Source organism: Scardinius erythrophthalmus (genome assembly GCF_964197995.2).
Source record: "Scardinius erythrophthalmus genome assembly, chromosome: 2".
Taxonomy (NCBI): domain Eukaryota; kingdom Metazoa; phylum Chordata; class Actinopteri; order Cypriniformes; family Leuciscidae; genus Scardinius; species Scardinius erythrophthalmus.
Genome location: NC_138222.1, coordinates 50,937,655 through 51,059,550, shown reverse-complemented (window position 1 = coordinate 51,059,550; position 121,896 = coordinate 50,937,655). Strand labels below are relative to the sequence as shown.

Below are 121,896 nucleotides of genomic sequence, written 5' to 3'. Positions count from 1 at the left end.
AGTTACGAAACAAGCTGCGCGAGAATGAAACCTGATCGCCGAACATGGAGGGGCGGGACGGCATATTTTCCATAGACAGTAAAAAAATGGACACAGCGACCCGATAGACTTCAACGGAGAAAAGTTCGTACCGCTTTCTCCTTTCCACAAGCGCTTGCTCGCTCTCCCGTGGCGTCTGTCGCCGCGTCGCTTCTATTATGAGTGCGCTTTCCGCGCGCCCACATTTGAAATATTTGCATGTGAACGACTCCTTATGACAACGTGTGTAAGTGAATGTCGTGATATTACTGATGATGTGAAGATTTTGCAGCGGCGCTGAAAATCCAGCGGTGGCGCTGCGCCGCTGCTTAATACATTGTAGGGGAAACACTGTAGCTAATATTATTAATCAAATAAATGTAGCCTTTTGAATAGTAATGTATACAGAGCCCAAAACCAGAAGAAATTAACTTTTTGGTACAAATTTAACTCAAATTGATTTTTTTAAGCTACTTTATACAACTCCTGCCCTCAGACTCAATACTCAATATAGATTCAAATATGCAATAAACTAATATAAGTTTAAATAAATTGCATTTATTTCCATAAAGAACCCCCTCAAACAAGCTCACAAAGGGCTCAAATCAAAGCCTGGAAACACTTAAAAGAGTCACAAGTCAAGTTCAGATCCCAGAGGTTTCTGTTTTATTGATATGGAGCATAATTTCATTGACGAATCACACAGCACATGCAGGTAGGAGACAGATATAGACAGCAATGGCTTATGAGACGTGCAACTTTAAACAGCAAAGCATTATGGAGCAAAACAAGCTTAGAGGTTTTTCTGCTTAAATAACTGGACACACAGGTTGACCAGTCAGTCAAACAACATAAAATAAAGTTTGATGGCATGTAGGGCATATAGCAAAACTAATTAGCAAAGGAATTGGACAGGGCATTTAGCTGCTCTCCTTGCCAAGTGTGAGCTTGTCGAACATGTACTCTGCCATGCCGTTTTGGGGGGCGCCCATGCGGCGCAGGTTGGTCACCCAGTCGCCCAGTTCTTTGATGGACTTCACCTGCTCGTCCAAGTAGTGTGTCTCAATGAAATCGCACATCTGCAAGAAACAAAAAGGGTGCGTTTGGATTAGGTTTAGTTTGTGATTGAAATGGTTAATATGCATTGGTTTCTGAGGTGTCACACTCACATGAGGGTCGTTGTGCTGAGAGGCCAGTTTATGCAGCTCCAGGAGGGAGTGATTGACGCTCTTCTCCAGCTGCAGGGCACATTCCAGCGCTTCCACGCCACTTCCCCACTCATCCTTTTCCGGCTTCTGTCATACATAAAGATTAAGTGGCATGAGCAAAATCTTATATTACAGTACATATAAATGTAGTAACCCAGCAATAGCATCACAATAAAATATATTTTTTGATGTTAATTCATGCATTTAAAAAAAGCAATGCATATTAATACATAACCCAGAGAAATACATGGTCTCATTTAAATTTTATTTTTTATTTTTATTGGAACTTGTTAGATGCAAATATATAATGCCTAAAACGTCCGTAAAAAGTAAAAAGTAAAAACGTAAAAAGTTTCAGGTCAAATTTGAGGGAAAGTTCTTACGTGACTATTTCTAATTGAGAAAATTTGGCTTTGACGGATGCATTGAGACTTTTTTCTCAGAGCATAGTCAGCATACCTAACATTTTACAGTTGTATCCTTATCTATACATGTTAGGAACTCACGCGAATAATTTCATTTCGCAACAGTCAGTAAGCGATGTGAATCTTCACAAACAAAACTGAAGTGCCTGCAAGCTCACAAAATGTTTAATTGCACATTGCCTATATTCGTTTTCATTGCTTTCAAATTAGGGATGCACTGATTTGAAAATTTTGGTCGATACCAATAACTGATAAATCTTTTATGTTTGAAAGCCGATAACCGATATATTAGCCGATTAATAAATATAATTTGAGAGCCTGATTACAAAAACAAAAAAGTCTCACCATTTAAGGCCATGTCCCAAGCACACAATTATAATGTTCTCATTATAATTTTATGTAGACTATAATACAGACTTGCGATGCACGTGTCGAATTTAACTGTATTTTTCTTTATGATGTGATTTAAATCATATTTAAAGCAATTAAAATCCATCATGGTGAACAGTGTGCATCTGAAGTGTCTAAGCTGAAGGAAATAATCCATTATTTATTGGCTTCAATATATCGGCCAAATATTCTTAACGGCCCGATGATGAAAATGAACAAATATAGGCCGATATGGTGGCCAATATACTGTGGATCCCTACCTTTAAATTGCACATTGCTTGGAGGAAACACTGGGCAGGATGTGAATTTTGTATAAAATGCATTTTAAAATCAGTCTTTTTTTATTACGGTCAATCTAAATTTAAGTAAGCTTTATTCATCTGATTAATCAAAGAAATAAATCAACAGATTATCAAAATAATTGTTTGTTGCAGCTTTACAAATATAGATTAAATAGACAAAATGCGGTTTAAACTTGTGATGACAAGTTTCCAACTTCCTAAAAGCATTTCACGTGAACTAACCATATTTGCATTACCAATGAAACTGATCAATCAGTCCTGCCCTCTTGCAACTCATGCAATTATCATAAAATGTTATTGCAAAATCTGTACCAATCACATAATATAACGTAACAGCGCCTGGTCCTAAAAGCATTTGTGGTTGCCCACTATGCCTTTTAATCTCTAAATGATGGCAAAGCGCATCTTAATAAACATGCCTACTGTCAGTTGAAGTTTAGTCAGTGTCGGTTAAAGATAAGAACCCCACCCCAACTCACTCCTCTATCTCTGTGTCCTGCCAAACTGTAATGCTATCACGTGAACACACAGACGTACCTTCACGTCCTGCAGAAAGATCCTCCCTCCCCTCTGGTTCTGAAACTTCATCAGTTTCTCGGCATGTTCGCGCTCTTCTTGGGACTGATGGCGGAAAAACTTTGCAAAGTTGTTCAGAGCCTGATCATCTCGGTCGAAGTAGTATGACTGCATGAGAGAAATGAAATCATCAGAAAAGACAATTAGCAATAAAGGAAATGAATCATTGACCAAACTTTCAAGCAAAGTTCACTCAAATACTGAACTCAATGCTCCTTCCCACCATCCCTTTCACCTAGAACACTATACTTTACTCCAAATGGGAATGGAATGTTATAATGGCCTTGGACTCTCACCATAGAAAGGTAGACGTAGGACGCATACAGCTCCATGTTGATCTGACGGTTGATGGCCGCCTCGCAGGCCTCCTCAAAGTTCTGTCGCACCTGAGAGCTCATGTTTCTGTAAGAGAGGACACAGATTAAATCTTTCGATTGTAGAAGATAAAATTGGCATCCCTGTTATTAACGAACACATTGTAGTCTCGCTATCAACTTCTGCATTACCAGGCATCGTTGCTCACCGCAAACCCACTAATAATAGGGTCTATTGTCTGTTCCAGACACGCAGCAGGTGTTTAAGTCACACAACTCTGTAAGATGCTGTACGAAATTTAATACGTTCTCAGGACAGGTGGTGTTAATCTTTAGCCCTCTTATTTGTTTGTTATGAGGAAAAGCACATGACTGCATGGCACAGATAATTCTACTCAAGGTTTGGCCTGTTGGTCCAGTCTCACCTACTCAAGAGATCTGGCCAATGTACATAGTCTAATCTATAATTAACTCACCTATAATTATGACACCATTGAAAACATCTTGAGAATGAACGCATCTGAAATTTGGCCTAGGGTAACTCCTCATACAACATATTCAACAAAATACTAGACAATCTCGAAGTCTGTTTACTAAATAAAGGATTAGGAAAAACCCTTTGTGACCTGGGAACATTAAACCAAACCTGTTGGAACGGCGTCAAACGATTTTCTGAGCGTTTTGGATGGAAATAACGCCAGTCCCCATCCACTTTCATTGTATCAAAAGAGCAGTGCCTAACTCCTCAATAATTACATTTTAGCCGTGAAAACAAGATTGTGACGCAACTATCGAAAACAGCTGTTAAGCACGCAAAAACGAACTGTGAAATTACAGCTTTTTATTTTTTATTTAGAAAAAAAGTTAGCAGACATTTAATCAATTCTTTCGCCAGAAGACGTGCAATATATTATCGTGTAAAATTATTTAACGTTGTACACATTGGGACACTGAAGTCCCCACCCGCTTTTATTGGAAAAGTAGCGTCACCATTTTTTAAAGAAATTGCTCGATGTTATTGAATATTTTTGTCGAATATAACAAAGATGGTCCAAATCCAATCTAACGTTATACACACGCGATACCAAACGCAAAATGGTAACGTTAACATTATAAAAATACATTAGGAGTCATAGACGGGGCGGCCATTTGAGAATACTGTGGCCTTTACAAACATTACATCAATTCAAATGAACGACAATTAGGCAGTTGAAGTCAATCCAGTTTTATGTCATTAAATTCTATTTTCCATGCATGAGTAAACCGATAAAAAACAAACAAAACAAAACAAAAAACAAAGATGGCGCCTTTGCATAACGCTCGCTAGTGATGGATGCAGCAATCTCTATGCATATCGAGTTAGGCTATTCGTGTATCAAAACAAAAATAAACAATTTGAATTGAATATATGAATAAATGTGTTGATTCTGATGGAAGACTTACCTTTTAGTAGGTTTTACTGCTTTTGAATGGTGTTATTCGAAAAGATGGTCAACGACGCCGGTTCGCGTAGATTTTCTTTTTAAAGCAAGCGTCTTAAAACCAAATTTTCGATTTTGACCGAAAACAAAATGAGTGGAATCAAAGAAGTTGGTTGATGGTAGAGCGAAAAGACAGAATTTCGGTTGCCGTTCAAGCACTGTTGAAGCAGGTAACCTTCAGTCTGTCCTCGTGGTTGTAACGATTATGAACTCAAGTGCAATGGCGCAGGAGTATTTGTATGACGTACAGCAGAGTCATTGCATGACGCAACACGTACGAGTCACAGGATCCACCCCGAAATAAAGCCAGACATGACAAATGTGAAAAACATTCGTAATATAACAACTAAAAAAATTAAACAAACATATATATATATATATATATATATATATATATATATATATTATAATATTCTCTATGTTGTAACTTGTAGATTATATATATATAATCTACAACATAGATAATATCATAATCTAAAATAAATAATTACAAAAACTCTATAAAAAAACAAACTCGAAAATTAAATTCCTTAGAGATTCAAGGCACTACAAATTTGCTTTTTAAGATATTATTATTCCTATAACTGGTTTACAGATTTAAAACAATTCATATATTTTTTATTTAACTTCTCATATTTTATTAAAACAGTAAAAACTTCTTCACAATACTTTTTATGTAAAGTTCTCGTGCCCCCCCCCCCCCAACTTTAAGTTCAAATCAAAAAGTTAAATTCTGATATCCAATATTATAAACATGCAGCAACAAGAGGAGTCCAAAAGTTTCTATACAATAATTAGAGTTTTCCTTTTCGCTAGTGCCTATATTTGAGAAGCATTAATGACATGCTTTGGAAGTGCTGGGTATTAAAATGACCAAAAATTGCAGTCTTTTTAAACATACAGGGGAAGGAAAAACGTCTAGACGCTTCAGTATTGTACGTGTTAGTGGTAGATAATAAGAGGTTTGGATTCAATAGCTTGATGCTACACAGGATGTCAGGAGTATCTGAGTATCTCGCTGACTCAACAACAGTCATGTTCATCGGATTATAGGGCTTTTTTGCGCAATAGAGAAAAAAAAAACTCTGATTTCATGCCTGAAGAATAACTATCACACTGATTTCAATATGAACTCTTGGAAATAAAGGTCGCAAAAGGTTTTTTTCCCCAGTGATGCCATGAAGAACAAGAACCTTTTAGTGATCAATTCTTAACAACCTTTTTTTTTTTTTTTTGAGTGAAGAACATTGTACATATTTCAGCATCATTACAGTCTTCATTGTCACACAATCCTTCAGAAATCATTCCAATAGCTGATTTGTTTAAGAAATGTTTATTATTATTATTATTATTATCAATGTGGAAAGCAGTTGTGCTGCTTTATATTTTTGTGGAAACCATTCAGAAGTTCAGAAGAAGAGCATTTATTATTAAAGAGAAATCTTTTGTAACATTATAAGTATCTTTATCGGGCATTGGCACTTTTATGTGCCATTAAATATGTGCCATAACTTTTATTGTGCCAAAACAATGCTGCACTGTAAAAACGACAACTCAAAATTGTTCACCTTACTAAGATTTTTGCATTCACTGACAATAAAATTGCTAGTTGGAACTTGAACTATGTGTTTTAAGCCACTTGAACTCACTTTCAGACGTTTCTGATGAAAAGTTCATCTTATTTAATAAATTGAGTTGATTTTATTTTGAAGTTGTAGTTGACACCCAGTTAGAGTGTGGTCAACTTATCTGCGCATGCTCATTTGAAATTCGTCATGGCAACCGGCTGCTACGGGGTTTCCAAGGATTTTCCCAGGAGCTCACTTCGAAAATTTGAAAGTTTGCGTCCGCCATCTTGTCACAATGCCAGCGGTAACTTTCCCTGACGTCTTTGTTGAAGAGAGAGATTCATTCTAACGGGTAAGCTAATCATATGAATATGTATATGCATTTGATATTTGTATTACATTTCATTGCGGGAAACAAAATCGATAAATCATAACCAGGCGAGGCGTTTATGGCAATACAAAATCCCCCATTAGCTAATCGGTTAGAAGCTAGCTTATTTTGAACAGTTAAGCTCAATATAATTATTGTCCACATATTAATTGAAAGATTTGTGTTGCCGGTATGTTTGTTATTCTCGATGAATGATGGCATTGTTTTATGCACGTCTGCTTTGCTCATTGACAAATGCTCGCGACCATGCGCTGCAACCAAGGTAACGTTAGAACTAACGTGCTAAAACTGTGATGCAAAACTTCGGTTTGATACGGTAGTTAACTAGATAGATATAGCTTCTAGCATGCGACCTTTGTGTAGGGCTGGGTACCGAGTTCGATACTTTTGAGGGACCGACCGAATTGCCTCGATATATCGAGTATCGAAAAATGACATGTTCATTCCAGATTTCGATACCTACATGCAAACTCTACAGTACACACACGAGACGCGCGGAACTCTCCGCGCACATACTCATATGAGAGGCGCGCGCGCACGCACAAATATGATGAAGACCTTGACAGTGCACAGAGTAAACATAAGAGCAGAAAGTTGCTCCGTCTTCGACTGGTAAATGAAGAGATACCTTGTTGATCACTCTGACAGTGTTTATATTGCAATAAATAATAACCTACTGAATGTACACTGCCTTTCAAAAATGTGTTGGTTGGTCAGATTTTTTTTTTCAGTAAGGATGCATTAAAGTTATCAAAGGTGGCATTAAAACATGTGTAATGTTACAAAATATTTCGTTTTTAAATAAATGCTATTCTTTTGATTTTTTTATTCATCAAAGAATCATTAAAAAATGTATAATAGTTTCCTAAATATTAAGCAGCAAACTGTTTTCATATTTCTGAAGGGTCATGTGACACTGAAAATTCAGCTTTGACATCACAAGAATAAATTACATTTTGAAATATATTCAAATAAGATTTTAAATTTTAATACTATTTCACAATATTACAAGTTTTACTGTATTTTTTATAAAAAAAAAAATCAGCTTTGGTGAACATGAGCTCTTTATAAAACATTATTTGTTCCTTTGTGCTTTTTTGTTCCTTTGTGCACTGGCTAAGGAGCATGAGTCAAACTGAAAAAATAAAACCAAAGTTTTTCTGAGGTAATGTGTTATGTAATCTTGTTAAAATGGATTTCATAAAATTGGTATCGTAAAAAGTATCGTTAGGAACCGGTATCGAAACTGAGGTATCGAAATTGGCACCAGATCGAAAGATTTTGAACGATACCCAGCCCTACCTTTGTGTGTTTTAGCCCTGAAGCTCAACAGCATTAACGTGAACGGTTGCGAAGTATGTCACTGTGTTAATTTTCTCCTCTTATTTTTGTGCTAGGTTTTCTATGAAGTGTCGCTTCTGCAGCTTTGCCAGCGCCAGTCAAGAGCGTCTGCTTAGGCACCATCGGCTCAGGCACGGAAGAGGAGCCTACTGGCCGTGTGTTTACAGTGACTGTGTATGTTCTTTTAAAACACCTGGCGCTTTAAAGTCACATTTGACCAATCGCACTGTAGGACAGCCAAAATACAAGATAAATTCACAACGTGTCCGGAGCTTTTACTCACCCTCATGTTGTTCCAACCCCGTAAGACCTTCGTTCATCTTCGGAACACAATTTAAGATATTTTTGATTAAATCTGAGAGCTGATCACTCCACCATAAACTTCTATAGACGTTATAACTTGCTGGCCCAGAAAATGTATTAAAGACTTCGTTAATATAGTCCAAGTGACTACAGTGGCTCAATCTTAAGTTTATAATATAAAGCGACGAGAATACTTTTTGTGCGCAAAAAACAACAACAAAAATAACGACTTTATTCCACTATTAATTTCCTTCTCTCTGGGCCTCGAGTCTTTTCACGTAGTGTGATAGCGCAGCGTGTCTGTGTTGTACGTCACACGTAGGCTCACTATTGGCCGACGCTGGTCATGTGTGAGATGCGTGTGATGTACAACACAGACGTGCTGTGCTATCACACTACGTGAAAAGACTCGAGGCCCAGAGAGAAGGAAATGAATAGTGGAATAAAGTCGTTTTCGCACAAAAAGTATTCTCGTCGCTTTATATACTTAAGATTGAGCCACTTTAGTCACTTGGACTATATTAACGATGTCTTTAATACATTTTCTGGGCCAGCAAGTTATAACGTCTATAGAAGACTATGGAGGAGTGATCCAGCTCTCAGATTTAATTATCTTAATTTGTGTTCCGAAGATGAACGAAGGTCTTACGGGGTTGGAACAACGTGAGGGTGAGTAATTACTGACAGAACTTTCATTTTTGGGTGAACTAACCCTTTAAACTAAAAACGAATCTTTTACAGTGCTATGCATAAGTTTAGACACCCATACTAAAGTTGACTAAAAAGAGGAATAAAAAAAAAAAATCATTTTTCGGAAATTGAACTTAATGCCTTAATTAAAAAAATTAGGAAAATCCAACCTTTAAGGACACCAATTTTCTTTGTGAATGAATAATGTATCGTAAATAAATAAATGTTCTTCCTTAAAATACAGGGTGCATAAGTCTGGACACCCCTATGTTAAATTCCCATAGAGGCAGGCAGATTTTTATTTTTAAAGGCCAGTTACTTCATGGATCCAGGATACTATGCATCCTGATAAAGTTCCCTTGGCCTCTGGAATTAAAATAGCCCCACATCATCACATAGCCTTCACCATACCTAGAGATTGGCATGGGGTACTTTCCATAAGATCATCTCTCAATGCAAATCAAACTAGCTATTAGGCTAACTGAAATAAAACCATACCAATCTCTAGGTATGGTGAAGGCTATGTGATGATGTGGGGCTATTTTACTTCCAAAGGCCAAGGGAACTTTATCAGGATGCATAGTATCCTGGATCCATGAAGTAACTGGCCTTTAAAAATAAAAATCTGCCTGCCTCTATGGGAATTTAACATAGGGGTGTCCAGACTTATGCACCCTGTATTTTAAGGAAGAACATTTATTTATTTACGATACATTATTCATTCACAAAGAAAATTGGTGTCCTTAAAGGTTGGATTTTTCCAAAAAATTTTAATTAAAGGAGAACTCCGGTCAATTTTAACATTGAGCTCATTTTTTGTACATTTGGAGTGCTGTCAATACAGAGAACAACGACAAAAATCGGTGTTGCCTACACCGAGTTATTCGCAAATACCTGTGTTTACATCCTGTTTTCGGGTGAAGTCCAAAGTAATCGATTGCCGAGTTCACGCGCGTGATCATAGGTAACTAAACCTATGCGCGTGAACTCGGCAATCGACTACTTTGGACTTAACCCGAAAACAGGATGTAAACACAGGTATTTGCGCTGGCTTAAATAACATCATTTTTATACATATCTTTCACATCCACTGTAGTCAGATTCACTCGTGTTCACTCTGAAGGAATCACTCACTCACTTTCTGTGCACTTGTAATGACACATCAAGGATGTTAAGAGGCTAAAAGCAGGTTTAGTACTTGCCCCATTGAAGTCAACAGGGTGCAATTTTTAAAAATAGAATAACTCGGTGTAGGCAACACCGATTTTTGTCGTTGTTCTCTGTATTGACAGCACTCCAAATGTACAAAAAAATGAGCTCAATGTTAAAATTGACCGGAGTTCTCCTTTAAGGCATTAAGTTCAATTTCCAAAAGATGATTTTTTATTCCTCTTTTTAGTCAACTTTAGCATGGGTGTCTAAACTTATGCATAGCACTGTATGTGTAGCTGTCATATTACTGTCAAGAGACTACGGTATTGATTGTTCAGTAGAAGCAACCTGTGTTTCACCATTACTGTTATAGCCTGCATGTTTGCATTTTTGGCTAATTTCAAAGTTCAGATAATTTGGCTTTTTCAGGTGGGGATTTACACATTTCTGAATTAATACTTAGGCAGGCACTATACAACTGTTTATCGGTCATCTTTGGCAATATTGCATTATTTGTAAGGTCTCAACAAGAGTCGGAAAGTAAAAAAAAAAAAACTGCCCATATTACGGTTCTGAAACCTGATGTATTTGCTTTGGGTATAAGATTACTTGTTTACATTGCCCATATTATGGTACCGAAACCTGATGTATTTGCTTTGTGCATAAGATTACTTGTTTACATTGTGGAATTGTAAAGCTGTTTGTGCCAAAGTCGTTCAAATAAACATGCATAAATGAACTGGTTTACTGTCAGTGGATGATTTAAAGGGAGGGAGGGAGGGGGTAATTTTAACTCAAAATAGTAAGTTATTACAGGGGATGGTAATCTGAACTCAAAATAGTAAGCTTTTACAGACTTGAAAGTTCCAGTAACTTGAATTAAAAAAACTTAGTTGTCAGAACTTGAAAAACTTAGCTGACGCAACTTAATAATTGTAGTTCTTCAAAACGTAAAAAATTAAGTTGATATCTTCAACTCAAAAATTCCGTGCAGTCGGTTGCCTTGAAAATTTGAGTTGAACTAACTTTTTCTTTTTTACAGTGTGTAAGATGATAACAGTATAGTGGATCATATGATCATATCACATGATCTCTGCATGGCCACTGGAAACGTGATATTATAAAGTGCTGACTATCCAAACTATCACTTATTCATTCCTTACATTGGTCAATCCAGTTTCGCAATACTATGTAGAATATGACATATGGTGGATACCAAGGTTTTCCAGAACTTGTTAATGTTGTGGAACATTCTGTTGTGTAACAGTAATGTCTGAGTCAGAGATGCAAGTGGCAATTGAACTACAGTTAAGGGAACTATTAGCCTAAATTATTATTATTATTATTATTATTATTAAAAAAGAAATCAAAGAAACAAAAAACTGTACTTTTTACCCTCCTGCATATTTGTAGCATCTTCATATATTCCCTTGTGTAGTAAAGAAATTTAGCTTGAGCAAAGTTCCTTTTACCAATCTTTCACAATCCAAGAATTGATTTCGGAAGCTCTGCATTATGACAAAAGAAAAAAGTACAGAGTGTGAAGTGAAGTCACAGTTTGTATTGTCTTGTCGTGATAAAGTAGGATAAAATGCTAAAGAGTCGACAAAGCATTTTAGGTCGGTCATTAGTAAAACATAACAGGACAGGTTTTCTAATTCACACCAAATTGTTTGTTTGAAGTAAAAGTGGATAATTTTAAGGTGTGATCGCTGAACAAACATAATTGATGCAACGGTAACATCATCTCATTATATATAATTGAGATAATATATTTTTCTCACTATTCATGGCACCGCCTTCCATAAAGGGCTGGGAAATTAGAAGTATTTACAAAAGGATTACATTTAATGAAACCAATGGTTTCACTAAGGAATAATGAATCCTTTTAAAGCTATAATTATTTAATAAATATACAAATATCTCATTGTGCATGAGATACATTTTTGCAAAGATTTAGAAATAAGCAGAGCAAATAGAGAGTCATTATACTCTGTTTATATACTCTGCATTATATACTGTTTATTTTGATTTGTTAATAAAAACTATTCATTTTAGATTTGTTTCATTGTGCGATTAACACAGCATGTTACGGAATCGACTAACCCACAAACAGCAAAACTATGAACTATTAGGCCTAAGACATTGATTGCATTTGCAAATACTATTTATTTAAAATTGATTTCAAATCAACTACAAGTAGTAGTGTAGATAAACTCAATTAAGTCATTCGCAGTTATTCATGGACTGGTTTTAAAGGTTTCTACGTTTTCACTGGGGATTTTTCTGTTCCTGATTGACAAACAAAAAAGCTACACAAAAGCAGCAGCGTGAGACAATAGTGGCTGGACTTTCATCTCTGGGCCACTAAACTTTCTATGAGGGGCAATATTTTGTGGATCTTGGAGAAAACAGCAATGTTATTCCTAGGTTTAGTCATCCTGTACTCCTGAACATGCAGCCCTGGGAAATCCTGGGACAGCACAACTCTATTCTAGCCGCTCCTTTGGTGCCTAAATCCTAATCTAGGTTGTATAATTGCATGGCAAAAGCAACCTACTTTTTAGTTTTCACTAAATGCCACTTAACTTTATACTTTCTTCAAAAAGGTAAAAAAACAAAACAACATACGGGTCCTTTCACAATGCAGATCATTTTCATCCAACAAAGTGAACTTTTTTTAATGACTGACTAATATGTTTTTCAATGCCCTATAGATACCAATACCGAAATCTGAAGAGCAGGGCAACCACTAATGGCCAATATAAAGTACAAATAAATTGTTGGTAAAATGAAGGATCATGTTGTGTTACATATTAATGAATTAGCATTAAAATGAAACACACAATATTTTACAGCTGATGAATATGGGAATAAGAGAAAATTGTTACTGTAGTACTATATGTACGACATCTAGTGGTGAACTTATGAAGCTGCAGGCTAGAAGTATAAGGCTAGAAAAAGTCACATTCTCAAAAATAACTTTCACTTTGAACAGACAGACAGATAGATGGATGGATGGATAGATAGATAGGCCTACTTTATTTAATAGATAGGCCTACTTTATAAAAATATACTTTATAATATATATACATATACATATGCACACATTATGTATATGTATGATTTGATCACTTCTTGTTATATTTTATTACCATTTTCTAAACTATATGTATATGAAGAGTTCAGATGCAAAAACCTCTAAATGCCATCTGAAATTTCCTCCTAGAATGATCATTTTTATGAAGCTCGTATATTTAAGTTCAATAATTTCACTTAAATGGCAATTAAAATTACCTATTAATTGCCATTTAAGTGAAATTATTAAACTTAAATATACGAGCTTGATAAAAATTATCATTCTAGAAGAAAATTTCAGATGGCATTTAGAGGTTTTTGCATCTGAACTCTTCATATACATATAGTTTAGAAAATGGTAATAAAATATGACAAGAAGTGATCAAATCAGTTGATATTTCACTGGTTTTGGCCATCCTTCTGTCAGATTGTCTCACAAATGAATTAGGTTGAATAGCTGTCAGCTGTTTAATTAAAGTACAAAGAAAAAACTTTTTAATGAAAGTAGTAAAGTACAAAGAAAAAAAAATTAAAGAAAAAACACTTAAGCAAAACATGGTCGGGTCAAAGTGCCTGAATAATTTTTGGTCCCAAATTTTCATAAATTTTACTGGTAGTCCACTGTATGAAGAATTTTTGGGTATAATATGTAACAGTTTACTTTATTTTACTATCCTTACTTACATAAATTAACTATAGTGTCCTGCACCCACTAGTAAAAAAATATATAAAAAATTATATCTGGTGTCTGAATTTTTTTTTATTTGACTGTATACGCTCTTACGCTGTAAAAAAATTGCTGTAAAATTTACAGCAACTTACTGGCAATTTTGGTTGCCAGTACGCCTGTAAATTTACAAGAGTACTGTAAAGCATAATTATATGTTTTTTAATAATTGTAAAATTTACCATAATTATAAAATTTCACAGCACACCTGTAAAAGCAGCAAAACGAGCAGCTGTGAATTTACAGTTCTTTACTGTAATCTTTACAGTATGTTAATGTTATTAATAATGAACTGAATTAAAACCTGAGATAACTCATTTCATTTGAGGAAATTGATTGGTCAATTGCCATTAAATATTTATACTGTGAGCTTATTTCATTTGATTCCACTAAAAAGACTATAAACTAGTCTTAACTAAAAACACCAGTTTAACTAAATCCTGCTAGTTAAAAACAGCACACATGAATGAGTTGAAGAACTTAACAAAAAGATCATGCATCAGCAACTACACAGTCACTGCCATTAAATAAAGCAACACACAGCACATCATCAGTGTTTCTCTGCTCATCCTGGACTGAAGCACAGGCTCTACTCTTCAGCTCAATGGTGTCATTGGTGGCCCACAAAACTCAACAGAAACCCTTTAAATCCCAACAGAACATTAAACACTAACAGATCTCCACTATATCATTATGTGCAAAAACACATCAAATCAAATTACTTTTTTTGTTTAGTAAATTTGACTGTGATATTTTACAGTAAACAACTGACTTCCTGCCACAGCCTTAGAGGAAATCAACTGAAGATAAAAGAAGACTTTAAATCTCTCAAGATCTCAGCAGAGGAGGATTAAACAACTCCACAAACAGCTTTAATGTCTTCTTTTATCTTCAGTTGATTTCATATAGGGCTGTGGCTGGAAGTCAGACCAAGGCTGCATTTATTTGATAAAAAAAATACAGTAAAAACACTAATATTGTGAAATATCATTACACATTTTAAGGTAAACTCACTGATCTATATAGAATGTCATTATATAGATCAGTGGGTACACTATGCAACTATTTTTGTTCAAAATGTATCCCAAACCGTGTCTAATACAGTAGGCCAGAGAAGTAGCTCCGGTTACAATGTTCTTCCGCAAGGCGCATGCAGTTTTGTTTATTAACATCTAGCGCCAAAAGTTAATAGGCTATGCATAACTGTTTTCTATTTGAATATATTTTAAAATTTATATTATTTCTGTGACGTCAAAGCTTAATTTTCAGCATCATTAGGCTACTCCACTCTAATATGCTGATTTGCTGCTCAAGAAACATTAGTATTATCAATGATGAAAACAGTCGTCATCCATGCACCACTCAGCACATTCACATCAAGCATCTAAATTTACCTCAACATTCAAATGATACAACAATGCAACAGACGTTTCCAATGTTAAAACAGTGAAACACTTTGCAACATTAAAATAACAATACCAAGGTCAATTTCAGCAATCAAAATAGAGAGGATGTATTTTAAAACTTGCCTGAACTAATTCAGAAATTCAACAGAAACGAAGATTCAAAGGTCTGTGTTCAAAAGTCTAATTCAGAATTGAACATCTTGGTAACACTTTACAATAAGGTTCATTAGTTAACATTAGTAAATGTATTAACTAACAACTAGCAATGAGCAATACATTTGTTACAGGATTTATTCATCTTTGTTAATGTTAGTTTATAAAAATACAGCTGTTCATTGTTCATGTTAGTTCACAGTGCATTAAATAATGTTAACAAATACAACTTCTGATTTTAATAACGTATTAGTAAATGTTTCAGTTAATATTTAGATTAATAAATGATGTAGAAGTATTGTTCATTCTTAGTTCATGTTAACTAAGGCAGTTAACTAATTAGGCTAACCTTGTTGTAAAGTGTTACCAATATCTTTTCATTAGGCTATATCACAAGTCACGACTGATTTTCACTCATCCCACTTTAGTTATAGACTTCACACAGCACAGCACAGCACAGCACAGTGTGTTCTCTCGGTAGGGTTCATGAAGTGCCACCAGGGGGCAGCGGATCGCTGTTAATGCTCTGCGGGTACCGGTACTCTAATTCAATAAATCAGTGGCTCCCAACGGTGGCCCTGGAGTAATAACCCCACTGCACTTTTTTATGTCTCTCTTATCTTAGGCTGATGAGTTGAATAAGATGTGTTTGATTGCGGAGGGAGACATCTAAATTGTCACTACTCAGTTTCACACACACTCTCTGTGCTCCTTACCCAATTGCAGATATTGACATAATAGTATGGATTTTGTATCAGTGCCTACAAAGAATGGTTTGTAGAGTCGTCGCATATTTCCTGAATGGATGTTCGAGCGGCTTAAGGTTTATCTTATTTCTGTCAAACCCTGATATCGTGTTTTTGTTTCTTAAAAGGGGTTCTCCGAGATGCTGCCGTGACGTATACGCCTCTCCGCCAATCACAATCCTCGAAACAAACATAACCGACTAGCACTTGTTAGTGAGGAAAAAAAAACCCACCGCGAAATGCAGGTCCATCTTCCAGCGGCGGTGAAATAAACCGAAAGCGTTTGAAATATATTCATATTTGTGATTTTGTGAAGGATTGGATCACCATCTTTCGCCCCGTGAAGATTTTATTGTCATCTATCTTCGTGTTTCATTTTATTTGAGGATGTCGGTGGCGGGGTTTAAGAAGCAGCTGCACAAAGCGAGTCAGGTAAGGAGACGCCCGAGTTATTACACTGTTTATGTTATAGTCTAATACCCAAGTTATGAGGGTTTTGACAGATGACCGTGGAGAAAGCACTCATGTATTGTCATCTGAAGTGGTCTGGTTGGGGTTTGTGCTTTAAGAGGCCCCTCAGAGCGGCAGAAACGTCTCTTGACTTCATATCTGAATATTTCTGCCAACTTTGTCACATTTGTATCAACGCTTTTGTTGATATATCTCCGCTCATTGTGATGTAACTCTACGGCTTTTAGTGTGCATATTCTCTCGCAGCTTGCTGTTGTGAGGCCTGCTTAAATGAAACTGGTAATTGTGTTCATTAATTAGTGTTGAATGTATTGTTATGACTATCATAATCATCATAATCTATAGGGGATGCCCAAGAACTGAAGTGTGGTGATGTTATCACGACTCATGTTGCGTGATGATGATGTCATTTTTTATCATGATGTCACGTGTGACCAGGCGGTCAATGGCAAACCGTTTGGACATGTATTCCTTAAAACTTGCTAGTTTGCTTTTGTTAAACACTACAAATAAAAAAATCCTATTAGCCTACTTATTCCAATAATTACTAGTATCTATTTAATAGTCACCAAGACTTATTCAGTACATACTAGTACTAATACTGTCCTCCAAGCTACTATCCTATTGTTAATACCCACTAGCTATTGTTACTAGGAAATGTATACAATAGGCTAATTATATAGTGTTTGTTGGTATCACCTGTTCCATTCTGTGGTGAGATGTATTCCAGTTGTTGTTTTTGTTACCTTTTCAAGTAGTTATACCAGTATCAGTTCCATTAATACTTGTGGACTTGTCACGAGTATGTTTCTCAGTTTGTCACTAGTAACATTTTTCATTTTATTATTGTTATTTCAATTTTGAATTTTTTGAACGTTAGTAGTTTAACTACTAGTACTAGTTGTCACTAGTCACAGTTGGATCAACAATCTGTAAAAAAAATACAGGTGAAAATGAATAAAACATTAGATAAACAAACAGATTTAGTGAAGTGCCACTACACAAACTTCATATTTCTAAGAGTCAGAATGATATGCATACCAGCTAAGCGTACACAAAACACTTAGTGAGTTCAATTTTATTGTGCTTGAAAACTGTGGCCCAAAGTGTAGAAGGATGCCAATATTAATATATTGATTAATCATTTTTATTAGAAACAATAGTTAACATTGGCATGAAATTAAAATTTAAGCCCCACCCCTGCAGGCCCGTGTTCATCTGCCTCCACTTTTGAGTGCAACGCCCACATCTCACAATCCAATCAACAACAAGTCTCCGCCCCCTACAATTTTTCTTTTTTCGATAATCCGCTACTTTCGGGCTTACGGCACGATATGGTGGAAAAGATCTGTAACTACTTCTGTTTCATCACAATTTTAATAATTAGGCTACATTACGCAAATGCTGTTTACTGTGTAAGTGGTTCTTTATGACATAAAGGAAAAACAAACACACAATATGGCATCACTTAATGTTATAGAGTTAATGTGTAAAGCCCAGCTGTTTTGCCTCTCAAAAAGACATCCCATTTTAACAGCTGGATAAACCCCCAACAGTAGGCACATTCAGACTGTACAGTTTCACTTCTGTGTGAGACTTTGAGAGTAGCCTTCTATGTTTAGCCATTCTGAGTTTAGTATCCTCTTTTTTTTAAATAAAGACATTCAGTGTAGCATGTGTTTGTTTGGGAGAACTGTCAAATCCCTCTTTACTTGATTAATGTTTTGCCATAACTCAGGTAGTAGGTGGTTCTGCATCATTAGGCTTCAGTGTTACTTCAACTGTCAAATTAGTGGTCTGATGCTTTACTGTAATTCCTGTAATTTACAACTGCAGTCATCTGAAACCATAAGCTTTAATTCATAACACTTCACAATCTGCAATCAGTTTACATCGCGTGCATAATATAGCCTGACTTGATCTAAAATCTGTAGTGTGTCATCCAAAAATTGAGATCAGGGAGTCAGATTTATGTTACATTATGATATTTTTTTTGTTCGGAAGAATTTTCGTCAGTCACAAACTCATGCCAGACAGAGTGTTGCTATGCAGTTTCTAAGGTGCTTTGAGTGGTTTTAAAGTGTTGCTATGTAGGCTAATTGATATGGTGTCAACCTGAAAACTTAATATCAAGCACATCCATGTAATCAAAAATACCTGAAACTAGAGGTGGACGATTAGTTTTTAATGTATGTTATTTAAATTAAGAACAATGAGGCAACTTACAAACAATACAGTGCTTTACGTTTTTCAGGTAGGCCTACATTAGATCTATTTAACTGTAGCATTCAAGAAAGAAATAATACAAAAACTGAATAATCAAATGTAAAACTAAAACACTGCATATTCTTCACATGAATTAAATATACATTGATTCATAATAAAGCTACAAAAGTTATTCAGTCAAGAGCAGTGAGTGATTTTCTCTTTCTCTTGTTGTTTGACAGACAGCAGCAGGTTTACTGTATTAGGCTGCTGTCACTTTAAGACCTAATGCACAGATCCTATTGACATTCATCTGATTTCTTTCCCAACTGTTTACGTTCACTTAAGACAAAACCAACATGAATACTCACCAAGACAGGAATTTTGACATAACTGTGTGTGTATTTGACTGTTCGACTGTAATAAGCTGCGAAAGAGAACTGAATTCGGGATCATGCACTGTCTGAGAGGCGGCTTTCTGTGCACACGCGTGTACCGCAATGAGTTGGTTTCCATCAGTTTAATACTTAGAACTAGTGGCCGATATAACTTCTTGATTCTGTAATCCTATTACAGCATTTTTCACAAATAAATAAATTGTTACAAAAAATAATGAATAAAAAAGGAAGTAAAAACTGTAACCAGGGCACTCGATAATCTGTTAAGTTTGTGCCCACTGGGAATCATATTAATAAAATCATATCAAATAAAGACAAGGTAACACTAATTATACAGCACAGTGAAAATTACATGAATATGACAGTGGGAAACTACTTTGTTGGTTCTTTATAGTAGTAGATTTATATTTTTTGTGCTACTATGAATCAGAGATTTATTGTTTGTACGTTTTGATATTCTCAGTAGCCTAGGCCTGTTTCATATCAGGATATTGTTTAATCTTTTTGAGCTGTCTAGTCAATGTTGATATATTTTGATGCTCCTTGTTGGCCATTGTGCTTTGTTATGATAAGCCATATCGCACAAGCTAGATAATAATCATTCCAGTCATAAACTAAACAAAACAGAATTTTTTTTTGTGTGACATGCATAGGCTCACCAACGCTAATCTCCAAATGTGGCTGTTGTTTCTCATTGTATTGTTTTGGAGCCCCACGCTGTGCCCACCAGCAGGTTTGCAGCAGGTTTTTAAAAATATTATGACACTTGTCTTTTGGCATCTTTAAATGGATATTTTCCATTGTGTGCTGTAGAAAGCTGTTTGTATATGGAGTGTAGCTCAGTTTTTAATGTAATTTTAATGGGATGATTGCTGCTTGTGTACAAGGCCATTGTAATAAAGCCCTGTGTTTTAGTCTTTGATGACCAGCGCACTGGAACAGATTTTTGAATATGGATGAAAGCAACACATTTTAACCACCTACAGGTTTTGTGATGGTAGAAATGCAAGAGAATCCAAACGCATGAAGGGAAATTTAGATATTCAGCTGAGATGTTGCTCAGTACCAATCTGTTAGTTTGGAGATGTAGGCTAGCACTTTAATTATGAATAAGTGGTGTTGAAGAAAATCACATTTTAATAATATTTTGGTTATCCAAGTTCTGTTCCCTGCATGCATAGCTGATAGACAGCATCGAAACTGCCTTGGTTGGCAGTTCAGTCTATTTCTTCTAATACAAAGTTCACTAGTTGTCATTAGTTGACACTGTTTAAACAGATTTATAGCTGATAATAACTGGGCAGGCTAGAGCTTGTTTATAATTTTGTTTTCTTTTCCCAAAGGCTCTATCCTCTCCATATTCATCAAATCACTGAATTAAATGCATCTTGTGTCAATGACTCTTTTCAAGAGATTGTTTCACAGGAAAGCTGAACTCAACCTTAAAGAGTGAATGAGTTTTAGGAGGGATTTTTCCCAGTTAAGCAATACACCAGGATCAGAGTAACTTAGTAACCAGTTGTCAACATGAATCAGGGATAGGCATGTGTGATTTCATGAGCTTTATGTAAACCTGGCGAAAAGGCTCACTGCTGTTGAATCTATAAGTTAGGTGCAAAGGTTTTACTTGAAAGGTTTTACTTAAAATGTAGGCTATTCATCCACATTCAGGAAACCCTTCACATGTACACATGCAGATATTAGAGGAGATGGAAAAAAGAAGGAAAGATCACAAAGAATCAAAGTTCAAATTGTTCCCATATCCCCCCCGAGACCTAGGAATAGAAGTCTGGCCTCTGTAGAGGACATTTTATTTTAGCGAATTTCTCTGGCAACATTAGCCTGGTCCTACCAGACTCTCGTACATTTCAGTTGTACAGAGTCTGGCCACTCTCCACTCTGTTGAAGTTTAAAACTATTGGATTGGCCCAGAGCCCCTCTGAATCTGCCATAACCAATCGCTAACGTTTGGTCGTGACGTAACCCTACAACTCAAACTAGCGCACGACCTCAACGTCATCGTTCTCAGCCACTCCCTCTGTTCGCTGATTGGACCGCTAAAAATTACATAGTACGTGGGAGGGCGGAGCCAGGCTATGGCAACATAGTCTACATGCCAGTTTTAAGTCTGGATGTCTTTAAAAATGACTGAATGACCAAATGTACAGAACTTATATATAGAAAATATGATGATATTTGTAATTATCATTTCAATCTGACTAATTGTCAGAAATCAGCATCTCAGGAAAGTGTTATGGGGTTTGAAATCAGAATATGGCTTTCTGTTATGAAACAGGGCATCGATTTCATACATGACCTCTGTAGAGGACACCAGGACTTACATCATGGCATATCAGGCATTTTGGAGACACAACAAGTGAATAGGGAAAGAAATTCTACATCAGTATACATCTGCATCAAAAACACATTAATATGCAAATGACAGATGCATTGCATAGCATGGGAATGGCATTTATGGCCATGTTTAGGTTTACACGCATATTGCATAAAGTTAAATGGTATATCAAATCCTTCTGTTATATCTTTCATAACATAGTTGAGTATCATCTTTATAGTTTGGATAAAAAAAGCATGAAACCACTTTTACATTTACTCAGAGAACCATGTTTTGCTTTCATATTTCTTGGTTGGCTCCTTAATGCATGTCATGATACTTTCTAAGTAATTGTATGAAAACAGTTCATTCCACTGATGTCCAAGGTTCATTTCACAACTTGAAATATAAATATCAGGGTCAGGAGAACCTGAAACTAGCCGATTATACCTGTAGGCCGTCCTTACAGTCGACTAGAGTCATTCAGGCAACTCACTGACTAGTTGGTTTTGTAGTTTCACACATGAATGGAAATGAAAATCTAATGGCTGCCTCTTTATGCTTTTACATGCATTTAACAGATGCTTTTATCCAGAGCAATTTCAAAGAATTTTGTTTCTTCATTTTGCATTGAAAACTGTCCGAGGAGATTGCAGCCTCGTATACAATTTCTGGAGGTCATGCAGCAGTTATTTTTCTTCTCCATCCCTAGTATAAATGCAAACACAAATACAGTTTTTCAATATCAGCCAAGATGTCCTTTGCCGTTTATTACAGAGTCTTTAATTTGATAGAGTCTTTTTTTTGTGTGGCAGCAGAAAACCAAACTGCAAATTACAGAAAGCAGTGTTGAAGCATAATGTTTTCTTCAGCACAAATTAGGATCATAATAAACCAACTGTGAAATCCAGGACGCACGCTATGCAGGAAACACACAGTCCTCAGTTCCTCTCCACAGAAATGAGACCAACTGGTAGATGTTTACACAAGTCTTCAGCTCTGTTACTGCCACATTCATTATTGATTATGTCCTATCGATCCGAGCACCCACTCCTGTAGAGGAACATCATTCTTACGAGGCTGATCTATGTTTATTACTCACATTAGCTCACGGTCTGTTGGCACAGAAATAGTTTTACTGAAAATGGTTGAGACCAGACGTTACCAGAGTTACTGAATGGAATGTAAACCACTTATATGGCCCGCACAGTCTGTTTTGGATTGAAGAGTTGTTTTCTGCTCTGTCTTCTGTGCCTTATTCTGTGTACACACCAAAAGATAATCAATCGGGCTGATTTTGGGCCGGTTTCCCCCCTTCCGACAATCCTAGCTATGTCCCGATTATCTTGTCTTATACTCACCCTCATGTTGTTTCAAACCTGTATGAATTTCTTTAGATATTTAGAAGAATATCAGTAACCAGACAGTTTCTGGTCCCATTGACTTCCATAGTATATATTTTTTCCTACTATGGAAGTCAATGGGACCAGAAACTGTCTGGTTACTGACATTCTTCTAAATATCTTCCTTTCTGTTCAGCAGAAGAAAGAAATTCATAAAGGATTGAAACAACATGAGGGTGAGTATATGATGACAGAATTTTCATTTTAAAGTGAACTATCCCTTTAAGAGTGTCCGAACCTGCTCGGAAGAACGTCGGAGCTGCCCCGATCACGAATCAGAAATCAGGATCAGAAATCCTGATGCATGGGGGGAACCCCGAGGACGCTCTGGAGATTATCACGCGTAACGAAACAATATGAGATGATGGAAGACGGAAGCATAACAAACGCAGTCATGGCGTGGACATGGCACATGAAATTGATGTGGACAGCAGAGATGGAGGGATAAAAAAAAAAAAACCTTTTCTTTTTTTCCACTGAATTTTCTGTGAAAATCATTCCAAACACTATCATCGCAATTTCTTCCTGCATTTTCTGCCATGCTTATTCTGAAGTCTCGCAAGATTTTGCGAGATTTCCTGTGTTCACAGTCAAGACTCTGGTTGAAAATCTGTTTGTGTGTGGTGTGCTGTCTTTGTCACATCATGGCACACCACACACTATAGGAGCAAAACTGTTAAATCTAGGATTTTTTTTCCTCATGTTTGTGGTATATCACATTTTGAAAATCTTATAAGATGTAGAAAATCTTTTGGTGTGCACACAGCATTAGTCATGAGCATAAGACACTTTGAGAACCCTATGAACTTTGTAACTGAATCGCTATTTGCATATTGTGATTAGTGCTACTAAACCTTAATATGTTGGTAGTAGTATTTGAAAAGTTGCATGAATGGTGTACAATGTTTGATGGATTTTCTAAGCATTCATACATGGTTTTTCAAATGTTATTTTCCACAAAGTGTAGAAAAATTATGAAAAATTAATTTTGTTTCACCCTCATGTTGTTCATGTTATTATGAACATGGCTATTGGAAGTCATAGACTACTTTTATTATATTTTTTATGCGTTTTTACATATTTTGTAAAGCTCGAAAGTGTCAGTCAAGATCTGTAATATTTCTTCAATTTTTTTGTCATTTAATTTATTTAGCTACATGCTGAGGCTTAGGCCTAGGCCCTGTTTTCACCTGGTATTAAGATACGTTTTGGTTGATCTTATCACAAGTAGACGTTTAGTGTTTTAATCTGTCTCTTTTGTTCACTTTCAACCACTTCTGTCCTGATTTCTTTGAGGGGAGGGTCAATGGGCAGGTAAATGTATGGGGTTTTTTTGTTGTTTTTTTGATCTTTCGATCTAATAGACTAAAAAAGCTCATGCAATTTACATATGAACGTGACTGGAGATGGCGGTAAAACATATGGAAAGCAGCATCTTAAGCATTCGCAGTAAAGCATTATTTGATAAACATACACATTAAGATGGTTCTTTTTGTTGTTGTCTCGAACATCCTGACATGTAAAAAAAAAAAAAAAAGAGTGTTTCTCATCAAGAACCCTGCTGTAACCGAAGTTATTTCACTTTCTCTATGGCAGTTATGAACTTTCCTCCCCGAGGGGAAGAGGCCCTCGCGTTTCACTCTGCCAGGCTGTTAAAGTAACTTTTAAAGTTAAAAGGTTTATCCTTTCCTGAGGATCTTCATTTGATGGATAGGGTTATTTCAAGTTTTTGGCTCTCTGAACTCTTCCTTGGTGAAGGTTTGCCAGATATATAAAAAAAAAAGAAAAGCCCCTTAAAAGAAAAGCCCCTTAAAAGTGCAACATAATAAACAGACATGGCAAAACTGTACCAAGGGATCAAATAGTACAATCGTTTTTAAATCAGTAAACTCCTTTTTAAATCAATATTTTGTGTCAAATTATTGATTTATTTGGTAGGTAGCCATGTAATAAGCGGGATAATGTAGAGCGAGGCGGTTGTTATGGCGAATACAACCCCGACAGGCTGACCAGGACCCCGACGCGAAGTGGAAGGGATATTTCACAGCTGTAAAGATGAATGTGTATTTAAATTGGGTCATTTATGTTGTAGAAATGTGAAATTATTTTAGTAGTTGGTGCCTTCTAGACTGAGAAAAGCCAGAAAATGTATTTTTGGCTCATGTGGATGAAAGACAACAACTCCCAAAATGCACTTGCTTCACTGCTCTATGAGGCCACTCCCAAGCCACGCCTACCGGTTACAGAGGGCAGTATCGGAAGAAATGATACAACTAGGCTACTAGTTGACTCGAAACTGAAAAGACGCCGTTTTATTGTGAGATCTAACCCCCTATGGGTGGGTTAAAAACATGCAGAACTAGCTCCTACTACTGGCTGCAGTCTCTCGCCTCTGGCCAAAATACCCTCCGATGACGCAAAATGACGACTTTTGCATTGTCTGAGTTTTTTTTTTTCAGATACACAATACAGAAATCTCTCGTCTCGGGGGGACATGAGGGAGGGAAGCACGGCCATTCAGAAATACTACCAGTGATACAAAGCTTAATGCTAATCGGTGAAGCATCCCTTTAAATACTGAAAAAAACAAAGTTGTGATAATTGGTGAGAGCTCAAATAAAAATCCGATTGAGTGTGCTCTCAATGGTGTTTTTCCAAATATTAAGCAGGTTGTAAGAAATGTGGGTGTTTATTTTGATTCCAATTTAAAAAAAATAATTTTCAGTCTTGTTTTTATCAGTTAAGAAACATTTCCAAGGTGAGGCAGTTTTTGAATTTTAATGATACAGAGAAACTTATTCATGCTTTTATTTCTTTCCGCCTTGATTATTGTAATGCTTTGTTCTCTTCTTTGAACCATTGCACTGTATCGCGTTTACAATTAGTGCAGAATGCGGCAGCCAGATTACTGACAAGAACAAAGTTATTTCATCATATTACACCTGTTTTAGCTTCTTTACATTGGTTACTTGTTTATTTAAGGATTGATTTTAAAATTGTATTGTTGACATATAAAGCTTTAAATGGTTTGACACCTATATATTTAACTGAGCTCCTGAAACCTAATGAATCAGGGAGATGTCTTAGATCTTCTTTTAAGCTGCAGGCTGTTCCAACTATTTGTAACTAAAGGGTATAGGGCGTTTGCAGTGAGGGCTCCAAAACTATGGAACAGTTTGCCAGTTGATATTAGATCATCTGAATGTGTGTTTGTTTTTAAATATCGTCTGAAAATCTTGATATATATATATGTATAGATGGCCTGTATTATATATATATTTTTTTCTTTGTACTGTGTATAGCTCTTCATTAATGTATTTTAACGATTTTGTTTTTAGGCTATATTGTGTAAAGCACTTTGTGCATTGTTGCGTTAAAAGTGCTATATAACATTTTACTTGCTTGTCATCACAGGATTAAGTTATATATGAAATTACATAATTATGTTTCAAATATATATATAAAAAAATGATTTTAAATGTTAATAAAAGTTCAGAATAGTACTGTTTTACTGTATATTTGATCAAATAAATGCAGCCTTGGTGAGCATAACATACTTTCCAAAACAATTAAAAAACTAACTGATCCCAAAATTTGAATGAAAGTCTAGAAATTTTGCCCATTTATTTGTCAATTATCTGTCTTCTAGTCAGCTATGAAAATTTGTTATTGCATTATGATTCAGTGAAATGTTTTCAAGTTTTCAATTAGAGCTGCATGATTTATCGTTAAAAATATAGCGATCTTGATTCAAACACCCACGCAATATATTCCCTAAATGAAAATGATTCAGCTGTGTCTATTTAACCTTTGACAAGTAATACGATACAATCACAGTGACCATTCAAAACTGTGTTAGCGCTCCCGCTGACACAGAGAAAGCAGTTTCCATGTACACGTATATGAAACATGTTTCATGTCGTTGTACACAGTATCATTATTTCTGTTTAACATTCATTCAAATTATCAATGAAATACGGGGATGAAAGTTTATAGGTCGGATAAAAACACTGATGTCTACGGTAGCGATCAAAATGGAGTAAATCTCCTTTTGAAAGTAACTTTACACTTCAAATAAAGATTGTGTGATTATACCAAGCGTGCCGCACAAGCCCTGAAAAGTGAAGCCAAAACGTCTCGATCGCCCACCGGTGAGTGGTCCTTAGGGCTGGGCGATATGGCCAAAAAAAAAAAATCACGATAATTTTTTTTATATCAGTCGATATCGATAATTATCACGATTTCTTTCAAGTTTAAAGGCAGATTTTTGCTCCTAAGTGAAAGTTGTAGAAACCAGAGCGTTAATTGTGGTTTTAAACTACTCTTTACTGTCAGAACATATCAGGACCAACACTTGCCAAACTGGTGAACATTTCACAAATCTGAGGTAGAACATTCAAACATTTGTCATTTTTCCTTAACAAAATAAATATCTTTATTGGACAATTAATTTCTTAGTTTCTGCATGTGCTAATTTTTATTTGGTAAAATGTAATATTCTGACTGTTTGAGTTTTATTAAACTTAACCATTGGTCATCCAGTATCATGCATTTAGATCATGATAACCACAGATGAAACCAGGCATAGCCTGTAGCACCTCTATCATGGCAAAATGTAACTTTATGGTTTCTATGGTATTTGTATGAAAAACAGTAGCCCAAATACATTATTAAATACTGTAATTATATTCCATCAGTCCTTTAATACAGTACATCGTCTACATTAATAATAATACAATTCAATATGTATATCCCACATTTCATGGTGCAGTTAATATTACCAGGCTAACGTTACAGTAAATCCATGGTAAATGATGGGAATTTGTAGACGGAAAAGCCTTCTGCGCACAGTGTTTCTCCTGTTTGTCAGCGCTGTTTCATCTGCCTTTAAACTGGTTTAAATCACTGAGACATTGTGTTCCTCACTGAATTCAAGCGCTTCTCACTGGATCTCGTGACCGAGACCGATCAGAGTAAACGCATCTGCTCTAGTGAGCTCGCACTCAAGGTGCGCTGCCGTTTGGACTTTGAGCCGAGCGGATAAGTTTCGTTCCGCTTTCGGCGCATAAACGTTATCGAACATTTATCGAACTCTTGATATCGTTTTATCGAGAAAAAATATATTGCGATAATTATCGTTATCGTTTTATCGCCCAGCCCTACTGGTCCTAGTATAGGTCATAAGCCCCGCCTCCCCGTGTGATTCAATGGGACGTGAGAACAACTAAACAATTAAATTACACTTCAAATATCTTTTTTCCAAAGGTGGTTTCTTTCATTTGCTGTCGTTTTTATCACGCTGATGTAAGTTCAAGTGTCTGTTTCAAAAATAAGTTGGTTTTTAGTTAGTTACGCGATGCTATAAAAACGGTGGTGTAACGTCATGATTGACAGCTGTGATTGACAGGTTCTCTGAGCGAAGTTGTCACTGAAGCACCAACGGACATTTTTTCGGGATCTTCGGAGGACTGAGGAGATTGTATTTACTTTATTTTAACAACCCTCTTGTCGTACTGCAATCAATTTTTAAAAAAGTGCACTCAGGGAGAGAGTTCTGTGAGAGTGAGGGCGGAGCGTTGATTTCGCGGCTTTACTTCCTGCTCACTACTGCGCAGGTCTGGTCCCGAGATCGCTACTGTGCAGACTCAAGTTCCAAGATGTCAGCGCCATATCTGGCGGCTTCAGTTCTTACCAATGGAAGAGAGCGAAGGGGCGTCGTCCATCTTTTTTTACAGTCTATGCATTGCACCAGTAGGTGACAAGTGACCGTTAAAAAATGTGTAATTAAATCATTCAAGAGATTCATTAAAAAATACTGATTCATCCAGTAATGAAACAGGTTAAGTCTTTTTTGAGTGAGTCATTGAATCATTCACAAACAGATTATATAGGCCTAGCCTATAAATAAAAAAATTCACTATTCATTTTTTTTTTAAAACAGAATGCAATACATTTTGTCAGAACCTCTAGTAAATTACATGTATTTTGTTTAGTTGTCTATTCAGAATCGTGGGAGAATCGTGATTTCAATCTTTAAAAACACATAGTTCTCAATTTGTCCAGAATTGTGTATCTCTATATTCAGTTTTCGCTGTCAGTTCTGAGTACTCAGGTAGTTGTGGGCATTCCTGCTAGTTGCCATGTTATTCTGGAACAGGTGGCATTTATGTGGAGTCTGTGTGGAGCGTTCATGTTTTTGTGACATTTTATTGAAACTGCATTGATGAATCAGTTCTTGAAAAGGTAGAATAGGAAATCATTTCCCACCCCTCAAAAACAATCAAACAGAAAACACAGTTGTTGTGTATATTTGATTGTTTTCCTAGCTTTTTACCTGTAAAGGAAAGGGGCTCATCGCTTAGAGCTGTTCCATTGATCATGCCTCAGTATTGTCTTTATTCTCTGGGGAGGAAAAAGGTCAGAGCGCTCATGCTGGGAAACTCTTTCACAAACAACTGTATTTTTTACTCCGGTACCCTGCAGGAAACTACACTTCTGAGAGAACATTGAGTCTTTGACTGTCTTTTCTCAGATGTTTGACATACGGAACTTTATGTGTCCATCGATTCGAAGTACATTTTTGTTCATTTAAAGGGGTCATGAATTGAGAAATAAAATTTTCCTTGATCTTTTGAAGAGGTCATTGTACTATAAAAACATTCTGTAAGTTTCAGAACTCAAAATTCCTCATTCATGTAGTCATACGTTCTTTGTCTCGTGTATTGCTGTTTATGCGTCAACTTCACAATATCAACACAGCCTTTTGGAAAATCTATTTGTGGTTGGCGTTGACATCGTTGAACAAACATGAGCACTTTCAAAGTCAAAACGCGGCGCGGGTGTTTTTATATGAATGTATCTTTGAAGGGAACTGTCTTTAGGAAAGTTTCGATATTATTTTCATTTATCAATCTTTCTTTATCTTTCCGGCTAAAGCAGTGTTTATGAGCGCTGTTTTGTGTACAGCCGTTACCGGGGAATTTCTGCCGTTTATTTCTGCCACTGAAGCGCCTCCTACTGGCACCTCTTTGTATACAGCCTTGCAAACCTGTATTAATACTAGTGTGGATTTTTTCTACAGTATTCACTCATGACAGTAAAATAGGGCATTCTAAGGCAATCTACTGCAGTATTTCCTCTCTCAATCAGTCGAAAATGTGGTTAACACCCAGTCATGCTTGGGGAAAAAAAATACCGTCATATACCGTGAAACCGGTATAATTTTGAAAAATACCGTGATATGTATTTTTGGTCATACCACCCAGCATTAGGCAAGGCAAGGCAAGGCAAGTTTATTTATATAGCACATTTCATACACAATGGTAATTCAAAGTGCTTTACATACTATTAAAAATAAACAGAAGAAATAAGAATATACAAAACAGTTTAGAATAAAGAAACAAGAAAGAACTAAAAATAATTAAAACAGTTTAGAATAAAGAACAGTTTAAAATAAAGAAACGAGAAAGAACTAAAAATAATTAAAACAGTTTAGAATAAAGACTAAAATAAGACACAGTATAAACAGTCGGACAGACAGTGACACAGTGCTCATTCATTAAATGCAAAGTTAAACAGATGTGTTTTGAGTCTGGATTTGAATGTGACTACTGTAGGAGCACATCTGATCTCCTCTGGAAGCTGGTTCCAGCTGCGGCTGGCATAATAGCTAAAAGCAGACTCTCCATGCTTAGAGTGAACTCTTGGAACTTCTAGCTGATGTGATCCTAATGATCTGAGTAATCTGTTGGGTTTGTATTCCGTGAGCATATCTGCAATGTATTGAGGTCCTAGGCCATTAAATGATTTATATACTAGTAATAATACTTTAAAATCAATCCTATAAGTAACTGGCAGCCAGTGTAATGACCTGAGTACTGGTGTGATATGTTCATATTTTCTGGTTCTGCTAAGAATCCTGGCAGCAGCGTTCTGTATGAGCTGCAAATGTCTTATGGTCTTTTTGGGAAGGCCAGTGAGGAGTCCATTACAATAATCCACCCTGCTGGTGATGAAAGCATGAACAAGTTTCTCTAAGTCTTGACTGGAAACAAAGCATCTAATTCTTGCAATATTTTTCAGATGATAGTATGCTGATTTAGTTATTGCTTTGACATGACTATTGAAACTAAGGTCTGACTCTAAAGACACACCAAGATTCCTGACTTGATTTTTAGTTGTTTGACCTTTAGAGTGAAGGTATGCGTTCACCTTGAGAACTTCATCTTTGTTTCCAAACACAATGATTTCAGTTTTGTCTTTGTTTAACTGTAGAAAGTTTTGGCACATCCAGCTGTTGACTTCATCGATGCATTGGCACAGGGAGTCAATGGGGCTGTAATCGTTAGGCGATAGGGCTAAGTAGATCTGTGTGTCGTCTGCATAGCTGTGGTAAGCGATTTGGTTCTTTCTCATTATTTGGCTCATTGGGAGCATATACAGGTTGAACAGGAGTGGCGCAAGAATTGAGCCTTGAGGGACTCCGCATGTCATGGGCGTCCACTCAGACTTATGGTCACCTATACTCACATAATAACCTCTCCCATCTAAGTATGACCTGAACCATTTTAGGACTATCCCAGAAATCCCCACCCAGTTTTCCAGCCTGTCCAGAAGTATTTTGTGATCGACAGTGTCAAATGCAGCACTGAGGTCGAGTAGAACCAGCACTGATAATTTGCCTGAATCCGTATTTAAGCGAATATCGTTTATTATCTTAATGAGCGCCGTCTCTGTGCTGTGGTGCGGTCGGAAACCAGATTGAAAATTATCAAAGTATCCATTTGAGTTTAAGAATTTGTTCAGCTGGTTGAAGACAACTTTTTCAATGATTTTGCCTGTGAAAGGAAGATTTGAGATCGGTCTATAGTTGCTTAATATAGTCTTATCCAGATTGCTCTTTTTCAGGAGGGGTTTGACAACAGCAGTTTTAAGGGAGTTTGGAAAACTTCCATAGAAAAGTGAGGCATTTACCACTTCTAGGAGATCTGCTTCTAAACAGTCTAACACACTTTTAAAAAAAGATGTGGGAAGTGTGTCAAGGGCGCAGGTTGATGTTTTAAGGTGCTGAACGGTTTCTTTCAGAATTTTGCCATCAATTTCTTCAAAATCAGACATAGTAACTACTTTCTCAGGTTGTAGTCTGATCTGTCTGACCTCAGTGCAACTCAAGGATGTGCTGATCACCTTTCTAATATTATTGATTTTCTCAGAGAAAAAGGTAGCAAACTCACTACACTTGCTGTCGGAGAGCATTTCACTGGGAATCTGGCTTGGGGGATTTGTTAGTCTGTCGACAGTAGCGAAGAGATTTCGAGTATTATTTAGGTTTCTGTTTATGATATTGGAGAAGAAAGTCTGTCTAGCTTTGCCTAGTTCCATATTGAAAGCACGAATGGTGTCTCTATAGATGTTATAGTGGATTACAAGTTTTGTCTTTCGCCACATGCGCTCTGATTTTCTGCATTGTCTTTTCATAATTTGCACTGCTGTTGAGTTTCTCCAAGGTGCTTTTTGTTTACCATTCTTCCTGACTTTCACAGGAGCAATATCATCAATTACATTTTTAACCTTCGAGTTAAAAGAAACAAGGAGAGAATCAACCGAGTCAGCAGATATGCTCGGTCTTAGGGATATGGCCTTCATAAATAGTACACTAGTGTTCTCATTTAGGCATCTCTTCTTGACAGACACAGATCTAACTTCAATGGCAGGAGAGATCAATAAATCAAAGAAAATACAGTAATGATCAGAGAGTGCGACATCCTTAATATCATTCAATGAAATGTTTAGACCCTTACTGATAAGTAAATCTAGAGTGTGTCCACGATTGTGTGTGGGCCCATGTACATGTTGAATCAGATCAAAAGTTTTTAAAACAGTATTGATTTCTTTTGCCATATTATTTTCTGAATTATCTATGTGAATGTTAAAATCTCCAGCAATAGTGAAACTGTCAAACTCTGAGGAAATTATTGATAACAGTTCTGTAAAGTCTTCAGCAAAGGCTGAAGAGTATTTTGGAGGCCTGTAAATAGTGATAAGTAAAATCCGTGGAGCACCTTTTAACACAATACCCAGATATTCAAAAGACGGGTAATTACCAAATGATATTTGCTTACATTGATAGACATCTTTAAAAAGAGCAGCTACACCCCCACCTCTCCTTCCAGCTCTGGAGACACTCATAAAGGTAAAGTTCGGAGGAGATGTTTCATTGAGGATTGTTGCACTGCAGCTGGCTTCTAGCCAAGTTTCATTTAGAAATATAAAGTCCAGGTTGTATGTGCTTATAAAGTCATTGACTAGAAGTGATTTATTTTTAAGTGAGCGGATGTTTAAAAGTGCTAACTTAACAGTCTTGCTTTTTGTGTCCACAATCTTAGTTTGTCGTGTGATAGGCACCAGATTAGATGGGTTTGCTGTACGGCTTTTAAAGGCCTTAGACTTTCTAACATGTGAATGAACAGATGATACAGGAACACTGGGTTCCCGCTTGTTCTGTAAACATTTGAGAAAGTTACTGTTATCACAGCGGGGACCCGGCACAAATCACTTGGAGCTGGTATCAGTTGATTTTGTAACACCTCGAGCAGACGGTGGAAGTTGTGGGCCCTGGCGTTGTGGAAGGGGCCTTAATGCTCGGGGAGGAGGGGGAGGGGGGAGAGGGCGAGCTGCGCCCATAGACTTTGGTGGTAGTGATGTTTTTCTGGTTGATATCTGGGGGCTTCCAGCGAATTGGGTTCCAGCATACACTAGTTTTTCCATTTTCTCTGAGAAACACATCAATGGGGATGTAGGAGATAGTGATAGCGGTGAGAGTGGCTGTGGTGTTAATGGAGGCTGTAATATGCTGTCTTGGCTTTCCTGGTCGTGTTTGGGTGCTGAATCTGTTGTTACTGGTGGCTGTAATGTACTGTCCTGGCTTCCCTGGTCATTCTTGGGTGCTGAATCTGTTGTTATTGGAGGCTGTAATATGGTGTCCTGGCTTCCCTGGTCATTCTTGGGTGCTGAATCTGTTGTTATTGGAGGCTGTAATATGCTGTCCTGGCTTCCCTGGTCATTCTTGGGTGCTGAATCTGTTGTTATTGGAGGCTGTAATATGCTGTCCTGGCTTCCCTGGTCATTCTTGGGTGCTGAATCTGTTGTTATTGGAGGCTGTAATATGCTGTCCTTGGGAGCTGAATCTTGTGACATTTCTAATATGTCACAGTCTGACTCTGGTGAGCTCAGTGGGCAGGGCTCAGCTGAAGTTGTGTCCATGAGCAGAAGTTGTTTTGGCTGCATGGTGTTATCATTGTCTTTGTGAGATGTGTCAGCCGCATGTCCATTCAAGTCCTGAAGCGAAGTCCTGTGGTCATTCAAACTGTGTCCAGGTGAGTGTGTGCCATTCTGGTTGATTGGATTGGCAGAAGGATGGTGAAGGGAGAAAAGGATATTGTCCTTTAGCACTCTTGAACCCAGTTTGTTTGGAAGATGGCCATTTTGTTGAAACAGTGGCCTCTGATTCCAGAAAAGATTAAAGTTGTCTATGAAGTTCACTCCTTTTATATTACAGGTTTTTTGCAGCCATGAATTAAGCCCAAGCAACCGTGAGAACCTGTTACTTCCTCTTGCTGGGAGTGGTCCACTGATGAATGTTTGTACTTTCAGTCTTTTGAGTGTTTCAAAAAGTTCATTGAAATCCTTCTTAAGCTGTTCTGACTGCTCTTTATGGATATCATTCTTCCCCACATGAATGATGAGTCGATTTGCAGTCTTATGTTTCATCAAAATGTTTTGAATTTCTCTGTTTACGTCAGAGGTTGTTGCTTGTGGAAGGCAGCATGTAGTTGTATCTTTCGAGCTGATATCTCTGATCGTAGAGTCCCCAACTATCAATGTTTTGACCTCGGCTGCGCTCTGAGCTGAGTGCCGCTGTCTGCTTGACCTTGAGCGCCTGTTAGTATCAGAGTGAGCTCCTGGCTGTCTGTGTTCATCCACATTTAACAAATTTGAGCATTCCTCATTCAATAATACTTCAAATCTGTTCTTAAGATGAATAGGTTGTGGAAGACGACCAGTGTTTGTAATCCTTGTAGCTGTGTATGGTGTAGATGAAACTATTTTTGCCTGAGAGAGTCTAATGCCTCTATTTTTGGGTTTTGCCCCCTCTTTGTACCAACGGTTTGTAGGTCGATCGGCTTGTTTCTCTGCACTAGGTCTGTTCTGTTGAGGAGCATTAAATTCATGACACTCACCGGCTGTGCGCTGTATTTGTCCTTGATGAAACTCTGTTGTGGGTTCCGTCTGGTTTGATCCTACCATTAGCTTTGTTTCAAGAACTGTAATCCTTTGTAAAAGTTTTTGGCAGTTAGTACAGCAAGTAGAATCAAAAGGACGCATTTTCTCTTATCCTTGTGAATGTTTTCTCTTCCGCCAGAATGTAAGCAGTTCAGTTTTCTCTTCCTCGGAATGTAAGCTTCAGTAAATTCTGAAGGAATGAAACTAATTCTGCTTTTTTATAGTAATCCAAGCGTCCTGAGCACTGTGCTGATTCACTGAAGTTAAAATTAGGAGATAAAATGTAATAATAACGAAAGCGATAGAGCAAAGTGCGGAGCAGTAGGCAAAAGCGTCCGAACAGTAGCAAAGCAGGAAGTGGAGCGACTCGCGCATTAGTAGCATGAAAATAATCTGTTATTTAAATTGTGATTAAATGATATATAGAACACGGTCAAATAATTCTCCCAATAATTGCTGGATCAGTGACTCTGGCCAAAATTCCCTTTATAATCAATGACACTGTTTACACTGCACAATTAATCTTTAATTTAGCCTACATCGTGTTTGCACTGTTAGTTATGATAACAGCATTGTCAAGTGCAGAAATCGAGTTGCATTGACGAGATCACTGCATTCATACGCTCAACAGACATGTTTGCCAGTGGGGACAGAGTTCTATAGATCTAACAAGCCGTAAATTACAAAATTATTCAGTTGTATTTAGTGCTGCACGATTAATCGTATCGCAATCGCGATGTCAAGCCTACGCGATTATATGACGTAAAATGCTGCGATTTTATATTAAATAAACAAATTAGCGCTGTTAACACACTTATTAATGCAAATGCTTTTAAACCATTCATGCGCGATAAGACATAAAAGAACGAGCTGCCTGTGAATGTCCTCCTGACACACACACACACACACACACACACACACACACACACAGATAGACGCGCGCCAGTATCAAGTTCTCTTTCGCGGTAGAACGAACAACACACATGTATGCCAAAATGAACGCGCTGCCTGTGAATGTTCTGACTGTGACACACAGAAAGACTCGCGCTAATATCGTGCGTGCGCACAAAACAGCATGCCAGAATACAGTTCTCTTTCGAGCTTGAACGAACAATAACACACACAATTATGCCAAAATGTCTTTTTGTCGAGTGTCTTCTTCATAACATAAGAGTAGTCTTATGATGAACATGAAGAGTTGTGATGACTCGTGAAAGAATGAGGCGCGTGTGAGATCCGCGTCTCTGACAGCGGCTGGTCTTAAAGGGACAGTACACAGTAGCCACTAATTATATCTGTCGCTAAAGTTATTCTTTTTTATTTTTCTATTTTTTTATTTTTTTATTATTATTTTCTTTACCCCTGACATGTATGGTTATATGTACTCTTGTATGTAAATTATGTTTTGTTCTTGTTAAAGGAGAACTCCGGTCAATTTTAACATTGAGCTCATTTTTTTGTAAATTTGGAGTGCTGTCAATACAGAGAACAACGACAAAAATCGGTGTTGCCTACACCGTGTTATCCTCTTTTTAAAATTTGCACCCTGTTGACTTCAATGGGGCAAGTTTTAAACCTGCTTTTAGCCTCTTAACATCCTTGATGTGTCATTACAAGTACACAGCCATTGTGAGTGATTCCTTCAGAGTGAACACATGTGAATCTGCCTGCAGTAGATGTGAAAGATATGAATAAAAATGATGTTATTTCAGCCAGCGCACATACCTGCATTTACTTCCTGTTTTCAGTCGAAGTCCATAGTAATCGATTGTCGAGTTCACACGCATAGGTTTAGTTACCTATGATCACGCGCGTGAACTCGACAATCGATTACTATGGACTTCGACCGAAAACAGGAAGAAAATACAGGTATGTGCGCTGGCTGAATAAACATCATTTTTATTCATATCTTTCACATTTAAAGTTCTCCTTTAAAATGCAAAAAAATAAATAAAAAATTTGTCGCTAAAGTTAATCAAAGAACAAAGGGAACAGAGAAAAACACTCACTGCTCTTGACTAAAAAACTTTTTTCTTTAGGCTGATTATCACTAATCTGTGTGTGCATTTATTTTCCTTGAGAACCAAGCAAGTTGACTCATGAAACCATTTGTTTATTATATCGCATATCGCAATCGTAATCGCAATATTGACCTCAATTATCGCAATATGACATTTTCCCCAAATCGTGCAGCCCTAGTTGTATTCATTATTCAGTAAGTCCTCATACAATCTGTGAGCAATTCATCAGTGCACATAAATCTAAAGCAGGGGTGTCCAAACTCAGTCCTGGAGGACCACTATCCTGCAGAGTTTAGCTCTAGCCTGCCTCAACACACCTACCAGGAAGTTTCTAGAATGCCTAGTAAGACCTTGATTATCTGGTTCAGGTGTGTTTAATTGGGGTTGGAGCTAAACTCTGCAGGACAGTGGCCCTCCAGGAGCAGGATTGGACATCCCTGATCTAAAGTAAAATATCTGTCTTCCATCAAAATGTAATAAACTTGTTAAATTTTTTTTTAATTGAATATCCTGTTTCACTTGGATATATGTCACATTATGGACGTATAATTGATTGAGTCAGGATGATATTCTCCTCTAGATGAGTCACACCACACCGACGTCAAGTTGATTTCACACTTGCTGCTTATTTGTCATCATGTGCAGTGATAATAAAACACTACTGGATCTGTAATGGAGTCACGGTTTCCTGCTGCCTTCAGTGACTGTTATTATCACAGGCACAGCTGTGCTCAGTGATCATTATCACCACCAGTAGACTTCCAGAAGCCTGTTGTTTCTATTGTATGTAATAGTTTGTGAAACTCAGCCTCAGGTTTCAGAGCTCAATTCATTCTCTAACTGGCAAATGTCAACAAGGAATTAAAGGAAGATTGCAGGTTATTTTCTGTTTCAGGACTACGGAGCTGTGGCCTGCTTAGTAACTTTGTACACATTATTAATGTGCTACTGTCAACCCACTTGTCTTTTGTTTTTACAAACTGATGGACGACTCAAAATTATACTAATTACTATGAGGTGCAGATGCAGTAAACACATTAAGTTGAAAATAACCCTTTAATAGCAGCATTTATAGTCCGCTAGAAATTACAGTCTGTGGGTGTTTACATGACCAGAGAGTCATACATAGATAAAGAATTAGAAATAATTTTTTACTAATCAAATATCAGCAGCATTTCAAATCATCAATCAAATAAACATTTCAACTATAATTTCTAATTTCTGCATAATACAAGTGTTAGCTGTATTTAAATGGTGGGAAATGGGAAACATGGTGTGGTGTTTTTGTTTTAAATGCACAATAATTTGGGCACCTCTGAGGAGAAAAAGCCAGTTTAAACCAAAGACGATAGCTATAATATGTTACAAATTTTAAAGTTTTACGATTTCATTTAAATCCAAACAGTCATGCTTAAAGATGGCCATCTTTAAATAAATACACAAAAGCCATAGCATTGAAATTAGATGCATATATTATATGTAGGCTATACTTTCACACTTTATTTGCCTCTATTTTAGAACACTAGATGATTATCTAATCAAAATAACAAAATATGTATTACAGTGACGATAAAAAAGAACGGAAATCGAATGCGTTTCTGATTTGTTTAAATGTTTCTGTCGGCTGCATGACGATACAGTTTGCTTTCTCATGATGCTAGCTTTAAATATGGAAATTCGCTGCATAATGAATGCATAAAAGTGACAAGCTGGATATAAACTAATGCAAATAGATTGTAACGATCGTGACATTAAACATTTGGGTTGGACTTGCGTATGTTTTTGTCACACATAATGCTGTTCTCCACTAATGCAGCTTCTAGTCAACAAATTATATACCATATAATTTTATGAAAACACGTACGGAAGTGTACTGTTTACCGTTTCATTGTCTTTTTAAAATCCGCATCTGAAGTGTCCCTCTTTGTCAGCCTCAGACGCTAATATAGTTATCATTATGGTTATCATTTGTTTTCTGTGGAATTTTCGTGCAGTGTTTGTGCACAATGAAATCATTGATGTGCATTAAAAAAAAAGGTAAATTTTGATTTCAGGCTGAGTTTAATCGAACATTTATGTGTTTGAGTAGTGAGAATGTCATTGAGTAGTGTAAGTCAAAGCAATACTGCCATATGGGGCTAATTTCCTTTGTGTGTTATGGCTAAATTTAGCCTGACCTAGTTGGTTGCTAGTGAGTGGAGTTCGAGGAAGCCACAGAGACTGACAAGATCATGGGTATCTTGGGTAGGAAGCTGATTTCAGGGACTGTTTCCAGCTGTTATTGTTATTTAGTATCAAAAACTGATTTGGAATTTTCCATGCTTATTATTTAATAGCATTTGGTGTGATCTTATACAACGTCATGAACTTGTTTATACTATGATAATATAATATTGTAAAATAGTTACAATTTAAAATGTTTTCTATTTTAATATATTTCAAAATGTTATTAAGCCCTTGTGATGGCAAAGACGTTTCCACTCATTTTTGTTTTGTAGAGACAGCATCCTCTGAGGTAGAACTGAAACATTAAGTTCAGCATATTAAATACATACAGAATAAGTTTTTAAACTACTCAACTAAATGTTTGACATTATCATTCACTATCATTTTCCTTTGTGGACCAACCGGCTGCAAATGTCCTGCGTTCTCTCATGACTTTGTCGAGCTCTTTTATGTGTTTTGTTTCATCCTCCACTCTTTAGATGTGTGTAATGGCCTTACATAAAGAACACAGCAGTAGTACTGCCTGAAAAAACATTGAGTGTTATCTGGACGGTATCCGCTTGCTATTGTGAAGCAGCCGCCCAACACCAGCGACACACAGTTCAGAGGGTCAGGTCAAATATAGTGTGGTTTATTAGACAGGAACAGTTTGTGCTGATGTTAGTGTGTGTTAATTCTCAGCCAGTTAAATATCTAAGGTCACCACAGAATAAAATAGAGATATAAAATACCAGACCAAAGGCCTTGGGTTTGAAGGAAAGTTTTGTTCAAGGTTTACTAAAGTCTTAGATCTAATATTTATGTCCAGAAGTTCATTGAATATGCCGCACAGTTTCTGAAATGTATTACAGATGTGCAGATCTGTTTTTGACTCGATTAGGCCTGAACGATTTTGGAAAATAATCTAATTGCAATTCCGATTTTTAATATGCGATTATTTTTTTAATCTCTTTATATTCTGTATTATTCAACAAAGACAAGCAATAAATCATAGTTATAGACCTTATGCGCCAGAGAAACAAGGCTGCAGCCATCTTTAGAATATTGTCTTTGAACTTTCGTTTTTGCAGTCTCTCTGTATATCTCTATGGCATTTCTGTCCAGGAGTAATTAGCTTTTGAAGTGGATTTACTTAATGTAAAGTTAACGAAAGTTATCATGAGGATTGCAATGTTAATGTTATAGAAATGCAATTAATCGTTCAGCCCTAGACTCGATTACGATGTACGGTCATTTTTGGCACTTAATCAGTTTTTGCACTTTAAATTCCACCATGAAATTACAAAAGCAGCTTTGTTTATCACACAAATCATAAAAATCGACCAAAAAGAGGTCTTAACTGATCTTTTCCTCTGTTAGGCTGCCGCTATATAAACAAATAACTGGATTTGATTGACTGGATGCTAAAGTCAAATGCCAAATTTTAACCTTTAAAGGGACACTTCACCCATTTGCATTAAGCTTTGCATTGTTAGAAACCCAGTCATTCTATTGAATGGTCGTGCAACACTCTCTCATTTTCCCCTGAGATGGGAGAAATCTGTTATTTACCTCTTACACTTCCTCCTACAATGACGCAAAAATCGTCATTTTGCGTCATTGTAGGAGGAAGTGTAAGAGGGGGGGATTTCTGTTGAGACTACAAGCACTAGTTCCTCATCTTTCCCAGGGGGCGGGACCCGCTCACGCTACAGACCTATTACAGATCAGTGGGTGGGACTTTACGCTCTGAAACTGAAAGCAATATCCTCCATCTTGTTTGAAGCTAAGCTAACAGGCGCTGTGGAGACAGATGTAAAGTTATGACAATAGCGGAGGAGAGTGCTCAATATGATATAGACTAGAGGAAGAGGATTTCGGAAGTCTGATGCTTGAATCAGGTGTTTGTGGCTACCTTTACAAGCCGCATTATAGCGAAGAGCAGCCGAGGCAGAAGACCTGCCTGCCGCGGACGAGGAGCCCGGACTGGCTCGGGTTAGGGCGGACTGGTGGCGCCGGTGATCTCACTATGCAGCTACGAACCGCTATGAACACAGAGATAGAGTCCGTCTGCGGCAAAGAATTTCAACGATGACAATTTCTCCTGGACGAAATCTCTGAATCAGACGAGGACACGGACGTTTGTGTTATGAACAAGTTTCCTAGTTTCGCACCGCATATGTTCTGACTGAACATCCAGGTACCATGCAATAATTCACCTTTTCGAAAGAAATACAAACGAGGAGTAATACACTAATGAGTTCGCCAACTAACTAGACATTTTGTGTGAATGTGAAATTAATTTCAAGCTCTGGTGGTAGCTAGACTTGTAGACGGAAGAGTGATTTCTCTTATAGGCAGATATGCGCTTTCTGGATTAGTGGGAGTGGCTTGCGGAGCTGTGCAATATGGTGCATTGTGGGAGTTGTTGTCTTTCATACAAATGCGTCCTAAAGTTATTTTTTGTCTTTTCTCGGTCACAAAGGCACCAAATTCAAAATTTCTTTTACATTTCGACTACATAGATGACCCACTTTAAATAAAAAGCAATGTTCAAATGGGTGAAATGCCCCTTTAACATTTCAGTATTGTTGGTTTGCAGTTATTAATATTAAATATTATTTTGTATGGTTTTGTTGCACCATACTGCATTATGCTGGATGCAGTCTTCCACTTGTGTAGGTTTGAACCTCAGTCATGTGTGTTTGTAACGGAGAAAACTAGTGTGTAGGAGGATTATGCTGTGGGCTATGTTGTGTGCAGCATAAATGGGCATGATGTTACATATCATTGAATCACTTAATTACTGTTAAAGCCATGCTAGGGTGAACATTTGTCTTCCTAAATGATGTTCACTACAAAACATGATGTCTCAATATATAATCTTACATCATTTAGTTACATCATATTTCCTTAAATCATCATTTCTGTTTTTTCAGTGGGCAAGTTAAGGACATATCTGAGATTTTGACTTCTGTGTTGATTGTTGTGAAATTAGTAGGCCTAATTTCGTACCAGTTCTGGTGTGTCTACTTAAATAAGTGAATAAATAAATAAATAAATATATAATTTGTCTTTGAACTTCCGCCCTGAAGGTGTCCTGTGGTATCTGGCACCAAGGTGTTAGCAGCAGATGCTTCAAGTCCTGTAGGTTGTGAAGTGGAGCCGACTTGTTGGTCCAGCACATGCCAAAGATGCTCATTTGTTATTGAGATCTGGTGGATTTGGAGGTCAGGGCAACACCTTGAACTCTTGTTCCTAGGGCTGCATGATTATGACAAAAATCATAATTGTCGATTATTCCCTTGAAATTGTAATTGCGATTTATTAATTACGATTATCACAATATACATTGAATGATGTTTTGAATAGCTTTATACCATTATTTGAAGCAACTGCATGCCATATTTTAATATAAAAATAAAAAACAAGCTGAAAACACTATGGCATTAAGCCTCACATGTCAACTATACATTGGTTTGGTTGTTTATTTAAATAAAAATAAAAAAGTAAAAATATGCATGGTATTATAATAGGGGCTTTTGCACTGGGTAGTTCTAGGAACTTAGTTATAGGAACTAGCCACCAGGGTGAGAACTGAGAACTAATGGTCCCCTTTGGCTATTTTCCTGGTTGCATTCACACCTCCAGTAGGAACTCTGAAGTGACCTAAGCCACGCTTGTTGTTGTGACTTTCATTTTGATGGGATGACAGACATTTATTTTTATGGCGCTGAGAACGGCAGAGCCTGAGCACATAGTGCTCCCATTGTCCGTCTTCATTAGTTTATTATCTGTTTATCAGTCCTGTCTAATATGTTATTAAAAAGTAGACAGTATATGAAAATGTATTAGCGTTTGCCATGTGGTTGATGCCCAATGTCGCTAGCTGAGCAGAAATACATAATCATGTTTGGCTTGGTCCCCTCAAATTTTCATAAAATTTTCTCCTTTGCATAAAGGTTGAGAGGTCCATCTATCACTATTTTTCATGTTTGTAGAGTTAGTTTGTGGAGTAAATATATAGGCTGTGTACACAGCTTTTTAAAAATGGCTGGTACTGGTGTTTCGCATTTGTCTGACCAATCAGCGTACACTTACGTCACTGGTAGTTCCTATTGTGCTGCGTTCTCTGAAGTTAAGAGGTGTGTTTAGACTAGAGCAAGCATAACTTGCTCTAAACACAACTCTTAAGCACACAGAATAATGTAAGTGGACTTTTTTTGTAATCGTGGATTTGAACGATAATCATGGCATCTGTAATCGCGATTAGAAATTTTAATTAATTGTGCAGCCCTACTTGTTCCTCATTAGTGTTTCAACGGATCACGAATCTCATGGTTCGGGTCATATTATGGATCAGAAAACAAAACAAAAACGAAGATAAATACAATATGAAAAACTGTAGCGCGCTACATGGGTCAAAAATAACAAAAACAAAAAACTGTTTTGTGCATTTTTGGCAGGGCAAGTAAAAAAAAAATGTGTGTGTGTGTATATATATATATATATATATATATATATATATATATATATATATATATATATATATATATATATATTATATATTATATATTATATATATATATATATATATATATAATAATTTTTTTTTACTTGCCTGCCAAAATGCACAAAAAATTGTTTTCAATAAATAATAAAATAATTATAATATTGTTATATTAGATATCTAATTCTTATATCTAATTCTAAAAAATAATAATATTGTTTTTAATAAATAATAAAATAATATATTTCAATAAACTAAAAAAAAATTATATATATATATATTAATTAATATATATATATATATATATATATATATAATATTAAGTTTATTGAAATTTATTATTAAGATAAACACACTCATTCCTTCTTCATTCTTTAGCATGTTAGTCTTTAAAGGAGAACTCCGGTCAATTTTAACATTGAGCTCATTTTTTGTAAATTTGGAGTGCTGTCAATACAGAGAACAATGACAAAAATCAGTGTTGCCTACACCGTGTTATCCTCTTTTTAAAATTTGAACCCTGTTCACTTCAATGGGGCAAGTTTTAAACCTGCTTTTAGCCTCTTAACATCCTTGATGTGCCATTACAAGTGCACAGCTAATGTGAGTGATTCCTTCAGAGTGAACACGGTGAATCTGACTGCAGTAGATGTGAAAGATATTAATAAAAATGATGTTATTTCACATACCTGTATTTACATCCTGTTTTCGGTCGAAGTCCATAGTTCATAGTTCACACGCATAGGTTTAGTTACCTATGATCATGCGCGTGAACTCGACAATCGATTACTATGGACTTCGACCGAAAACAGGAAGAAAATACAGGTATGTGCGCTGGCTGAATAAACATCATTTTTATTAATATCTTTCACATCTACTGCAGTCAGATTCACCCGTGTTCACTCTGAAGGAATCACTCAACATGGCTGTGCACTTGTAATGGCACATCAAGGATGTTAAGAGGCTAAAAGCTGGTTTAAAACTTGCCCCATTGAAGTCAACAGGGTGAAAATTTTAAAAAGAGGATAACACGGTGTAGGCAACACCGATTTTTGTCGTTGTTCTCTGTATTGACAGCACTCCAAATTTACAAAATCAATGTTAAAATTGACCGGAGTTCTCCTTTAAGACACGTTTTACATCTGCCCATATGACTGTTGTTTTGTACAGCTGCTAATTGGACAGATCACAGTAAAGCAGTTACTGCTTTGAAACACATTATCACTCTTTCTATTCTGAGCCTCCATTTCACAAGGTGTCTGCTGCTGTCTGTCAGTGCTAATTAGTGAGGGCTTTGCTAGCCTGCTAGCCGTCTTTTTTTTTTTTCTTTCAGGGGTTGGTTAGCCTGTGTGGCTTTTCACCCTCATAGACGGAAGCCTTTTCATTTGACTTGACTCTAACAAACATCTGCAGCATTGAATATGTCTTTGACCTTAATTTAATTGCGTGTTTGTTTGTAAGAGAAAGTGCAGCGTGCTGGAGTGGGTGTCATCACTGTCTGGACTTGTTGCAATTTCCTTCCTTATTCAGATAGAGGAACGCATTGTTCATTCCTCAGTGAACTGAATATTTGTCCATGAAGAGGAAATGAGAAATAGAGCTTAATTGTGTGTGTGTGTGTGTGTGTGTGTGTGTGTGTGTGTGTGTGTGTGTGTGTGTGTGTGTGTGTGTGTGTGTGTGTGTGTGTGTGTGTGTGTGTGTGAAATCTATCTATCTATCTGATGCAAATTAGGGCATAGTTATACAGTAACGGTTAACTATATTTTGAGAACCTGCAATTTAGTGAGTGAGCCATCTGATCCGATTCAGTCAGTGAGGACCCTGTGATTGATTCAGTAAACTCTTGCCCACAATTTCTCCTGATCACGTTGCTTATGACAATCTTGTCATTAGAAACACTTTCTGAATAGTGTGAGCGTTTCATGTGGGTGTTTGAACAACCTCTGCTTGCAGTCACCATTAAAGAGAGAGATTTTTGCAAAGACCTTCTGACCTCACGCCTTCATCACTCGTTCACAGCGGTATGGTAAACAAACTGAAGTAGGTCAGTATTCTGACTCTGACAAGTGTGTGTTAGTATAAATGTAGGCCACTTCATATGGCCACACTTGGTGCTTTGTGTTACCAATGAGGAAACAGATGAATTTCTGAGCTATAGATAATTGAAACAGTAGGTGTGAAAAACTTAACATTTTCAAAATCAACTATAGTAGGCAGCTTATCAACTTGTCATTCTTATAGAAGCTCTGTATAGTGAGACAGGTGAGAAATTGGAGTGTAAGAGATCAAAATCAAAACTTTTCAGACATGATTTCAAAGATTTTGAGGTTTGATGGTAAAAGAAATGCATTTTCTTGTTTTGTACATATCTGCAAGGAAAATAAAAATCATCCCAAAAGTCAATGTGCAGAGCCATTCTCTACCTATTTTACTTCCATAATCCGACATTCTGTACATCGTATCCACCATACATACACAGGTCTATTGAACAATAATTGCAGATTAAAAATCTTTGTAATCGTGTTTAATTTTTTTTGGGTTTTTGGTCATTTTTCAATCTACGCTCACTGACCTACATGGCAAAAATGTTAACCTAATTCACGTCTTACTATGCAAGATATGTTAATCCTCTTAGTGATTAGTGCTGCTTAACTAGTCTGGATTGTTATGTTTAGCACCAATTGATGTGTCACACGCTAAAGGAAAAACTATTATCTCAGTATAGCCAGAGACAATTTATATAAGAGACATGCCCCTTCCTCAATCCTCAATAGAACTAGGCCTATATAAGGAAAACCCGTAACGGCAAAGATGGCGGTTGTATGAACATGTCCCGCCCCTCCCGCTGGAAAGCCAATCATCTGCTTTTAACAGTCAAGCCGCGAAACATTTAACCTGTTAAGCTGCAACGCCACTTTTGAAAAATCCCCAGAAATGACATACCCAAACTAAAACAGATACAGTTCATGAACCCTTTGTACTAAAAGCACAAGTATGATCTCGTTTGAAAGCTGACACCTGGCAGTTTATTGTAAATGTAGAATTAATTATTGTCGTAATGACAAAAAATGTTATAAATAGCTTCAAAGTTTTGTAAAGTTATTAGAAATTATTTTTTATGAAACATCCTCATGAAAATAAAATTGAAATTGGCACTGGAGCAATCTAGAAATGCACTAAAGCTAAAGCCACATGTCTAAACATTTTATGTTTAAAATCTGAAGATAATAAGCCCAAAACTCTGTATTTAGTTAAATGTTTTTCAAGACCATGTCATGTGACTAACAGTTAGGGCTAGCTAGCATGTTAGCTTAGCACACCATCAATACACGACAATATATGAGATTAAAACCATATTTATGCTCAAAACGTACTTTATAACTCAAGCCGAATGTTTTAAATAATCTTCTGTGATCTAATTTAGCTTCAGATAAAAAAATCAGACAGAAAATATATTATTTGATAGTATTATGCACAATGATGAAGTCTATATAGATTAGCATTACATTATAAATATAATCTATTATTATAAAAATACCTGGCATGGCTTGAAGAACACAGGCAAATCAGATATCATTGCAATCATGTTTATTGTCTTCAAAACATCTTTTATCTGCATGATTACAGCCGATCTCTGTTAGCTGTGTGTGTGTTCGAGGCTTCCTGGAATGTCACATGATCATGGCTCTTCTTCATGTGCCATATATGGACTATATTACTGTGCATATAGCGCCCTCAGGCTATTGGTATGAATTGAAAACACTGTGAATTAGAATACCAAACGCTCATAAAGATTACATTGACGCATTTGGGTATAAATTCAATAAATATTATTCGTCTATAGAAATATGATGTGAATCTAAAAGAATCTATCAATATTTCTCCAAATCTGCACATTTTTGAGCTAAAGCCCTGAGGGACGTTGTTTTGTGTATCGCTGTCATGACGACAGCACAGAGTTTTTTATGAATGGGAGCGGCTGACGCGCATAATTCATATTAAAGGTATCGACTCATTTTTTCATTTCATAACTCCTGACACAAATTAAGACATAACTGTCACTATGAGTTTCTCAGAATACAATAGTGGTCAAATACTGAAACTTGAGTCTTATATCTTTTTAATGATGTATAGTTTGTCAAGGTATAACATTAAATCTGATAGTAATTTTGAATTAAATAAATAAAAAACGCTTCAGTGCGCCGACGCACTGGTGAAGCTTAACAGGTTAAACCTATCGTCTGGTTCCATTGACGCATGCGCACAGTTGAGGTTTTGCGACAGCGGAGACGATTTGGGGACAGTGAGTTGTTGTGTGTGCAAGATCAGTGACGGGGTGCATATTTAACTGAAAGAACCATATGGAAAGGACAAGCAGAGAGGGAGAGCCCCGGTCGCGCGCGCGCACTCTCTTTCTCTCTTTCCGAAGCCAGGCGAAAGTGTAAACAAGACTTCACCGTCTCCAAATTAAGCGCTGTCTTGCTCTCTCTCCCGCACGCATATTAATCAAAACAAAACGACATTATGGTAAAAGGTCGGAAGACCAAAGTTTCATGTTGGAGCATTCAGAGATTTTTTTCCCCTGAATTAGCGCTGTGTGTGAATTGTGCTAAAATACGTTGTCTTATCTTCTCTGAAATGCGTTACGCACATTCAGCTGACATAAAATTACTCTCTAAATAAACGAAAAAACCTATCCAGTGATGTAATGTTTTCTGTGTTGACACTAACCTTGTGGGATGTCCATGTCCTTACTGCTGGGATAATCACACAACCGTATGACACGTCCAATTCGCGAACTAATGATTCATTTGAACCGATTCATTTTAATGAGTAGTGAAAACAACTGATCTATACAATACATTGTTATTACTGATAAAGTGCAAACTTGCTTATATTTAAATAAAGGAGAACAATATTGACATTGAATATCCACAACACCGGCATTCTGGATAGCGACGTAAATGAAGTTGGTGTCGTGAACCCTTTGCGCATGCGTAGTAAAAGTATAACCTGTGGGGAAAAAGGCGTTTTAAACCTTATTTTTGGGCAAAGTCATCAAACTTTTCAGCGATTTTTATCATATTTTACTGCTGTTACATGCAGTTTTTATGTCCCAGTGACCAGTGTAAGTGCAGTTCTGACTCTCTGCCCATTCATTTAGATAGGAGCCTGGTCTTGTTAGTCCGAAATAGCTGCCCGGAGGCGTTGCCAAGATGGCGGCCGAGTGGCACGACTTGCCTAAAAGGACTTTGGTATAGCCTATGTGTATACATAGGCTATACTGAGATAATAGTTTTTCCTTTAGCGTGGCCATTCAGTGTTACATATAATGACATACTTTAGCCTAGTTGTGTGTGTTTCTAAATTGTTTTCAACAAACAGTCCAGTGGACTATTTATATAATAAATGTCATACAGGGACATTGAGATTCTGGCTAATACAGAAATCAAACGTATAGCGTCAGTTCTGGTAGGCCACGTTAGTCAAGCTCGCATAGGCTGTCGCTCAGCTGATCTATGTCTACCTATATGACGCCTATCACAGCATTCCCATTTAAAGGGGACATAATGCAAAATTCACTTTTAAAAGGTATTTTAACACATGTGTGTCCACAGTGTGTACACAACCAGCCAATAATAGTAAAAAATCCACCCACTCCTTTTTTTATAACCCCCATAAATCATAAACAGTCTCTCCAAACTAGTGGCCCCGCCCATGAGTCATCTCTATAGACTCCTGGCACCTTAGTCACTGAGGACACCGTGGTTGAATTTCATTTATGAAGGAAATGTGCCAAAGAAAGTCGTTGAAGTGTTATATATTTGCGCAAATCATTTTACGCTGGATTGCTTCCCAAACGAGGGTCATGTTTAGGGGCGTGACAATATAACGTCCATGTCCCTACAATAACAGACCGGCGTGCATCTAATAAATTATTCATTCAAGAACGTTGTGCTAATTTACTGTAACAATGGGGCCACGAACGTCACACATACTTTTGAAAATCCAGCGTTTAGTTGATCCTGGTAAGCGCTCATTGTCACAGTTGTAAACACAACGGCTTTCTTCTTCCACAAGGGGTTTTGGCATCACAGCATTTGTTTCCAGGCGTTTCTTTTGTTTCTTATATTGATTACCAATAAAAGAATGCAACACATTCATCTCCCCAGACATCCTGTAGAATTCAACCAATCAGATCGCGACTTCGAAACTCCTGAAGTGTTTCCAGAAAAGTGTGCCTTATGCATCAGACGTTCAGCCAACGGTCCATGGGCGTGACATCTGAGGCTGAGACTAGGACACACCACATGAGCTGCGGTCGGCTTCGTTTTTTCCGCACCGTTGTCTCAAGTCGGACACCATCAGGGTATTTTGGGCCGATTCAGCATGTTGAATATCGGCAAAAATCCAATATTGTGCTTCCCTGATATTGTGCACCACAAAAAAATGTGTATACTATCATCTTATAACTGCTGGTTTGAACACACACACACAAAAATTTAACCAATGACGTCTGGTATCATTTCTATAATATACAAAGAGGCTTCCGCCCTCCCTAGTTTGTGCACAGGAAAACAGCATGTAATTTCAGCCTGCTTAAACTTCCTGTCTCTGATCTAATATCTCTCTCTCTTTCTCTCTCTTTTTCTAGTTATTAAGTGAAAAGATAAGCGGTGCAGAAGGGACAAAACTCGATGAAGACTTCATGGAAATGGAGCGGGTGAGAACTGCAGAAATGAGCCCCTTCTCCACGTTACAAGCATATTTACTCTTACCATCTTTAATCTTTACTCTATTTACTCTTTCTGCTTTTCCCACCTTTACAGAAAATAGAAGTCACCAACAAGTCTGTTTTTGAACTTATGACTAAAACCACAGAATACCTTCAACCAAACCCAGGTACGATTTAGAAACCAGACTTATTTACAGCAATTTGCACTGGATTGCATTAAGTCATTTACATTACTTCTGAAGTGAGGAGGCTAGGCATGGTTTTTGAAAAGACTTTTGGAACATCACTTACTTTACACCATCAACAAGTGTCCAATGCAATAATAACTTGTTCATACTATCATACTGTTTATTAAAACCAAGTCACATCAAAGTCTAAGCAGATTCACACTACTGTTCAAAAGGTTTTTAAATGGTTTTTGAAATAAGTCTCTTGCTCACCAAGGCTGATGTAAACATATTTTACTGCATATATTAAATTTATGAAATATTATTAGAATTTAAAAATACTGTTTTCTATTAATATATTTTAAAATGTAATTTATTACTGGGATGCAAAGCTGAATTTGCAGCATCATTACCCAATTTCAGTATCACATGATCCTTCAGCAAAATATTTTAATATGCTGATTTGGTGCTCAAGAAACATTTCTTATTACTTCTTATCACTTTCTGTTATAGTACTGACCCCAAACTTTTGAACGGTATTGTATGTGTTTTAAAAAATGTTTTTCATTTTCTTCAAAAGTCATCAAATCGATGGCTGCAGACCTTCAGTTTAACCAAACTCAGATTTTTAGTGTATTTCGAATTAAATGTAATCTACAATGGTGAGTGGTTGAATTGTTAACTAATGTAATCCATCCATTTCCACCATTCTGACTGATTTGTGGACCTGATTGTCAAGTCAAGTCTCTTTTATTTTATATAGCACTTGCTTTTATTTCCAGTTTATTTCAGTTCTCATCCAATAATGTCAGACAGTGCAGTCAAATCAATAATATTGTTGAATATCGTTACATATTTTTTCATTAAAATGATCTCACTCATTGAGAACACTTACAACTCACCTCCCTCTAAAACGTCATCACATTTTTATTTATTTATTTTCTGAGTAGGCACTGATTCCCTGCTGCTACTAAATTACTGTAACTTAGTTCAGTGACTCATGTTTAGCGTGCAGTGTTATGATTTATGGTTTAATCATGAGTGTATGTCATATATATATCTGCACAGCATCAAGAGCCAAACTGGGAATGCTCAACACCGTGTCTAAAATCAGAGGGCAGGTAAAGACGACAGGTTATCCTCAAACCGAAGGCCTATTAGGAGACTGCATGCTGCGATATGGACGGGAACTGGGGGAGGAGTCCACTTTCGGTAACGTCTGCACATACCAAAAGTCACGTACACACATGCACAGACATGAACCACAGGCCAACAGTTGCAGAAATCCAGCTGCAATGTGATGGAATGCTAGTCGATCTCTCTCTCTCTCTCTCTCTCTCTCTCTCTCTCTCTCTCTCTCTCTCTCTCTCTCTCTCTCTCTCTCTCTCTCTCTCTCTCTCTCTCTCTCTCTCTCTCTATCTCTCCTTGAGTCACACAAACTTGCACATTGTGCGTTGTGAAACGTGTTTCCTGTAATAGGGCTGTCCTTCCTTATAACATTTAAACACGAGTCTGACACCTTGTGGTGCTTTGTTGATGCCAGATACAAATGTGTAAACACCAATTATTTTACAATGACTTCCAATGTGGCCCATCCAGTCAGAATTAAGGCAGATCTATTTGTGAAATAAAATTGGTTTTAGTGTTGTATGGATTCTGCTACATTAATTTGAAGCATTTCCATCCATCCATCCATCCATCCATCCATCCATCCATCCATGAAAACACTACTTATTCAAACAAACAGTTCTTTATTTACACTTGCATAGATGTAGGGCAGGGAAATATGGAGATATGAGGTGTGACAATTTACTGTGTACTAAAGGGGTGTAAGTCTTGTATATTATCCAGAATTTTTTTTAATTATTCATAAATTAAACCATCCCAATAGCCTGGTTAAAACCAGACCATTCTCAGTAGTAACTGAGTTATGTTTTGGCAAAGCTTCATTAATAACTCATTTCCAAAGGGGTGTCACCAATGGACGACGTTCAAATGCCTCTGGGCGCAATTGGATAGACCTAAAACCAATCAGAGCGATCGTCATCATGTAAAACCATATGCTGTGTCCCAATTCGCCTAAGTTACACTACGCCATAAAAGTATGTACTCTTTTTGTGAAGAAAAGGTATTTACTTTTGAATGTATAGCAAAAAAAGTAGGCAAGCTTTGGGACATGCTACCTCTTCATCTTTATCGGACGGATCTGTCGCGTGCATCCTGTCACGTAAACTGCCCTGTCAATCATCTTGTTACAGTTAAAATCCTCTATTAAATCTAATTTAATTTCCTACCGTTTCGGAGAGAAATGTAGTAGCACGTTCATCTGCCAGTGGGTCTTTCATGGAGACTGTCCTCATGTGTTTGCAATTTGAATATAATAATGCATTTAAAAGTTGGTGCGCTTCACCAACGGACGTCGCTCAAATGCCTCTGGGCGCAATTGGATAGACCTAAAACCAATCAGAGCGATCATCATTGTGTAAAGCCCGCCCCAACGTTTCTGATTGGTGCCGCGATTTCATCGGATTAGAAATGGGCTTGAATGAGCTCTTTGCCAGACTACTTGCAGAGCAAATCTAAATTTGCCCTAAGTTGTCTGGGTTTTCCCAGGCTACCATCCCAAAGGAATCTAATAAATGTCTATATTAATTTATATGATCCCTATCATATCATTATTATATCGTATTCACATATTCTAGATGAAGTCCAATTCTAAATTCATAATACCCAAACGCAGATTCCACCAGTCCAATAAATCCAAACATATCAAAGAGAGACAACAATTCCAAACATATCGAATAAGCACAAAAAATACAACTCGTTTACAAATTCAAAGCTCCCTCAGTGTGTTGAAAATACTTTTAGGAACGGCCATTTAGCTTGAGTAGTGTTCAAAGCTTGAATTGTATCCAGTTCAAAATAAAGGAAACACACCCCTAAATATAAATCAATGAAAACCAATTAGCACTAAGTAACTATCGAATTTACAATCATAAGAATGAACAACAGCAAAAAGCACTTTCCCTAACTGGTTTATCTTCAGTCTCTATTTCAATCAGGTTAGATGCACAACTTCTTCATTAAAGGGGGGAAAAACATTTATTAGCAGAGTTAATCACATGAAGGTTTCCGCTCGACAGCGACTATATATATATATATGTGTATGTATAGTAATTATATATATTTCCAAAAACTTGCTTGTGTTACCTATTTTTAAATCACAGTTAAATCCTTGATTATTTTTTATCTTTTTTATGGAAGTAAATCATTGCTTCAGTGGGTCTACATCATCTTCTCAGGGGCTGCGCTGGTGGACATTGGTGAAGCCATGAAACAGATGGCCGATATTAAAGATGCCCTCGATATCAACGTGAAACAGAACTTCATTGACCCACTTCAGACTCTACAAGACAAAGACCTCAAAGAGATTGTGGTACGACATCATTTCGCTGTTTATTATCATTTCATTTTAAAGAATTATTAAAAGTGCAATAGGATTTTGCATTTAAAAGTGTTTTATACTTAAAGGTCTTTTGAAATGAGGTTTGAAAAGATGTAAACTCACATGAGATGAAGAATCCAGGCATATCAGTGGCCTAGAAAAAGCCGCATACTTGGAGTACGTCACCCCCTCATGGTGGCCGTTATGTTGACCAAGCAAATACTTCTCATTTTATTTCCCTGATTCCCCCTATTAGTAGACACTGTCATTTACAGAATGAAGTTTGTCTTTATGGTTTAACATCAAGCAGTTTGTGCATTTGCAGTTTTTGTTTAAGTTTAGTGAAATACAGCTATATTGACTAGGCCGATTAATTGATCAGTGTTTGATCATTTTGAGATAATAAGCATCAGCCAATAATTTTGCCTTCTTGGCCTATTATTCAATGAAAGCATGTTGTGTGATTTCCCTGATAGCATCATTTGAAGAAACTGGAGGGACGACGGCTAGACTTTGACTATAAGAAGAAACGCCAGGGCAAGATTCCTGATGAGGAGATCAAACAGGCTGTGGAGAAGTTTGAGGAATCCAAAGACCTTGCTGAGAGGAGCATGTTTAACTTTTTGGAGAATGATGTAAGGGAAAAATTACTGTTGAGAACATTTTATTTTGGTAACACTTAAAGTCAGGTTTTTACATTAATGTATTAACTAACATGAACTAACAGTAGCCTGTAGTCAATAATTTTAACCCATAAAATTCATCTTTGATCACCAAAATGACATATTTCAAAGTTTTTTCCTTGAAAAAAATTGTCTTCATGCCTTAAAATAGCTTGTGACTACACCCTTTTAGTATTTATGTATGTGGTTCTTGTAACTACACCCTTTAGTATTTATGTATGCGGTTCTTGTAACTACACCCTTTAGTATTTATGTATGCGGTTCTATGAATATGCAAATTAGCCCCGCCTACACTCACTCACACCAGCTCAGGGATCCACTCGTTGACGATCACATGTTGACGTGATTGGTTACAAGGTAGTTTGTGACATCAGAAACACCAGCGATTTCAAACCGCGATTATGAAACTGTTTTCGGTTCACTGCAGTTTTAAGGAGAAAATACTCAGCAATGGTGCTGACTTATGAATTTGCACATGGTTCGTCTTAAAGCATATTAAAAACACCACATAGACATATAAACAACATTTAAAAGCTTGATTTTCACCACAGGGGGACTTTAAGTTTCTGTTCTGGGGTTAACCTCTGTAAACCTCATGTCTTTCACTTGCCTGTAGGTGGAGCAAGTGAGTCAGTTATCAGCTCTGATTGAGGCAGCTCTGGATTACCATCGACAGTCCTTGGAGATCCTGGAGGAACTCAACAGCAAAATACAGAACAGGTATATCTTCAACTGCACATCCTGGCAGTGGCAATTCAATAGATGGAGCTGAAAGTCAGCTATATTCCCAGTTAATATTACATGTAGTATGACAGTAACAGTATGTGCTGTTGGTCAATTTTCATTGGTCAGCAAGACAAAAACATTTTGTGAGAAAACAGAAAAAGATTAATCTCTCTTTCTTTTCTTTTTTTGTAGCCTGTTTTGTTCCACTATTCAGACTTTGTTAGTGATTTTGATTTCACTTGCTTTAGAAATCAGACAAAAAAAATTGTGATGTTATCAAAGTGTTCAAAATAAAAAGGTTTCTTGCTAATATACAATTGATTTTATTCACACATATTGGCATCTGCTCTCGCAGGATATCTACCGCAAGCAGTCGGCCCAAAAAAGAGTTCAAGCCAAAGTCGATCGTGTCCAGTTTGGAGACCGTCGAGAACACGCAGCACAATGGACTTTCCCACACCTCATCTGTCAAAACCACAGGTATCAACGAGAAAACATCTTGACAGCTCTCAAGAGGAGAGCTTCTTGTGTGCTTCAATCTAAGCAAGAAAATCCGTCCCAGAAAAAGTACAGAATATTTATTTTATATGTTGTATTTTATCATAACATTTATTTGTTAAAATATTTTTTAAATCCTAAAACATTCACATATTGTCTAGGTTTAAATAATACATTTACATTTTTAAATGTGGTCTAATTTTGGATAATATTAATAAAATAATCAAAGTATGTGTATATATATATATATATATATATATATATATTAGTGATACATTTATTAATCATAGTTCATGGTTAGTAGCAAATTATATTGTATTATATTATATTATATTATATTATATTATATTATATTATATTATATTATATTATATTATATTATATTATATTATATTATATTCTTGGTTTACCAGCCATTCACTAGTGGAAAAATCACATATTCTGCATTAATGGTCTTAATAGAATTACAGTGTTATACAGTCCATTTGTTGGTTTTCTATTCACCTGTTTCACTTTGTGATTTGTTTTATTTAATTTTTATTCTGGCTGTTGTTATTTCTTAGTAATTTAAAGTAATTTAAAATCAAGAGGATCATGATTGGCTTTCATTGTGTGTTGCTCACATTTATCACCACCATCATGTTGTCTTACATAATTCCTTCATATTATTTTCAGATATCCAGGTCATCCACTCTGTAAATGGAAAAAGTAGGTGGTAATGTTTATCATAGAAATGTTTTATTTGTAGGACTATTATATTTCAGTTGCATCATGATGATACATGTAATCAGACTTGAAGAGACCTTAAAGCTACACTGTGTCATTTTTTTATGTTGATTCTTAGCAAAAAACACTTTGTTCTTTCAAAATGATATTTGCTCATTAATGTGTAATTACTTCTACCAACTAATCAAGTATTCTCGTAAGCGTAGAATCTGCCATTTAGAATACATACGAGCGAGTGGCTCGAATGGCGTCAACCATGTTGCGCCTCCATCTTGAAAATACATTAGCCAAAGAGGGACATACCTGAAAAATTAAAGCTTTGCCTTTTGCGTTTTTACACTCAGTGGCACCGTGACGAATGCGAGAGGGAGAATACTCGCGACTGCCGGCAGATTTGAAATAATACGGCCACCGTAGGAGTTAAAACGCCCTCGGGATGGGAGAGGCTAGAAAGTAATATTCAGTTGGTAGTCATAAACAATTTCACCACTAGATGGGAGAAAATCCTACACAGTGTAGCTTTAAAACTAGAAGTATTGGGACGATTTAAAACTTAAAAGGGATCAAAACAAAAAGTAAGCAAAGTAAAACAATCAGAATTAAAACCAGACAACTTTAAAATTCCCATACATAATTCATAGACCACATGGTTGTTTTTTGTGGTCAAGTTCATCAACTGTGTTTGTGTGTATGTGTCTGTCTCTCATGTTTGATCTCATGTGTTTTTGCTCTCAGTTGATCAGTTCACACACACATCACCCACAGTATCCAATGTATCATGGCCTGAAAGCACCAATGGTAATTGCAAACGTGAGTATTGTCCTGTAGGATCATGCCTAGACACTTCAATGAATGTGAGGTTGTGAGGTTGTTGGCAATACCCAGCCATATAAAAAGCAGGAGATGTGTAGTATTTTGTCAGTAATGGCTATTTAAATTCTGCAGAAATATGTGGAGCTTTTGTTGGATAACTGCAGTCACAGATTTCATGTGAACCTACTCATCTCATCTACCCACACATCAACTCTCAAACTACATTATTCCATGATTTTCTGTTACTTTCCTCTTAATAACCTGGTCCAATTTTAAAATGAGTTGTTCTGGGGTGCGTTTCCCGAAAGCATCGTTGGCCAACTATGGTCGCAAGTTCATCGCAATGTCCATTGAACTCTATTGGTAACGACGGAACTTGCGACCATAGTTGGCCAACGATGCTTTCGGGAAACGCACCCCTGGCTGTTTGGAAGCAGCCCAGTGGTGTTAAATATTTCATTTTAAACCCAATTTTCTCATCCTCATGTGATTCAAGACCTAAATGACTTTAGTTTGGTCTTTGGAAAACAAAAAAAATAATTTAATTTCTGAAGATTTTTTTAACAACATTTCTTTTAAGTGACCAAAAAAAAAAAAAAAACTTTATTGAAACAGTCCATGCATCTTGTTCACTTTTTACAAGTTAATGAACTATATTTTTGCATTTTTGTGCATTATAAATTAATTATATTTGATAGCTTTTTATGAAGAATAGACTGAATACGAATGAACATTAAATGTAATGAGAACTTAACTTTTGATCTCTCACACAAATCTATAATATGACTTAGAATACAACACATAAATACAACACGTGAGACTTTTATGGTGCTTTTTTGAAGTTTGACAGGTTATTGTTGTAAACTGAATCTATGAAAACCATTTTCATTACTTGAAATAAAATAAACAACACAGGGTTAGTTCACCCAAAAATGAAATTTTTGTTATTAATTACTCACCCTCATTTCATTTCAAACCCGCAAGACTTTAGTTCATCTTCAGTAGACATGTGTAGATCTTTTTGATGAAATCTGATGCAAATCTGATGCAATTACTACCTTTCTAGGGTTTGAAAGTGGTAGTTAGCCTATGCAGCTACCATTTTCAAGCCCTAGAAATGTAGAAAACCGAGAAAACGAGGGACAGAAAGCTCTCAGATTTCATCTAAAAGATCTTCATTTGTGTTTCGAAGATGAACGAAAGTCTTACGGGTTTGGAACTACGTGAGGGTGAGTAATTACTGACAGAAGTTTAATTTTTGGGTTGGCAAACCCTTTAAAGGTGCAGTATGTAATATTTACAGCTAGTGGTTGAAATGGGTACTGCAGTCCAAATAACCAAATAACTGGTGGTAGCATTGTTTTTCAGAGAAACAAGTATTTGAAACTTAGCATGTTTCCTAAATCTCTGCAAACATATTTTGGTATTTTTATGCTTTTTGTACAGTCAAAAAATGACACGCAGCACCTTTAGCTAAAAAAATTAAATAAACATTTTATTTCAGCAACATGTCTCATTTTCACTTAATGTTGAAGTACTAAAATAACTAAAACTAAATTAACTGAAATAAAAAATAAAACCTAATAAAAAGCATAAAGACATTAAAAAATATAAAAAGACTGCAAAATTACTGAAACCATAAAATATAAGAATAAAATATCATTCAAAATATTTACAAAATCTATAATAGCTTAGCAATGGTACTAAAAAAACACTGGTTTGACAGCAATGGTGTCTATGAACGTTGTAGGATGAACATAAAATTATTCTAATGGAAAATAGAACACCATATAGGTTTGGAACAACATGTATAATAAGTAAATGATGACAATATTTTAATTTATGGGTGAACTAATCTTTTAACAAATGTTGAAATCTGTGACATGGTTGTATTTTCCTCATTACAGAGATAGAATCACACATGGACCAGCCCTGTTGTCGATCGCTCTACGACTTTGATCCGGAGAACGAGGGTGAGCTGGGTTTCAAAGAGGGCGACATCATCATCCTCACCAATCAGATTGATGAGAACTGGTATGAAGGCATGATTAACGGTGAATCAGGCTTCTTCCCCATAAACTACGTAGAGGTCCTAGTGCCCCTGCCTCAATGAGCCGAGCCAACAACCAGTGGTCACTGACCACACAGCCAAACTAGACTTGTCTCAACCGTCCACGCACTCAACATCCTCTGCTGCATTCTCACCAATGAAAGCCTTGCTTTTTACCACAGACAATTTTGAAGCTTTCACATTTCAGTATTTAACTTATTACGTTTTCCAGGCGTCATGGTGCAACATCTAGATTTTTACACTGCGAAAACATTTTAATCAGTATTAATCTAAACATCTTTGTAACTAAAACAGACCTATACGTCATCTTAGGCCCTGTTTTCACCCGGTATTAACATGCGTTTGGTTGATCGGATCACAAGTAGACAAAGGAGACACATTCCTGATTACACCTGCATTTTTAATCTGTCTCTTTTGTCCACTTTCAACCACTTCTGTCCTGATTTCTTTGAGGGGAGGGTCTATGGACGGGTAAATGAATGGCCTTTTTTTCAGATCTTTCGATCTAATGGGCGAAATAAGCTCACGCAATTTACATATGACCTCGAAAGGAGATATATGGAAAATACACGGAGAGCAGCAGCTTTCATTTCTGCTCTAATAGCCACTTCTTAATACCAGATGTAAACAGGGCTTTACATATCATGCAGTTTAGAAAAAACATGATGCAGGGCACCAACTGACCCATGTGATGAAGCGATTAGAATGCAGCTTAAATTCAAGATATAAGGCAAAAAAAAAAAAGCCCATGCGTGGGTTTTTGTCTTGAATTGATTTACCAAAATTGATGTGCAATTAATTTGCGAGTAATTCGATTAATTAATTGGCACATCATGTAATTAATTAGATAAAAATTTTAATAGTTTAACAGCCCATACATGCATATATACATATATATGCTTGTAAGTCTTTTATTACACAATTTTGTTTCTCCAGATTTAGATTTTAGGATGTTTAGCTGGATGTTTATTGGAAAACGATTACGATTATTGGAAATACTGAATTTTTTGCAGTGTAATTTCAATGCACATGTTTTATTTCAGCTTCAACGCAGCATTCACCTTGTTCATTTGGAAATGTGTTGCATCCAATGGGGGTGGATTTGTATTTCGCTGTCTCCATATGTTTTTTTTTTTTTGGCTCTGATATGGGGTTTACCTGCCTGCGGTGGTCTTATGTGTTTTTTGAAACACAATTTTTCTAAAAACTGTGACTATCTTGACTGCTACTCTTATGAATGTCTTACTCTTACTCTCTTCCTGTCTCCGTTTACAGACTTATTGTGATCTTGGGTATCATAGTAAGCATCGCGGGTGTTTTAATGGGTTTTGCTCTCTCGCGCATTCCAGTGCTTTTTTTGAACGGTGGCTGTATTGCACTAAAGCTTCAGAATAACACACCCATTGATGTGCACATTTTATTTTTTGTGTTGTGTTTTTTGGTTTTAGGACATTGCACTTTCTACTGTATCTCTTTCTGCCATGCCGATAAATACAAAATTTTATCAGTCTTATGGAGTGCTAAAAAATATATATATATATAAATATATATTGATATGGATCATAACTTTGTACTGTATGTAACAAGAACTTTTTGCTCGCCTATGTGGTTTGTTTGACCTATGTCGTACTCTGAATGACATTTTAAAATTTGCAGATGTTAATCAAACATTCTCGCCCTAGTTAAACCGTCCTGTGCTTATAAACTAAATTGGACATCTTTCGAATTCAGTTTTGCTTGAAATTACAAAATTTGTCTCTGTGTTTGTCCACCAAAATTAGACTGTATTCTATTAATGTCAAACATTATTTTTGTTACTCTGAACAGTATGTTTCTTGTGCATGAAATGGAACTTTGAATGACTGTTTTTGTTTCTGTATTGGCCAGATACTGCCATCAACTGTCACAAATGTTGTAATCATCTCAGACCAATAACTTTTTGACTTGTCATTCCCTTTTGTATCTTTTTCTGGCCAAATTTAGCAGTCAGAGAGCAAAAAGGGAAAAAAAGAAAAAGTTGAAGAAACAAATTATGCTGAAAGCTGCGATGTGGAATTTCTGTGCCACTAACAGCACAAAACCAGTTGCCAAAAGTACTATATTTTTGCATTTAAAAAAAAAAAATTTTCAATGATCATTTCATGACCACTTACAAGGCTAAGTTTAATTCTTAGGGTTACAGGTTGCAATCCCGAACCCTCAAAATCATGAGCCGTAATAATAGTGATGCTTCCCTTAGCAAATACCACTAAATATTTTCAAATAGGCCTGGATAATAAATATTTCCTGATTTGATTCAAATCACATTCTCAAGCTCTTGATTTGATTTCATTTGATTCTAGTTCATTTGGATATATTTCAATTATACTATGCATGTGAAAGAAATTCTCTCTGCTATAGATGCCGTGAACATTCCAACATGCTAGATTACAAAATTATTATTTTTATTTATTAAACAGCAGGCCCAATGTCGTTTTAATGATTCATCAAAATGACCAGCTGAAAAAGTCATTTGTTCATACACTGGTTTACTTTACCTAGCTTTTTTGTTCAACCCACAGAAATAACTTAATTGAAAGATTTTTTTTTGCCATTATTTCACCATACAGGAATGTTTTATCACATCACATTCAATTCATACTGCAAGTTATCAGGAAAATATCACTTCTCTTGCTGCAGGTTTAGCAGCCGGGACGCACAGTTACCGAAAAGCAGTGTCGCAAACATTGACACAAAAAAAGGATCGATCTAGGAATTTTAAAAAATTATATAGATATTGTTTAAGTATTTTTACTTGTCCCATGTTTAAGAAATTTTTATCAAACACCTATCTTCCATTGTTTGGAAAAACGTGTTCAAATCGACCAAAAGGTCATTTTACAGACCGCTTAAACCAAACTGAGCACTATTTTGAAAGTGCCACAGTGTTTACAATCCTCAGGAAGTCAACCTACTTACACGACCGTTCAAAAGTTTGGGGACGGTACTTTTTTTTAAAGAAAAAAAAAATAATAATATTTTTATTCAGCAAGGAACATTAAATTGCTCAGAAAGACGGTAAAGACATTTATAATGTTGCAAAAGATTTATATATATTTTTTAAATAAATTCTATTGAACAAAGAATCATGAAAAAAAAAACTTCCTCAAAATTAGTAATTAGCACAACTGCAACATTGATAATAATAAGTAAATATTACTGAGCAGCAAATCAGCATATTAGAATGATTCCTGAAGGATCATGTGACACTGTAGTAATAATGCTGAAAATTCAGTTTTACCATCACAGGAATAAATTACATTTTAAAATTTATTCAAATAGGAAACAGCTATTTTAAATTGTAGTAATATTTAAAAATTTTATGGTTTGTGTATTTCTCATAAAAAAATGCAGCCTTTGTGAACAGAAGAGACATGAAAAAATCATTAAAAGAAACGACCCAAACTTTTGAACGGTGGTGTATAATTGTCTCAGCACAAAATACTGAAAAAAATACAGAAATAGACCCTGCACAAAAACTACCAGACTACTTTCTGAAGATGTTTGTGAAAAAAAATATGAAATTGCTTGAATCAAAGGAAGATGTGGCACCCTAATCATCCCGATCTCAAACTTACGATGTGGAATAGCTCTTTACTTCCAAACACTATTACTAACTCCTAAACCAATTTTACAGTGTTCTCATGAAATTTCTTCTCGAACGTTCATCACTACATCACTGAGTGAAAGGAAAGGCTTGTGAGTTGTTTTCTTTTTGCTCTCTGGCGTAATTTATACACAAAGTTGTTTATAGATGTTGTAAATGAATATATTATTACACACTGTATATTGCATAAATAAATGACGTGGAAATATTGATTACATGTCATGGCTGATTGTACATTGTATAGTTTATTTTTTGTCTTTTTAAGCTCATCCAAACAAACGAGCAGCAGCTGCCTTCAAAAATCTATCATACACTAACATTTTGTAATCAAACTTAAGACTCTTCGAATTGTCCGTAATTGAGTTTATATCCAAACCTCAGTGCTCCTTTGTTTTGATTTTCTTTCTTTGTTTGGCTGCGATTTACCCTTGAGCGATTGTGTTCCTCTGTAGGCGTCCTTGTCTTTCTTCGTCGAGCAGTTCCCAACACAGGTCCAGTCAGGCTGGTGGTCCACCACTAGATCTAGGGTAGGAAGCGAAGTGGTGCTGGTCACGTCTCTGAAAGTTAGAGAGGCTATGGACTGCGAGTCTTGGTTTATAGCGCCGTAACCCCTCCAGGAGCTGTCCTTGATGAGCATTGACTTCTTGATCATTTTCCAGCCCAGATGATTGAGCTCTAAGAAGTTGAGGAAGATGCAGAACACACCTACGCAAAACATGAAGATCAAGAAGATGGTTTTCTCTGTGGGACGGGAGACGTAGCAGTCGACCCTCTGTGTGCAAGGACTCGCCGTGCACACGAAGTGAGCGGGAACGTTGAAACCGAAGAGGAGCCACTGCGCCACAACGAAAGCGACCTCGAGAACGGCACGGAAGCACACGTGGAAGACGTAGTACTTTGAAAGGACTCCCGAGGAGATCTTGGATGGGGCGGCGGTCTCCCTCTGCGCCTGTGAGCTTTTCTGTCCGCTCTGGTTGGCGATGCCTTCGAGAACATCAGCAAGACTGTGGCCCAAGTGCTTGTGCGACTTAATGGAGCAGCTATCCGAGTCGCAACTGCGACCGTACGCTTCCCTCGCCTGCTCGCCCTCTGGATGCTTGGATAAGTTGTGCCAGGTGTAGATGATGAAGCAAAGAGAAGGCGTCGACACCGTGATGATCTGGAAGACCCAGAAGCGAGGCTGGGAGATGGGGGCGAAGGCGTCGTAGCAGACGTTGGGACACCCCGGTTGAAGGGTGTTGCAGACGAACATCTCCTGCTCGTCCGTATAAACGTCCTCAGTCGCCACAGCCACAATGAGCAGGCGGAAGATCACCATGACCGTGAGCCAGAGGCGTCCGATCATGGTGGAGTGCTGGTGCACGGCGTCCAGCAGCCGCTTGAGCAATGTCCATTCTGTCATGTCTCTACGCACCGGCCTCCTGAAGTACAGCACCTGAAATAGATCCACTTTAGCTCTGTTGCCAGCAAGGACGGGTGTTTTCATGTTACAGCTCTGGCCAGAGAGCGAAGGTGCCATCACTGCTCCCAGCCATCCCTTTCTCCTTCAGAGATAAGGCCTCCGCTTGGGACCGTGCCGGCCACTTCACATTGGTCACGTGGTGCTGTCGCTTGTCTTTAGAGTCCATTTACAAACCGCAGGAGAGACGGCACTCTTCCTACTCTTGATAGCGTCGGCAGATTACGTTCTTTTCAGATTGCCGCCGTACGTGATAGGATGGGTTCCTTCTGAAGGCCACTTTTAAAAATACGCCACAGATAGCGGATACGTGCATGTGCTAATCTATATACTTTAAACTTGGCATTGCGCGCTATGAATATTGTTGGCTCTTATGACAAATTGCTTATGTTCCTCAGTTGTAAGCTGCTTTGGATAAGTGTCTGCTAAATAGATCAATTAAAATGTGATAGTTGCCTAGTGCGGGATTTTGTCAGTCATGTTTGTAACTTTGTAATCGGTTTGAATTGAGTTAAAATTATATACCATTAAAAAATATATGTTTTTGAAAAAGTCTCTTATGGTTACCAATGTTGCTTTTGTTTGATAAAAAAAATACAGTTAAAGCTTTATAATTTTGACATATATTATTTGGTACACAGAATATATATATTTGTTTTCTATTATGATATTTCTTTTAAATTTATATATGGAAAAGCTGGATTTTCAACATCCACTCCAGTCCACAGTGTCACATGATCCTTCAGAAATCATTCTATATGCTGATTTGCTGCTCAAGAAACATTTCAACGGTTCAACATTATAAATGTCCTCTTTACTGTCATTTTTTATCCGATTAATGCATCCTTGCTGAATTAAATTACTGCCCCAAAAACTTTGAATGGTACTGTATGATAGTAAATGCCTTTTACCAGTATAGCAGAAATAAAATGTTTTCAATACTGATGATACTGTTTGTTTACAAAAGTGATGGCAGCTATTTTAAATCTTAAACTAAAATAGACAGATGATAGCAGTTATCTTCATGGTATCTGCTAACTGGTCCCCGTTGATTATTTATGAGCCCTTAAAAGGTCTGACACGAGTGGACGCCAAAGAAAAAGCAGTAACCAGGGGCTCTTGTTTCCAACCAACTTAAAAGCCAACTATGTAGACTGTAAGGCAGCTCACTAGGTAGTATTTTGAATGATTTGGTACGCTAGATTGCCAGCAACTCCATGCGTCATACAAATAGCATTCCTAGAGCAAAGTGCTGGAGACAATTGATTTCAACTGAGCTTGGAGTTGGCATGTAGTTAGCATCGCACACTACTGAAAATGGTAAAATGGTCAAACTTTTAATTTAATAGTTTATAATAAAAAATAAATAAATTGTTTGCCATCTAAAGTCTTTTCAGCCCATCGCAATGCATTATGGGGTTGTCTTTTCAGAGAGGAATGGATCTGATGCTGCTGAAGAGAAAAGGTACAGTATCTTAGAAGCCATCATTCACATTCAAACTGGAAGCACCTACAATATCTTAAAATGATGTTTATGTAGTCAGGTTGTAGAACAGAGCATGTCACACAACCCCTTTTTTAGCGCTGCATTCGTTGTGTTGTCTTTAGGTTTGTTTTTCCACAGCATGAAGGTAAGATCCTACTGGTTTTTGAATGAACCACTCATTTTAAAATCTTCTAGGTCTACTTCTGTTAGGACATCCGCTTCAAACATTACAATGCTCATAATTTTTGTTAACTCTACATTAAGTAAATCCACTTCACCAGATAATTACTCTTCAACAGCGATGCCATAGAAAAAAACAGCTACGGCAAGAATGTAAGTTCAAACATAAAATTATAAAATCTATTTAAATAGATAGTGCCTAAAGTTTTTTTCTTTCATTGGAATGGTACGAAACTTGGTGACTTTTGCGGCAGTCACTGACACCTTCCACCCCCCACCAAACCAAACAAACAAACAAATTAGTCATATTCCCACTGATATAGTCAGAAATGACCTTTAGGAAATTAATGGGAAATAGGCAACAATACTAATCATCCACAATGCAGAAAAAAAAATGCACAGGAACAAAGGGGCGACACTCTAAAATAGAGTACAAAATGGACATGCCCAAACACACACTCACTTACACACACACAAACAAATGAACTGGTGTTACTGTAACAATATGGCAAAATTGAGCCAGAAGACTCAAATTGGAGGTTGAAATCAGATAAAGCATTTCTGTTAATTTTTGTAAAAAAATTTTTTTTGAATTTTGATGTAATATGTTGAAAAATGTGTTTCTCTGTGTTCAGGTTTACTGTAGTAAAATGAATGTAAAAACTGACTCTTCAAATCAACATTTCAAACAAAAAAATATATAAACCTTGACAAAAGTGGTCTTTGAGAATGTCAAATATCCAAATCCACAACTTAATAAAAATAAGTATTCATGTCTAAAAACACCTAGAGAGTTAATAATCATCTTTATATTGAGCTAGTGGATACACCACATGATTACACAAATTCATCTTTATTTACTCCCACCAGATGGCACTAATCTGGATAATGGATTTTTCAATGCGGAAAAAAAATATCATAATTATTGCATAAATATTAAAAAATGTAAAAATAATTATTGAACAAAAATAAATTACATTGATTTGACTGAAAATAAAATAAGTTACATTTCAGATGTTCGGTCATATTTGACCGTGAACATCACAAGTGTTACTCCCAAATGAACAATAAGGGCTAAACAACTTTTTAGAAACTTTTTTTTCGTATTCAACCTGGTGATATCTATAATTTTTTCGCAGTATATCGTTTAGGCCAATATGTGGGCCCTTGTTCTCCTCTGAACACATAAAGAACATTTGGCTCATAGAGCCGGTGATGTTGAAGTACTCACCATGACTAATGGCTCTATCAGTAACTTTTGCTGTGATGTTGCCCATGGCAATCAGACATGGATGCAGGTCTCAGGTCAGTTAGAGGAGTGTGTGCGTGTGTGTGAATACTTCTCCATGTTGTGTTTCCAGGAAGGCTGCGCTCAGAGAGTTCCTGTTGATCTTTGATGAGCTGTCAACAGTGTCTGGACCTTTATCTGACACGCACATGTGTAACCAACACTAGAGCCCGACCGATATATCGGCAGGCCGATATTATCGGCCGATATTAGGCATTTTCAAAACTATCGGTATCGGCATTTATAACGGCCGATAAATTAATATTTCAAAAATAAAATAAAAACGGACGAAACACCCTTCAACCATGTTATGAGTGTTGCCATTGTATAGTTTGTCCACCAGAGGGCACTCTACACCGTCCCTGTTGGCAACACTCGTGTATAACTCGCCACACATTCAGCAACCTGTTGATCCAGCCCGAGTCGGGCAGAGAGAACCGCGAGTGAGATCATCGGTGAAGTGTGTTCATGGTGAGTTGGTAACGACTCACGAGACATACATTGTTTGAATAACAATTAAAAGAACATCCCTATCAGTTCTCTTAACTCAAATAAGGATGACAAAATTCGTGACTCATGTCCAGTTTTGCTGCGGTTAAATAAGCCGAGAGTGAAGCGGAACAACGCGACGTAGGCTTTATTCACATAAAATGTTAACACTGCAGTTCACAAAAGTTCATAATGTGCATGTGCTTTAATGCTTTGTCGGTTAAACATTTAATTTTAAATGCTGATGCGCTGTTCTAACGTGTGCGTTTCTCAGCGCGTACATGTGAAGCTCACATGCACTAAAAGCCTTTCTAACTTAGTCCAGTATCCAGGCGCTGGAACTAGAAACTTTCTAGTACCAGCGCCTGGATACTGGACTAAGTTATCTTTCGAGTATTATTGTGCTAATACTGTTAAATACACACAAGATTTACATAAACAATGTCGGTTGTCCGCTTGTCAAATGTGTGTACATTAGACGTGTCGTGCTCAGCTCTTAAAGAGACAGTAGCAATTGTAAACACATTGCCGCTTGTCCTTAAAGGGATAGTTCACCCAATAATAAAAATGATCTCATTATTTACAGGCACTCTAATGTTGTTCCAACTGTATTAATTTCCTTCTAATATTTTTCTAATATTAATAGTTTGAAGAATGTGGGTAACCAAACAGTAGCTGGTCCCCATTGACTTCCAAAGGAGAAAAATATACTATGGAAGTCACTGGGGTACATCAACTGTTTGGTTACCCACATTCATCCAAATAACTTATTTTCAACAGAAGAAAAAAACAACTTGAGAGAGTAAATTATGACAATTTGAATTTGTTGTCAATTTGAATGTGAAATTGTTGTTTTTGTTCAAAGGACTAAACGTTTAGTCTTAAAAAAAAATCTTAAGTTTGTATTTTTATACATTTTATTTATCAGAACTTTAATATATTTTGATGTTCCTCTGTTCTGTTGTGACAATACAAGAAACAAGTTTATTTTTAAAATGCATTATCATATTATTTTAGTTAAAACTCATAAATAACAACTACAAATAACTAATGTTAGGGAAATTTGTTAATGTTTTGTTGCGCGTTTCTGAAAAAATATATATATATATCGTCCGATATATCGGAATATCGGATTTTAAAACCAACAAATATTTGTACCGGTATCAGCCTTCAAAATCCTTTATCAGTCGGGCTCTAGTACCCATCAAAAGTTTGTACACACCAATTGTAAAGTGTGTCCAAACTTACTGTACTATAATACACATAAATAATATTGCTACTGTATTATAATATACACATAAATAATATCGGCCGATATATCGGTATCTGGCTTTTTTTATCGGTATCGGCATCGGCGCCCAAAAATCCATATCGGTCGGGCTCTAACCAACACATTTAATATTCAATCAACATTATATAACAATATTTGCATGTCATGTGCAGTAGATGTTTTGTTAGATTAAATATGGCTGAAAAGAAATAACTTGTTACATTTACTGTAGTGAGGTTCATATACTGATAATGTACTACATTCTCTGAGTTTTACTCTGAGTAGCTTGCAGCAAGTTTTAGTAATCTACAATTTAAAAAAAAAATCTTATTTTGAGGATGTTAAGAATACAGTTCTGCACAAAAAAATCGTACTTGTCGCTTGCATGGTTCATCACTTTTTTTAGACATTTTAATGAATATTTAAATTGTCTTGGCAGATTATGACTACTTTAGGGAACTTTTTTGGTCTGTTGCACCTCCTGAAATTAGAAACTAAAGTATTTTTGTCTAAACGTGTTGAAATAGAGAAAGAGAAGATAAATTAACTTGAAGCAACAAGTTATTTAGACTTTCAGAGAACATGATTTTAGTATATTTTGTCTTACTACAAGTTAAAAGTGCAGTAATACAAAATATACTGAAAGCAAGTTTTAAATTTTAAAGTATATATATATATATATATATATATATATATATATATATATATATTTTTTTTTTTTTTTTTTTCCTGGAAAAGCAAAGGTGTACTTATTTAACCCCTCTTTCACCACCCTCATTTCTCTCTTTTTTTTTCTTCAGTAAATTCTCAATGGATAAAATTTAGTCTCGTCCAATTTTTCTCAATAGATGTCCTGTTACACTCAATATTAATCACATTGTGGAAGTAAAATAGGTTGTGAAACAGTGTTTCATGTTGACTTTAAGAAATGACAAATTTGAACCATTTAGGCCTACTTCTCGTAATTTCTGTTAAAAAGAAATATTCAATTTTGCACACAGAAGATTTGTCATGTTGGAGCAGCACATTGAGTGTTTATGCAGATGGTGTGAGTTCAAAGCTGGCTTGTCTTTTCCGATCCTTTCCTTATTGTAACTTGTTTTATCTCTCATTATCAAATTAGAATTAGCCAGAATGTAGGCCTACAATAGCGCCTCAGCCAGTCACACCTCACTGAATCCCACACAACATTAAAGAGGAAGTTCTCTTTCACCAAAGCTTGTGGTAATCCCTGGTGTCTGGGTCTCTCCTGCAAGCGTCTAAGAGGTGTCAAAGGAATTATTCACCCCTTCACGTGGTTCATGAAGAAATCCACATTGATGTCCGTCCCCGCCGGCCTTTCTAGCGAGCAGCTTGGCCATGAATAGCAGACAGGATTAGTGCCAACAGGACAGAAAGAAAAGCGAGCAGACAGAGGGAGGAAAGAAAGAGGCAGATTTATGGGGTGAGACTCAATGAGAGTGAAAGTCTCTCATATGACTACTTGTCTACAGTGTTTCCCTTCTGCACTTTCATCTAAGCTAGACCTGCGGTATAAAGAAAGATATTATGAATAAATCAACCCTTTACTGCCTAATCTCTCGTGATTGTCGCAGCTGAGTTTCTCACGTGTTCAAAGATCTGCTCTTTTGTCCTTATGCTTCTGTTGTGTCTGCGTCAACCGGCTTTAGGAGACATTTGTAGTCAAATAATCGGACCTCCAGACAGGGGCAACGCTCAGAGGTTTGAACGACAATTAAACAGGCCTGTACAAACACTCAAGACTGTTACACGTTGATTTTTCAACAGGCAAGAGATGTTTTCGGGCGTCACATCCTGCCTAACAGTGCTTAACTGTGTTAAATTCTCTGTAACACTCTGCCTCAAGTGGCTTATTACTTTAATAACATTTTGATATGGGTTTTTAATGCCAATATCTTGATACAATGTGTGCATGTAGGCCTATGTATAGTACGCATGTATGTAATTAGGATATAGCCTATATATACACACTCATTATGATCACTGGTGCTCTTCGAATTTTTTATTTATTTTTATTATTAATTCATCGGAATGGTACGAAACTTGGTGAAGGTTTCGGCTCTTGCTATGTGAACACAAAAAATATCATGGACGTGATTTGAAAAGGTTAAATGGTACTGAAAAGAATTGTCACACTTGTGCTCCTCACGGTCAAAAATGATCACATTGATGTGAATGGGAGTATGAATTAAATTGAAATGAATGGGAGACTTATTTCATCTAGTGAAATCTGTTGGTACTGCGGCCAAACAAAATCTTACTGAAAGCTCATTTTTTGAGATATCAAGCTCAAATTTTGAACACTATTTTTTAGAGTTATGGTTTTGGTTTTCTTGCAGTTTTAGAGTAAAACGTGTTTTTGAAAATATAGATTTCATATACAAATTTAAAATGGTATTTCTGTGGATTTTTCATGACAATAAACGTAAAATTCACTTTCTAAAACTTATTTTCAATTCAGCAATAATTTGCCAAGTGTCCTCTTTAAAAAGAGATCAAACTTAAGTCTGTGCTTTAAAGCATTCAAGATTTACGAATAAATGGATTACAACTACTGTGTAAATATAATGTAGTACCATAAAAATACAAAATATTAAATAAAAAACATTATCAAACTAAAATATATTACATTCCTTTCATTGAAAAAAACAAAACAAAAAAATAAAATCGGTCATTTTTGACCACCACATGCGAAGAGCACCAGAGGGTTAAAGGGATTCACCCAAAAATTTAAATTCTGAATTACTTTCTTCTCAATATTGAAGAAAATATTTGAAAGAATGACAGTAATTAGACAGTTGATGGACCCCATTGACTTCCATAGTATTTATGTTCCTACTAGGCTAATTGAAGTCAATGGGTTCCATCAACTGTGATTACCAACATTCTTCAAAATATCTTCTTTTGTGTTCAGCAGAAGAAAGGAATTCATACAGGTTTGGAACAACTTGAGGGTGAGTAAATGATGACAGAATTTCATTTTTGGGTGAACTATCCCTTCAAGAGTAAAATATGTCTTTAAAATGAAGATACCAATACTGATGTTCCACTAAGTTGGCAACATAACAACACTTTGGCAAAAAAGCTTCTGCTACTCAAATGTAGCAATGGATTACTTGGAATTATTGTTGGGTATTTGTTTTACAGTAGTGTAAACATGGCTGGACAAAGGAAAATCTCTCAAAAACAATAAATGCTCACAATGCTGAACCATTTTAGACGTCAGTCAGCGAACAAGATAAAAAGGTATTTAGCAAGAGATCAGGCCGCTCTTACAGATCAGCGGGCTAAAATTAGACCTGGTCCGTGAGTTTACACGCTGCCAAGACTTTCACCGTTTGTTGTTGTTATGTCTGCAACGGTTTACAGTCAAAGCTTTAGGACCCCGTTCGATTAGCATAATGTCAGGAAAATGAAAAGCCATTGGTGACAACTAACTGGATTAAGGAAGCCTGAATGAGGAGCTGCCCGGGGTGTAACCAACGGTGATGTGAGAAGGATTTCCCTTTGTCGGTTCTGTGCCTGTGCTTTCCTGGCCTTCCAGCTAATCCTCAGCTATTCTCACCAACGACCTTGGGCTCATGCTAATCTGACCGTAGAGAGAGAGAGAGAGAGGGTGTGTGTGAGAGAGGGAGAAAGTCTACCTATCTTTAAACCTTCTTCAGAGGCTGATTCTGCTTGTGTTATGGGGAGTTTGGATGAAAAACAGCGTCTGTCTGATGGTAAGTTCCTAACTTTCCTGAAAACTTTGAATTAGCTTTTCATTTGCAAAAGTCATTGAATGGTGTTTTTGAAGTTGTTTTAGATGTCCATTTGGTAAAATGTTATATGTGGCTTGTGTGCCTATACAGTAGAGTTAATGTTGCCTCCATTGTGAATCCATTGACTTGTGCGTCACAAGGATGCAGCAGAGAAATGCAATGGTTTGCAAAAAAAAAAGTGATGCAATCAAAACTTCAACTTTTAATGTTTGCTCTCTGACGTAAGCATCTATTGACCAATTTCAGAGAGGCAACATGTGTGTCCTTCAGAAACAACTTTTGGACAGTCTTCATAAAACTAATGATTTCATTGACCTGGGGCCGGTTTCACAAAGCTATTTTAGACCGGTCTATAGTGTTAGACAAGTCTAAAATTTGCTCATAGACTAGTCTAATGCAAATTAGACTGTTTCACAAAAATAAAGACTGACTTAATTTAGACCAAAAAAATTAGACACCTTACCCCCAGGCTAACTTAGGTCTAAGACTCTGTTACCTTGGCAACCAGCAGTAACAATCAGTTACATTACAGCCAAAAGAAAATGGGAAAATGGCTCATCTGTGGTTTGCTGACGAAGTTATGGAGAGAGCTATGAGAAGGGAATATTTCCTCTTAAATATTTCTTTTTTGGCATCTTGTACCATGTTTTTGTATCTTTTCTGTATGTCTTTAACGCTCCACTCAACGGTCGGATTAACGCTGTTAACTGTCGTAGCAATCTTTTTCCAAATTAAACATTTCTTCTTGTTACTACATTCTCCGCTAATTTTCCCAAGTAAAATGTCATTGTAACTATTATACTCCTCCAACAAACACATATTTTCCGCTGGGGGTAAACTTGCACTGACCGGTCGAATCCGCTTACTCGATCCGCCATGTTTTTTGTTTTGAAAAGTGTCTTATTTTACCCAGAATGCATTGCAGTGTAGTCCTACTTAAGATAGCCAGAGTCTTAAGTGCTTTGTGCAACGGTCTGATTTAGATGTCTATCTGAAGTCTGACTATCTACTATATAAGCCATAGTCAAAGTCCATCTTTGTGAAACCAGCCCCTGGCATTTTCCACACTCTCAATTGATCTTTTGCATAGTTTACAGTTTATTTTCAGTTCATGGAGTCTATACATCATTCAGTGGAAAATAGTTTAACCTCAGTTAAATCCTTAACTCTCAGGAGGTACAAAAACTGTCACCGCCCCAGTGATCCTTGCAAAAGTTATGAATATACCATTTAGGTACTCATATGTACCTTTAAGACCTTTAATATGCACCGTTTAAGGATAAATGTGTCACAAAAGTGTACTTTTTGAAAGGGTTCCGCATCATTTGCAATAGTTTAAAGAGGGAAACACACACACACACACACACACACACACACACACACACACACACACACACATATATATATATATATATATATATATATATATATATATATATATATGCATACACACACACACACACACACATACATATATATATATATATATATATATATATGTATGTGTGTGTGTGTGTGTGTGTGTATGCATATATATATATGTATATGTGTATATATGTGCATGTATGTATATATATGTATGTGTGTATATGTATGTATAATTTATAATTTAAATATAATTACATTTTTTGTTAAATCTGTCATTCTGTCATATCTCATTCACATTCGTGTTCAAACTAAAAGTAGTTCTTATAAATTTGCGAAGCGATTTTATCCAAGCTCGCCAAATTATATGTCAAGAGTAAAAAAGCAGCTTTTTCAGTCTGTTCCTCACACAAAGGACAAAGCTAACGCAAACAGATTTCAGGTTCCTGTCTGTATTGCTCTGTCAATGTCTCTTCATTGATTCATGTCTCCGTCTCTCAGTTTGCGGTTGCTCAGGTATGAACAGCCTTGTGTGCAGCAGTCATGCTCTGTGAGGAGTCTTCAGCTGGGCTCAAGGCTGCTCTGGATTCTCTGGATACTGAGGCCTCCACAGATCCTGTGCAGGAAGTCATTCACAGTAGCACTTATGTTTCCTCTGTGATCCCTGCACATGTGGGCATCAGGTGGGTCTAAGTCATTTATCCGAATAATCATTAGGCACTGATGACGTAAATATGTGCAGTCATGAGTTTATATTCATCCGATGTCAGAAAATTGCAGAAAGTCTTCAAGGCTGCATTTATTTGATAAAGAAATACAGTGAAATTTTAATTAATTCTTTCATTATTTATAATTTTCATTTTAATTATATTTTAATGTTTTAAAGGGGTGGTTAAATATGATTTCACTTTTCTAACGTTAGTTAGTGTGTAATGTTTCTGTTTGAGCATAAACAACATCTGCAAAGTTACAATGCTCAAAGCTCAAAGCAAAGGGAGATAATTCCTTTTAAAGAAATTGCTTTTTAAGGACTACAACAAACGGCTGGTTGGGACTACATGACATTCCTCCCGGGTTAGTGACATCACAAACCCTAAATTTTACATAAACCCCGCCCCCTGAACACGATTTATAGATTATCAAGACAGAATATGCTAATCAATGACTAGAAGATAACTACACATAAGCTACATAAATTCACCAACTCAGAAATGTTGTCTACATGTTGTCACTTCTTCTTGAGTTTCTCCATCATTGTCTGACTCCGGTTTGAACATAAAAGGCTAAAAGTTTTGGAAATTTTCAGTACATGTGACGTCTGTGAGGTAAAAAGACACAAGCTGTTGAAGCTCCGCCCCCTGTGCTGGGAGCAGCAGCTCATTTGCATTTAAAGGGATAGACATAAAAACGGGGTGTTTTTGCTCACCCTCAAAAAATGACAACTTTAACATGCTATATAAATGATCTGTGGAGTATTTTGAGCTAAAACTTTTCATATACACTAGACTAATAGACTTATTTTACATCTTGTGAAAAGGGCATTATACTACCCCTTTAAAATGTATTCCTGTGACATCGAAGCTGATTTTCAGCAGCCATTACTCCAGTCTTCAGTGTCACATGATCCTTCAGATTTTTTCAGTTTTTTTTTTTTTTTTTGTGTGTGTGTGGAAACGTGATACATTTTTTTCAGGATTCTTTGATGAATAGAAAGTTCAAAAGTATTAATTCCTTTAACTTATAATATTGTATATATCACAGTTGAAACTTTATATCTCATAATATACATATATATATTATTTTTGACTTTATCTCAATTAACTTACTGGTAACTTAACTTTTAAACAACCTACAAAAGACTTGCTTATAATCTGCACATTTAAATCTAAATGAATTGATTTGGCCAACTTAAAAAGACTTCTTTCAAAAACATGAAAAAATCGTAATCACCCCAAACTTTTGAAGATTGTGTGTGTGCATGCATATGTGTGTGTATGTATGTATATATATAATTTAAATATATGATTAAAAAAAAGAAAGAAATGAAAGTCGTTATTCTAACACATCTCATGCACATTCATGTTCATATACTTATCTCACAGTTGAAAATATATCTCATATCTATTCTTTTTTAACTCTATCCACAATTAATATCTTTATTTATTTATGATTACTATACACCCCACGAAAGCCTGCACATTTCAACAACCATCTATCATGTGATTTGGCCAACTTATTCAGCTCATAAATATTTCATTTCAGTTGCCCGGAGTCCTGTGTGATCTTCAGTTATTGTTTTCTGATGGATATCCTGGTCTCTCTTTTCAGTCTGAACAGCGAGGAGCCGTTCTGTCGTATCTGTCATGAAGGCAGCAGTGCGGGCGATCTGTTATCACCTTGTGAGTGTGCCGGGTCTCTGGCGATGGTGCACCGTGTTTGTTTGGAGCACTGGCTCACGGCCTCCAGCACCAGCCACTGTGAGCTCTGCCACTTTGAGTTCTCTCTGGAGAGACTTCCTAAACCACTCACAGAGGTACAGGAAAATAAGCAGCAGTAGTGCTTTTGAATAATTGAATCCTCTATTTGCTTATGAGTCCAGACACTTAATGGCCTAAACACTTTAAAGTCCCCCTGTAGTCAATAATTGTATCCGTTGAAACTCATCTTTGATAACCAAAATTACATCTTTAAAGTTTTTTCACCCTTGCCTCAATTATTTTACGTGGTTCTATGAATATGCAAATTAGCCCCGCCTCCACTCACTCACACCAGCTCAGAGATCCACTGGTTGACAATCACATGTTGACGTGAATGGTTACAAGGTAGTTTGTGACATCAGAAACACCAGCAATTAATAAACTGTCTGTGAAACCAGGCCTAAACTTAATTGACTGTGTGTACTGTGAATGACATTAAAGCAGACAAAGACAATGGTGTAGAGGACCCAGGCTGATTATTCTAAAACTTGAAAAATGAACTATAACGCCTAAACATGACTTGAACTTGAATTGACTGATAACAATAACCTGATATGTGGAACATGGAAACTGCAATACATACAAGACAACTAGACAGACAGACAGACATGAGGGCTTAATTACATGATGGGGAACATTATGACAAGACAATAGCTGTGTCCCAGTTCAGAGGCCGCATTCTTTAGAGGATGCAAACTTCAAAGGCCACGCTTTAGAAGGCCATGAATGTCGGACTGAGCGTTGTTAAATGGGACAGTCTAGCCTACAGAGGGTTGTTCTTGTCGCCTATTATAGCAACTGTGACAGCTACCGTTGATGAGTAGCAGGGGGTTTGTCCTAGACTTTTTTAAAAGTTATATTATGTCTGAAAACAAAACAGAGTACACAAACTGTCTAAATATGTTCAACATGGTCCATTTCTGTATATAATAAAGAGTATAGACTATACATGTGACCCTGGATCACAAAACCAGTCACGAGTCGCACGGGTATATTTGTGGCAATAGCCAACAATACATTGTATGGGTCAAAATTATCGATTTTTCTTTTATGCCAAAAATCATTAGGATATTAATGTTCCATGAAGATATTTTTAAATTTCCTACCGTAAATATATAAAACATTTATTTTTGTGAGTGAATGCAGCATAAGCGCGAACATAAATGGACAACATTAAAGGAGATTTTCTCAATGTTTAGATTTTTTAATGCATCCTCAGATTCCAGATTTTCAAATAGTTGTATCTCGGCCAAATATTGTCCTATCCTAACAAACAATACATCAATGTAAGGCTTATTTATTCCGCTTTCAGATGATGTATTAATCTCAATTTAAAAAAAATTACCCATGTGACTGATTTTGTGGTCCATGGTCACACACACACACACACACATATATATATATATATATATATATATATATATATATATATATCTCAACTTTTGGGTAAAACTCAAAAAAGCCCATGCAAAAAAGAAACCTATAATATATAAATATAATATATAATGAGTTTTTTTTTTTTTTTTTTTTTTTTTTTTTACTGTGTATTCAACATAAGATTTGACCAAAGAAATGAACAAACACCTTTTAGTAGTTCCTGAAATGTGTATGATTCATTAGTCATTAGTTTTTATTTTTTCATATTGATCTTCAATTCTGATGAAAAGAAAGCTTTAGAAATCAGATCTAACACAGATTTCTGTCTATGCAAATCAATTCTGTACAAATATTTGTACAAATAAAAAAGAAAAAAGAAAGAAAAAGAAAGAAAGAAGTGTTTTGGCAGTCATAGATAGATTCCTAAAATGTAGCTAAGTTATATCAGGTCCAAGTTTTTACAATAGTTAATATTTAGCCCCTCTTGATTTTCATTGTTATTATTTTTAAAGTGAATTATACTTCTATTATTTTAAAGTTTTAAATTATTTTAAAGTAGCTCCATTTGCTATAATTTTGTACGTTTAGCAGATGGTGAAACTGCGTCCTGGGAACCCACTATTTACTCCTCTATTATCTTCTAATTGTGTTGTTGGCTAAATGTTGCTATGGAAATGCAGATATTGTCCGACCTCAGCTGAGACATAATTAACTGCGAGTCTGTCAATCTGCCCTCACAAATGACTTTAGAGTTTATTTAGAGGCATAAAGAGATCTAAAACTGCAAATGGACATATAATAGCATACACTCTGCAATAGTCGTAAGGAATGTGTTTTAAGCAACATTATCATCAGCCTTCATTCTCATGGAGTCAGTCACTCTTGAGTCCTGAGTCGTGTCTCTGCTTCACCTTAAGGCACACAGCAGATATTGGCAGGTCTGCTTTACCTCGATGTCTTTTTAACACTAATCCACTTAGCAGGAAAATGAGATTAGATGAGGAACGTATCCCTGTCACTGCAGAGGCTGGACGGGGACATGCCGCTTTATTAATGTCCTTATCTCATGTTTGGGCTGGAGGACAGGAAGATGATACTATGTCCATGTGCATCACAACAAACCTCACATGCCCTATCAAGTTAGAGAACAAGCAATATTATGACAGATACAAATACAGATTATAACTGTCTGATATATATCTGATATACTTATGCATCATCATTAGACTACAACAATAAAACCATAATATTTATGAATAATAAAAATCAGAATAATAAAAATGATCTATCCATCCGTCCATCCATCCATCTGTCGCTCTATCTATCTATCTATCTATCTATCTATCTATCTATCTATCTATCTATCTATCTATCTATCTATCTATCTGTCTGTCTGTCTGTCTGTCTATCTGTTATCTATCTATCTATCTATCTATCTATCTATCTATCTATCTATCTATCTATCTATCTATCTATCTATCTATCTATCTATCTATCTATCTATCTATCTATCTATCTATCTATCTATCTATCTATCTATCTATCTATCTATCTATCTTTCTGTCTGTCTGTCTATTTATCCATCTATCTATTTATCTATCTATCTATCTATCTATCTATCTATCTATCTATCTATCTATCTATCTATCTATCTATCTATCTATCTATCTATCTATCTATCTATCTATCTATCTATCTATCTATCTATCTATCTATCTATCTATCTATCTATCTATCTATCTATCTATCTGTCTGTCTGTAATATATCTATCTATCTATCTGTCTGTCTTTTATCTATCTATCTATCTATCTATCTATCTATCTGTCTGTCTGTCTGTCTGTCTGTCTGTCTGTCTATCTATCTGTTATCTATCTATCTATCTATCTATCTATCTATCTATCTATCTATCTATCTATCTATCTGTCTTTTATCTATCTATCTATCTATCTTTCTGTCTGTCTATTTATCCATCTATTTATCTGTCTGTTATCTATCTATCTGTCTATCTGTGTCTGTCTGTCTGTCTGTCTGTCTATCTATCTATCTGTCTGTCTGTCTATCTATCTATCTATCTGTCTGTCTGTCTGTCTGTCTATCTATCTATCTGTCTGTAATATATCTATCTATCTGTCTGTCTGTCTATCTATCTATCTGTCTGTAATATATCTATCTATCTGTCTGTCTGTCTGTCTATTTATCCATCTATTTATCTGTCTGTTATCTATCTATATGTCTATCTGTGTCTGTCTGTCTGTCTATCTATCTATCTGTCTGTCTGTCTATCTATCTGTCTGTCTATCTATCTATCTATCTATCTATCTGTCTGTAATATATCTATCTATCTGTCTGTCTGTCTGTCTATTTATCCATCTATTTATCTGTCTGTTATCTATCTTTCTATCTGTCTGTAATCTATCTATCTATCTATCTATCTATCTATCTATCTATCTATCTATCTATCTATCTATCTATCTATCTATCTATCTATCTATCTATCTATCTATCTATCTATCTATCTATCTATCTATCTATCTATCTATCTATCTATCTATCTATCTATCTATCTATCTATCTATCTATCTACCGTCTGTCTGTCTGTCTAAATATAAATATAATATAAAATATAAATACTGTATATACTTATTTATTGGTTTTAAAAAAGTAACATTACCTGCTCAAATTGCTGTATGTGTAATACCCTTCTAATCATCTGTTTTTCATGGCTCCAGTGGTTCACTACACCGTCCATGCAGCACCAGAGGCGGACGCTGTGTGGGGACGCGATCTGTTTCCTGCTCATCACACCATTAGCCAGTCTGTCGGGATGGCTGTGTGTGCAGGGAGCCATGGATCTGTACTACAGCAACAGCATGGAGGCCATCGGACTCATAGTTCTCACACTCACACTCTTCACTATTTACTTCTTCTGGACTGTTGTAAGTTTACTCTTGTTTTCAGTCTAGCTAAATGAAAGCGCACAGATGCTGCGTTCACGCCATGTCGTAATTACCGTAATTACAACACTATCAACGGCAAAAAGAATCTGCAGAGGTCAAGTCAGAGTTTATAATCTGTAATTACCAGTTCTATGGGATTTGATTTTTACACATTGGAATCTTGTAATTACAATTATTTCAACATGGCATAAACACACCTAGATATTTTTTATTTGCAGTGTATGGAGCCCCCAAAGGGACGACATGGTGGTGAAAAAAAAAAAAAATTAGATGGAAGGAAAAAACATATTTCAAAACTTTTGCATTCAAGTAACACTTTGCGTCCCCCGATAAAAAATTGAGCAAAATTTTTGCGTTCCCACTTTCTCTCATGATAGGAAGGCACGATAGAATCTGGAATTTGGTGAACAAATCTGTAAAAGAGTAATAAAAAAGTGAAATGACAAAGGTAAATTTTCTGCATAACCTTCCTTTTTTACTGCAGGTATCCCTCCGTTACCACGTTCACCTTTTCAGGACGTGGAATGCGACGAATCCCAGCGTCCGGCTGCAGATTCCCCGCCCTGTGAAGACACAGCAGATACAAAAACATCTAACGATGCACTTCTTGTGCAAAAACAATAAAAAGGAGACCATGGTGTAATGCCGGCGACAGCATCAGGAATAAAAAAGCCCAACGGTTATTTCAGACACCCTGATTTCATGATGTCTTGATTTTGTGTGAAGCCCTGATTTAGAGTCACACTCAGATTTGGAGAGACATTCTGATTTGGGACTCACACGCTGAATTGAAGCGATCCCCTAATTTGGAGTGACACTATCATTTTGAGAGCGATTTGGAGTGATGCCCTGATATTGAGTGACGTCCTGATATTGAGTGACGTCCTGATTTGGAGCGACATTCTGATTTGAAGTGGTGTTTTGAGTTTTTAAATAATGGAAAACTCTGAAGAAGAAACTTTTCAGTCATGAAATTTCATCAAAACATTGGAGAAAGCCTGTCAAACCACTGGAAAAGAACATGCCTCATAATTATTCCAGAGAACAATGGTTGAGATGATAACGATTGAGCTATTTATACCTGCAGGTTTTACTTTACAAGATTGTTTCATAATTATTCAGAAGAATATATATCTAGGTGAACTTACAGTAAATAGGTAAGACAATCATACAGATATGCAGATCATTTCATTACTGTTTGCTTTATCATGGAAACACTGGAATTATATAGAAAAGTATAATTTTTTATATATACTTTATATAAAAAGTATACATTTTTTCTGCCCCCCCCCCCCCCCCCCCCGGAAAACAGGAAAAATAATGAACATTTGACCATCTTTTAATTACTTGATAAGCTGAATTGAAAAGACTAAAACAAATTTACTTTAAAATCTTGTTATATTGTGTGCATTGTAAATGTCACATCAGAATATCCAACCCAATCTCATGAGAAAATATAGACTATCGTTCAAAGGTTTGGGGTCAATAAGATTTTTTTCTATAGTAAATACTTTTATTCACAGAGTATGCATTCAATTTATCAAAAGTGATACTGAAGACATTTAATATGTTGTTATAAAAGATTTCTGCTTCAAATAAATGCTTTTCCTTTTTATTTTCAGGATTCTTTGATGAACTGAAAGTTCAATGTTTTCAACATTTATAATAAGAATTTTTTTTTTGAGCAGCAAATCAGCATTTATAATGATTTTTGAAGGATAATGTGACACTGAAGACTGGAGTAATGATGCTGAATATTCAGCATAAATCACAGGAATAAATTATATTTTAAACTGTATATAAAAAAAAAATATATTCTAATAATATTACACAATATTACTGATTTTATTGTATTTTTGATCAAATAAATGTCGCCCTGGTGAGCGTTAGAGACTTCTTTCAAAAACATAAAAAAATTATTTCTGAAGCAGTTTTATTTTGTGTTAGCCTAATTAATTCATAATTCACCACAAGCCAAAATTTCTCTTTTAATATTAAGAAACTTTTTTTTTACTTTTCTGTTCTGCCTAAATGTTGTGGACATAATTTAATTCCTATTGTGAAAGTGAGAAACAAGCAAATAAAACAAGTTTTACTTGTTTTCTTTTTTTACTCTTTTTTATCTGCAGACACAAATATCCCGGGGTGTTTTTTTCCCACTGAGATCTGAATCATTCAGAGACTTAACTGGCTGGATAGCTTTCTCCATTTCAACCATTTCAATCCTGCCAGAATACAAATAACTGCGTTCAGTGAGGTGAATGTCTGCAGTCAGAAAAAGAGCAGTAACTGTTCTTCATGCTTTAAGATGATTTATAAACCATGAATATTGTTCAGGCTAATGTGCACAACATATGAAATTACAGGGGTAGCAAATGGGTAGCAGTAAATCAAAATGCTAACTATGCTAGAACCGTGCATCACTGCTATTGCAATCATTGTCCTATAATTGCATCATGTGCACAGTAACAGCTCAGAGTCTAGAGTAGTGGTTCTCAACAGGGGTTAGGGTTATGGAAGCAAGATTTTGAAAGAGTTTACACCAAAAATCCAGGCAAGACAAGATCAAACATGTACTTGCAAAATAGTTTTATACAACATTCTAAAATCTGCCAGTTTAATGCGACATGTAAGCTATGTATCGTTTCTTTTGCAACGACTCTATTATTTTTCCAGTCATAGACCAGCGCTCAAGCACTGACTAGAATCCAGCGCTGACAAGAATCGGCATTCACGTGCTCAAAAATGTGTTTCGCTCTGACAACAATCCAGCGCTGACTAGAATCACGCAGCGGAGGAATGGAAAGTTGACAAGCCATTAAAAAAGTATTGACTAAAGGACCACTTATATATTTTCAACATTTTTCAATAAATCATGTTCCCATTAACTAATGCCAATGCCAAAATGTTTTCTTTGTTCACCAAGTAATTTACTGGCATTACTGTTAAAGGGGTAGTATAATGCCCTTTTCACAAGTTGTAAAATAAGTACTGTATTTGATGTCCCCAGAGTGTGTATGTGAAGTTTTAGCTCAAAATACCCCACAGATATTTTTATATAGCTTGTTAAAATTGTCACTTTTTTTTTTGTATATGTCCCTTTAAATGCAAATGAGCTGCTGCTCCCAGTACAGGGGGCGAAGCTACAACAGCTTGTGTCCTGAAAATTTCAAAAACGTTTAGCCTTTTATGTTCAAACTCGAGTCAGACAAACATGGAGAGTGACAACATGTAGACAACATTTCTGAATGGTTAGTTGATGAATTTATGTAGCTGATGTGGAGTTGACTATCTTCTAGTCATTGATTAACATATTCTGTCATGATAATCTATAAATCGGGTTCCGGTGGCGGGGTTTATGTAAACTTTAGGGTTGGTGATGTCACTAACCCGGGAGGAATGTCATGTAGTCCCAACCAGCCGTTTGTTGTAGTCCTTAAAAAGCAATTTCTTTAAAAGAAAATATCTCCCTTTGCTTTGAACTTTGAGCGTCATAACTTTGCAGATGTTGTTTATGCCCAAGCAGCAACATTACACACTAACTAAAGTTAGAAAAGTGAAATCATAATTAACCAACCCTTTAACTCGCAAGACAGTAAGGAGAAAATTACAATTTGATGGATAATTTAAATATATTCTGTAATCACATTATGGTAATGCATTAATTCCACCCGTCACATCTGAGCGCGAAATGCTGCTTTGATTTCAAGATGATTAAAAATAATTAGCCTAATAATACAACAAAAATGTAATTGTTCATATGTGTTTATTCTTGGTAAGGGACTTGGATAATGGATAGGGGGCATGTCTGGCCCACAAAAAGGTTGAGAACACTTTTCTTTTTTTAGGCACTTTAAGAAAAATTCTGAATAGAAACAGCCAATGTTCGTCGCCAGGCCAGCATGCAAACAAATTGCGTCTTTGGTGTAATGACAAAAGAATCTGCAGTAAATAAATAATGAATAAAGACCTCACCATTTTGTTTCCTTGAAATAGTTGGTGCAGCTGTGAATAAGCTCGTTATGTCTCTGGAAACCATTAACTTTGATAATTGCAGTGAACACAAAACCGCAATTGCCAAGAAGTGTCAACAGAGGGCGCTGATCAGGCGAAACCTGTGAATTAGGCAACTATTATTTACATTATACTATTGCTCCTAAATAACTTTCAAAATGTGAAAGACAAAACCCCCTTCTTTCTCATTATTAAGACTCAGATTCTTATTAAACCACTATCCAGCAATCCTGCTGTACTTTGGACACCATTCTGTCAAAGATGTGTGAAAGATTCTTTAAAACAAGTTAATGTTAGACAACTAATAGATTAAACTGGAAAAGTATCATTGTACTGTCAAATGTATATGCAAATACTGCAAAGTGCAAATATATTTTATTCATAATTTTAGTATGAAAAAGGGACCGTGCAGCTGGGCGAGTGTGACACAACGCCCCCGTCTGGAGGATTCGGGTATAGTCTAAAACTAACCATCGAAATGTCTCAGTCCACACTCTCAAAATTCTGATTAAACCAGTAAATTAAAGCTTTTTTTATTTTTATTCTAAAATAATCTAGAATAAAGAAAAGTTATGCTGTAAAACGAATAAATATTAAATATTTACGATTCTTCACTACTTCCGGGTCACTAATCAATTAAGTAAATTAGTGATATATAGATGTTTAATTCTCAAATCGTGTTGGAGAACATCATAAGGTTCAGATTGCTCAAATTACTCAACTTGATGGGACAGATCAAACGTAAGACTATAAATAATCTGCAAAGAAAATTTGTTTTAGATGCATTTTCATGGTCTCAGACTTTTGTATCCCACTGTACATAAACATCATGCCAAAAAGATATTCATCATGTTCAAGCAGCATGTTAATAGATTTAACAGATGTCAAATGTCTTCTAGTTTTGGAATAGAAGAATTGCTAAATAAGGAAAAGAAGAGAATGAAAACTTGCATGATTTTCTTCAACAGCAGGTGGAGATACAAGTCCATGAATCCACTGAAAGTGATCTGACTCTAATAATGATGATGACTGATTACTTCTGTGCTCAGAAAGCAAACACATGGATGCATATTATGTATCATACTTTTGCAGTTCAAACTCTAACATCTAAAATCTAAAATACACATCCGTTGTTTCAGTTTGCCACTTGAACACTTCATCATAAATCTGCTGCTAGATCTGTGTGGAATAATAATGACCGTATAGATCCAATAGACTGTTTAAAAGAATGAAAAGCTTTGCCTGTCTGCTGCTCACTTTGACTTCAACCAGGACAGGTGAAAGCATATCAAAGCCTCTCGCTGCCAAACGCTACTCTACACTTCATAATAAACAGATATGCTGAGCCCCAACACACTCTTTTGATCAATCGCAGGAGCATTTAGAATGATAAAAGCTGACTTGAAGTGCTCTCTGGAATTGATTCAAATAGTTTAATAATGCTGGGAAAGTAGGCTATTTGAACACTTCAAATGTCTGAATGGCATTGAATTAGATAAAAATATCAAACCAAGATTCAATTTCAAACCAGTTCTTGCTAGATTTTTGCTCAATGTCTTTTGATCAACTAGTGTTTTGGGGATGGTTTGATATTTTGTTAGCTAATGCAAGGACATCCAGATATTTTGAAGTGTAGCTTAAAGCGATAGTTCACCCAAAAATTCTGTCATTTACTCACCTTCATGTATTTTGAAAGAATGTTGGTGTCTATATTAGTATTATATATAAAATATATATTAGTGCTGTCAAATCGATTAATTGCGATTAATAGCATCTAACATAAAAATTTGTTTACATAATATATGTGTTTGCATATATAGCCTGCATATATATATATATATATATATATATATATATATATTAGGGCTGTCAAAAGATTAATCGCGATTAATCGCATCCAAAATAAAAGTTTGTGTTTAAATAATATATGTGTGTGTACTGTGTATAATTAAATTTGTATATATAAATACACACACATGCTTGTATATATTTAAGAAAAATGTGTAATTTATATATAAAAAATAATATTTATATATAATATAAATTATATATAAATATATACAGTATATGTATGCAAATATTTCATAAATATATACATGCATGTGTGTGTATTTATATATACAAAATAATTATACAGAGTACACACACATATTATGTAAACACAAACTTTTATTTTGGATGCGATTAATCGCGATTAATCTTTTGACAGCCCTAATATATATATATATATATATATATATATATATATATATATATATATATATATATATATATATATATATAAGTCAACTATAAATAAAGGTAAAGTTTAGTTGAAATGTTGCTGTATTTTCAAAACAAGGGTATTTCTAATAAATCTTAGATCGGAGCAAGTCGTCACATTTTCATTGGGGCAGTTTTAATGTGTTTTAAATGTTGTATATTTATATAATTAGATAGGCTACGTATTTATGGACTAAAATGTTGATATTTCTATAGCCTATAATTAAATATATATATATATATATATATATATATATTATATGAAGAGTTCAGATGCAAAAGCCTCTAAGTGCCATCTGAAATTTTCTAGAATGATCATTTTTATCAAGCTTGTATATTTAAGTTAAGTAATTTCACTTAAATGACAATTTATAGGTAATTTGCATTGCCATTTAAGTGAAATTACTAAACTTAAATACACAAGCATGATAAAAATTATCATTCTAGAAGAAAATGTCAGATGGCACTTAGAGGCTTTTGCATCTGAACTCTTCATATATATATTTTTTTTTACAATTTATTAACTTTTTGGGTGCAAAAATAGGCACTTTAATTACAGGTTCCGTCGCAACACCTCACCCCATAAAGTGTGACAACATGCCCCGCTATGGGGGTGCGTTCTAGCCGCGTCGCGTCCGGTATGGGACGCCTAGTGGACTATAAGCTCAGCACACGAACTTCTGTCAACTCAGTGTTCAGTACGCAGACGTGCGCTGAGGATATAGAAGAAACTCACAGTCATTCGACCTGCGTTCAGCGTTTATAACACCCGACTGACCGCTGCGTGACGGCCACACGACATTCAAGTGCGGCGCGCGCGTTTCATGGATTAAAATGTGAATCTATGAGTTACTTTGCAGCAAAGGTAAGAGCTGATCACATAAACGCACGTCTTTTCTTAGCTTTGCATGACGAGTTTTTCTAGAATGATATCAGCTTGTCTATTGCTTTTTATCTTCATGTTTTTAATATGAGTCATTTATAAAGCAACTTTGATTTGTCTGTCAAATTATTAAGCTGAATGTGCGTTTTGGGCAGATCGTTCATCTCATACTGTTTGCAGCATCTCATATAGGCTATGCATTGATCTGATAATATAAAAGCTGTGTCATGTGAATAGGGGTACATAAGACATTCACTGTTGCACAGAAATGATGCACAGAAACCTATTGCACTGCATTCCTACTGCTGTTGCATTATGCATGGGGAATACCTGAGAAAGAGGCTGTGTTTTTTCACTGTCAAAAACCTTGTACCAGCCTAGATAGGGTAATTAAGTCAATCAGGAGTACCCCTGCCTGGCACTTTCAATCTAGATGTAAATAATCAAGCTTCATTCTTACAGCAGCAATGATGCCTAAACGCATCTCTCTCTGTCTCTCTTCAGGCTGATATCTGACTGACATCATTCACCAGACAGCTCTGGAACGGGATTTTAAAGATGGAGTTCTGGATTTTGCCCATATGTCAGATCAGCTTCATGTTGACACTGATGTCATCCACTGGTCAGGTATGATATACCTGTTAGTTATCGCTCACCTGAATACCATCAATCAGATTTGCTCTACACTGCATTATACTCGGCTAATAGCGGCTGTACTTTAATCATTTTTACAGCACTGGCTTTACAATTACATTTCATATGTGTAGTTCATTTTATAATCAAACACTGTTCTGTGACATTACAGCAAGCAAGGCTGGGTTATTACTGTGATGTTTCAGCATTGTTTAGCTGACAGTGTTTTGTTTAAACTCATTTGTCCTCTCTAATGTGCTATATTGCCACATATAGTGTGGATTACTCGTTTTTACACTGGCTAAACATCATAATGGTGACATCACGTTATCCAAGCACAAGGGTTAATAAGTGGTCGGCCATTTTTGAAATCTACAATGTAGCCTGATCTGATCATTTGTAATTTGTCGTCCTCCGACAGAAAATTAGGTTGATATATCAGTAAAAGTTTGAATTTTGTTTTATTGTAACAAATTACCGCAATAGAGAAGAGTGCACGAAGATTTGAACGTGTACAGATGTATGTTTTTGTATAATGAGCGTATAATTATAATCGTGCACCCGTGCATTAGAAATCACACCTTATATTGGACACAATGTTTTATTTATATAGTGCTTTTATAATCCACATTGTTTCAAAGCGAAAATATTTCATAAACGTATGACATATATTTAGTCTATATCTCACATTTTGTATTTTATTAGCAGTTTTAGGGATTTAGAGTTAGTGAGTTTTAGTGACCAATCCAGACCAATCCATTTCATATTTGACCACTTTGAGATTACCAGCATTTTCATATAGTTTATGAATAGTAATGAAATGTAGCAATTTTATACATTTTAATGTGTACTAAAGTATGAGGTCTGCGAGATGTTTTTAAAGAAGTCTCTTGTGCACCAAGGCTGCATTTATTTGATATTTAAAATACAGCAATGAATACATTTATTTAACAAAACAGTAATATTGTAAAATATTAGTACAATTTAAAATGTGCTGTTTTCTATTTGAACAGATTTTAAAATGTAATTTTTTCCTGTGATTCAAAGCTGAATTTTCAGCATCATTACTCCAGTCTTCAGTCACATGATCCTTCAGAAATCATTCTACCGTAATATGATGATTTGCTGCTCAAGAAACATTTCGTATTATTATCAATGCTGAAAACTGTTTTCGTGATATGGATAGAAAGGTCAGAAGAACAGCGTTTTTATTTATTATTTGAATTGTAAAAATGTAACAGTCTTTACTATCACTTTTGATCAATTTAAAGCATCCTTTCTGGCTAACATTATTCATTTCTTTAAAAATCTTACTGACCCCATAGTACTGTATCTGTCATTTAAATTGAATTGCTTGATATCACATCTGCATCAGCCATTAAAATGCCCATTGATTTTGTCGTTTGAGAGGGAACATTGAATACTTGTGATTCAACTTGTGATATTTACAGACCAACTCAAATATTCCAGTCAAATATCTCAGCAAGAGACAAGCTCCTCTAGCCTCTCAAGTCAAATTATAGCCACAGACTGCATCTCAGGTCTGGAGGGAATGGTTGAATCTTGCCTTCTTTTTTCGTGTTAGAAACAGGTTATAAATAGAGTCCTGGTGTGGATGTTAATGGAAGAGCTGGCATGAACGTGGACGCCAGCCTAATCCATCGCAATAGGGCCACTCGATAACAGCCATTTACACCGCAGAGCTGCCACCTAAAGTGGCCAAATCTCTTTGTCCTACGCGCCGGTACATGAATAACGACAGCTGAAACCCTAGTCCTTCCTTTGTGGGATACTGCCGTGGCTGAATGAAATGCAAGTGGAAAGACGGAGGAGAGAGCAGGTAGCAGGTAGCGTTGTGGCATTAGTGAAGCAATGCACTCTGGGATAGAGTTACAGCCGGCCACATCGAGCACCTTTTCCATGCACGCACCGTTTGGCTAGTGTCATTCATTCCCTGGTTCCTACTTTTGCGCCATTTTTACCACGTCAGAATTGATCATATGCATTCTGCTGAGTGAAGCAGGTGACTGGAGTCATCCATCTTGGAGAGAACAGGTTTCTGCTGGAGTCTAAATTGAAATTTGATATGCATTTATCCAGAGTCTCCATTAAAGCTCTTTGCAGTAATCTTTCAGAATAATATTTATTCTATGGGCTAAACACTTCGGCTTGATTTATGCACGCGTGGGAGCCGCCGCTGGGACTCTTTAAGAAGCTGTGAGTTTCAGCACTGAAAGTGAAGCAGAGTCTAACAGGTGTTTTCACTACTCTTTTCCCACATCTCCGATTTTCCTGCTTTTCCTATTAGAGTGCGGCTCTGCTCTTTCACCTCCCTCTGGCAGTGCGCTTCTCCTGGTAGACACGCTCGCTCACACACACGTGCTGTCACTTTCTCATGAAAGGGTTTTGCAAGGTCAGTGGTGTTAGATGTGGGCATATGTATTTAATTTTACCTTTTGTTCAGCCTGAATAAAGGGATGAAACTCACAAGGCCTCGGCTGAATCGGTCTATATAGTTCTATCGGTGGTTTATCAGTCTAGTATTAGGCAAGAAACATATTTAATCAAATACACAAATGCAGATGTGAATGCTTGTTAAGCACATTGCAAGTATTCACACTTAACGTGTTCTTGTGTTTGGGTGGCAGTCACCAAACTCAAAGGGGATGATGTGTTATGATTCAGGTAACTAGCTAAAAAGATGTCAACAATTTAAAGGAACAGTTTACTCAAAAATGAAATTTCTGCCATTATTAATTTCCTCATCCTTACCTATTTTCTCTATCTATCTATCTATCTATCTATCTATCTATCTATCTATCTATCTATCTATCTATCTATCTATCTATCTATCTATCTATCTATCTATCTATCTATCTATCTATCTATCTATCTATCTATCTATCTATCTATCTATCTATCTATCTATCTATCTATCTATCTATCTATCTATCTATCTATCACAGTATGGCTATATGCATATTGTACACTATCTAGCTTTGAAAATTAAGTTGTAAGTTCTTTCAAATCCATCCATCCATCCATCCATCCATCCATCCATCCATCCATCCATCCATCCATCCATCCATCCATCCATCCATCCATCCATCCATCCATCCATCCATCCATCCATCCATCCATCCATCCATCCATCCATCCATCCATCCATCCATCCATCCATCCATCCATAACCTGTTGCATACAGAATGCTTTGGGTCTTAGTTAAAGGGATACTCCACTTTTTTTGGAAATAGGCTCATTTTACAACTCCCCCAGAGTTAAACAGTTGAGTTTTACCGTTTTTAAATCCATTCAGCCGATCTCCGGTTCTTGCGGTACCACTTGTAGTATAGCTTAGCATACATCATTGAAGTGGACAAGACCATTAGTATTTCTCTCAAAAAAATGACCAAAGAGTTTCGATATTTTTCCTATTTAAAACTTGACCCTTCTGTAGTTCCATCGTGCACTAAGACCGACGGAAAATGTAAAGGTGCGATTTTCTAGGCTGATATGGCTAGGAACTATACTCTCATTCCTGCGTAATAATCAAGAAATTATTACATTACATTTTACATTTACCGTCGGTCTTAGTGCATGATGTAACTACAGAAGAGTCAAGTTTTAAATAGGAAAAATATCGAAACTCTTTGGTCATTTTTTTGAGAGAAATGCTAATGGTCTTGTCCACTTCAATGATGTATGCTAAGCTATGCTAAAAGTGGTACCGCCAGAACCGGAGATCGGCTGAATGGATTAAAAAACGGTAAAACTCAACTGTTTGACTCTGGGGGAGTTGCAAAATGAGCCTATTTCCAAAAAAAGTGGAGTATCCCTTTAAACTCCTGTGCTTTCAACCCTTGCATTCTTAAATACCGGTAGTTTGGTGCACTTTGGCAGCAGGTTCGTATTAAGCTCTTAAATTCACTTGTTAGAATTAATCTTAGAATTAATCAGTACCTAACACTTTATCTCAGCTGGACAACCTTTATTCTGCTGGGACAGAAAGCATGCACTTCTTCGTCCGGAGGAATGCAACATTTAAGGAGAAGCTCAGAGGTTAAATGAGTACATAGTCAACAATTATGGGCCAGAGTAGATTTTGAAATAGCAATTCTTGCTTGGCTTATAGCATAGATTATGACAAGCAGATGTTGCACTAACCCTGTGCCTGATTGCTTTTTATTGCATTCTGTTTTCAATGGTATTGATATTCTCAAGCTTTCAATTGAAGCCACTTGTGCTCTCTTTTTCAATGTCACCATCTCCTCTATTTTAGGGAGTGTTTGCTTCGCTTTCCATTTTTCAAATTTTTTTTATTCCCAATTTACAGATTCGTAAACACTACTGAAGGGTTGCATTGTAGGCGGACTAACAAATGAGCCTTTTGTTGTCTCTGTCTTTCAGAGACAGGAAATGCATAACAATATGCTCTTTCTATGGCATTGTGAAGTTTAATTTTTTTTGGGGATAGTTTTCAACGCTTGTTATTGACAGAGACCATAGAGAGATGGCCGGAAATGATATGGCATTGAGAGGAGGAATGAGAATGGGTTGAATTTGAATCTTAGAGGTTGCTTTTTCATTGCAAACAAATGAGGTATGTTAATATGCTGCCTACCTTTTGGATCAGCCACTGTGTTAGGAGCGTGTTTATGATGCCTTAAATGCGCACTAGCTTGGAACAGAGCCATTATTTTAAACAGTTATTTGTCAGTAGAGACGTGTTCATCTACACACAAGTGAACAGTCAGAAAAACAACAGCTCTATCTCCCATGTCATTTCTGGCTAGCACTCAATAGGCTCTGAGAATGTGTTTGCGTGTGTGGACATTTAAATAAGTGAGTGTGCTGTGTTGGGCACGGTGTGAAGTTTTCCGTGGATGTGTCAGGCAGCAGTACGAGAGCTTTGGTTTCTCATTGCTGTTGTATTGTGGGTTCAGAGACACTACGGCTGAAGCTTCAGCTTGTTTGAACAGCTGACACCTAAAGCAGAGACAAAGAACTGGCTCCAGACAGCCTCATTGCTGTGAGCCGGGAATAGGTTGTGGATATTTGAGTGCGTTTCAAGTGTGCACTTGTATGTCTGTATTTGTTCTTTATGGATGGACAAGAAGGCTACAGGGTCCCACAAAGTATTTACACCCCCCCCCCCCAAAAAAAAAATGGCAGGTTATATATTTGACATCCATATGAAAAGTGTTGCACATAGTGTCATGGAAGGGTGACTTTACAAGGTTTCTAGGTAGCAAAAAATAATAGAATTTTGAGGTACTTAAGATCTTGACATTGACATTTTAAACTCATTTTTGCTGCTTTGTACCCAGGAGACGATTGATGAGGCAAAATCCTATGGTTTTATTAAGCTTTCATGTGTTCTGTATAGCTTCACAATATCTATTGATGCTTCAAAGGGTGTTAATGTTTTGATTTATTGGTCCATGCAGGGCCATAAATACACAGCTGCTTTTAATGACAGTTTTACAGATAAACACTTAAATCAGTGCAGCACATGTTACTCGGAGACAGTCAAACTCAGAGTGCAGGATAATCGTTCTGCAATAAATGATCGAATCCCAAATATACATCTTTAAAATCATGCATGATGTAAAACTGGATGTATTTCCTGTAGCTGTGGTTTGATCCGTGTAAGAAAGCAGTTTGTGGATAGTCATCATGTCTTGTTATTGAATAGCACAATAGGTGAAATTGTCGGGTTTAAAGTCCCCCTGTGGTGAAATTCAAGTTTTTAATGTTGTTAAGTCTGTGTGGTGTTTTTAATATGCTTTAAGACAAACCATGTGCAGATTCATCAGTCAACACCATTGCTGAATATTTTCTCCTTAAAACTGCAGTGAACTAAATGTGGTTTAAAACCGCCTCTTTTAACCAGTCCCATTAACGTGCAGAAAATGCAAAAGAAACTCTGCAGATTCTGTCTGAGCCTTGACATCAGTTATGCGAAAGGGTAAAAGAGCTCTTATCTGTATGTTTTGACATATACTGCTCGTCATGAATTCTCTCTCTCTCTCTCTCTCTCTCTCTCTCTCTCTCTCTCTCTCTCTCTCTCTCTCTCTCTCTCTCTCTCTCTCTCTCTCTCTCTCTCTCTCTCTCTCTCTCTCTCTCTCTCTCTCTCTCTCTCTCTCTCTCTCTCTCTATCTATCTCTCTCTCTCTCTCTCTCTCTCTCTCTCTCTCTCTCTCTCAATATTCGGTAGGTCAAGTTAGAACTGAAAGGCTCATTCATCCACAGTTACTGTGTGGCCATTCACTCTGACCAGCTGTAAACAGACTCACTGCCTTTTTGCACCCTCTGCACTGCTAATCTTTTGGATGGGACCCTCTCTCACTCTCTCTCACTCTCTGACATGGCAAATTGGCTCTTGACACTAAGCCCTGGCACATATTTCATGAGCCATTAATGGGCCCAGTCAGCTTTTGATAGAGAGAGTGGCATTATGCTTAGTACATGACCTTAAAGGAATAGTTCACCCAAAAATTACAATTGTATCATCATTGACTCAGTTCCATGCCGTTTCAAGCCCTGTATTATTTTCGTTCTTCCATTAAAGAGATGTTTAGCAGAAATGAATGATTTATACCATCAAGCTCCAAAAAGGACATAAAAGTACCATGCAAGTATGAAAATAGTCCATAAAGTCCCCCTGCAGTCAATCATTTTATCCCTTAAAACTCATCTTTGATCACCAAAATGACATATTTATAGCGACACTATGCAGTTTGGGCAATTTCTTCGCTGTTTTCTTGCTTTTTGCACGCAGGTTTCTCTATAGAGCTCCCTCTACAGCTTCGGAATAGATATTTGACAACACTTGTAAAAACTCGTTGGCGACACTCCCCCCTCCTATCTTCTTCCTCTGGTCATGTGCATTTGTTTTCAAAGAAGCCGGCGAATGCACGGAGTCATGTCCACTGAGGTATGTATGATACACAGAAGGCTAGCATATAATGTATGTGTGTAGTGCCGTAAAGCAATTCGTTACATCATGAGACCTGATATCAAGCGATACTTTCTGACGTTGAGGCCCAAAATTGCAAGGGTGGTTTTTCCGCTCACAGACGCTAGGAGGAAGCGAGACGGCCACCATTCAACCCGAAAAAAGGTATATAACCATTCCAATGACTCCGAAGCTGTTCAGTTAAGGTAAATTAAGATTTTAAACGTTTTTTTTTCCTTGAAAATAATTTGTCATGCCTTAAAATAGCTTGAATGTAACTCTACACTCTTGCTTCATTTAGTATACGCGGTTCTTTGAATATGCAAATGAGCCCCGCCTCCACTCACTCACACCAGCTTATAGATCCACTCGTTGACGATCACATGTTGACGTGATTGGTTACAAGGTAGTTTGTGACGTCAGAAACACCAGCGATTTCAAACCGTGTTTTTGAGACTCTCTTTGGTTCACTGCAGTTTTAAGGAGAATATGCTCAGCAATGGTGCTGACTTATGAATTTGCACTTGGTTCGTCTTAAAGCATATTAAAAACACCACATAGACATATAAACAACATTAAAAGCTTGATTTTCACCACAGGGGGACTTTAAGATTCTGAAATAGTATGATAGCTTTCAGTTGTTGTTCACTGATAATTGTCCTCTCTAGTCTGATTCCCTGTCACACTTTTTTTAATTGCTGTGCATTTTTGTTCCAAAAGTGGTTTTTCCAACAAAGAACTTTTATTTTTAAAAGTGTGACATGTTTGGTCACGACACATAAGAAATAATGATGTGTGTGCATCTAAAGAGGCACTATTTTGGAATTGAACACAAACATGAATGAGATTTGGAATACAATGCTACCTTAATGATTTTAATGTTTAGTATATTTTACATGACTTTAATGTTGTTTATTATCATTGGAGCAGAATAAATCACCATCCAATTTCGCTGTTTCAAAAATAGCAGCTCGGATATTGTGTCTAGCATCTCATTTTGAGGTTTAAAGCATAATGAAAGTAATATGAGATAGGAATATCTGGGTGAGTAAATTATTACAAAATTTTCATTTAAGTGGGAGGGATTTTAAATTAAATGTCTAAGACAATTCATTTGAAATGTAATCATCTTATATTTAAGCCTATGTGAATGCTGATTGTGGCTGAGCTCTTTGGTTCTGCCTCATTTCACAAATCTCTAGTTGTTGAAAGGACTGTGATATCTCACTGCCACCAGATCCTTTGTTGTTTAAAGGTAAGATAACTGGTTTAGGACCAAGTGTACCAAATCCCAGTGTTACTTTAGTATAATTTTAAACATAATAGTATCATATTTTTTCATATTTTGAGTTAGCTTTTATTTGTATATTTTCAGTTTGTATTATTTTTAGTTTACGTTTTAGCACTTTTGTTTTGTGCTTTTGTCATTTTTACTGGTTTTAGGTTCATTTTAAGTTTTATATAACAATGAGCAATACATTTGTTACAGCATTTTTCTTAACATTATTTGTATATATTAATCTTTGTTAGTTCCATGTTAGCTCTGGTCCATTAAATAATATTAATATATTAATATTCATATCTAGTTTCTAATTTATATTTATTTTATAAATAATAAAACTTGTTTTAAAAAATGTCAACTAGTTAGGGGCATACCCTTTTTGGAAATGTTTACGTTTTTCAATCCATTTTCTGGGAAATCATTTTGTTTTTGTGTCGTGTTTAATGTGCATAGGTCACTATTAGTAAGACATTTTGTTGGATAATTCCATGAAAATTGGAAACGGCCAGCCTGATAGTAATGCAACACTGACTTTGGGGCACGATTACCTGTTTGGAGCAATGATAAATGGGAGGAAACCTGTTTGAAAACTGTCATTGTTTTTGCAATAGCACCCACTAGGAGTGTTTTTGTAACTTGCGCCCACTTACCTGGCTGATAAGATTTATGACTTAAGCCAATTTTTTGATCATTCTTAGTTCCCTGACACCATATCATTTTATATTTCTTGCACTATATTGGTCTACATATGAAGTTGGCCTGTTAGCATGCTTTTCATTTGCGTCGCTACACTTGTAGTGTTTTATTCAGTCATGTGGAATGCTTACCCAGCTCCGAGGCACTTCCTGAAGGAGGCATGCTTAGTAAATACATTAAATTGTGTGTTCTCTCACCTTTACTGTTTATCATTCTAGGTAAGTATTTCAGTATCTGCATTGAAGCGCCTCAGGCGGCTTTTGGATTTGCATATGTAAGATATATCTAGCAACAGTTCACCTCAGTGTTTTTCGACCTCACGGAATCTGTTAGCTTGTGCTGAAATTTAATTGTGGAGGAGGTCGAGATCATGACTGTTCAGAATGGCTGGGAATCTTTTAAATTATATTTTATAACAAGTTGTTCTCCTCAGGGGCTTGAGTCATAACGATAGCAAACAAGCCGATTCTTCACATCCAGTCTTCATACTGGTTCCCTTACGAGAACGTTCTCTCGTACTGCGTTGCAAACGCTATGGGAAAACTCCTTTTCTCGAGAATATTGAAGCCTTTATTTTAAAACGCATTTGCTACAGCACAGGCTAGAGCATCAGACCCACGTGAGTGAGCTGATAGGCTGTGCTGTGGGCAACTGCACGAACCAATGGCGGATAGACAGAAGCGCGCGAGCCAATCAGGGCGCTTGGCGCTCTGTCACTGTCAAGCGCGCGAAACTACACGTGACCATAACATATAAATACAGATAGAATCCGCCATTTGACAGATTTAATCTCCTTCAGCTCGACTCACCTCGTCGCTGATTTTCTCCGGTCGTAAGAAGCCCTCGTCGTGGAAAAGCCGTCCAGCGGAACAGCTTCGCATCCCGGCATCTCGCCAGCTGAGCGTTTCCCTGTGGCATCCGACGAAAAATTATATCCTTTTCATTACATATTTATCTAAAAGAGCAAACCGCTGTTTTCACAGCGCGGCATAATGCCTCTCTCCATCTGTGAGAGCTGCGGGGTCTCCCTGCATGCATCCGACGGACACACCCAGTGTGCGGCCTGCCTCGGCCCTGAGCACGCCGAGGCAGCGCTCATGAAAGGCGGCTGCCAATTCTGCGACGGGATGCCTGTCTCCGTTCTCCGTTCAAGGCTGTCTTCGACGGTGACCGATTCCGCCCACCTTCCGTCTTCGGCGCCCCACGAGCCCCGTAGGAAGAAGCGGCGCGATCAGAGGCGTCCTGAGCGCGGTGAGTTTAGCGAGTGCACGCCGGGCCTTTCTCCTCGTGCCTCGCCCACGCCTTCTTCGCCTGTCCTGTTCTCTCGGAGCGAGCAGCGCCCCTCGTCTGAAGCGGCTGGACTCGTCTCTTTCGGCGCATCTCCGGATGACGTCGATGACGCACTTTCTATGGCGGCATCTGAGAGCGAGGATTGGTCGGGCTCCGCGGACCCCGCCCCCCCCTCTCAGCTAGAGTTTTCTGATACTCGAGCGAGCATTGACGCCGAACTTCTCCGTGTCATGTCTCGCGCTGTTGACGAGTTGGGACTCGATTGGCTTTCTCCAGCTGAGCCCGCCAGAAGCCGCCTCGATGAATGGTACCTGCCGGGGCGCCAGCAGGCCCCTCGTCAGCGCGCCGCTCCATTTATGCCTGAGGTTCACGAAGAGCTCACAAAATGCTGGCGCGCGCCCTTTTCAGCGCGAACGCGCTCATCCGCCTCTTCTACGCTCTCCACTGTTGACGGCGCTGAAGAGAAAGGATATGTGTCTCTCCCCCCACTGGAGGAAGCGGTCGCTGCACACTTATGCCCCCCCACTGCAGGTAGTTGGAGGTCTAAGACGGTGCACCCTTCTAAGCCGTGCAGAACTACTTCGGCCATTGCCAGCCGCGCATACGCTGCCGCCGGTCAAGCCGCCTCTGCACTTCACGCCATGGCGACGCTTCAAGCCTTCCAGGCCAAACTTCTCCGTTCCATGGATGAGTCAGGCCCGGACCCAGACACATTTAAAGACCTCAGGAGTGCCACGGATCTGGCACTGAGGGCCACGAAGACCACCGCTCAAGCCCTGGGCCGCAATATGGCCAGCCTAGTGGTAATGGAGCGCCACCTCTGGCTAAACTTAACCGAGATCAGGGACGCGGATAAATCTGCCTTCCTCGACTCGCCCGTCACAGCCTCAGGTCTCTTCGGCCCATCTGTCAGCGGCTTCGCCGATCGCTTCACTGAAGCTCAGAAGGCTTCCAGCGCCATGAGACACTTTCTACCAAAGCGCTCCAGCTCAGTCCAACGGCGCCCCAAGAGCATGCCGCGACCTGAGAAAGTGGTGTCCCAGGTCCTCCAGCCCCGCCCAGCGGCTGAGACCAGTAAGCACATGAAGCCAGCGAAACGGTTCCCGTTCCCTAAGCGCCAGGGCCCGCGGCCGAAGCTGACGCTCGATCACGAGCCCAAGAAGCCGTCCTAACCGGCACAAAGAGGGGTCACTGTCCCGCTGCGGCCGGACCAGCCCCAAAAATCGCTCGACTACTGCTCACGGCTCCCTCTTCAGTTCAGGCGGCTGCAGCAGTTCTAAATGCAGTTCATGGGCCCGTCACATGTCACGCACCCCTGCAAACAAACGCTGTTTTAACAGCGACCCACACAAATCACAAATCGAGCATAATTTCTCACATGCATACATGTCAGTCCGAGCCCCCCACTCTGGGTGTTCCAGATATGATAATGCCTCTAGCTCTGCGGGCTCTAGCTTGGCAAGCTATCCCCGGAGTTTCAGTATGGGTGATGAACATCATAAAGCATGGTTACTCGCTTCAGTTCGCCCGCAGACCACCGCGTTTTCGCACGGTTATACAAACCACGGTAAGGGGCACATTGAGTCATGTCCTCCGCACCGAAGTGTTAAGTCTGCTGGCGAAAGGGGCCATCGAGAAGATCCCCCCTTCTCTGAGCGAGTCAGGTTTTTACAGCCGATACTTTCTTGTTCCAAAGAAAGACGGCGGCCTGAGACCCATTTTAGATCTCAGACATCTGAACAAGGCTCTCATGTCACGGCCGTTCAGAATGCTCACGACCAGACATATCCTGGCGCAGATTCGCCCAGGCGACTGGTTTTTCTCAGTAGATCTGAAAGACGCTTACTTTCACATTCAAGTGAACCCCCACCACAGGCCATTCTTGAGATTCGCCTTCGAGGGGCAGACATACCAGTACACAGTTCTTCCATTTGGACTGGCACTAGCGCCTCGTACATTCACGAAGTGCATGGATGCAGCTCTCTCCCCCCTGAGACAGCGGGGAATGCGCATCCTAAACTACCTCGACGACTGGCTCATACTGACCCAGTCAGAGGCGGAGTCACATACTCACAAAGCCTGGCTCCTCAGCCATCTAGAATGTCTAGGGCTCAGGGTCAATGTTGCAAAGAGTGTTCTGTTGCCCAGCCAACGTATCACGTTCCTGGGAACAGTTCTCGACTCCGTACTTATGAGAGCATGGCCCACACCGGCCCGTGCTCTAACGATTCAGCAGCTCACGGCATCGTTCATAGAGGGCTCTCTTGTACCCCTCAGAACGTTTCAGAGGATCCTTGGCCTGATGGCCTCTGTATCATCAGTACTCCAACTAGGCCTACTGCGTATGCGTCCTCTTCAGCTGTGGCTGGCTCCTCTGGTGCCACCCCACGCCTGGCATTCAGGCCACTTGATTATCAAGGTGGACCAGCGCTGTGTTCAAGCCCTGGCCCCTTGGAAAAACGCCAGCTGGTACCAGCAGGGCGTAAGCATGGGGGTAGTTTCAGAGAGGAGGATGATTTCAACAGACGCCTCCAACTCCGGTTGGGGAGCTCTGTACGAGGGCAGGCCTGCCTCCGGCCTCTGGTCGAGCTCGGAGAAACGCCTACACATAAACTGCCTCGAAATGAGAGCAGTTTTTCTAGCCCTAAAAACATTCCTCCCATACCTGGCGGGACACCACGTGTTGGTACAGACGGACAACATGTCGGTGGTCTCTTACATAAATCGCCAGGGCGGCCTCAGGTCCCGCAACCTGTTTGCCATAGCCTCACAGCTCTTGCTATGGGCTCACACCAATCTGCGCTCGCTCAGGGCAGCTCACGTGCCAGGCACGTTGAATACAGGAGCAGACATGCTCTCTCGGGGCAGAGTTCCCCCAGAGGAATGGTTTCTCCACCCTCAGACAGTTCTCCTACTCTGGGAGGTCTTCGGGAAGGCAGAAGTAGATCTTTTCGCCTCAAAAGACAACTGTCAATGCCCAATCTTTTTCTCAAAGAGCAGGGATGCGTTGGCCCACGACTGGCCCAACCTTCCTCTCTATGCGTTCCCCCCGGTCTCGATGCTCCCTCAGGTCATCGAACGGATCAGGAACACGAAAAGCGCAGTGCTATTAGTAGCTCCTCTCTGGCGGACCCAGGTTTGGTTCCCAGAGTTGATGCAGCTGTCTGTAGCAGACCCGTGGCCAATCCCAGTGAGGCGCGACCTCCTGACTCAGGCCAACAGGACAATCTGGCATCCCCGTCCCGACTTATGGGCCCTACATGTATGGCCACTCAACGGGTACCCCAGAACCTCCCAGAGGGCGTCCTGAATACTATAAAGGAAGCTAGAGCTCCGTCTACCAGACGCCTCTATCTCAGTAAATGGTCAGTGTTTTCCAGCTGGTGTTTAGCTCGAGACCTCGACCCATACACTTGTGAAGTACCAAGAGTACTGTCTTTTCTACAGGAGATGTTGGACGCGGGTCGCTCCCCCTCCACTCTCAAAGTGTACGTGGCAGCCATTGCTGCTTTTCACGTATTGGAAGCCGGGGCCTCCTTAGGAAAAAGCGACCTTATAGTTCGCTTCCTCAGGGGCGCCAGGAGGTTTAACCCGCCTCGGCCACCGTCTGTTCCGGCCTGGGACCTCTCCTTGGTCCTGCGGGCTCTTAAGGGACCTCCCTTTGAACCACTTCAGTCAGCTGATCCTAAGTCTCTCTCTCTGAAAACCGCCCTGCTTCTAGCACTGGCGTCAGTAAAGAGAATAGGGGATTTACAGGCGCTGTCTACCAGCGCTTCCTGTCTGGAGTTTGGTCCTAATGACTCCAAGGTCATTCTTAGGCCAAGACATGGATATGTTCCTAAGGTGCTCTCAACTCCGTTCAGAGCCCAGGTTATTTCTCTGTCAGCTCTCCCCTCCTCCGAGGAGGATAGCGATTCTCTCATGCTTTGCCCAGTCAGAGCTTTGAGAATTTATCTGGAGCGTTCGGCCTCTTTCAGACAGTCTGAACAGCTCTTTGTGTGTTTCGGGGGCCGATCCAAGGGCCTCCCGGTCACTAAAACCACACTGTCCAGATGGATAGTTGACGCCATTGCCCTGGCTTACACCTCACTGGGCCTCTCTTGTCCCATAGGTGTTAGAGCTCATTCCACGAGAGGTGTTGCCTCTTCGTGGGCTTGGTCAAGTGGTATTCCCATTGAAGACATTTGTGCGGCGGCCGGCTGGTCCGCTCCGTCCACATTTGTGAGATTCTATAAGCTGGATGTCCCTGCTCTGCAGACATGCGTTCTTTCTGTCTAGACTCTGGCTCTGTGGATCCAGACTAGTTTTGAACCATGGTCACTTGGGTATTCCCATCTATAGCATATGTGCGGCGGCCGGATATCCGCTCCGTCCACATTGTTGAATTATAGCTTTAATGCCCTTGCTTGTAGCTACAGTTCTTCTGTCTAGACACTGGCTCTGTGACCCAGTCTAGTTGATATTGAACACACGGTTTTCACTTTGTGGGCTAAGTGACTGGCTCTGGCCAGATCCGATGAATTATAACTTTAATGTCCCTGCTTTGCAGTTACAGTCTTTTCAGTCTAGACTCTGGCTCTGCTGACCCAGGCTAGTTTGATATTAAACACACGGCTATCACCTTGTGGGTTAAATGACTGGCTCTGGCCAGTCTTTATTACGGATAATTGATGGGCCCGATGTTCGGTCTCTTTTTATCCTGGCTATTCTGTACTTCCCGGAACTCTGGTGAGTCAGAGCGGCCAAAAGATTAATAGCACGGCGTTTTAAATGGAAACGTTCCCATAGCGTTTGCAACGCAGTACGAGAGAACGTTCTCGTAAGGGAACGTACTGGTTACTTTCGTAACCTCGGTTCCCTTAGAGATAAGGGAACGAGTACTGCGTTGCCTTGCCGTGCTATTTTTCTTATGGCAGGTTTGTCGCTTCAGTCGATTATACCTGTCAAATGGCGGATTCTATCTGTATTTATATGTTATGGTCACGTGTAGTTTCGCGCGCTTGACAGTGACAGAGCGCCAAGCGCCCTGATTGGCTCGCGCGCTTCTGTCTATCCGCCATTGGTTCGTGCAGTTGCCCACAGCACAGCCTATCAGCTCACTCACGTGGGTCTGATGCTCTAGCCTGTGCTGTAGCAAATGCGTTTTAAAATAAAGGCTTCAATATTCTCGAGAAAAGGAGTTTTCCCATAGCGTTTGCAACGCAGTACTCGTTCCCTTATCTCTAAGGGAACCGAGGTTACGAAAGTAACCAGTACGATTTTTAGTGTTCAAATGATCCTGTTAGAGTGGGTGATTTACATTTATGTTTTTACCAGAGGGTTTCTTATCAAATAGATTTGAAAAAAAAAAAATGCACATACAGTGCTATGCATAAGTTTAGACACCCATACTAAAGTTGACTAAAAAGAGGAATAAAAAATCATCTTTTGGAAACTGAACTTAATGCCTTAATTTAAAAAAATAGGAAAAATCCAACCTTTAAGGACACCAATTTTCTTTGTGAATTAATAATGTATCGCAAATAAATAAATATTCTTCCTTAAAATACAGCGTGCATAAGTTTGGACACCCCTATGTTAAATACCCATAGAGGCAGGCAGATTTTTATTTTTAAAGGCCAGTTACTTCATCGATCCAGGATACTATGCATCCCGATAAAGTTCCCTTGGCCTTTGGAATTAAAATAGCCCCACATCATCACATAGCCTTCACCATACCTAGAGATTGGCATGGTTTTATTTCAGTTAGCCTAATAGCTAGTTTGATTTGCATTGAGAGATGATCTTATGGAAAGTACACCATGCCAATCTCTAGGTATGGTGAAGGCTATGTGATGATGTGGGGCTATTTTAATTCCAAAGGCCAAGGGAACTTTATCAGGATGCATAGTATCCTGGATCCATGAAGTAACTGGCTTTTAAAAATAAAAATCTGCCTGCCTCTATGGGAATTTACCATAGGGGTGTCCAAACTTATGCACCCTGTATTTTAAGGAAGAACATTTATTTATTTATGATACATTATTCATTCACAAAGAAAATTGGTTTCCTTAAAGGTTGGATTTTTCCAAATTTTTTAAATTAAGGCATTAAGTTCAATTTTCAAAAGATGATTTTTTTATTCCTCTTTTTAGTCAACTTTAGCATGGGTGTCTAAACTTATGCATAGCACTGTATGTGTGTGTTGAGTCATGCTTAGCTAAGCTTAGCCTCTGAAACCAAGTACAGACTCACAGTAATTGCAAAATTGCAGTTCAGATCATTGCTGTGTGCAATAATGAGAAATTTTAATTCAGATTTACAATTTCTAAAAACCATAGAGTGCTGCAGAGATGACACATTTTTATAGGCCGAAATCTCAAAAACTACCCAAAGAATGTGATAGAACTCTATTGTCACGACAACCAAGGTTTATAAGGACCAAAAATTTGGCAAAGTAGAATTAGAAAATTGAAGCCATGCGACTGTGGTGTTGTTCATTTATAGCCTAACTTTAGCTTTTTACTTCTGCTGATTGTATTTAGATTTTAAAATTCATAAAATATGTTAATTTGTGAAGAGTATCATGATGAACAAAACATGCTATAATCATAAACTTTTGTTGGTCACAGACCTTATTGTAATCAATAAACTAAAAGACAATGTACATGTACATATGCTTGTTCGAAGATTGTTTTCTTGTTGAATATTCTGTTTCACTTATAAGGAAGTTAAATAAAAAGTTTAATAAAAGGAAGGAAGTTAATAAAATAGGTTGCAAATGCAGTTTCATGTTGACTTTGAGCATAATAAAGTTGAAAAGGGGACTATATTTTCAGCCTCTCAACCCCCCACTTTATTTTGGGTGGTATGGACAAGCGTGAGTTATGGATTTTAGGACCATTAAATGCTTAGCGGTAAATCCTGGGCTTCCTGCTGAGCCAAGGCTGGACTTTTCCCACAGGCAGATGCTGTGGAATCAGGATGGAGACTTTTTTGTTGGTATTAGAGGTGGAGGAGGCAGGGTTAAGAGTTAGCCGAGGTGGAGTGGCGTTAAGCTGACGTGTTAAGGGGTGTGATTAGAAACAGAAGAGGTTTGGTCAGTGCCGAGCCGGGCTGGAGTCAAATGTGCCAGTGTTGGTGCTTGTAGGGGAGGATGATAAGAACCGTTAACAGTTAAGGAGGTTAAGAGCAGACGATGTGGGGTCACAGACTAAAGTAAATATAACAGTGGAAGAATTATCTTGGGCTGCTTCCAGACATATTTCAGAAATGGAAATATTTTAACGTGATTAACTGTGAAATATTGCAACAATGTGTATAGTTTGTACCTTCATAAATATATCTCAATTGTTGAGACTTTGCCTTAACAGGCCAATGTGTGCTAATTTGTTTTGTTTTATTGTTTTGGTGAAAAGATTATTGGTCTGTTCCAAAACCTAGACTGCTTTGCTAGCTTCCTGAACCTTATGAGTGACCAATTTTAAAAATAACATCCTTTAGAAAATTTCACACTGAAATGGCTAGTATTTTTATTTATTGTATATACCCCCCCTTACTGCTTAAACAAGCTTACTGATTTAACATTTGTAAATTGACTTTTTATTTTGAGAAATTAGACTTTGTTTCATTGAAAATTTTCAAATTTGATTTGCAATGATTTACAATCATAATGAACTATTTATTGATACATTTTGGTACTGAATTATACTTATAGTTATAGTATCATGTTCCCGCTACTATTTTTTGGCTTCTCTGCTGCCAATGAAGATGTTGCTTAGAAAATGTTTACATTTTGTTACAGCCTTCACATTTCGGGTGCACCTATATTGTTTTAAAAAGGGTTCTCATTAAGGCAGCTTACTAGCCTCAGTAGCCTATATCACTTCAAAAGAAATATCCTATACTATAGAATTCTGTACTATGCCCAGGTACTCAAATAGATCTAGAACAGCTGTTTGCAGATCCTCACATTTACCCAACTCCCATTCTCAAGGTCAGCCAGACCCCTCTCAGAATTCCTCAACAGGATTTTCTCTGAACACGTCACCCGACTTCTGCTTACACGGCTCATGGGGTGGTCATCAATGCTGGAGGTAACTGTTGACTTAAGGGTTATTGTCCCATAACCTTTTTTTATTGGCTTTTCATAACCTCAGCAGAGCACATAAGCCATCAATCACTATCTCAAACTGGATTATTGGCTGGTTGTGGAGTCAATGGCTCACTCTGGTGTGTTTTTCAGAGACCTACTAATGTTCAACTTAGTCCACAAATGGATTGATGTGTCTAAAAATGAATGGTTGTATTTGATTGGTGCTCAGAAAGTTAGGCCCTCTTCCAGTGCTCTTGTTTACACATCTCGGTGTGCAGCTCATGCCATCAAGTGCCTTCTAATTGCTTTAGGAAGCAAGTTGTGTGTAATTACCTTGTAAGTATGTAAGTTTATGTATGTTTAGATATGTGAATGAGTGTTTGGCAACTGCCAAGTTTTACCTTAGTTACTCAGTAACACTTGCTGGCATGCTGTGAGCACATATGTCACAGGTGTCAGGTTGATAAAAGTGTTACCATGACATGCACCTCCATCCTCTTAAGCTCTTGCTTATTAAAGTGCCTTCAGAATATAACAAAGATCAACAGACAGCTGGAACAAGCCAAAAAAGGACCATCTTACTGTAAGACTAATGACAGTCCAACTAAGGATGTCTGGTACTAGAGGTGTGTACCGTCTGCGATAATATTGTAATTGTTGTTTTAATGGTGTGGAAGCTGACTTTATTGAGTGTCACTCACTTTTCAAAAATAAATAAAACATTTCAAAAACACACCTTTATGTAGCTTATTAAAAGGCCCCAAAAATTCTATATTTGAATGCAAAAATGTACCTGTATGAGTTTTTGTTTTATATTCCTATATGATATAGTTAAGCAATGTCACATGAGCAAGAGTGCTTTCCCCCCCACATATGAGTGAAAATGTTATACTGATTTTAAACAGCAGTTCAATAAACAAGAAGAAAAACCTAACATTGTGAGTTACATTTTAGACACAATATTGTCTGTTTTTGCTCTATTTTGCCCACAAAAATAGTCCCAAACAAGCAATAACTCAACCATTGTGCGTGTCCGAGCAACACACAATGGTGTTTCGTTCCTGAATCAATCAGCATTTTTCAATGAATCAATGATTCAATGATCTATTCATAAAGACAGTTCCTGTGCCCGAATATGCCTTCTATACTATATTTGAGGATTTGTGAATGGCAGTGAAGCAACACAACTGAAGCCGTAGGTCACATGACAATGACAACATGGCGGACATATTACGTCTGAATTTCATTCGTACTATACATAACACACATTCATAACATTCTTTTTTTACGGTCGGGAAGTAAGTTTCAAACCAAATATAGTACCTATATAGTATGCAATTTCATTTGCAGCACGTCACTTGCTTTGTTCCTGAATGAATCAGCCAATTGAATGAATGACTCAATGAATAATTTATTAAAGGTACAATATATAAGATTTTTGTAATAAATATCCAAAAATCACTTGCACAGTGTGATATATTTCCTGCAGTTGTGTACTTACAGTATCCCAAAAGTTCCCAAAGATTTTTAATTTCAGAGAAATTCCAATTTTAAATAATGGCTCGTCCCTGGTCATTGTCGCCTGTCAATGACGTATACACTTTATCCCTGGTTTCCACTTGTACTGCCATAGTAACCATGGCGACAGACGTGGACAACTGCGTTACGTCTAGCGGCACGCTCACGCTGTTGTTGTTTCGTTCAAACATTATGGACCATGGCCAGCAGACTTCGTGGTGTTTTCGAGTTGCCGAGAGCTCCATGTCCGCGACTAACTTGGACTTGACAGAGACGCCGCTCTTGCATGTACTTTATTAAACAGGTGAGCAAATGTACATAAAACGAATCAATGTTATATAGCTCAGCATGATGAAATGTTAGATTATGATCAGGATGTTATTCTAATGTTGATCTAGCTTACTCCTTGTCTCATATAGCCAACAAACTAACCAGATAATAACATTATAACTTTCAACACACTCAAATGCAGTTTAGTGTGATAGTGTAGACCAAATGAAACTTCCTTATTCCTTTATATACGCGGGTCTCGCATGTGGCGCTGATATCTGTCTCATTAAAAATTAAAATGAAAAAACATCAATGTATTCACTCATCCATAAACATTATTACATCCATCAGCATGGCGACAAGTTCCATAATTCCGCTTAGCGCCATCAACCTACGTCGTCTTTGTTATTGCAAGAGGTTAGCGACCCCTAGCGGCGAAACAAATGACATATTGTACCTTTAAGACAGTGACTTGCCGGTAAGAACTTGAGGATGACATGGTTCCTCACATCAGGAAATTGAGGACAGCCTGCCGGAAGAAGTCGATAAAGTTTTAAATATGGATATTTTTCTTACACGAACGCATCGCTTCGCTTCAGAAGGCCTTTAATAACCCCCCAGAGCCGTGTGGATATATTTTATCATGGATGGATGCACTTTGATGGACTTCAAAACAGAAATGGCCATTCACAGCCATTATAAAGCTTGGAAGAGCCAGGACATTTTTTTTATATAACTCCGATTGTATTTGTCTGACAGAAGAATGTCATATACACCTAGGATGACTTGAGGGTGGGTAAATCATGGGGTAATTTTTATTTTTGGGTAAACTATCCCTTTAACGCTGACTCGCTTTAAGTCCTCTTTGAATGTTCTTTGCCAAGTCTTCTTCTGCCTTCCTCGCCTACGGCATCCGTTGGGCGGTATCCATGTCAGTGCAATTTTTGCTTGGCGTTATTACGATCGCCGCAAAATGTGACCTGCCAGTTTGATGCGACTCTCAGACACAATGGCGGAAAGTCTGTGGGTTTTAGCCCTGTGCAAAATCTTTTCTATAGTAACACGGTTACGTGATGTGGAGAATGCATCTGAGACACTGCTGTTGGAATGCATCCAGCATGTGGATAATTCTTACTATGTTTTTCCAGATCTCGCAGACATAGATTGGCATCGGTAACACAGTGGACATATTTAGTTCCAGCACAACTGTCTGTACCCTGACAGCAACATAGTATTGGCCCAGATCCGACCCATATCTTGTACATGTGGATCCACACGTACCAGATGTGGGCCGGATCTGGGCAGAGACACTATTCTGCTGTCTGGGTAATTATCAACTGCTCCTGAAAATCTTAATTAGCTGGTTCAGTTGCGTTTGATTAGTGTTGAAGCTGAACTTTAAAGGAAGGTAGATCTCCAGGAACAGGATTGGACACCCCTACCATAGAATAACCATGTTTGGGTTCCCCAAATAACCTTTCAGTGAACAGTTCTTAAAAGAACCATTTTTGTCTGATGTGAAAAACTCGCATCATTTTTATTAATTTTTTTGCAGTGGAAAGTTTCCATGGATGTTAAAGGTTCTTCATGGGAACCATTGATGCCAATTAAGAACTTTTATTTTGAAGAGTGTGGGATGTTGTGGACTAAGTTCATTGAATAATTTTGCAGAATCATGGCCTTTGGGTTGGTGATAGCCTGTAGGTTATGACTCAGGTTTTTTTTCCAAAGAATAAGCCACATCTCTGTTCTATTAATCCCTGCATACCAACCGCTTCGGGTACGAGAAAACAGTCACCAAGAACATCAAAGTATAGCCATAGGGAGCAAGCTCAACCCTGCAGGGCAGTTTTGCTCACATTGATTGGAATATGTTCAAAGAGACTGCAACATGCTGAGATTACACTGATGAATATGCATTATCCATCATGGGCTACAATCAGCATGTGGGTGGATGATGTTGTCACCAGAACCATCACCACACATCCCTGATTCCCTAATAAAGGCTCTGGCTATATACACACTCTGTACTCCGCCACTGAAAATCCAGCACCAAACCAGGCAAAAGAAATGATAAATGTCTAAGTTTTGACTGTGAGTTTGCAGTGTGAATCAAATGTCTCCTGAGCCAATTCACAACTGACCACAAAGTATTCATCACTTAATGTATTCTCTGAATCAGTTAGAACGGCTACTGAATGAACATCTGACTCGTTTACTAAACTACAAGTTTTAAGAACTTTCAGTAGTTTCAGTCTCAAAATGAAGCAGGTTTTGAAACTTAAATACAAATTAGTTTTTAAGTATATATACACTAGTGTTCAAAAGTTTGGGGTTGGTAAGATTATTTGCGGGGAAAAACACTAATAATAACACTAATTTCAAAATTTATTTTTGTGATGGTGTAAATAGAATCTTTATCAGTCATTACTCCAGTCTTCAGTGACATGATTCTTCAGATTCTTCTTTGATGAATAAAAATTTAACAGGGTGTCCTTCCTTTTTCACACGACTGTATATATATACAGTCATGTGAAAAAGGAAGGACACCCTGTAAAATTTCTATGGTTTTATGTATCAGAACATAATAAAAATCATCTGGTCGTTTGCAGGTCTTAAAATTAGGTAAATACAACCTCAGATGAACAACAACAAATGACATTACACCATGTCATTATTTATTTAACAAAAATAAAGCCAAAATGGAAAAGCTATGGGTACACACTATGATTGAATTGCTTGTAGAGCCACTTTTAGCAGCAATCAGTTGAAGGAATTGTTTTCTGTATGACTTTATCAGTCTCTCGCATCATTCTGGAGGAATTTTGGCCTGCTCTTCTTTTACAACGTTGCTTTAGTTCATTGAGGTTTGTGGGCATTTGTTTATGCACAGCTCTCTTAAGGTCCCGCCACAGGATTTCAGTCAGGTTGAGGTCTGGACTCTGACTGGGCCATTGCAACACCTTGATTCTTTTCTTTTTCAGCCATTCTGTTGTAGATTTGCTGGTGTGCTTGGGATTGTTCTGTTGCATAACCCAATTTCAGCCAAGCTTTAGCTGTCTGACAGACGGCCTCACATTTAACTCTAGAATACTTTCGAATGCAGAAGAGTTCATGGTCAACTCAATGACTGCAAGGTACCCAGGTCATGTGGCTGCAAAACAAGCCAAAAATCATCACCCCTCCACTACTGTGCTTAACAGTTGGAATGAGGTGTTTGTGCTAATATGCTGTGTTTAGTTTTCACCTAACTTGGCACTGTGCATTATGGCCAAACATCTCCAATTTGGTCTCATCTGTTCAAAGGACATTGTTCCAGAGGTCTTGAGGTTCAGATGCAACTTTGCAAACCTAAGCCGTTCTGCCATGTTATTTTTAGAGACCCCCTTCCAAACATGCCATTCTTGTCCCGTCTTTTTCTAATTGTATTTTCATGAACTTCAACATTTAACATGCTAACAGAGGCCTGTAGAGTCTGAGTTGTAGTTTTTGCAGTTTCTATGAAGTTTCTATGTCTGACCTTGGGGTGAATTTGCTGGGACGTCCACTCCTGGGTAAGATTGGCAACTGTCTTGAATGTTTTCCACTTGTGAATAATTATACTATTACTCACTGTAGAATAATGGACTTCAAATGGTTGGAAACTGGCCAAATAACCCTTTTCAGATTGATGGCAGCAAAGATCTCTAAGATCATTGCTGATGTCTTTCCTCCTTGGCATTGTGTTAACACACTAGACTAGTAAACTGCCAAAGCTTCTGCTTTTACAGAGGTGATCAGTTAATCAAAGAAAGGCATTTGATTAGCAGCGCCTGACTGCTACTTACCCTCTTAATTCCTATGGAAGCAGTAATGTTGTACTTAGCTTGTCACCCATGGCTTTTCCATTTTGGCCTAGTTTTTATTAAATAAATAATGATACAGTGTAATATGTCATGTGTTGTTGTTCATCTGAGGTTGTATTCACTTAATTTTAAGATCTGCCAAGGACCAGATGATGTTTTATTATGTCCTCCTAATACATAAAACCATGGAATTCAATAGGGTGTCCTTTTTTTCTTCACATGACTGTATGTATGTATGTATGTATGTATGTAGAGAGGCCTAAATTTGAAGTGTGCTATGAGAAAAAAAGTTGTTTTATAAGATAAGTCACAAGAATTTTGCAGCTGGCAGGATTCATTAATGACACTACGCTTCTAAGGTTTCTGCCAATGGTAACTGATTGTCATAAAAAGGGCCTTAAAAGCATTTATGTGACGTCAGGGACATTATGTTTGTCTTAAAAGGGGTATGTGACTCAAATTGTTGTTGCCGCTTTTTCAGAATGATTTAGAGTCAGGATGCTTTTGCCAACTCGTGCTCACATTGCTCAGAGTAAATGCCGAATCTTCATTGTCTCCCTGACTTCAGAGCTGAGGAATGCTAGAGTGACCAGATGTTAACCTGGCCCTGTTTTAAAAGAGAAGCGCCCTTTCTGGAAGTTATGATCCAGGATCAACTCTTCCTCTGACTGTACTGATCCTTGGCATCGAGTACTGAAAGTCGAAAGCTTATTTAGGGTTAGTCCGGTCTGAGAAAAGGCACTGGCCTGCTGCCATTAACCCAGAGACCAGCTGGAGTTTTCTCCACATTATTGAGGATACTCACTCTGATGGCGTCGCCACATTCCTTCGGTCAAAGCGGAGCCTTTTACTTCCAATCTTTGATGTTAGAACTAACGGCGCTGCCGTCAACTTAGTTCTTTACTTATTTGGCACTTATGCCCCGCTGAGACAATGTATCTACAGTTCCCTATTAGAGTGCCTGATGAAACATCTTCTGGCACATGAAAACAAGCACACCTGCACCTGCTCTTGTGAATGCCAGTGGAAGTGCGCTGAGCCTTTAGTAATGAGCTTGTGTGTGGCGCTAAGTTGAACGAAACCCAGTACGGTTACTCACATGCTGCCTGAAATTTAAGTTGAATCAAAACCAGGTTATATTACGGCAAGATTTAAGGGCCGTTCAAACCAAGGTTGAAAACTATAATGAAGAACAATCAATATAGCTCTTTTTACTATACATAATGTTTCAAAGCACAAAGTGCAAGGTTATGGGAATATATTATGTGAATCTTTGGCTAAAGAGATGTGTCTTCAATCTAGATTTAAACTGGGAGAGTGTCTTAGCTCTGAACATTATTAAGAAGGCTATTCCAGTGTTTAGGAGCCAAATGCGAAAAAAAAACTCCTTTAGTGGACTGAGAGATCTTGGTTACTACCAAAAGTCCAGAGTTTTGTAATCTTAAAGAGCTTGATGGATTGTAGAACGATAGAAGATTGGTTAAATACACAGGAGCTAAACCATTTAGGGCCTTATAAGTCTGTAGCAATACTTTGTAATCGATACAGATCTGAACAGGTAGCCAATGTAGAGATGATAAAATTTGTGTTATATGATCATATTTTCTTGACCTGCTAAGAACTCTAGCAGCTGCATTTAGGACTAATATAACTGTAAAGTTTTAATAATCATTCTAATTCTATGAGATAATGGAAGTCCACTCCACAACTGTAATGCTAATGACAAAGAATAACGATATTGTTGGAATCACTTTCAGAATTACTTTTATTCCAGCTGATGAACAATACAAATATTGACAGCCAATCAAAATCCACCTGACATGAAAGTGCTCAAGCATTAAAAGCAGCAGCCAACATAACTGCAGCGTGTTCTCTTAGTTATTTATATTAATATTTTGAATGAGATTTTATTTTTTATATTTTTTAGCTTTCATGTTGATTTTAGTAACATTTCTAGTGCTAGTCATTTTATTTTAATTGGGCATTTTTAATTTATTTTTATTTCAGTTTTAGTGCATTTTTTTATTTATTATTATTTCTAGTTATTAACTGAGAGTGCTTCAACTTCAACTTATTTCAGTTTATCATAAAGGCAACATTTCAAATTTTCATTAAGTTTTAGTTTTCAACTAATATTCATTTTCAATTAACAGAAGTTTTAGTTTTAAGATGCTAATAATATAATTTTTGCTGTAGTAATATTTCTTGAATGTGCCTTTATACTCTTTCAGAAGCAGCCCGGCATTAACACTATCTGATTTGTATAGAAGCAGAGGTGGTGATTGTAAAGGGAAATTTGAAGTCCTCATCCGTTGAAAGACTTTTTTTTCTTGTTTAAGGCACTTAACGGATCCAATGTCAGACTGAACATCCTCAAAGAGTTTTGTGCAGCTCTCAGAACCTCCCTTCGACTTCTATTCTTGGTTATGAAATGAAAGTTATTCCTGTTAGCCATATTATTTTTGCTCTGTCAGGGCTGTTTCCTGTAAGAGATGATGAGAGATGGCTGAGCTGCGCGACCTTTCCTTTGCTTGCACGTAGAGGAGGGAGTTTGTTGTCGTAAGTCTGTGTTGGGCCCCCGTGAGGTACCTTGGGGCCTCATAGGGAATTTACTGGTGAAGATGCCCCCTGCTAATGCAGTCAGCACCTGAAGGATTTCTGTGTGCGTGTGTGTGTGTTTGGGGAACACAGATGGTGGGGTGTTTACAAGGGTGACAGATGACACTTGTTTAGGCTGTAAGCAGTCTGGATTGATGCTTCTGTTTGGGGACAGATTGTGAAAACGTACAGTACATGACAAACACACACAAACACATTTCATATGCATACGCACACATTGATTGTAATTTTGCCATTAACAACAATAACAGAGGGTCTTTATTTTGACTTGATCAGGGTTTTTAATCTCAAATGTACATGCATCAGGGTTGCATCGCACATGCATCACCACTTATATTAATATTTTTGGACACATTAAATGATATTAATAAGTGCTGTGCTGGTGCTGGGTAGATTACTTACAAACTGTAGTCCATTACTGAATACATATTACATGATGAAAAGTATAGTTAGTAACCTATAGTATTTAAAAAGTATTTAATTTTACATTAAATATTTATAATTATTTTGGTAACACTTTACAATGAGGTTCATTAGTTAACATAAGTTAATGTATTAACTAACATGAACTAACAATGAACAAAACATTTGTTACAGTATTTATCAATCTTTGTCAATAAAAATCCAGCTGTTCATTGTTTGTTCATGTAAGTTCACAGTGCATTAACTAATGTTAACAAATACAACCTTTGATTTTAATAATGTAATTGTAAATATTGAAATTAATATTAACTAAGATTAATAAATGCTTTAGAAGTATTGTTCATTCTTAGTTCATGTTAACTAATGTTAACTAATGAACCTTATTGTAAAGTGTCACCATTATTTTTAATAAATCAATACATAACTAGTTTTCTTAATCGTTAAAATGTTGTTGTCAATAATTATTTCTATGAAGTTATCTAAGGAAAATGTAGTGGTGCTCTACACAATGTAAAATTAAAAAATCTGTTATGATAGCCATATTGAATTCAGTTTAGAAATAGATGTCTAATTAGTTATTATGCGTGTTCTACAAATGAGGAAACAAATAGACATAATTATTAAAAATGGTGTAATTATTTATGTTTAGTTGAAAAATTTATGTTAAAGTAATGAAGTTCTTCTGTGTTGTGACTGTGAATTTGGAGCCGGTGCTTAAAATTCTTCGGAATTTTTTCGGCACGCACTCGCACTCGCACACACACACACACACACACACACACACACACAAACACACACACACACACACACACACACACACACACACACACACACACACACACACACACACACACACACACACACACACACACACACACACACACCGGGGCTGTTAATTCAGGCTTGTCAGTGAAAGTCGGTGTGGCTGATGAAAGCATGCCGGGCGGCTTCTCTGAGCGTGTGCCAAACTCCTCTGCTCTTTAGGGCGTAAGTGCTTGGAGAAGTAACCAGCGTTAGCATGTATCCATTCACACTTGCACCAGCAGACGCTCCCATTGCTAAGATGTAAAATTAGATTCACTTTTGATACCCAGGTATATTTTGTTTTCAAGCTTCAAACGCTTGTAAATAGTTCCCCATTTAATGAGAAGGGAGGGAAAAAAGCTTTTCAGGAGCTTGCTGTGATTTTATAACCTCTTTAACTTGCATGAAATGTTTATAAGAGTGTCACCACCAGGCACTTCTGAGAAACCCGTCAGCCTGGCATCAATACGGTAAACTCATGGTAGCCAACTTCAAATTGGTCTGCAGGATTCAGGATTTGGTGCATGTGCTGCAGCTAATCTTCCTCAATAAACCTCTAAGACAAAAGGGAGTTTCAACTCTGAAAGACCCCGAACCGCTTTCTTTTCTGTGGGCTTCTTACTATCTCACAATGAACTTTTGACACTACTTTTAACAGTTGCAATTCCTCTTAATTTGTCCATGCTGTAGTCCTTTATTTTCTTTTAGTTTGGGGGATGTCATAGATGGCTTGCAGCTGGCAGGTTTTGAGGTTCATTTCATGAGTCAGGAAAAGGATGATTATTTTATGTACTATATAAGTTTTTTGATATATAGACAGTGGCTGATATATGTGTGTGATATACAGTACATTAATTGCATATGCATACATCATATATGTACATGATACATTTATTTGATTTAATATAATTCCAATTCCAGTAAATAAGACACACTCTCACACTTCTTCATGCACAAAATGTGTGTGTGTATATATACAGTGAGGAAAATAAGTATTTGAACACCCTGCTATTTTGCAAGTTCTCCCACTTGGAAATCATGGAGGGGTCTGAAATTGTCATCGTAGGTGCATGTCCACTGTGAGAGACATAATAAATAAATAAAAATCCAGAAATCACAATATATGATTTTTTAACTATTTATTTGTATGATACCGCTGCAAATAAATATTTGAACACTTGTCTATCAGCTAGAATTCTGACCCTCAAAGACCTGTCAGTCTGCCTTTAAAATGTCCACCTCCACTCCATTTATTATCCTAAATTAGATGCACCAGTTTGAGGTCGTTAGCTGCATAAAGACACCTGTCCACCCCATACAATCAGTAAGAATCCAACTACTAACATGGCCAAGACCAAAGAGCTGTCCAAAGACACTAGAGACAAAATTGTACACCTCCACAAGGCTGGAAAGGGCTACGGGGAAATTGCTAAGCAGCTTGGTGAAAAAAGGTCCACTGTTGGAGCAATCATTAGAAAATGGAAGAAGCTAAACATGACTGTCAATCTCCCTCGGACTGGGGCTCCATGCCAGATCTCACCTCGTGGGGTCTCAATGATCCTAAGAAAGGTGAGAAATCAGCCCAGAACTACACGGGAGGAGCTGGTCAATGACCTGAAAAGGGCTGGGACCACCGTTTCCAAGGTTACTGTTGGTAATACACTAAGACGTCATGGTTTGAAATCATGCATGGCACGGAAGGTTCCCCTGCTTAAACCAGCACATGTCAAGGCCCGTCTTAAGTTTGCCAATGACCATTTGGATGATCATGGGAGAAAGTCATGTGGTCAGATGAGACCAAAATAGAACTTTTTGGTCATAATTCCACTAAACGTGTTTGGAGGAAGAAGAATGATGAGTACCATCCCAAGAACACCATCCCTACTGTGAAGCATGGGGGTGGTAGCATCATGCTTTGGGGGTGTTTTTCTGCACATGGGACAGGGCGACTGCACTGTATTAAGAAGAGGATGACCAGGGCCATGTATTGCGAGATTTTGGGGAACAACCTCCTTCCCTCAGTTAGAGCATTGAAGATGGGTCGAGGCTGGGTCTTCCAACATGACAATGACCCGAAGCACACAGCCAGGATAACCAAGGAGTGGCTCTGTAAGAAGCATATCAAGGTTCTGGCGTGGCCTAGCCAGTCTCCAGACCTAAACCCAATAGAGAATCTTTGGAGGGAGCTCAAACTCCGTGTTTCTCAGCGACAGCCCAGAAACCTGACTGATCTAGAGAAGATCTGTGTGGAGGAGTGGGCCAAAATCCCTCCTGCAGTGTGTGCAAACCTGGTGAAAAACTACAGGAAACGTTTGACCTCTGTAATTGCAAACAAAGGCTACTGTACCAAATATTAACATTGATTTTCTCAGGTGTTCAAATACTTATTTGCAGCTGTATCACACAAATAAATAGTTAAAAAATCATACATTGTGTTTTCTGGATTTTTTTTTTTAGATTATGTCTCTCACAGTGGACATGCACCTACGATGACAATTTCAGACCCCTCCATGATTTCTAAGTGGGAGAACTTGCAAAATAACAGGGTGTTCAAATACTTATTTTCCTCACTGTATATATATATATATATATTGTCACATTCACTGTCTGTCATCGTCCTGTCTGCACTACAGTTCCCAGAATCCTCCTTGTTTCCACACCTGAACTCACTCCCTTCATTACCAACCGGTTCATCATCATTATCTGCATCACCTGTCTTGTGTTCATCTGTGTGTGTATTTAAGTTCCTGGTTTTCACTCTTCACTTGTCGGTCAATGCTTATGTTAGGTTTGTTAATGTTGAATGTTAGGTTTTCTGTATTTTGAGCACACGCTCCCCTTTTGTTTGTATCAGTGTATATTGAGAATTAAAACCTTTGTTTCGTTATCTTCGTGTTCGTCTCCTACTTCATCCACCCCGGAAGCCTGACAGATTGACCGACCAAAAAGATGAGCTGGGAGCTCGCTGGACAGATCGCGGCTTTGGCTCGGGATAGCCGCGATCTGTTCCAATTCACCTGGGGGTTTGTTCCTCTTGCTGCCTCCTGCTCGCTGGATGACGAGACGATCAAGGCGTGTTACCGGCTTGGGGCCAAGGAGGTCGACCCGAGGGAGCTTCCAGATCTCTCCGGTCAGGACTGGAGAGAGGCACTCTCCTGTTGTCTGGAGAGCTTCCTCCCGTGGCACGCCATGTCACCGTCTGCACTTCACGCCAGTCCAGCCGAGCCCGCACTTCACGCCAGTCCAGCCGAGCCTGAACTTCACGCCAGATCTGCCGAAGCCAAGGCAGTATGCGTCATGCCCGCCGCGCCTGAGACAGTGAGCGTCATGCCCGCCGCGCCTGAGACAGTGAGCTTCATGCCCGCCGAGCTAAAGACTGACAGCGTCATGCCCGCAGAGATTTTGTTTTCTTTTATTCCGCCGAGCTTGAAGCTCCCTTCGCCGCTGGTTCCGTCCAGCTCAAAGCACTCTTCGCCGCTGGTCCTGCCCAGCTCAGAGCCCTCTTCGCCGCTGGTTCCGTCCAGCTCAAAGCCCTCTTCGCCGCTGGTCCTGCCCAGCTCAGAGCCCTCTTCGCCGCTGGTTCCGCCCAGCTCAGAGCCTTCTTCGCCGCTGGTCCTGCCCAGCTCAGAGCCTTCTTCGCCGCTGGTCCTGCCCAGCTCAGAGCCTTCTTCGCCGCTGGTCCTGCCCAGCTCAGAGCCTTCTTCGCCGCTGGTCCTGCCCAGCTCAGAGCCCTCTTCGCCGCTGGTCCTGCCCAGCTCAGAGCCCTCTTCGCCGCTGGTCCTGCCCAGCTCAAAGCCCTCTTCGCCGCTGGTTCCGCCCAGCTCAGAGCCCTCTTCGCCGCTGGTTCCGCCCAGCTCAGAGCCCTCTTCGCCGCTGGTTCCGCCCAGCTCAGAGCCCTCTTCGCCGCTGGTTCCGCCCAGCTCAGAGCCCTCTTCGCCGCTGGTTCCGCCCAGCTCAGAGCCCTCTTCACCGCTGGATCTGCCCAGCACAAAGCCCTCGTCACTGGATCTGCCCAGCACAGAGCCCTCATCGCTGGATCTGCCCAGCACAAAGCCCTCATCGCTGGATCTGCCCAGCACAAAGCCCTCATCGCTGGATCTGCCCAGCACAAAGCCCTCATCACTGGATCTGCACAGCACCAAGCCCTCATCGTTGGATCTGCCCAATACAAAGCCCTCACCGCTGGATCTGCCCAGCACAAAGCCCTCGTCACTGGATCTGCCCAGCACCGAGCCCTCATCGCTGCCCAGCACCGAGCCCTCATCGCTGCCCAGCACCGAGCCCTTATCGCTGCCCAGCACTGAACCCTCTTCACGGTCCCTGTCAGCCCGGTCAGAGACTGTTTTTAACCATCGCTCTCTGGTAACCGGGACTTTTCTCAAGTATTTTTTTGGGGGGGGCCATAGGGCTCCGTCCTGGCCACTCGAGGGGCCATGGCCACCTGAGGGGTCCTCACCACCATGGTCACCTGAAGGGTCTTCACCGCCGTGGCCACCTGAAGGGTCTTCTCCGCCATGGCCACCTGAAGGGTCTTCACCGCCGTGGCCACCTGAAGGGTCTTCTCCGCCATGGCCACCTGAAGGGT

General features: G+C 37.8%; 5 protein-coding genes across 6 annotated transcripts in view; 3 read left to right on the top strand and 2 right to left on the bottom strand.

Moving 5' to 3' along the window:
- Positions 1-661: 661 nt before the first annotated feature.
- On the bottom strand, positions 662-5,022 carry fth1a (ferritin, heavy polypeptide 1a). 2 transcript variants are annotated; one of them, XM_081354501.1, is made up of 5 exons: positions 4,677-5,022; positions 3,216-3,321; positions 2,881-3,027; positions 1,188-1,313; positions 662-1,097 (listed from the first exon to the last, which is right to left on the bottom strand). In XM_081354501.1, exons 2-5 carry the CDS (start codon positions 3,315-3,317, stop codon positions 939-941), a joined length of 534 nt encoding a protein of 177 aa, XP_081210627.1. In that variant the 5' UTR covers positions 3,318-3,321; positions 4,677-5,022; the 3' UTR covers positions 662-938. The 2 variants fall into 2 exon arrangements, with proteins under 2 accessions (XP_081210627.1, XP_081210628.1); XM_081354502.1 differs by having other exon boundaries at positions 3,216-3,542; positions 3,617-4,934.
- An 11,449-nt stretch (positions 5,023-16,471) lies between these two features.
- Positions 16,472-60,696, top strand: sh3gl3a (SH3-domain GRB2-like 3a). Its single transcript, XM_081358719.1, has 11 exons — positions 16,472-16,701; positions 50,755-50,823; positions 50,930-51,002; positions 52,071-52,214; positions 54,305-54,438; positions 54,924-55,082; positions 55,747-55,850; positions 56,212-56,336; positions 57,030-57,062; positions 57,816-57,890; positions 59,801-60,696. The coding sequence occupies exons 1-11, from the start codon at positions 16,657-16,659 to the stop codon at positions 60,004-60,006; spliced, it is 1,167 nt and encodes a 388-aa protein (XP_081214845.1). The 5' UTR covers positions 16,472-16,656; the 3' UTR covers positions 60,007-60,696.
- A 2,717-nt stretch (positions 60,697-63,413) lies between these two features.
- On the bottom strand, positions 63,414-65,152 carry gjd6 (gap junction protein delta 6). The gene has a single exon (XM_081358720.1). The coding sequence runs from the start codon at positions 65,127-65,129 to the stop codon at positions 63,975-63,977; it is 1,155 nt and encodes a 384-aa protein (XP_081214846.1). The 5' UTR covers positions 65,130-65,152; the 3' UTR covers positions 63,414-63,974.
- A 7,950-nt stretch (positions 65,153-73,102) lies between these two features.
- LOC308686549 (E3 ubiquitin-protein ligase MARCHF3) lies at positions 73,103-83,334 on the top strand. Its single transcript, XM_081358721.1, has 5 exons — positions 73,103-73,525; positions 75,431-75,612; positions 77,258-77,462; positions 81,514-81,720; positions 82,226-83,334. The coding sequence occupies exons 2-5, from the start codon at positions 75,473-75,475 to the stop codon at positions 82,382-82,384; spliced, it is 711 nt and encodes a 236-aa protein (XP_081214847.1). The 5' UTR covers positions 73,103-73,525; positions 75,431-75,472; the 3' UTR covers positions 82,385-83,334.
- A 5,353-nt stretch (positions 83,335-88,687) lies between these two features.
- The window catches only part of adamtsl3 (ADAMTS-like 3), a 181,719-nt gene continuing 148,510 nt past the window's right edge, over positions 88,688-121,896 (top strand). Inside the window, exons 1-2 of the mRNA XM_081358718.1 lie at positions 88,688-88,882; positions 89,405-89,527. Of these exons, the coding sequence (XP_081214844.1) occupies positions 89,459-89,527 (69 nt within the window). The 5' untranslated portion in view covers positions 88,688-88,882; positions 89,405-89,458. The remainder of the gene's footprint in view (positions 88,883-89,404; positions 89,528-121,896) is intronic.

Bases quoted from the DNA above. Each gene is read 5' to 3' on its own strand.
- fth1a (XM_081354501.1), bottom strand. From the start codon at position 3,317: ATGAGCTCTCAGGTGCGACAGAACTTTGAGGAGGCCTGCGAGGCGGCC. The intron at 3,028-3,215 runs GTGAGAGTCCAA...TCTCTCATGCAG, and splicing joins CCTACGTCTACCTTTCTATG to TCATACTACTTCGACCGAGA. The intron at 1,314-2,880 runs GTACGTCTGTGT...TATGTATGACAG, and splicing joins TCTTTCTGCAGGACGTGAAG to AAGCCGGAAAAGGATGAGTG.
- gjd6 (XM_081358720.1), bottom strand. From the start codon at position 65,129: ATGGCACCTTCGCTCTCTGGCCAGAGCTGTAACATGAAAACACCCGTC.
- sh3gl3a (XM_081358719.1), top strand. From the start codon at position 16,657: ATGTCGGTGGCGGGGTTTAAGAAGCAGCTGCACAAAGCGAGTCAG. The intron at 16,702-50,754 runs GTAAGGAGACGC...CTCTTTTTCTAG, and splicing joins AGCTGCACAAAGCGAGTCAG to TTATTAAGTGAAAAGATAAG. The intron at 50,824-50,929 runs GTGAGAACTGCA...CCACCTTTACAG, and splicing joins ACTTCATGGAAATGGAGCGG to AAAATAGAAGTCACCAACAA.
- LOC308686549 (XM_081358721.1), top strand. From the start codon at position 75,473: ATGCTCTGTGAGGAGTCTTCAGCTGGGCTCAAGGCTGCTCTGGATTCT. The intron at 75,613-77,257 runs GTGGGTCTAAGT...CTCTCTTTTCAG, and splicing joins CCTGCACATGTGGGCATCAG to TCTGAACAGCGAGGAGCCGT. The intron at 81,721-82,225 runs GTAAGTTTACTC...TTTTTACTGCAG, and splicing joins TTTACTTCTTCTGGACTGTT to GTATCCCTCCGTTACCACGT.